This window comes from Barbus barbus (assembly GCF_936440315.1).
Source record: "Barbus barbus genome assembly, chromosome: 46".
NCBI lineage: Eukaryota > Metazoa > Chordata > Actinopteri > Cypriniformes > Cyprinidae > Barbus > Barbus barbus.
The window spans coordinates 14,554,769-14,675,917 of NC_136724.1; the positions used below are offsets into that span (position 1 = coordinate 14,554,769).

At 37.9% G+C, this 121,149-nt stretch overlaps 5 protein-coding genes across 13 annotated transcripts; 2 read left to right on the plus strand and 3 right to left on the minus strand.

Annotated features, from left to right (window-relative positions):
* Positions 1–4,123: 4,123 nt before the first annotated feature.
* LOC306864887 (phospholipid-transporting ATPase IB-like) lies at positions 4,124–65,704 on the minus strand. 4 transcript variants are annotated; one of them, XM_079409166.1, is made up of 38 exons: positions 65,449–65,704; positions 62,300–62,401; positions 52,375–52,519; positions 48,987–49,086; positions 48,112–48,210; positions 47,915–47,960; positions 46,976–47,016; positions 46,627–46,700; positions 46,385–46,454; positions 46,173–46,300; positions 45,975–46,086; positions 45,186–45,354; positions 44,877–45,004; positions 44,654–44,731; positions 44,480–44,568; positions 44,285–44,329; positions 44,084–44,159; positions 43,869–43,974; positions 42,935–43,017; positions 42,799–42,848; positions 42,651–42,720; positions 42,315–42,399; positions 42,087–42,226; positions 39,539–39,677; positions 37,413–37,477; positions 27,372–27,544; positions 22,845–23,028; positions 22,519–22,629; positions 19,590–19,664; positions 18,383–18,505; positions 17,814–17,892; positions 17,647–17,708; positions 14,954–15,010; positions 13,742–13,849; positions 11,453–11,541; positions 11,208–11,312; positions 6,564–6,655; positions 4,124–5,550 (listed from the first exon to the last, which is right to left on the minus strand). In XM_079409166.1, the coding sequence occupies exons 1-38, from the start codon at positions 65,489–65,491 to the stop codon at positions 5,456–5,458; spliced, it is 3,636 nt and encodes a 1,211-aa protein (XP_079265292.1). In that variant the 5' UTR covers positions 65,492–65,704; the 3' UTR covers positions 4,124–5,455. The 4 variants fall into 4 exon arrangements, with proteins under 4 accessions (XP_079265292.1, XP_079265293.1, XP_079265294.1 ...); XM_079409167.1 differs by lacking the exon at positions 62,300–62,401 and having other exon boundaries at positions 52,375–52,552; XM_079409168.1 differs by lacking the exon at positions 62,300–62,401 and having other exon boundaries at positions 65,449–65,695.
* A 6,187-nt stretch (positions 65,705–71,891) lies between these two features.
* On the minus strand, positions 71,892–78,163 carry rnf6 (ring finger protein (C3H2C3 type) 6). Of its 2 annotated transcripts, none has more exons than XM_079408823.1 (4): positions 78,085–78,163; positions 76,593–76,748; positions 76,299–76,412; positions 71,892–75,797 (listed from the first exon to the last, which is right to left on the minus strand). In XM_079408823.1, exons 2-4 carry the CDS (start codon positions 76,732–76,734, stop codon positions 73,948–73,950), a joined length of 2,106 nt encoding a protein of 701 aa, XP_079264949.1. In that variant the 5' UTR covers positions 76,735–76,748; positions 78,085–78,163; the 3' UTR covers positions 71,892–73,947. The 2 variants fall into 2 exon arrangements, with proteins under 2 accessions (XP_079264949.1, XP_079264950.1); XM_079408824.1 differs by having other exon boundaries at positions 71,904–75,797; positions 76,593–76,751; positions 78,085–78,147.
* An 873-nt stretch (positions 78,164–79,036) lies between these two features.
* On the plus strand, positions 79,037–89,921 carry LOC306864787 (cyclin-dependent kinase 8). Of its 4 annotated transcripts, none has more exons than XM_079409013.1 (13): positions 79,037–79,467; positions 82,408–82,483; positions 84,534–84,644; positions 84,733–84,873; positions 85,582–85,639; positions 85,756–85,887; positions 85,974–86,117; positions 86,851–86,920; positions 87,022–87,094; positions 87,172–87,269; positions 87,440–87,518; positions 87,760–87,921; positions 88,586–89,921. In XM_079409013.1, the coding sequence occupies exons 1-13, from the start codon at positions 79,340–79,342 to the stop codon at positions 88,709–88,711; spliced, it is 1,398 nt and encodes a 465-aa protein (XP_079265139.1). In that variant the 5' UTR covers positions 79,037–79,339; the 3' UTR covers positions 88,712–89,921. The 4 variants fall into 4 exon arrangements, with proteins under 4 accessions (XP_079265139.1, XP_079265138.1, XP_079265141.1 ...); XM_079409012.1 differs by having other exon boundaries at positions 79,040–79,467; positions 87,440–87,527; positions 88,586–89,700; XM_079409015.1 differs by lacking the exon at positions 79,037–79,467 and adding an exon at positions 79,709–79,854 and having other exon boundaries at positions 88,586–89,920.
* Positions 89,922–90,868: 947 nt separating this feature from the next.
* On the plus strand, positions 90,869–109,713 carry LOC306865223 (actin-binding protein WASF3-like). Of its 2 annotated transcripts, XM_079409700.1 has the most exons (10): positions 90,887–90,986; positions 91,632–91,766; positions 95,338–95,506; positions 102,044–102,178; positions 102,513–102,666; positions 103,933–104,050; positions 105,643–105,824; positions 105,894–106,148; positions 107,786–108,096; positions 109,088–109,654. In XM_079409700.1, exons 3-10 carry the CDS (start codon positions 95,374–95,376, stop codon positions 109,243–109,245), a joined length of 1,446 nt encoding a protein of 481 aa, XP_079265826.1. In that variant the 5' UTR covers positions 90,887–90,986; positions 91,632–91,766; positions 95,338–95,373; the 3' UTR covers positions 109,246–109,654. The 2 variants fall into 2 exon arrangements, with proteins under 2 accessions (XP_079265825.1, XP_079265826.1); XM_079409699.1 differs by lacking the exon at positions 91,632–91,766 and having other exon boundaries at positions 90,869–90,986; positions 109,088–109,713.
* Positions 109,714–115,227: 5,514 nt separating this feature from the next.
* LOC306865303 (G-protein coupled receptor 12-like) lies at positions 115,228–116,253 on the minus strand (the record flags this gene model as incomplete). Its single annotated transcript, XM_079409850.1, has 1 exon — positions 115,228–116,253. One exon carries the CDS (start codon positions 116,251–116,253, stop codon positions 115,228–115,230), a length of 1,026 nt encoding a protein of 341 aa, XP_079265976.1.
* Positions 116,254–121,149: the final 4,896 nt, after the last annotated feature.

Sequence of the window (121,149 nt, forward strand, 5' to 3'; positions counted from 1 at the left end):
GCCTGAGTTGACGTCACGATTGAACAGCTATAAATTATATTTATATACACTACTGTTCGAATGTTTGGGGTTAGTAAAATTTTGAAAGTCATGCAGTGACTGCATTTATTTGATCAAAAATACAATAAAAACAGAATTGTGAAGTATAATCACTTTTTTTATATAATTTATAAGGTAATTTATTCCTGTGATTGCTCCAGTGTCACGATAATTCAGAAATCATTCTAATGTGATGATTTGCTGATCAAGAAGCATATTTATCAATATCTAAACTGAGCTGCTTAACTTTTTTTTTTTGTAAACACATTTTTTCAGGATTTTTAAATGAAAGATCAAAATAACAGTCAAAATAAGTCTTTTGTAACATTAGAAATGTCTTTACTGTCACTTTTGATCAATGCAATGAATCCTTGTTGAATAAAAGTATTCATTTCCTTCCAAAAGCTAAATAATTAAAGAATAGCCAGTCAAAGCAGTCTAAAAGATAAAAGTCATTTTGCTGGTCTCTCTGAGGGAGATTCTGATAAATGATGAATGACAGTAAATTACAGCACCTGTCAACATTGAGATTAATACAAATGGTCATATTCTTCATGTTGTTGAAAGATGAAGTGCTGCCGGTTCAAAAGACATTTACAAGCTGTTAACATGGGTAATAGAGAAATGTTAACAATGAAGGAAATCATCAGTTTAGTGGAAATTGTTATTTTTAAGTATACGTTGCATTTTATAAATATACGTCCACTTATTTACAATTATTAAAACACTTAATCACCTAGAACAAAACTAAAAAATATATTTTTTTCCCACAATATATGAGATATAGCTTACATATTAGCTACAAAAATTTGCTAGAATAAAAGCTTGCTAGAATAAAAGCTCTTTAAACAAGAGTCTTTAAACGCACATAACAGCACACGTCACACTTTCCACCCAGACAATGGCTGCAACTATAATATACAAACAAAACCCACAATAATTGCAGTTAGTTAGGTCTGCCTGTATATATGGAAACTTTAGGGTCAGATTTAACGTTTGGGGAGTCATTGGACAGAGTTGAAATGGATCCATGTGGTTCCTGCTGAGGTGGATTCCCCATATTGGAGGCAGTGGAGCTGGACAGAGCTGGCTCCTCTTCAGAGACGTGGGTGTGGACTTCTTAGCAATGAGACTGATGGGGTTTACAGGGTCACACACACCCAGTTACATTAAGACTTAAATGAACTCGTATGGGATTATTCTAAATATCCATTCGACGCACCCATCGTTAATTCAGAGCATATCTGTGTAGTTCGTCCTTCACCTAGACCTACACACAAGATGTACAATGTGTTCTTTTGGAAATTGAATGATTCGGGGTTTAAATAAGGTAAGATCTACATATGCTGTAAATGTGCTAGTACTCTCCTTTCTTTCCTGTTTTTAATCTTAAAATAACACTCCACCTCAGCTCATTTCCTAACCTGTAACTCTGACTCAGCTCTGAAGTGCACTTCAAACAAACCCGGCTGGAGAAAGCACAAATCAAACTCCATTTATAAGCCCGCTAGTCAATGTTGGCTTTCACTTTAAGACAGCATGTAAGTGAACCAAATCACGCTAAACTCATTTTTTAGCTCAGCAATTTTACAACAATCTCCTTTTCACATAGTCTGCTATTCAAAATTTGGTAATCCCTTAAAACTTGATGAATATATGATGAAATTCTAATAGAATTAATTCAATTATATAATTTACTCAACACTGAATCTGAAGCAATGCGTTTAACGAGTCAATGGTCAGTGAATCGTGCAGTTACAAATGATTCCTCTCTGAACTGCGAGTCGTTTTGTCTATTTGAAGAGGCACATAGTTAGATATAGTTTTATTAAGTGAACTAAAGCTGAAACGAAATATAAATATTACATGATAAAACTTTAAAATTAAAAATTAAATGAATTAGAAATGTTTAAGTTTAACTAAAATAACTAAAACTGGAATAAAAATAATTTAAAGATAAATAGAATATATATAAAAAGCACAGAACAAAATTACTAAAACTAAAATTAAAAGCTAACTTAAAATATGAATAAAAATGAATAGGCATTTTGGTTGAGTACCTACTGTTTATGAGTAAATCTACTCCAGGGAACCTTTTTTTTGTCAGATATAAGTGAGGTTGTGGAATCGCAAACAATTGACTCATATGAAATGGTTCTTTTAAATAGGTCAAAATCTTCCAATGATTCACAAACCAGTTTGTTCACAAACTCTGTGTTAACACTCCTGTTTTTCCTGGGAGTCTCCCACTTCCCACCTCCTGTATTGTTATTTCTCCCAGTAAACTCCCGTATTTTGTGTGGCTCAAACCTCCTTGGGTCTATATGAATAATCACATCAGTATTTTATTTCAAGGTTGTCCAGTAATAAAATCTTGTATGAAGCGCATCCTACTCACATAATCGACACATCATACAAATTTCGACCCATCTGTGACCTCAATCGTTATCAACAGTTGCACTGTGGGAAGTTAAATCATCATTGGTAGAAATGGGAGGAAGAGACTCATGCGAAACTCTGGAGGAAGAATTTAATTTCATATTGGAAGCCGAACTTATTTTAATATCGGACACAGTGGGAAAAATGACATTAAGTCCTTCTGCTCTTTTTGTTCAGACTAAAGCAAAAATCTACCCATATTTTTATGCAGAAAACATGCAGTTATAAATTAAGACACTAAGATATACACTCACCTAAAGGATTATTAGGAACACCATACTAATACTGTGTTTGACCCCCTTTCGCCTTCAGAACTGCCTTAATTCTTCGTGGCATTGATTCAACAAGGTGCTGAAAGCATTCTTTAGAAATGTTGGCCCATATTGATAGGATAGCATCTTGCAGTTGATGGAGATTTGTGGGATGCACATCCAGGACACGAAGCTCCCGTTCCACCACATCCCAAAGATGCTCTATTGGGTTGAGATCTGGTGACTGTGGGGGCCATTTTAGTACAGTGAACTCATTGCCATGTTCAAGAAACCAATTTGAAATGATTCGAGCTTTGTGACATGGTGCATTATCCTGCTGGAAGTAGCCATCAGAGGATGGGTACATGGTGGTCATAAAGGGATGGACATGGTCAGAAACAATGCTCAGGTAGGCCGTGGCATTTAAACGATGCCCAATTGGCACTAAGGGGCCTAAAGTGTGCCAAGAAAACATCCCCCACACCATTACACCACCACCACCAGCCAGCACAGTGGTAACAAGTCATGATGGATCCATGTTCTCATTCTGTTTACGCCAAATTCTGACTCTACCATCTGAATGTCTCAACAGAAATCGAGACTCATCAGACCAGGCAACATTTTTCTAGCCTTCAATCGTCCAATTTTGGTGAGCTCGTGCAAATTGTAGCCTCTTTTTCCTATTTGTAGTGGAGATGAGTGGTACCCGGTGGGGTCTTCTGCTGTTGTAGCCCATCCGCCTCAAGGTTGTGCGTGTTGTGGCTTCACAAATGCTTTGCTGCATACCTCGGTTGTAACGAGTGGTTATTTCAGTCAAAGTTGCTCTTCTATCAGCTTGAATCAGTCGGCCCATTCTCCTCTGACCTCTAGCATCAACAAGGCATTTTCGTTGTTCCTTTAGGTGAGTGTATTTATGTTACTAAATTAATGTAATTGTTTGATAATTTTTCAAATATAATAATTTATATTTTTGACCCACCCCTTTTCTTAAAAATGGCTGAAATGTTAACTTTTCATCTCATCAAGAGTGAGTGCTGCACCTTTTTCAATTGAGATGGTTTTTGATTTTTGGTTGCACCTCCTCTTTTGTTGGTAGAGCACCTCTTTTTAGTAACTTTTGTATGAAATGTTAAGTGTATCATTTTATAAAACTTTGTGAAAACCTGTATCTGAACATGTAAATTGTTTTTTTTTTTTTTTTACAGTCATTTAAATGTTTAATATGTTACCATTGCCCTACCCTGCCCATGTGGTATTAATGTTATTTGTGCAGGTTTTAAAAAGGTCTTTTTTTCTACTATGGAAGTCAATGGTACCCCAAAACAGCCTGGTTACAAACGTTCTTCAAAATATTTTCCTTTGTGTTCGTAAATGATGACAGAATTTTCATTTTTGGGTGAACTATCCCTTTAAATATGACAGTTCCTGCTCCACAAAAAAAAAAAAAAAAAGAGTGGCATGAACATTCTTAATAGGTCTTTTTTTTGTTTTTTGTTCCACAGAAGAAAGTTTGGAACGACATGAGTGTGAACCCACAAATTTAAACTGAACAATAAGAATGAAATGACTGAAATGACTCACTCATATTAGAGGACAACAATAACAGGACAAAAGCAAGGCTTAAAAAGAGAATGACAGAGAGTCACAAGTCCAGTTTATTTGACAAAACAGTCCAGAAACCCGACAGGTCGAGTGAAAGCAGACGAAAGCAAAAGCTACAGCTGTGATCCACAGCAGCCACCGACTGGAACAGAGAGGGAATGAAAGGATAACTAGACCAAGAGAACAAGGAGACATGGAGATTGCCGATCTGGAAAAAGAGAGAGAATCAAAGACAGAGGCAGACGGAGAGAACATGAGCTCTAAGATACAGAGGCCGCCATTAAATAGAAGATTAGGTGAGACAGAGAGCGAGAGAAGGTGTATTTGTGTGTGTGTGGTAAGCTGGGAAGCTCCATGCTGCAGGGTGGGGGTTCCGCCTCAGAGGAATCGTTGTGTGTTTTGGCAGCCTCGCTGGATGGGAACGGTGCATGCGTGTGGGTGCATGCGTGTGTCTGCAGCATCTGTAAGCCACACCTCCCCCATCTCAGGTCTGCAATGGGCATTCCTCCAAAAAGAGTGTATGCATGTGGGTGGCTGTTTTGTGTTTGTTTAGAGTGGCCTCCCCTCCTGCTTCGCCGTGGTGATGACGGATACGCCAAACTCCAATCTCTGGAGACGCAGACGCTAGGACTCAACAAAAACACATGCATGCAGACACACCAAGAAGCGCAACAGCCACCCCACGACCGACACACACACGACAGATAAGAGCACATATGCACATCCTTCTCGATATATACGCTCACATATACGAAAGTGAAGATGCAAACACGCACCCGCACCAGGTAGAACCAAATGAAGCAGTCTTGTGACTCGTGATAGTGATACAGACACCATTATCTCTGGCTTCCGCTTCTGTATGCTACTTGGCTCCTTTTGCCTGTCCATTCGTGTGTAGTGCATTTCGAATGGCCGTTTCGGTGTGAGAATATGCCCGCCCACCCCAACCAACCCTCCGTTTCCTGTAAATCCACTCCCTCGTCGGGAGGCGGTGTGTTATGTAGCTCGGCCGAGTGTTGCACTAGCTGTGCCCAGTTCAGTTCAGTTCAGCTTAAAGGCCACAGCAGGATCACTCAGCACAGGTGTGTCGTTAAAGTCTCTACCAGCTGTCGCTGTGGCTACAGCTACAGACTGGGCCGCTGAAGGGTGGTGTCGTAGGAGCGAACAACCTGGGACTGCGACACCACGCCATGCTCCTCCTGTGAGAACGCATATCCATCTATTGGGAGAGAGAGAGAAAACAATCGTTAGCCTTTATTATAGGGATATTTGCATTGCACCTTTAAAACTGGGGATAAACAATTTATAATGTAACATTTATATTTTAAAACTTTGTGTTTTCATACATATAGCATAGTAAACATTTGTACATTTTTATTATTTTTTGGCATATACTTACAACACCGTTCAAAGGTTTGTGGTCAATAACTTTGTTTTTTAAAGTAAATGAATTTTATTCAGCAAAGACACATTAAATTGATCAACAAGTAAAGGCATTTATAATGTTACAAAAATGTATATTTCAAATAAATGCTTTTGAACTTGAATAAAGAATCCTGAGGGAAAATGTGTCATGGTTTCCACAAAAATATTAAGCAGCAGAACTGTTTTCAACACTGATAATAAAAATAAATGTTTATTGAGCATCAAATCAGTATATTAGAATGATTTCTGAAGCATCATGCAACACTGAATACTTCATATTAGGTCAGCAGAAGTGAATAGATCAAATTTGAAAATTCAACTTTGACATTACAAGAATAAATTATAATTTTAAATTATATAGAAATTTTTTTTACTAATATTTGATAATACTGCTGTTTTTACAGTATTTTTGATGAAATAAATGCATCCTTGGTGAGAATAAGAGACTTCTTTAAAAAAAAATATATATATATATATATATATTTTTTTTTTATTTTTTTATTTTATTTATTATTATATTTTTTTTTACCAACCCCAAACTTCAAAAATGGATTATGGGAAAAGGTTTTGTTTTGTTTTTCCCCAATAAACATTTCTGTATATAAACCTTTATTTATCTGATTAATCAAAGTGACAGATTAATTTAAGATTTCTTTCATTAATTCGGACAAGAATCTCATGAAGCACTGACAACTGACAGATTAGTAATAATATAATAATGATGATAATTAGTTGCAGTTGTACAGGTTCAGCAGATCTCAGTGGGTGTGAAGCGTAAAAAAGGGTGTGTGAGGAACATGCTCTTACGTGACACGGTCTGTTGCACAGAGTTTGAGCGTCCCACGCTGGAAGGTGTTTTCCTGAAGACCCGTGTCAGCAGGTGGGCACGCTCGTTCAGACTGGACAGACAGAGACAGACGGGTTAATCCACCAATCACAGCACAATTACTGGCTGATATGCTACACACGACAGCTAGAGGTCAAATCACATGCATTTCTATAACACACAGTCCTCTACTCTGCCGCTTGGCTATCCTGGCGAATGGCAGATACTCTTAATGAGGTTCACTTGAGCAGAACACGCATTTACACACATACTCGCACAATTCTAAGGAATGGCTTACCAAAGCACTCCTAAACAACATTAAACTTAGGCCTGCGATCCAAAAACATTTCCTTGAATATTTCCACAGCACTAAATCCTCAGGCTTTCCAATCCTTCAAACAAAATCGATCAATATGAGAAGTATTCAACAGCTCTTTATTCTTAAATTAATGCAGCCAATAAAGAAGGCTCTGGTTGCTGAATTAAATGGCAAAATTTCAATTCTGGAAACTGAATCCGATGCCATTTTGCGGCCAGTTTTGAAAAGATGAGAAATCAAAGGAGCCCGACCCTGTCTTTGATAAACACGTTCCATGTAGAACAATCAGTCTACGATGTTTCCCTGTAAATCAGATGAAAGCGATCTTTCCCCTCATCCATAAAAGAAAGAGTGATCTGAAAACCAGTTGTTATGGAGGAATGCCAAACTTCTCAAGGTTACAGCTCAAACTCATATTGTGCTACGAAGGGGACCGTTTGCACGGTTATCGTTGGGAAGGACGTGTCATTCATTTGGCTGCGCGGTAAAAAAATTTGGCAACAGTATATGAGATATGGCAGAACATCGGCCAATGAAAACTATGTCTGTAAAACAGATGACCGGTTGAAAGACGGGGATGATGAATGGATAAATAAAGAAATAAAAGGATGGAATGACGCATAGGCTCGCTGGTAACCGGAGCTCTTTCTTCCTCTGTCGTTTCTCTGGAACGTAGACAATCCTTGGAATATCAGACAGTTGTTTTGATTAATCAAATTTTCAATAACTTATTTTCCTCCAACCGTCCCTCACGTATGAGTCCAGGCTTGGCTTATACTTTGGAAAATACTTTGCTTTTTGTCTGGCAGGGCTAGATGGGGTCTTCTTGGGTAAATAATTTCAAATGTAAACGCCTAGGATATGCTCTTCAATTGTGTCAGCCTCCGCCCAGTGATGTCGAATTCAAGCTGATGTTTAATCATTCAGCAGATTTCTACACTCGTTCAGGATGACTTACAACCATTATGTTTTTTACAGCTGGATATTTACTGAAACAAATGAGGTTAAGTGTTCTGCTCTGGGGGAATGAGGGGGTAAACGCAAACAGGGCTTACAGCCAACATCCCTCTGATTAGAAGTCCATTCTGTCAACTCCCTGGCCATAAATTAGTGGCCTAAAGACCAAGAAACACTCCAAGGTATTGCAAAAAAAAAACTGCATGAGACTACATGTCTGTCTGCCAAGTTCCTGTCTCATATAGGGCTGTACACCAAACGCAATATGTAGAGTAATATCTCTGGGCTAAATGGTTAAATCCATGCAATCGCTCCACGCAGTCAGCCTCAAACCACAAACACACAGTTTGAAAACAAACACATGCACAGGGCTACGATCTTTAGGAAGCTACACACACCCAGTGCTTATAGCTAGGCAAACCTGACCAGCTCATGGCCACCTGACATCGCAGAACGTGAAAGAGAGAAGTGAAAGAAAAGTCATGAGATGATGATGATGGTGATGAAAGGAAGGTTAAGGGAAGGAGGAAACAGGTCACTGCACATCCTACGAAAACTCAGGCAGCTGGTTCTACCTGCACATGCCTGCCTTTGACTCTGAGTCTATGAATCCTCAGCATTGGGTCTGTGGGTGTTCAGGTGGGGGTTAGAGGATCACAATGAACAAACACAGTTTCTTTCCCAAACACACATCCACAAACTAATTCACAAACAATACGCAAATAGACAAGAGACAAACTAATCATAAACACAATCAATCAGCTCCAAAACCTAGTGAGCTTCCTTCTGCAACAAGCAAAGAATTTGTAATTTTTTTTCCAAAATGTGGGTATTTTATTTTCAACAATTCTAAAATGTATATTAAATCTTAATAAAATAAAATCACATATATTAAATTAATAAAACAAAATACAAAATATATTAGTAAAATGTCAATGATTGTCAGTTAATTAAATTTATTATATTTAAATAATTATTAAATTAATCTAAATTAATATGAAATCATATATTAAAAGTAATTAAAAATATATAATATATGCAAGTAAAAATGTTACTATCTGTCAAAAAATGTTATTTAATTGTAACTGTCAATTAATTGTAGTTTGTTTTACATACATACATATATTTTAATACAATATTAATAATAACAATAATCATCCATTATTACAATAATTAATATTCAAGTGAAAAAAGATGGCAGACAAAGCAAGAGAAATGGTAAATAAATAAATATTATATATATAAAATATATATTATATATATATATATATATATATATATATATATATATATATATATATATATATATATATATATATACATATATATATATACATACATACATATATATATATATATACATACATACATATATATATATATATATATATATATATATATATATATATATGTATGTATGTATATATATATATATATATATATGTATGTATGTATATATATATATGTATATATATATATATATATATATATATATATATATATATATATATATATATATATATATATATATATATATATATACACACACATATATACATATATATATATATATATATATATATATACACACACACACACACGCACAGTGGTGTGAAAAAGTGTTGGCCCCCTTCCTGATTTTTTTTTTTTTTTTGCATGTTTGTCACACTTTAATGTTTCAGATCAAACAAATTTAATGAGTTCAGTTTCTCTAGCCACACCCAGGCCTGATTACTGCCACACCTGTTCGCATTCAAGAAATCACTTAAATAGGACCTACCTGACAAAGTGAATTAGACAAAAAGATCCTCAAAAGCTACACATCATGTTGAGATCCAAAGAAAGTAATTGAGATCTATCAGTCTGGAAAAGGTTATAAAGCCATTTCTAAAGCTTTGGGACTCCAGCGAACCACAGTGAGAGCCATTATCCACAAATGGCGAAAAAATGGAACAGTGGTGAACCTTCCCAGGAGTGGCCGGCCGACCAAAATTACCCCAAGAGCGCAGCGACGACTCATCCAAGAGGTCACAAAAGACCCCACAAAAACATCTAAAGAACTGCAGGCCTCACTTGCCTCAGTTAAGGTCAGTGTTCATGACTCCACCATAAGAAAGAGACCGGGCAAAAATGGCCTGCAGTTCCAAGACGAAAACCACTGCTGAGCAAAAAGAACATAAAGGCTCGTCTAACATCTTGATGATCCCCAAGACTTTTGGGAAAATACTCTGTGGACTGACGAGACAAAAGTTTAACTTTTTGGAAGGTGTGTGTCCCATTACATCTGGCGTAAAAGTAACACAGCATTTCAGAAAAAGAACATCAGACGAACAGTAAAATATGGGGGTGGTAGTGTGATGGTCTGGGGCTGTTTTGCTGCTTCAGGACCTGGAAGGCTTGCTGTGATAAATGGAACCATGAATTCAGCTGTCTACCAAAAAACCCTGAAGAACAATGTCCGGCCATCTGTTCATGACCTCAAGCTGAAGCGAACTTGGGTTCTGCTGCAGGACAATGATCCAAAACACACCTGCAAATCCACCTCTGAATGGCTGAAGAAAAACAAAATGAAGACTTTGGAGTGGCCTAGTCAAAGTCCTGACCAGAATCCTATTGAGATGCTGTGGCATGACCTTAAAAAGGCGGTTCATGCTCAAACCTTCCAATGTGGCTGAATTACAACAATTCTGCCAAGATGAGTGGGCCAAAATTCCTCCACAGCGCTGTAACAGACTCATTGCAAGTTATCGCAAACGCTTGATTGCAGTTGTTGCTGCTAAGGGTGGCCCAACCAGTTATTAGGTTTAGGGGGCAAGCACTTTTTCACACCAGGCCATGTGGGTTTGGATTTTGTTTTCCCTTCATAATAAAAAACTTCATTCAAAAACTGCATGTTGTGTTTACTTGTGTTATCTTTGATTAATATTTAAATTTGTTTGATGATCTGAAACATTAAAGTGTGACAAACATGCAAAAAACTAAAAAATCAGGAAGGGGGCCAATACTTTTTCACACCACTGTATATGGTCTATTTTTTTGTGTGCTATGTTATTATTTATATTTATGCTTCAAGTATTGTGTCATTTTCTCTGGCATCGCTCATGCACTTGCTGACTATGTTCAGTCACTTTCATTACAGTTAGTTTTCTGCTATAGTAGGCAACTGCCTATGTAGGCAGCTAGTCAGCTCACTATGTTTTGAAACAGAGTTAATGATAAAAATAACACAACAAAAATAAATTATGCATTTGCCTCAATCTATATTACAACAACTTGTAAATCAACCGGCGGTATTACAGGGGAGTTTATAGATAGGCTGGTTTACATCAAGGCATATTCAGGGACATACCTGCGGCCACTGGCATCTCTGAGGACAGCTGCCCCAGGGTCCACAGCACGAGCTTCCAGTTCCTGCACCTCCTCCAGCAGAGTCTTCCTCACTGTGCGCCGTCCTCTGCACGCAGACATACACAAGCAAGACAAAGTGAGAAACTGTCGGTCTGTTTATGTGAGTGACTAATAGATATTGGTAAATCACACTGTATTTTCTCCATAAATACACTGATACGTGTATGTGTATGGTACATTACTCACGCATTCCACACCACATCTTTGAGTAAACATGCTGTTGGCACCAGTATTAGGCCCAGCCAGAAGCTCCAGCACTGCATCACCCTGCCAGCCTATAACAAAGATAAACAGATCATCAATTTGAAATCAATGCTCTGCAAACATCGCAACACCCAATCAATGCTGGATTTCTCTCTCATTGCAACAGCTGTTGACTGACTGCGTCACCTTTGACCTGTGGGAGAGTTCAATTACCCTGTTTACCTACCTCTACTGTCTACTGTTTGCTCTAGTTATTCTTCCCTGTCTCTGTTTAATGGCCCAATTAGAAGTGTCTTTTTCCAACCTAATAAATCACTTCTTCAAGTAGACATTATATAATAACTAGTGCTGGGCAACGATTAATCGTGATTAATGTATTATTTAACATAAAATAATGTATATAACATAATAACATATAACATATATAATATTTTAGGTCACTAAAGCCTTACTTATGTAATGTAAATATCCATACAGCCAATGTCAGCTAGTTGATAGCTGATATATCAATCTATCCATATTTGATTATATTTTAGTATGAGAGCATTACATTTGTTCCACTTTATTACTATTAATCGATCTGATTTACAAATCCTTTACAGAAACATTTTTCTGAAGTGATTTTTAAATGTTAATACAACAGACTGAAGAAAACTTCACGGTGTGCAATCAAGTGATCCCACTTTTAAGGATCCTACACAGCTGATATCCCCGCCGGAATCTACTAGACTCCGAAAACCATTAGACGGCGTCCCCTCACGACAGCTGCGCATACACCCCCAGACCAACCCTCCCGAATTCTCAGACGAGCAGACGCACAAAAATACACACACTGATATACAGCTCTGGAAAAACATGCATAGTGTGTTCTCCCAGCTTGGCCTGCATAGAGAGATGGAGAGATTAAAAACTGAACGGCTGGACAGAGAGGGGAAAGAAAAGCCAACACTGCAGGGTAAAGAGCGAGGGATGTCCCATCTCTCTCTCTCTGAGAGCAGCTGTGGCGATACTTGAGCACATTCCTGATTTCTGACACAAATCGAATTAATGGGCAGGAGAGCTTCAGAGAGCTCTATCCCACCCCCGACCGCTCCACACTCCCACAGCACGCACACACTAGCTTTGTTCAAAAATCTAGTGAGTCGGTGCATTTTGGGGCACTGTAGGCACACTTGCAATTATGCTGCCTCCTGAGACGTATGCATTACAATCCCTGAAAGAACTGAAATATTACTTGGTAAAATATCCAAGATGGTGGACGAAGCAAGAAAAAAAACATAATTAGACATAATAGAAATAACACTAAAATGTTACAATATATAATATATGAACAGTCTTATTAATATATAACAAATATTCATAATGTAATTTATTAAATACAATTTGTTTTTATTATCTTTTCTTATTTTTTTTCATATTTGTATATATATAATTTCTGGAAGGGTGGCATTTTTAACACAATAGTGAAATACAAATTTTTAAACATTTTTAGAAAGTATATTGTATATACTTTCTAAAAATGTAAAAAAAAATTGTATTTTACTATTGTGTTAAAAATGCCACCCTTCCAGAAATAGAGATATGATATATATATATATATATATATATATATATATATATATATATATATATATATATATATATATATATATATATATATATATATATATATATATAAATAAATACAAAACTTTTTTTTTTCTACACAAAAGTTTGTATAAAAAAAAATCTCTTATAAACAATTTAATAGGAATTGTTTTAAAAAAAATTATATATCGTTTTATGTTTTTTAAGGGGTTGAAGAGGAGAAATGTTGGTTATAAATATGTAGTAATGCAATAATAAAGTGTGTTAATACAAATTGAAAAATAATTTAAACAAAGATATATAAATAAAAATAAACTTCATGTAGGCAACAGAGCGAGGTGACTCACTAGGTTATGGAACAGAGCCACTGTGGGGAGAAGGCAAAACATATTGTGGAGTATTCCTCATTCAAACACACACACACACACACACACACACAGATGTCTGTAGTGATGCACAAACCAGCTCACCCGCTTGAGTCAACACTTCCAGGCTACGCCGTAAAAGCCTGGGACTCGGGTGACTATGTGGCAGGTGCAGGGAGACTGCGAAATGGGACGGCGGGCCATAAATCTGACACGGAACACCCAGAGAGCAAGTCATCCAGGCAATGGGCGGCAGTCAGATACAGGAGGTGAATGAGAAAGCACAAACATGGGCAGGTGTGTGTGTTTTTGCACTCACCTGGCCCAACATATCCGGTGCTATAGGAATGCTTGGCCAGATTGCAGAATACACGGCAAAAAACAACATCCAGAGCACCATGCTGCCCCATACAGCCAGATGAGAAAACTAGAACAAGAGAAAAACAGGTCATGGTCAGTTTCACACTGAATATAGACTTTTTCAACTGTAATGGAAACCATGTGAATTCCAAGGCTGCTCTACTTCATCACAAGATCTAGTATGAGGACAGCTGAACGGAAGAGGAGTGTCGACGTCTCCTCCTCACACACGGCAGCGGGACAGAGAAATGTCCTGACAGGGCAGCAAGTTCCTCATCTATCTAAAGCTCTTCCCAGAATATATATATATGACCTTCCTATAGAATAAGACACAATGTCAAGTGCAAAGTGTTGTGTAGTGGGATCTCCTTTTAATTCAGATATAAAAAATGCTTTGGAATAAATTCAATGTGTTAAATGCCGCTTTCAAACGTTGCAAAAAAAATTCTCACTCTATTATATGTCTTGTCTTCCAAAGGTTCAAATCTAAAAAGCAAACTGACTTTGTATTATTTTTTTAGAACAAATAATAATAATTAAGTGATTTCATTCTTATTTTAAGCATAAACATACTTAATTTTGATACATTTTTCAGAAAACACTTAAATCTTTAGTCATTTTGCTTCAAGCAAATGTACCTTTTATATTTTAAGAAGGTTTGGTTATTTGTACCAGAAAACGAGACAAAAATACTAAGTAAGAAAATCATGTTTGCAATCTTTTAATTCAGACATGCTTTGTAATATTCAATACATTAGACAGCACTACCACAGACTGCAAAAAATGATTTTCTTACTCTGTATTTTAGTCTTATTTTCCAGTACAAATATGTAAAAATTATCACATCATGCCAAATAAATTAAGATATTGAATCCGTTTTCTGAAAAACTTATTAAAATTAGTTTAAGAGCTTAAGGAAAACAAGATCATTTTCCTTAGCCTATCATGAACTCACTTAATTTTGACTTTTATATATTATATTTATATATTTTCTATTTTAATATACATTTTTGTAATAGTAATTTTGCTTCTATCATTCTATAATGTGACATATAATTTTTTCCCCAGATATTTGCTCATTGCTTTGAGCTCAGATGGCAGGCAGTGAGGAGAGTGTGTATGCATGTATATGTGTGTATGTGTTTGTGTTGGAGGAAGGGGACTGACGTACCCTTGTCCATGCTGTGGTCTCCATACCGGCTTTCAGACATACAGTTACCACTACATACTGCACCAGGAAGAGAGACGGCGAGAGAGAGAGAGAGAGAGAGAGTCATAAATAACAGTAATGATATGCACTCATCATCCTGGTAAAACGTTCTGTACAGCTTCAACACAAAAAAAAAAACAGATGAGGGCTTTCACACAGGCATCAACTTACTATTGCCTCTAGCGACGCGCACTGCTTTAAAACACAATTACACATTTAGCACTTAAAGTAATCGTACGCACATACACACACAAGCCTGTGAGGAACAGAAAAGAAATACCAGCACACAAAGACTTCACTCCCCATGGGACTCATTCATTACTGTTTTAATGGCTAGAGTCTAGTATCGCCTCCAAAAACCCCAACGTACTGTATTTAATAGTCTGGGTTGCACACATACACACGGCCTCATTTTTATAATGGACGGCCAAAAGCTCAACACAACAACACAGAGAGCTATATGCAAAATACAGTTCACGGATTGGCTAGTGGGGAGGGAATTGTTGTGATTTAAGCCCCGTTTACACTAGTGCGTTTTCATTTTCAAACGGCGTTTTAGAATGAAAACGATCCTTGTTTACACTGGCGTTTCAGAAACGATCTCCGTTTACACTACACAACCGAAATTGCATGTCACATGACCATTGATGCCGGTATAGCCATAGATATGTAGAGGTAGATTCCCTATTATTTAGATGGCGGACGCGTCTGCGTGCTTGGAGCGGTCGAATGAGAAATCTACCTATACATATCTATAGGTACAACGAGCATGATGTTATTGTTTACACGGTCATCAAGGATACGCAGAGCGAATGTGGGCAGCCACGCCATCGTATTTAAAAGTCTCCATTTTGGTCCGTTTACACTGAAACGCAACCCCGGAGTTTTCAAACTAAAACGGGGTCTGCAGCTTTTCAAAAGTCTCCTTTTTCAACCTCGAAAACGCCGGAGTAAACGATAGAAACCATGAAGGATTTTTTTCTGGGGTTGCAGTCTGTATTGAATATGAATAGGAAAAAATGCTGTGAAATGATGACACATCTTAGCAATTTCTTTGCAGGCTGCATGCAAATCAAACATGCAGCCCGATTAGCATAGCCTGATTCATGAAATGAATGAAGACTTTTGAGCCAGCTCTTTGATGAACTGATTGCAATTCATTCAAAAGACTCAAGACTCAAAGACAGGATCTGTGTAATTAATTATTTGCCCAAACAAATATAAAATCTGACTCACTTCTGACTTTTGGATCTTTGACAACATGTAATTAAAGCAAACAAATTGACAGAAGCGTTTTGTTGTCATTTGGGATGGGTCAGACTGGTCAACTAGTCTAACTAGACTTTTTACCAAATTGCTGTTTAACTGCTGATTTGTTTTTCTTTAAATAATACATTTCACTCAACTGTACATAAATATCGATAAAATGATCTATCACTCAACTTCTCTGAGAGGGTTTTAGCACATTGAACCTTCTCTCTGAAAATCTGCATTTACTGCACAGCTGTATCTCTAAAACCGAGCTTGTGTAACAAAACCATTGACTTTAAGGCAATTTTTGGACTTCAAATTGCTTGGTATGAGCAATGTGAGGATAATGAGATTTTTGTGCAGTAAAAAGTTGTTTTTAAAATGCTGGTTTATGTACATATGCAGACAGATATCTTTGGCAGTTGCTTCGATTTGGGGAAATTTTTAAAGGTTTTTGTGCAATAAGAATTGTGTGTTTAAGACAGTGTGTCAAAAATGTGTCTCAAGACCCCTGCTTACTGTTCCATGCACTCCATCCAGGTTTTAACCACAAGAACATGGCCTATGTGAACAACCCATAAAAAAAAATCTGTGTGATTGGTATGAGGTCTTATTTTATAAACCAGCCCTACTATACAGCACTTCCTTAAGGCTGATTATTAATTTAGATCAGGAATTTTTTTTTGTTAGCCGAAACCCTGAGATTTTAATTTAACATCAAATTAGCATGTTCTCAGTTCTGTGATGTTGGTTAATGAACATATGCAGGTAAACAAATATGTGTTACTTGAATTATTATTTTAAAACAAAAAATCCGATTTTACATTTTAATCAACTCACAAACCCCCTGGGGTTTTTAAACCCTGATTAAGACCTTCAAATCAGTAAATTATGAAAATATGTATTTTTTCCACATCCATAGAAGTACAGTTAATATTTTTAGCTTTAGTTAATACATTAAAATATGTTACAGCAATGTATTGTTTTTAGTATGTAGTTAGGACCACAAAACCCGATACAGAATATGAACTTTTAAAAGGCCAAAACAAATCTAAAATGAACCATTCCAAGCATTTAAAGCAATAAATAAGTTAAAGGACTATTAGAATGGTAGACTTGAAATGCAGAATTTCAGTCGTAAACTGCCCACAATTGCCAATGGTGAGCGGTCTTGTCGGTTCTCATCAGTTTCCTCAAAGAGTTCCTGTCGTTTCTGCTCTGAGTTGTGGGATTATTTCACAAGAACTTTTTTCAAGAATAGCCAGCGAAAAGAGACATTAACAAGTTTACAGTGTAAACACTGGCGGCCAACGAACAGAATAACAGCACTAGCAAGGAAATGATGTGTGACCTCTCACTGGCAGGGAACTACGGCGCAATAAATGCCACCGCTGACAACTCACCGTGTAGACAATGTTCCCCACGAACAGGTAGTCCACACTGTTGCCGTTGTCAAAGGGAGTGTCTGAAGAAACAAAATGGGTGATGAAAGATACTCAATGGTTTACACACTCGAGCTGGAGTGGTCTACATGTGTTTGTGTGTGTGTATGTGTGCTTGCGATAGTTACCGTGCTCCAGAACTTTGAGTGGAAACCAGAAGAGAATAATGGAGTGAATGAGAGCATTTATACAGTGACCCCAAAAGACCTGGAAAAAGAGAAAGAGGCAATGAAAGAGAGAGGAAGGGAGGGACAGAAAGCAGGAACGGGAGAAGGGGAGAGTCAGTCAAGACATACTAATGCCAAGATACACACAGCCCACACAAACAGTTTCTCTGCAATTGCACAGCCAGTGCAATGTCCCCCAGATCACCCCAAACACACACACAAACACTGATCCTAGGCTATAAATGAATGACTGTCTTATTTCAGCTTATGAATCTCATTATTATCTGGGTGGAAGCAGAGCTGTTTCTTGCACTCCTGTTTATCTACGGTGAAGTCACAAGTCAAACAATACGCTGATGTTGCTAACCACATCAGACGGGGATAATCAATTATAGCACAGGATGATGATCATAATAACAGTCTGACACTCACTGCAGACAGATTTATAAGTCTCAAGGTATATGTTGTGTCAGTATGAGTAATTTGTGATTGAAATGGCGCATTTGTATCGGCTACCGAAATCTTGGTACCTTGGTGTTAAACCCTTCTGCGTTCTGTGTGATGCGGTACAGCTGAGGGAAGCGTAGCATGTTCTGCTGACTGCACGGCCGGTCAACTATCCCCAGTGTGAAAGGAGGAAGAGCAGTAAAGATCTGAAAAACAGATGAACATTATCAAGTGTTATATTATATAGTATGGATTTAAACCAAAGCATAACCAAAATGAAACCTGATTTGAAACGCTCTGATTGGAACAGAATAGCATGTCACTAAGCTAACTATGCCATACTCTATTAAGGATAAAAATACATAGCAAACAAAACATTCTGTAAACTGAATTTTTTTATTAAAATAACTATTTTTGTGTTTATTTTGGTGCATTTCTTAAAGATTTGATTGAGTAAAGATTGAGTAAAATGTTTATTTTAGTGATTTCAGTGGTCGACCAATATGTGTTTTTCAATTGCTGATGTCAATACAAAAGAGGTCAGGTAAACTTTTTGTACACTACAGTTGAAAAGTTAGATTTTTTTTTTAAATAAATTAATACTGCTCAGCAAGGACACATTAAATTGATCAAAAGTGAGAGTGAAGACTATAAAGATGTATAAAAGATCTTAAATATATGCTTTTTTAAAACTTTGTATTCATATTCTATTAATTTGTATTTATATTCTATGTAAGAATCCTTTACAAAAAATTAAAATAAAGCAGCACATAATAAATGTTTCTTGAGCAGCAAATCAGAATGTTTTCTGAAGGATCATGTGACACTGAAGACTGGAGTAATGATGCTGAAAATTCAGCTTTGCGTCAGGAATAAATTATAATTCAAAATATAATAAAACAGAAAACAGCCATTTTAAACTGTAACAATATTTGACAATATTACTGTATTTTTAATAAAGTAAATTAAGTCCTGCTGAGCAAAAGAGACTTCTTTTTGGTGCATTCAATTTATTCACACAATATTTATAAAAATTGCCAAGTGGCCACATTTATCTGCTGATAAATAAGGCCAAAAATTGGCTGATATCTTTTTTGGTCTATCATTGTAACTGTCAATTATCTAACATTTTAGATGAATGTTTTCATAGAATTTGCCACAATGCATTCGGTGATGGTCTTCTCTATGAATTAGACATTTGATGCCACCAAAGCCTTGTCAGGAGTGCACCAAATGTTTGACCATAATATGTTAAAAACTATAAAGAGAGAGAGACATACACACACATACCACATTGTACAGGCCAATGCACCAACGTTCAAACAGGATCTGTCCAGAGAAACCGTTTACAAACGCAAACCAAAGCTGAGGGAAAAAGAGATGGAAGTGTGTTAAAATACAGAAGTGAAGATAAACACTACAAAGAGAAAAAAGATGAGTAACATGGAAACCCTCTAGCAAAATACTTTCGGACAACATCAATCTCAAGGCAGAGGTCAATTCATACAAACAAAAGCCTACACACACACACACACACACACACACACACACACACACGCTCATACACATGTACACTAGCTGTCCATCCCCCACAATGTCTCCACTATGAAGACAAAAACAGTCTGTGAACTTTGACCTTTAAAGCTCTTCTTTGCTGGAAGCTAATCCCCGGTAAGACCCCAAAAATGCCCCTCTCCCGCAAAAAAGGACAGATGTGCATGGACAATTGCATTCCACAAATATAGAGACATCTAAACATTTAACCTTTACCCAACTCTTCCTTTAACACACACAAATAGCAGCATACACTCCAGAACACACAGGCAGAGTCCTCGGGCGAATGAGGGGGGCATGTTTCTGCACCTGCTGACATTTTAAGGGGTGGCACAGCTGACAAATGCTCCAGCAGACAGAACGGTGACCATGTCAGTAAAGCTCACACTCTACCTAGCGCGCACACACACACTGCTCTCGAATGACAGTGTGTATCTGGTATGCCTTTTTGAACTGGAAGGACCCAGGCACTATAGATAGGGGTCAGCGGCTCTTTGTCTGTGCCTGTGAGTGTGTGTGTGTGATGGAAAGCAGAGACTAGAGGGGGCATCTCATTTATCACTGTCAAACACTTCCATAAACAGCTGCAAGCAGTCTACTTAATGTACGCAAGGGTGTCTGTATGAAAAAAGGCAAGTAAAAGGAGAGAAAAAAAAACTATGTGAGCATGTTTGTGTGTGTGTGTGGATCAGGGCTAATTTCGATGACTCTCTTTAAAAAGTGATCTGCAAGTACAACACATTCCAAAGGCAAAACTTTGTTGTTTAAAGAAAAAGTTTGGCCAAAAATAAATGAAAAATATACTTGCCCTCATGTCACCCCAAACACTTAAAACTTTCTTGAAATGTATTGTTTGTATTTATAACATTGTATTCTTTCATTCTATATATAAACATTGTACATTTATAACAATATTAGAAATGTAATATGTTGTATATACACATGTATACATACATATTGTGTATGTATTTAAATTAGGGCTGTCAACGTTAACGCATGCGATTAATCTAAAAATCTTAACACGTTAATATTTTTTAACCGCAAATTAATCGTTTGATAAGCTTTGACCCCAACTTCTTGCAGTCATCGCAGCGCGGAAGGCACTGTCCATCCTAAATTCTATGTGATATTAGTAATTTATAACCAGTGTTGCCAGGCCAGGGTCACGATTTTCCCGCACGATTGGGCTATTTTGAAAATACAGCCGTGGGAAAAATTACAGAGCCATGGGTTGCATTACTTGCGAAGTAACATTACTTTTATAATGTAACTTCGGCCGCCCAAAGTGTAGGCGATATATACACACACGTGATCGCAAAAGGAAGTTATTGCAAACACTCGATGGTGGTTTAAAGTGAGTTCTGAGTAAAAGTGTTCTATTAATCTCATAAATTGTCTTATGTAGCATGATGTTAATGTTAGCTCTAATGCACCTGCAGAACAGGTCCAGTTCTTCATCATAATGCATTGTCATAATACATCACGTAAGGTCGCAAGAAAATGTTTTGTTGTATTTATTTAGAAATACTTTTGATAATAGTTGGGTAAATGTATACTGGGATTGAAGCGATGTGGCTTGGTAAAAGTTTCATTGCCAGTATAAAGGCTGATAATGGCTAAAAAAAAAAAATAATAATAATAATAATAATAATATTGTCTCATACTTAGTGGAGGTGTGAAAGGTTAGGTTTCCTTAAACTAGTTTGTCATGCATTTTTTTATTTCAACAGATTTACAGGTAAATCCTAGTATTTTAAATTTGCGATTAATTATGATTAATCACAGTCCATGACTGTGATTAACGCGATTAAAATTTTTAACAGTTTTTCATCTTTTTTAAAGAACACTCTTCTCCTCACCAAGCCTGCATTTATTTGATTCAAAATTCAGCAAAAGCAGTAATGCTGTGAAATATTTTTACTATTTAAAAATAACTGATTTCTATTTGAATATATTTTAAAATGTAATTTATTCCTTTGATCAAAGGTACACTTTCAGCATATGAAGGCTTGGCGAGGAGAAGAGAATTCTTTAAAAAAACATAAAAAACCCTACTGTTCAAAAACTTTTGGCTGGCTCTGTGTGTGTGTGTGTGTCTGTGTATATATAAATAATGGTTTATTCAACTGATGGTGGTTGAGGAGAGACCCCCCCACATGATTGTAAAGCGCTTTGGGTGTACAGCAATACACAATAAAGCGCTATATAAATGCATCATTCATTCATTCATTCAATAAATATAATTTCTTTTTTTTCTAAAATATATTTGAAAATAAATATTGGTAAAATACATTCTAAAATAAAATAACATTTTATATAGTCACTTTATAGCTTTGTGTGAGAAATTGACATTTTCTGAAAATATTGCCATCCACTGTTTCTATCAACTCTCACAACAAAACACATACCAGGGGATTTCGAAATCATTACAGTCAGACTTGGCACTATTTAGTCAGTTTTTTCTGCTACTCAAACAAAGCATTAAATCCACTGTATGGAAATGGAAGCGTGAACTTTCTGCCTAACATCTCCTTTTGTGTTTTAAAGAAGAAAGAAAACCATACAAGTTGGGAACATGAAGACAGATGATGACAGAATTGTCATTTTTAAGTGATCTACCCCTTTAAAAGTCTCACACACACTTAATTGCGATTAATGTACACACCTCAATGATGTACAGAACCACATTCTTGTAGAAGCAGTACAGGATACATTTGGTGACCCGGTTGTAACTCCAAGCCCCGTGAACCAATAGCAACTTCTCCAGGTATGAGAACTAAAGAGAGAGCGGTTGAGAGAAGAATTAGTTTGCCCGCAGGAACACATGTGAACCATTACTGCAGGAGCAGCTACCCGGATACAACAGCGCTGTGGGCAGAAGACTGCTGTGTGTTTTGTGTTGTGGTAGTGTAATTATGTTTTTAAAGAGGAGATGTGTGTGTGTGACCGAGCCACAGAATAATGAATTACATGAGTGTACTTGTGTCAGACCTGGGCTATAGAGTAGTCAGATGAATTGGTGGCTTGCATGCCCTCGTTCCCGCTGATGCCCACTCCCACATGTGCCGTCTGTATCATGCCCACATCGTTGGCTCCGTCTCCGATAGCCAGTGTGATGGCCTTCACATGCTTCTTCACCATATCCACGATCTCTGACTTCTGCAACGGAGACACCCTGAAAGAAAAACATGACAAAATTTACATCTCAGAAAATGGTCATGTTCTCAAATATGCTTTATAATACGTCTATAACGTCTGAATCGGTTCATTAAAGTGACAACATCATCAGACAGCAAGAGAAGTGTGAAATGACCAAGAAGTTTGGTGTCATGAACAATTTAGACCGCAAAGTGATTCCATTGGCTGAAAGAACTTTTATTGGGTACTCTATACAGTGCCTGATTAGAAATGATTCAAAATTGTTTTATATTGCATGTTGTCTGAATCACCTTGTGCTTGATGCATGAGAACCAGTAAGGTTTGTTCTCTTGCGATCATGTGAGTGTTAATCAATGTTTATAAGTGAATTAAACTTAAACTAAATCTGTTCATCACATTTCTTCGGAAGACTTGGATTAAACTGCTCGTTTCATATGGATTAACTTTACAATGTCTTTTCATACTATTTGATCCATGTACATTTTGATCGCATGGATTTGGATCAATCGATGGACAAAAATCATGAGAGAATATTACAAATATCTTCACTGAATGAGTTTGGAACAACATCAGGTGAGTAACTGATGGCAGAATTCATATTTTAGGTTAACTATTCCTTTAAATTCTGTCACATATACCAATTATTTAAGCAACTGTCACATATAATAAATTATATAAATTGTGAAATTAAATGCATCTTCATGTTTTTTTTGTCTTCATGTCTTCTTCATGTTTCTAGCTTAGCATACTGTACCACTTTACCATGACAATTAGCCTGCTAGCTCAATCTATTTATACTTATGGAACAATTTACCTAATATCTAAAAAAATTATGTATTTTTGAACATATCTACACACTCTCATTTTTTTTTTTTTTAAGTAAATGTGTTTTGGACACTGAAACAACAGTATTTATTTATTTTATTTTATTTTTTACTTATACCATGGTAAGTTTTGAAGTAAATGTGTTTTGGACCATTAATACATTACTCAGTCAGTACCAAAATATCAGGAAAAATAAATCATTATATCAACACAGCAAGCCCAAACGATATCATGAAACTTCGTAGAAACAGAGAACCACAATATAATCTCCCTATAGAAGGTTTTGGATGCGATTTCCAAGAAAAATTAATGATCACTGGCATACATTAACATTAATTCATTTAGCAGCTGTTACCCAACAAATGAGAAATGCTACAACATAAATACTTAACCAAAAGGAGACCGTAACATTAGAAGTGCTGCAAATACAAAGTTTCGACAAAACTGGCCAGAAAAGTGCGAGCTAGTAGAGACGTATGATCAACCTAATAGCGTGGGCATGGTATACTCATAAAAATCGAAAATCGAAAAGACAAATCCTCCCCAAAGCACTTTCTCTTGTCATTTTGTTGATCGATTCCACCCTTTTCCACTATAACTCTATACCTCAAAAAAATCTCAGTGAGCCGGAGGGGAGATCTGAGGCAGTAGGCAGATGAAAGGCTGGCTAATGTTCTTCATGGTGGAATTGAGCAGAAAATAAGAAGGTTAAAGCAGCTCTTTAAACAAACAGAGTGTGAACTCAGGAAACCATGCATGGAGCGCACACACACACACACACACACAGATGCAAACTCTCTCTTAGACACACACACATTTGTGCTCCTCTCTGCTGGTTGTCTGTGGATTTGTGCGGTTCGGGACAGTGTGGGGGGTGCTGGAAGGGTTGGTTCAGTCGGTTTGTAGGGCCTTGGAGACCACAGTCCGGATATGGGCTTAATGCAACAGCAAGTCAATTACTCCCTCACACAGATGGAAACACACTTTATTATTGAATCAGAACTGTCCGAAACTTACAGCACGCTTATTTATATTCAGATTATGTTCAGATAAACATTTACGGTTTTCAACAATGTGATGTGAATGACTGCATTGTCTACCTGTGTGTGAGAGTGTGTGTGTGTGTGTGTGTGTATAATGACAGTAAGTGAGTCATCATTAGTTTGACATTTGCACAGAGCTCAGTATATTACATTACCTCTGCACAGCCTCTCTGTTCTGGGAGCCAAGCACTTATTTTCACCAGTTATTTAGTCACCCAGGGCAAGACACAACCTTTCATAAGGATGCACACACATGCACATCCATGCAGAGCAAAATCTCTCATTTGGAGAAATAAAAGGTAGGGTTTCTTTTTTTTTGGTTTACACACACACACACGGCTGTTCAGTGCTAATGCCTGAATGAATACCCAAAATAAATAAAAACCCCAGAGAAGATCTTTTTAATATCTTAAATGTTTCTCCGAGACAACATAGCAATTATATGATGAGCAAACTGAGACTTATGCTTATGAAGTTATTACTTTTTTTTTTTTTTACATCAAATCTAAACTAAAATATTTCTAATCAAATTAGATTAATCTAGATTAATGTTATACCTCTACATTCACATTAACTATAACTATATTAACTTTCATTATAACTGTATTTTTCCTGTATGCAGCTAAGGATACAGGAGGAAAAAATGTGTATCAAATATAATTATAAAATACACAGCATATTGTATATTGTAAATATAAAGAATATTTTTATATTACCAACTATTGCAAAAAAAAAAAAAAAAAAACAGTATGTTGTGTAATAATTATAAGAATAATTACTGTATATATAGATATTTCTATCTACATACACAGCATAAAAAGTTGATATTTATTTAAATATTTCTGTGTAAATAAATAAATAAATAAATAAAGTAAATTATGGAAGCCCGTTTCCGCCACGGAATAAAAAAAAAAAAAAAAAAAAAGGTAATTGCTACTTTTTATCTCACAATTGTGAGTTTACATCTCGCAATTCTGACTTTTCTCCCTCAGAATTATGAGATTATAAATACACTACAAATTTCAATTATGAGATTATTGCAAGTTATAAAGTCAGACTTGCGAAACAAACTTGCAATTCTGAGAATGGTAAAGTCAGAATTTTTTACTTTTTTTCTCAGAATTGCAAGTTTATATCTCACAATTCTGACTTTATAACACACAATTGTGAATTATTTAGTCAGAATTGTGAAATATAAACTCGCAATTCTGATAACATATCAGTCTCTCCCCCCCCTCAGAATTGGACTTTATAACTTGCAATTGCGTGTTCATATCATGCAGTTCTGAGAAAAAAAGTCAGAATTGTGAGATAAAAAGTCGCATTAACCTTTTTTTATTTTTTATTCAGTGGCGGACATGGGCTTCCATAGTAAATAAATAACAATATTAATCAACTAATTTTATTCCATCAAAATCCAAAATCAGTAGATCGATAGACAGATTCATAGATAGATATAAATAAAACAATAACTAAATCTAAAAAGTATATGTACAGACACATCAAAAAATAAATTAATAAATAAATACTTATATTTTAAACATACAAACTTCCACACACACACTCTCACACACTCTATGGCCACATTCACACAGCAGCAGAATGCTATTGTCAGTCCTGTATTTGAGTCCTTAATACGGTTACGTTCACACACAGTGCGGTTATTTACGGATGTGACAACCGCATTCTGTAACAGAACTCACACCTGTAAATTTTCAGGATTCACAACCGCATTCTCGGAACACGCGCACTGTGAGAACGGAACAGGACTGGACAACTAGTTGTCTGTCACGTCATACAGCGCGAGAAAAAGCCGCTGTGCTGCACAAACGCGTGTCTAATGTGTGTTACGAGTTTTCATGTTTGATTTCAGTAACTTACAGTGATGGCGAAATGAGCTGTGTGTCATCTGAAAGTTTTAGTCAGTTTTTCTCCACCAGAGCCGCTCTTCCGTCAGTATAGTTTTCTGCGCGCAACTGAAATACTCCGCACTCCACACAAATTTAAAAGCTGCTGTTGGTTAATGAAGATTTGATGGATGAACTTGCAGTTCGATTGGACTCTAGTCATGTCAGAAAGTGAAAAATATTTTAGTTTTATGGACATTGCCATCTTTGATATTACTTCGGTCACTGTCGCTATGGTTACTGATAGGAATACGGGCTTAACTCCCGTTGCATATTCATACAGACAGTTTTCGAGACACTACTGCAAGTTGCTGTGTGAACGGGACATTTCGAGACTCACACATGTAAGTAAATGTGGTTGTCAATCCCAAAAACTGACAGTGTGAACGTAGCCTATCATATCGTGAGTGAGATGCCGATATAAATTTGTACTGCCATGTCTCTGCTGATTGTATTTGTATTTCTCCAAAAGAACTGACATAAATAACATTTTCCCCCGAGTTTATCATTAGCGTGTATATAAATGCAGTGATGTTAATACATTTGTGAGGATTTTTGTGTGCATTTCTGTCTATATACAGTACCTGCAGCAGATGACGGCCTTGCAGGACAGCGCAAGGTCGAGGAAGGCCTGACGCACTTCGAAAGAGAGGGCGTATTTGAGCGTCTGTCCATCTATGATGAGCGCTAACTCATTCTCCTTCCTCAGACTGTCACCCAGCGAGGAGCAATGAGCGGTTAGTGTGGCCCTGGTGGCCTGGGGGGCAAGAAAGGGAGAAAATGTATGACCACACACACTAAAAACCCATAAATACATATATAACAACACATTCATATTTGTCAGTTTAATTTCTATACCATGTCCATTGCTATATAAAACCACTTCAATCCTTTCCTGAGAAACATGCCAGCACACATTTATTTCCCTAACAGTACACTTCACACACAACTCACGCACACACATGAATCACACACACACATATATCAGAGCAAGAGCATAATGCCAAAGGAAGTTGAAAGGGATGTTTTAAGTGGTGTCATTGGAGCTGTTAGCGCCACAATCTCACACACACACACACCTGTTACACATCATCCTGTCACCCGAGACACTCAAAGCCCTTAAAGGACTCGAAAGCATCAACTGTTGGCCAACAAGAACTTTATATGGGAAGAGAGAAAGAGAAATATGATAAAGCAAGGAGGAAGGAAAGGAAAGTTTGTGTCAAGAGCTAAATGCCAGCTAGTTAGCATTTTATAAAAATACAACTATATCCATATTAAGATAAGTAGTCAAACATGTGTGTGCAAGAATGCACATATGAGACAAAAAGACATGGAGAGATAAAAAGAGTAGGTGAAATATGTGCGTGCGTGTTTATTGAATTGTGGTTGCAGGCGGTTTCTGATTGAGATCTTGATAATGGGACAGAGTCACTAATAGAGAAAACAAACATACTTCAATCTGTAACGAGAAACATGTGGACGACGCAGCACACAACGAGGCACGGCACTGATGGCCACACATGCACACACACACAAACATACATGAACGCAGCTGTTGAAGTCTCTGTCAGCGCTACGACAGCCTTCGTGTAACACAGAGGATGAATTCACTCCATACTGCCGACTCTAATCAATATCTTGAAGAAATTATCGCTCTGCTCCAAAACTCCACGAACTGCCAATACAAGTAGTATTTTAGGGCATAATGTGCGCGCTTTATCCCAGAATGCACTGTGCTGTCCTTGTAAATGGTGCTTACTTGTACCGAATGTGCACTTTTAGTGCATTTCAAATCTTAAAAAATATGTTTTTTAAAGAGATAGTTCACCTTCAGTTACTGGTCCCCACTGACTTCCATGTATGGAAAAAAACCCCACTATGCAAGTCAGTGGGGATCAACTAAAAGCGAACTATCCCTTGAAGAACCACTTGCAGATAAAAGAAAATATATAGGAAATAAAAGGCCACTTAAGTGTACTTTCATGACTTAACACACTTAAGAACGCTTTTTAAAAATGTACTTTGTAATAATGCAAAATATAAAGTTTCACTTTAAAATAAACTTTCAATTATTGTTTTAATAGTGTTTTATCATGCTTTGAAGTACACTTAATTTGATTATTAGTGTTGACTAACAAACTAAAGCATATGCAAAGAATTTGATTATAATTCAATAATCATTTAAAGTAAATTTATTTTAAATGTATTAAATTGCAGCTTCATCATCACAAATGTGTAATTACAAATATATTTAAATACACAACATATAAGTTTTAATAGAATTACATTAAGGTTTATTTTAGCTTACCATAAATGCTTTCAAACAATAGATTTGATGATGGAAATTTAATATAAATAAACAATAGAAACAGAAATTTTATATAAATTTGCCATACAATTATACATTTGTATGTTATTTGTAAATAACATTCATGTCTCAAAACATTATATTTAGCTTGCACTTAAGTATATTCTTTTAAAGTAAACTAAGTATATTAATAACCAAGTGCGCTCCTTTTAAAAGTATGTACTTTATGTATATGTACTTTTTCTTTCAACACTGAAAAGTATTGCTAAAAATAGCTCATGCAAATTGGTTATTTTATTTATTATTTGCCTGTTTTTTATGCTTACAATGATTATTGAATTGTTAGCTTAGGAACATGCTAATATCAGACTTTAATGAAACTAATCACAAGTTGTGCCTCCTGTGCTTAGGCGTTCCAAGGTGGTTAGGATGTTCCCTCAGAAGGCAGCTGCCTATGTAGGCAGGGGAGTGAGGTTTTGGGAAATGGTTTATAGCAGAACTGAGATCAGCCATCAAGATTCCGGAGTAACTAGAGCTCATCTCCTCTCCTCAGCTCAACCCGAACATGTTTAGCCTGTTAATGTGTGTGTGTGTTTATCTTTTCATTCAGGAATTCCTGTTTGCTTTCACCTTTCCCAGGAAAACATGAGGGAAAGAAAAACAGAAACGTAATGGAAGAATTAAGACTGATTATGGATCAAGGGAGTGCTGAAAGTCAAAGTATTTGTGTGTGTGTGTGTGTGTGTGTCTTAATGTATAAACAGTGGCCTAAGAAAACTGCTACTGGTAATTCATTACCAACTAAATTTCCTAGTTTATTATTAAAGTCAGCTCTCTCTTTTCCGCTCTCTCTCCATTAGACACTCACGGCTGGTTCGATTTGGTATTAACTCCTGAACTTCAGACAGGATGCGTCAATGTGTCTCTCTCCAGGGTGTGAGTTCATAAATCTTTACCTGGGACTAACAGGACTGTTTGCATATCTTATTTATTTAACAATTAAATGACCACATTAATGACCTTCTAAATGTTTGTGTATGAGTGGGTGCGTGGGTTTGTGTGCGTGTGAGCAATTAGCTTCGCGTTGCAGTAAACATCGTAATACTCCAACACAGAGGTGCTAATAAGCCGGAAGAACGTTCCAGTCAAATCTCTCGCTATCACAGCTGCCAGCCCCATGTCCATGGGAACCTCTAACAGTCACCAAATCTTAATCCCAGGACAAACAACACGCTGAACACAGAATTCATCCTGCATTACTCAAGACATACAGTTTCACTGACTATAACCATGCAATTACTTAAGAACAGCAAAAACAAACAAATAAATTCATTCATTAGTAGGATTAGAAAATACTAGGAAAACTTACATTAACATTAAAACGTTGATATTTGAAATCACCAAAACAAACACGCCCCTACCCCAAAAGGGTCTCGCCCCTATTTTGATAGATCCGCCCCACATATACGTAGCCTACGCAACCCAGGCAACGATTAGTTCTGTGAAACACAAGCCGCTTTTCCACCGAAATTACCGGGAACAATATGTCCCAGGAACTTTTCTTCCCCCAGACCTGTTGCTGTCTGCGTTTCCATCACGGTCTAAACCACCGAGAAGATTAGGCAATATATATATATATATATATATATTTTAAAAGCAACATATTAATTGCAAATATCTAATTGTATTATAGATGTTTATCAGTGGGTATTTTTTTGATGCGTTTAAAGTTATGAAATGGCAATCAAAAATGCTTAATTTTTTTAAAGTGTAAAATTAAAACCATAAAAATATAAAACATTAGTTTTACAAACGAAAATTTGTCTAATTGTTATTTATTAAAATTAACAAAAGATTAAACCATTCCTTAAAATATCGAGGGTATTAATTATAAATAAATAAATGTATAAAACAAACACTCCCAGGGGTTTAACTGACAAAAACAAAAGGTTGGGAACCCTTACATATAGTATACAAGACTAGTACTAGTTTCTCCCAAATGATGAGGGATGTGAGTGTGTTGGATGAGTTCAGGTGGTGATGAGTTTTAAAGAGATATTTGATTGACAGGACGGGATGTCCGGACAGAGACTATTGGACAGCTGATGCTGATGTACAGACGACGCCCCCAAGTTTCATTGTTACTCTGTAATTTCTACTGAGACCTTGTGCTTGGAAATCCTGATGAGGCACTCTAGAGAAAACTAGTGTTTTACCCATTAAGGACTCATTTAGACTCCAGACTTCCCCTATTTGGGATGTGCTGTACATTTTTCTCTGTCATTCCTTGACAGAAATCAGAAGTGAATGTATTTCATGATCCAAGCTAAATGTTATTTTCTGTACGTCTTTGTGCTGGGAACTGAATAGAGTACATGTTCTCACAAACACACATACATTTATAGAAAACACTACTGTACAAGCGCACACACACAGACAAACAGACACACACACACACACACACACTGCAGCTTTGTTGTGTTCTCAGGTTCCTGCGAAAGGGATCTTATCACATTTATATTTAGAATAGAGAGAAAGGCCCCTTTGGTGTTACATATCACAGATCACATTCTCCATTCATAGAGAAATCACACACACACACACACACACACACACACAGACACAAGTGAGTGAGTGAGACATTAAGGCCAACTGCTGTGACATGACAGGTCACCTTATCTGTTCAATGGCAGTGAAGCAGCAAGGCAGTTCTGTCATAAACAGCATAAGGCAGTGAGGTCTCTCTCTCTCTCTCTCTCTCTCTCTCTCTCACACACACGGAAAAGGTCATGACTTATATATAAAAAAAAAAAACTTACATTTTATATTATGAAAATCCTATAGAATTATATATTATACACACACACGCACACAAACACACAACCTATACTTTATGTTCAAATGTTCTATACTTTTAAGTAAATACGATGAATAATAAATAACCTGGATTATATTCGCTATATAAGAATTTCATGAAGTTTCGGTTCACCTAAAAGTTCCACTATTGCCATAAAAGTTAACAGAAACACATAAAGCCTAAACAGGGGGACTCATATCGACCACATTTACGTTTTTTAGAAGTCACTATGAACTGTTATAGTATTGGAATAGTTGCATGAACCGTCAAAATGATCACCATTTGCATTTCACTGACAAAATAACCACATACAAGTAGTGATCGACCGATATTGATTTTTTTTATTACCGATACGGATACCAATTATTTGCATGTTTATGTGCCCGATAACCGATATGCAGAACCGATATTTATTTACTGTTATAAAGTAAATAAATGACTGCGTGAAGCAAGTCCATACTTCCCTTTGGTTTTTCCTCCTTTCAGTCATCTTAACAAAAAATGTTTTGAGAATTAGCAGTCTTTCATGCAGGGCTCTAGACTCATTCTTCCCACTGATCTCACTTTTGCGACTAACTTTCTCAGTTGGTCGCACGAACACATAATTTGATTGCAATTTGTTTTTTTGTTTTTGCACATTTGATTAATCAATGCATGCTGATGAACTTTTATCACAGTTTATAGTTATATGGTAATGAAAGTGTTCAACATTCAACTCGTTCTTTTTCATCTGTATTATTTGTGATTAAAATTTTGTGAACAGGAATTCCTTTCACTTTCAAATTTGCGATCTTGGTCTCACATTTTACAAGAAAGGATAATTGTCTGTTTTGCTTATATCTATACACCTTTCATTTTTTAAGACTAAAACAAAAAATGGATTCATCGTTATTCTTAATTAAAAAGCACAACAACAATAAAACAGTATGTTGACAATGACAAACTAGCTTACATAACATTTATTAACAAAAACGAATAAGACCAGGCATGGCACAGGACACATCACATGCTGTATTATATACAGAGTATATTACAGAATGTTTAGCAAACTCTGAGGAAGCAAATAAATATTAATATTTTTTTAATTAAGGAAAGCCTCCATAGCATAACGTGAGGTAAACAGCAAAGATAACAAGCTTCTCAAAACGAAAACAAAAAGAAAAGTAAAACTAAACTGGCTGTCGCTGACAGGACTTGCATGTTTTTTCTACAAGAACATCAGCATGTTCACCTTCTCTGGTTTAAGAAGTGGTCTTTTACTTTAGTTTGAAAACAAAATCCTTCGTTGCGCTCCGTCCGCGACGCGCACCTTCGCGCTGACGCGGCGAGTATAAACCAGGCTCTACCCACGAAGCGCTCGCGCTGAAAGCACCTCTCTTCACGTGATCAGTGAAATCTGACCCTGCTATAATGTGCTGCGGCTGGCAGCGCGCGCTGTATGAAGTAGACGCTTTGGAGCAGCGCAGACCATGCACTCGTACAAATGCGACCACGTCAAATTTTAACTCGCAAAAAATTACCATTTTGGTCGCATTCTATAGAGCCCTGTCATGTTAAATTTAATCTTTGTATTACAACAATAAAAAACATTTTATTTATAAAAAGCTTTAGCAGCAACACTAATATTAGCAGTAAGCAAAATAAACGTAGAATGTCTAATGTTTTCAAATGGAGAAAATAAATAAAGGACAGGAGTCATATCAACTTCATTTTTAACTACAGTTTTAGTAGGTTTATAAGCTGTTTAATAGGCTAAAGAGTGAAGAATAATTCACTGGATAATGTTAATTCACGGAATAATATTCTCTGGAATATTGGAATATAACAAGCACTGTATTTTATTGCATTTCTCAACTGGCATGCTCTAAATTATGCTGCTGACAGAGCGGTTTATCTATGCCTTTACACAGAACTATAGGCTACTCAAACTGCGATCGATTGCAGAGAATTTCCATAGAGTTGTATTAATTTAGATGTTTGTAAATGAATTAATGGTTATATTGTAAATGTTTATACAATTTAGGGTGCTTCAAAAAAGTGAATCTTGTTAAAAGTTACATGCAGTGGCCGTGCTGAGCATTTCTTGAGCATCAACCGCTGAGTGAACTGCAATATGAAAGCGGCTTCACGAGACTAATGATGAGCATATAGACAACAGAGAGATAATTAAATTCAATGCTTTTATTTCCAACATGCAATCATTCATGGCTGTATTATTTAATTCATGCAAAGTTACGTCTTTATTGGGAGAGGACTTGACGGATTATCTACGTGACTCCGACTTCACGAGACTAATAGACCACAGAGAGAATTAAATTCAGCGCTTTTATTTCCAACATGCGCTAATTCATGGCTGTGTTATTTCAGGCAAAGTTATATCTTTATAGGGACAGGGCTTGACAGAGTCTTATTTATCATATTTCTTAGAGCCAAGTTGCATAAACTACATATCAGGCATTTATGTAATACATCTAATTTGTGCATTAATGACTGTAATATTAAATAGTTTACCAACTACAGCAAATCAAGTAGGCTACCTGCACGCCGTTGTTGTTGTTGTCTCGTCTCCCCTCAGATGCGCTGCAATTGCGATCCTGTTTATCGGTGAATGCGATATTACAAAACCGATATCCGATTATGGAAAAATGCTTAAATATCCGGAAAATATATCGGTCGATCTCTACATACAAGTACTAACAGAATTTTCATTTTAGTGTGAACTACCCCTTTAAATGCCAGAAACAGCCCCATACTTATAAAACAAATAAACATGTGGATACCTGTGTGATACCTGGCCCCCAAATAGTGTGCGTGACAGAGAGATTTCGATCACATGTCAGTCGTCTTGTGCATGTGCTGACTTCTTAGTACTGTGTATAGTATTTGTATTACACAAAGAGAATGAAAAAGAGGAGCACAATCTGCGTGTATATGATTAATGACGACTACAATGAGTTTGTTTGTGTAAGTCATGTAATACAGGCAGTGTGACAGCAAACGTGGAACGCAGCCTATCAGAAAGATCAGACAGACAGCTGTGTGTGTGTGTGTCTGGGAAATTAAGAGCGAATATGTGTGGGTCATGAAAGAATATGTGCGACAAAGGAAGGAGGCAGAGAAAATGTTTGGGTAAGAATGCCTCTGTGTGTGTTACAAGGACACCAGTTGTCTGAATGGGACCGTGTGTGTGTGTGTGTGTGTGTGTGTGTGTCACAGCAGACTGACAGATGGAACTTGTCACAGAGTCGGAGTCAAAAGCCATCATGTTTACCCAGGAGGCTTTGCTGGCAGAATTTGTTTTGACGAGATTGAGCGCCAAAAGGAGATCACGTTACTCCTCACCCCACACACACACTTACGCTCGAACACACTCTAATGCACACACTGTTCCTGTAAATTTGGGAGCCGCTGACAGACGGAGGAGGAGTTGTGTGACAGGAGACAGAGAAAAATCAACCAATCACACCATCAACAATGATCGACTTATTTGTGCATTATATAGATGACAGACAGAACGAAAGGAAGAAGACATGAAGGAGTATGATGTGTTGGCCCAACTGTGCTTTACACGAAACGGCAGCTGTCTCACACACACACACACTCCATATCTTCCACACAAACACACAACTGTGACATTAGGCTCACCCCAGCAGTGTCTGAGGTATTGGGAGTTATTTTAAGAGCTTGATTAGATTTCTTGGTAATAATTATTTTGGAGATTTTAACCGAGACTAAAGCTGCCCATCTCCACAAAACATCAATCTTTTACTATGCATTTTTACTAGCTGCATAAAATGTACAAATAAAAAGCCATTAAACACTCATTCAATAAATTCCATAATGTGGTTGGACAATTTTCAATAGCACAATATTGTTTACTGCAAATGGCGGCCCATTAGAGGCAGAACAAAAACAACACTATCATTTATTAATCGCCATCCATTGCAACCGCAAAAACCTGTCGCCAGGCCGTAGGCTTCAGATTGAGCCAATTAGGGCTGTTCACACCAACTATGAATTTTCGCCACATTTGGCAATAATTATTGATAAAATAAGAATAGTTAATATATAATTATAAAATAGATCCATTTCTGGATGCTGCTTGGTCAATTCATCATAGCTAAAATATGTAGCAAAATTTTTAAATTGTTTACAGTATTTGTGACCCTGGACCACAAAACCAGTCTTAAGTGTAAATTTTTCAAAATTGAGATTTATACATCATCTGAACAAATAAGCTTTCCATTGATGTATGGTTTGTTGGGATAGGACAATATTTGTCCGAGATACAACTATTTGAAAATCTGGAATCTGAGGGTGCAAAAAAATCTAAATATTGAGAAAATCACCTGTAAAGTTGTCCAAATTAAGTTCTTAGCAATGCATATTACTAATCAAAAATGAAGTTTTGATATATTTATGGTAAGAAATTTACATGATATCTTCAACATAATCTTTACTTTATATCCTATTTTTGGTATGAAAGAAAATTTGATCATTTTGACCCATACAATGTATTTTTGGCTATTGCTACAAATATACCCCAGCGACTTAAGACTGGTTTTGATTGTTTTATGTACACAAGCAAGTTGGACATTATATAGCTATAATGTAACTTCATAAATTCATGAGCATACTGTTGCCGAAAAATAATCCCATACAATGCAAAACATTACTGACAGAAGCGTGTTTTTCAATATGTGACTAATCTGACTAATGCTAAGAGTAAGTAAAACTACAATGTAGCATGGCTATTTACAATGTAGCATGGCCCCTTAAAATCTCTATCCAATAACAAAAACTAAATGTCTGAAAAAAAGAACAGTCATGAATCCTGCTGCTTTCCAGGAGCCTTTGTTTCCAGCACTCAATTCAGTCTGTGTGTGTGTGTGTTTATGCATGCTTATGTGTGTGATGCTCTGCTGTCTGGCTGACTGTTCTCAGAGATCTGAGACTTTACAAGCTCCCTAGTATGACTATCTTTGCCTGGAAGTAATTAACCTTGTGTGTGTGAGAAAAATAGAGAAGTCGACGAAGTAGAGAGTAGTTGAAAAAAATAAGGAAAACATTATTAAAGGGACACAATAAAATTGATAGCTATTATAATTCACCTTTTAAAACTGGAATGATGAAGCATTTTTACTTCAAAATCATTCTAGAGAACAGAAACATTCCTCTAATTGAAAAATCACCTGTGTGTGCTTTTCAGCTTTTTCTCATGTGCTTTTATGTCATAACATATATGAGTGTGTGTTCTGCTCATACAGTATGTGTCCATACGATCCATCATGCTTTCATCATGTTCTCAGTGATGACACCAGACACCTTAATTACCTTCACCTGTACGCGAACAAAGACACTTCCCTCACCTATCCACACCCAGCATCCTCCAGAGACAGCCTGAGAACACTTACCAACACACACACACACACACATAAAAACACAATATGTACTCACATCCAGGGAATCTTCATTGACGATGATGAGGGACATGCCATGTGACACCAGCTTACAGGAGTAACCTGAGACACAGTGAAGAGTTACAGTAGACACGTTACACAAAGCCACACATACACACCCCAACAACAACTTAACCTCTTTGTATATCTGTCATTACCCACTAATGCCTGTCTGCTGTTTACTGGTTTATCTCCAGTCTCACCCAATTTATTTTGAGCTGTCTGTCTGCAGCACCCGTCTGACTGCCTATGTCTGTGTGTTTTCAATCAGTGTCCGTTTGATATTGTATTGTGTTGTGTCATTGTACTTCCTTGTCAGTCTACTTTAAAGCTGCTGTCTGCAATTTATTATGAAATTAAAATACAAACAAGTATTTTAGCTTAAAAATGTAATGTATTGTAGAATAAAAAATACATTAAAAAAATCGTAATTGTTTAAAAGATTAAGTTTTTGAAATAAGTCATTTATGCTTACATACGCTGCATTTATTTGATCGAAACTACAGTGAAAACAGTTATTTTGTTAAAAATATTACAATTTAAAATCACTATTTTCTGTTACAATAAAATTTCTAAAATGCAATTTATTCCTCTGAGAGCAAAGGTGAAATTTCAACAGCTATTACTCCAATCCGAAAAATGTATCACACTTTCCATGATAAATAAAAAAAATAATAAGAACCATTATTAAAAGAATTCAGCAGCAATTATAATTGATAACTGAGCACCAAATAAGCATACTAGAATGATATCCGAAGGATCATGTGACGTGAGAAATAGTAATGGCAATGCAAAATAGGCAATGCAATGCTGTTTGATAACTGCCAGCAGAAGAACAGGAGAATGCCATGAGTTGCGCACTTGAAAACAAAGCCCACTAGACAGTGACCATGTGCTGATACTGAACGCATCTCTCTCACTGACAAAGGAGTATACTTTAAAGGCTTCTCAACTGTTCGTGAAATGGAGCTTTGTGCTCGTGTTATGTTTTGTGTGTGTGTGCGCACAATCACTTCAACGGTTTCCTTATACCAGCAGAATCAACTTAAAACACTCCCGTAATTTATTGTCTTTTTAATAAATGCATCACTGTAAAAGGTCTGTTTTTATTTGTGTACACTCAAAATGAAAACAAAACATTGTGCTTTTGTAAAATAAAGAAAACAAATAGGATGTCGCTTTCTGCCATTTGAGTTTCCTTTCTGTGAATAAATTAAGCGCGTCACAAAAATGAACTGAAACTCAGCACAGCATAGCCTATAGGGTTTTATCCCCTTGTTTATCTGTTTACTAAATTAAATATATTTCAAGTATTTATTCCTTGTATGTATATATGTATTGCGGATTTTATATATAACATTATAATTTAATATAATATTTAGTATTTTCACATCTAGGTGGGAAAAAATTGTAATTGTACTACTGTCTGTTCAAAATAAATGAAAAGAAACCTAGCATAGTAGATTTATTGTTTTTTCTTGTTGTACTGAAATCGTATCGAACCGTAACATCTTTTTCACAATAATCACTGTTTTACTGTAAAAAGTAAAAAACATAAAAAAATCCTAATCATTCCAATCTTTTGACTGGTAATATAACCCAAAAATTTTTTTTACATAAAATACAGTCTCTTAGCAAACAAATAACAAATTGCAGAAGATACATATTATAGTGCTAGCCTGTTTTTACATGTGTAAAATTAAAAACAAAAGCTCATTTACCAGTTTTACACATCTGTTTCTGAACAGGTTGGTCTATATGTAATGTTTAAAAAATGTCTGGTTTAATTGGATTAGCGGTCTCCCTGTCCAGCTGACAAACACACAAAAGACCTCTTAAACCAGCAAAACAGACCAACAGGTTTTTCAGAATTTTGACCCAATGATGCATTATATGTGCACAGGAATAAATATTGAATATTAACCATGTTCATCACCCTGGGTGCTGACATGATCATCTGATGTCAAACATCCACAACAGCAAAATCATGTTATAATCAGTTATGGCTATCTACATTAGTTAGAAGTCTGACTACAAGTGGTGTTCTATTGAAGATATGCTAATACAGACTCAAACAATGGTATGACTTTGTGGAATAAATATATAACAATGTATGACACACACCAATATTGATGGCCGTCTCCTGCTTGTCTCCGGTCAGAACCCAGATCTTGATGTCGGCTCTCATGAGTGTTGCTATGGTTTCTGGGACTCCCGCTTGCAGTCGGTCTTCTATCGCAGTGGCACCCAGCAACAGCAAGTTCTGTGTGTGGCAAAGAGATGAAAAACATAAATAAAGAGAGGAAGCCGGGAGAAGAAAAAGAGGATACTGAATTAAATAAATAAATAAATAATTTATTTTATTTATATTATACATACATATATACACACACACACATATATATATATATATATATATATATATATATATATATATATATATATATATATATTAATATTAAATTATTTAAATCATTTAATTATATTAAATTATTTAAACTTTACAAATCAAAATGGTAACCTAACCACAAAGTTGAATTGAACAGTATTAATTTAACCAAATTTAGTTATAAAAAAATATGATCAATATTATCTTGCTTCTGGGTAATATAACATATTTTGCGTATGACATGTTGATGGCTAATTTATAGTGCAAAATGATATGCATTTTAAAAAAGAAAAGAAAATACAATTACAGCATTTTAATTAATTCTTCAAAAAAAAAAAAAAAAAAATCACTTTAAATTTATAATTCTGAATCCTGTTCTCTAACTGAAGAAAATAAACTGGATTATGATGCTAGGGTGTTATGTGTGGTTTACTAGAAAGTTACTTTATTGACTCTTATGTCTTGATTATTTTGTGGTCTCTAGATATGACTTCAGCCCCTTCTTTAATGCCATTCTATGTGTTTTTTAAACTTATTTTATTCTCCACTGGCAAAAATTCTAAATCAGATTTTTTTGACAAAGTAATAGCACACCCTTCTTCAAAAATGGCACAGTTTGAAGTATCATTCATGTTTTGAAAACCTCAAATCATAGCAGAAAGCACTAAACACTAAACACAGCCACACACAGAAGCTCACAGAAACTCAGTAAATACAGGCAACCTAAAACCTCTCCATCTTTTACACCTTCTCCTCTCCATCTTTCACCATGTCTTATCCACTTCTTTTAAATAATTCCTCTCTCCCTCTGTGAGAGTATGTGTATTTGGGGGGATATTTGAGGAGTTTTTGGTGTATTTATGTGTGTGTGTGCAGAGGTAACACAGTAGTGTTGTTGACTCTGGTTTTATGGGGCTCTTGGCAGACTGGTGCAGGTAATTATCCTCGCTGTGGTATACCAACCCCTCCTCAGACTACTAATCTGGGCCAGAGCCCTGAAAAGCACACAAAACCCAACAAAATGGATTTTCACTGCTCCATATAACAGCGTCTGTGTCCTGGGGCCCAGATCTCTGATCAGAAGTTTCGAAGTTTTGCAGTACTGTGTAATCCGGCCTGACAGGGAGGCAGTGAGTTTATAGCTTGTATCGGTTAATGAGAAAACAACACAGCACAATCTAAATTCAGAACTGTGAAAATGTAATGTTACAGTGCCACCTGTTGACAAGTCAAAGCACTGCATCTGGAGGACAGCCATGTACAAAAGATGCTAGTCTCTGCATCAGACTCTCTCATGTATAATGAACATAACACAGATTTGCTCCCTCCTACACAAAAAGGCACTAAAGTTTTTGTTGTTGTTTTTTTTTTAAGATACCAAGTCAAAGACACTAAGTTGCTACAAATAGGTACTTCAGAGATACACTGTACCTGGATACACTGTACCTGGATATACTGTACCTGCGCTTTTTTTCAGGTACAGTATAACCATTCATATATATGCACATACACACATGTATGTGTGTATATATATATAATATATAAAATGTACTATTAATATACATTTATGAAATTATTAAAATTACATTATATATTATTATTAAAATATGTATTAATTATTTCCAATATTTAATATCTCAAATATATAAAATCAGATTTTGTTTGTAAGAAACATGTAGAGTCAAGAAACCTTTTTTTCAGTTTGAATTGTCAAGGTGTTTCATCATTCTGGATATGACAAATATGTAACATCATACAAAATTCATAATTCTGATTGAAGTGGTCTGAATATACATATTTTCTTTCTCTCTTTGCTCATATAGCAAATGTTGTGACATTAATATTGTGAATAGTGAATGAGTTGAACAGCCAGTTTTTCCAAACACTGTATAATGTAAGAATCATAAAATGCCTGTCACTTATGTTCACTCATGCACCTTGTGATTTACGCAAGACATCAATACTGTATGTGAAGATACTGGCATAATTTCCACCAGTTTTCCCATCTACACTGACACTCTCATTGCAGTGTCATTAGTATAGCAACAAATGTAGATATTAAATTTAATGTATATGTGTGCAAATGAACAATACATCCTTCAGCACAACGGTGTATTTTGCTCGGTTATTTCTAAGAGGTCCATTTTCAAATCTACACTTTGTGTAAAAAAGTGGTTCATCTTTGTGAACCAGATCTGTAGTAAAAGTCTGGTTTGGTCAAAGTAAAGACACACTGACCCTTGATTACATGTAATAGTGACAAGCATGGCATAAATGACATACCTTCTCTATGAGTTCGTAGCATTCCTCCAGTTTCTGTGCTCTGTCCTTTAGCACAGTGCTGACACGATTGTACTCCTTCAGCCATTCCTGATACGCCCCCTCCTCGAGGTCCACATACGCAAAACAAAGTGTTCGCAGCCCTGCACATGCAAATACAAACCAAAGTTAACCCAAAGAGAAGATAAAATGTTAAACCTTGAAACAATGACATACTGAGAAACTCTTCACCTTCTGTGGCAAACTGCTCCAGATGGGTCACGGTCAGATCCTTATACTGTGACGCCTCATTCAGACGCTCAAAAATCATATTGTCCTGTAATACATGCATGACATCACTACATTACAATGGCTTGTGTCATATAATCATAGGGAGAATAAAAATTTAATCAGCTGTCATCACAAATAGGTTACATTTTAAAAAATATGTTAAAACAGAAGTTATTTTAAATTGTAATAATATTTCACAATATTGCTGTTTTACTATATTTTTGATCTGACAGACACTTTTAAACAGTAGATTACGTTCTGTTTTTATGCTAATTATGTGGTTTATGTAACACGTACCGCTCCCTTGCAATAAAGTCGAAGCTTTCCAGTAGTTGTTCTGACAATCACTGACATCCGTTTGCGATTGCTGCAAAAAAGGTACAGACATTGAAACACAAGGTACTAGGTATTTGTGATGTTGTGAGAGCTCACAGCTGGTTCCTACCTGGAAAATTCCAGTACATTAAGAAGCTCATATGTCTGCTCTTTTCCTCTCTTGAGAAACAAACATAGAAAACGTACATATTTACCATACAAAGAGTTTTGGTTCATTATTAAATGGCAAGAACACACATACTAACTGCTTCTATGATGACTGAACGTGGGGTTCGTGCCGTAAAAACAAAGCCCAGACTTTTGGCTCCTTTAACCAGAGCTCCTTCATCTGAAAACACAAAATTATGGAAACACAGTTAAAAGCCCCCCAAGGCTAAAAAAATCTGATAAAAAGCTGTTATATCACAAAATATTATTACAGTTTAAAATAACTGTTTTCTTTGTTAATATATTTTAAAATGTAATTTATTCCTGTTATGACAAAACTGAATTTTCAGCATCATTACTCCAGTCTTCAGTGTCACATGATCCTTCAGAAATTTCATTTTAATAATTTTAATACATGGAATTGCTTACATTTCTTATTATTACCAGTATTGAAAGAGTTGTGTGGAAACTGCGATACATTTTTTTTCTAGGATACTTATACTATACTGAATACAAAGTTCAAAAGAACAGCATTTATTCAAAACAAATATTTTTTTACATTATAAATATTTTAGAAATAAATATTTTATTGTCAATTTAATCCATCCTTACTGACTCCAAACTTTTGAAAGGTAGTATGTGTATATATACAAATAAATTTATATTCATTATTTATATTAAATATCGCATTAATTTATATTAGTACATGTCTTACTTAAAACTTAAATAATACTTTTTTCTTTTTTTTTGTTACACAAATGCAAAACTTTACACTGCTAAACATGAAAAGGATTGGAAGACTTTTTTTTTTTTAGGTTTATCCCCTGCCTAGGAATAACAGCACTATGGCATGTAACTTATGTTAAAAGAAGAGTAAAATTGATGTTTATTGTGTCAAAGTGTTTTTCCATATATCATTTTTTAATTATATGAAAACCGTTTTAAGTGTGATAATTAACTGGTTAACTCAAATCAAATCAAACTGAGGGAGCAGCTTCAAATATTCAGAAACCAACAAGAATGTTGTGGTACCTGGTGAGGAAGCCTGGAAGATAATTTGGTTTCCTTCTCGCTCAGGAACAACAGTATGACAAACAGCCATCATGGTCAAAAACTCACAAATCTGCGGGGATGTAGGCTATAGAGAAAGGGAAGAAGCAGCTTTTAACTATTAACATACATAATTCACAAGAACCTGTTTTAATATCCAAGCTATGACAGAATAATAACAGCTATAAAGCTCTTACATGATTCTTCTCAATGTTCTGGATAAGAGCAGGATCATCAAACTCGGTGGAATTATGACTTGTAGAGGGAAGGTGACTGCAAAAAAACAAAACAGAAATGAGATATAATGGACAACATAACGTAATAATGCACATTATCCTTTTAGACCAGTGTAATATTCGCTAGGGTACAGGACAGAGATAGAATCGGCGGCATCTGACCTGAAGTCCTCCATGGATCGATCGCAGTCCAGGTCTGGGAAATGCCTGGAGACAGCATTATAGATCAGTGGCCATTCACATAAATATAAACAAAAAGTAACAGATCAATGCACACTAATAGAGCCAGAACGATGCAAAGCACAAAAGATAATGTGAGTGTATTGATGGACAAAAGCAAAGAAACACTACAATTACCCGTATGTAATTCCAGCTATCGTGCACTTCTTAAAGTGCATGATGTTGCAGGTGAGAGTGCCGGTCTTATCTGAAAATAGATATTTTACCTGAAAAAGAAAGAGATGGTGAAGGAGATGTACTGGAGTTGAGGTAAATAAACGTTTGCAAAAGTTAATGGGAGGAGCTTCTCACTTGGCCGAGTTCTTCATTCAGATTGGACGTTCGGGCCATAGCGGGAGTGTCTGTCTCGGCGTAATACATCTCAACATCCTGTAAACATGCATGAAGAACAAAGCACTTATTCACAGAGAATCAGAGTTCTGTGCTCATGGTTTTGTCAAAAAAATACTGCATTTTAACACTGTGATCAATTGATACCAATGAAATTGGTGATTATTATTTAATATTATTTTACCCAGTTGATGAAGAGAGCCTGTGTGAATTTGACCACTTCTAGCGTGACCAGGAGGCTGATGGGAATCAGGTTGTTATAGAGGATGATGAAGGTTAGCAGATTGTACCAGAAGTTCAGAGAGATGTCACCTGGATACACAACCACACATGCTTATTTTATAACATATAAAATACTAACAAATGCTAACATATGCAAAATTAACAAAAGTATTTATTTTTTGTCTTAGTAAGTGCTATTAAGTGAAAAGGTACACTAAATATTCTAAATCCATATCTGAAAAGGCAATGTAGGTTTCCCTGTGGGTTTCACCTGCACGGGAAAGGTACCAGCAAGCCTCATCTGTGTGCTGTTTGTTCCATATGGCGGCACCGATGGAGCTGACCAGCGCCATGACCAGGAGAATCCCGAACAGAACCAGGATCTGCATGTTTGTCACACGCTCCACATTAGAACGCTTCAGTGGAGCTTTAGTGGAATTCTGCAGGATGGAAATATTATATTAATGCTCAAAACACAACATGCACACACACTACTGTTCAAATTTGGGGTCAGTAGGATTTATAAAGGATAAATAGGATAAAATAAAATAAAGCCTTGGTCAGTGTTTTCATTTATAAAAGGTATTAGGAAAGTGTAGCCTCAGATGTAATTTCAGATGACATAATTAAAACCACCTGAATGGTTACCATATTTATCTCTATGATATTTTCATAGCATTTCCTTCAAATAATACTAATAACTGTCCACAGTAGTGTTATTTTACTGTTATATATATAATATATTTTTAACCAATTATTACAGTATTTATTCATTTTGAGTTAGCATTTAATTGTATATTTTCAATTTTTGTTTTAATTTAAGATTGTTTTATTAATTTTATTGTTACTGTCATTTTTAGTAGTTTTTATATTTGTTTAGCTTTAATTATTATTATTTTAAATACTAATAATACATATGATACAGTAAGTATCCATGGTAATATTCCTATAAATTTAGTATATTATTCTATATATATAATTATTTATATTATATAAATAAAATGAGTTTTAAACTGTAACAACACTGGTCCACATCCAGCTTATAAGAGATCACACTTACCTGCATTAGCTTTGAATCATGTCCAGTGTAAACTACAATTCCCACAACCCACTGCGTGTTCCTGAGCTGGGCTCCTCGTAACAACACCTGGTCGGGCCCAAGTGGAGCTGGGCTGTAATACAAGCACATGATGACTGAATGTAGTGTATGTGTATGCGAGTTATATTTTAATTTCTCATTAATAGCAAGTTGACGTACTTGTGGTTGTCTAAGCGCAGTGTTCCAGTGAAGTCATACAAGTGTCTGTTTGGCCCCTCACATTCAAGACGACCAGACAAAGCCATCAGTTCCTCCAGAGACTGAAAACTAGCTGTGAGAGAGAGACCCTGAAACACACATTTAACAAACAACAAGGATGTTATACTCTTAAAACACATTATATACATATTCGATTTATATGTAATACGTACCTGTCGGATCTTTAGGTTGGTCTCACCATCTAAGTTGGATGTTTCAGTATAGCACATCGCCTGAGGCTCACTGTGAGAAAAAACAGATTTTGAACAAAACAGCTGCACACAAACATAAATAACACACATATATATTTTCCAAAATTACATTTTATTTTTCACTGCTATAAAAATCACACTACAGTACAAACACAGGATGACAAACCCCATGGATACACACACAAACACACTGTGGTGCTGACCTGGAGGACACTATGACCATGTCAGCCGGAAGATGCTGCCCATTGGTCACCTTGACTATGTCTCCCACTGCCACCTAGTGGGCAGGTGCAGCATTGCAACAGCATGAGGAGGGAGAAAATTAGATTAAGAAAGAGACCACAGTGCTTGAAACAAAGAAAGGAGCAACATACAGCAGGATGTACAAAATCAAAAAGAGAAAGTTAAAAAAAATGCAGTGAGAGGTGAACTGAAAAAAAGCAGGTGTTACCATAAAAACTACAGGACAGAAATTAAAGCATCATTGACAAAGGAGGGAAAAAAGAGGAGTAAGAAAAAAAGATGCAGAAAGAAAGAGAAAGATGGGGTTACCTGCTTCCATATGATGGTTTGCCATGCTCCGTTACGTAGAACTGCAAAACAATGACATTATCAGAAAAACTCCCATCATGAATATATAACAATATAGAACATGAATAGATAACTAAATTTACGTTTTTATTAAAAGGCAATATTTGCCCCTAAAAAAAAGATTTTCAGGGACATTTTTAACTTCATGAGGGGATATTATTTCTAACCATCAAAAAACTAGGGCAGCCCACGGTGTGTTAAGTCAAATATTTGTAATAATTATGATTAATAATTTTATGATTCATGAATCATAGAAATTCATGAATCATAGGGATGCACTGATATTACAATTCTGACCGATAACAAAACGTTTTTGTTGTTGTGGCAGATAACAAACAGAATGTATGAAAATTCTATACTATTTTGCATTGTAAAAAAATAAAAAAATAAAATAAAATAAAAAATCAATAAAACAAATCTAAAATCAATCATTGAAATGCTGAGGTCGATTTTGCATCACAATATTATAATGCACATTATTTTTAAAAAGTAAACATTAAAAATAAATATAGATTTTGACATTTCTAAATATTAAATTTAAAAATTGTTAAATAATTAGGGTTTTAAAAAACAAGGCTAAGCTAAAAGTAAAAAATATTTAAAATATTTATCAAAAGGTTTTTTTTTTTATTTACCATAAAAAAATAAATAATACTAATAATAAAACCATAATCACTACATATTTAATACATATGAATACAGATATTTGACAGATATAGGTCACTACCAGGACTGCAAAAGACCTAAACCCATAACTTGATAGGTCTAATAGAGCATTTTGAAATGTATCAAATCTTAGATAACAGATAAAAGCCTCAAATTTTTAGGTCATTTTTGTTACTTCTGGTTGTCCTAGATCATTTCTGACCCTGTTTCACAGATAAGACAGTTATACTCAACCTGTTGTCTTTTTCTTGTTCACTGTATTGTCTGCTTTATGTCTTTTCTGCAAGAACACAACACGTGACATCTCATCAGCATTATTCATCGGAAAATTATCAACTGCATTTCAAAGACAATGCACTTATCCAGTGTTGTCAAAACATAGTCTGGACAGTTAAATGGTAATTCAGTGCTCCATTCAGCAAAATACTCACATAATCCTCAATGATCTCCTTGATCCCAGCCACTGTCAGAATAAAGATAAGGGGCACCAGTGTAGTGTAGCGACCCGTCGGTGAGACATCAGGGATTTGCTGCATTTGAAAATGCACATAGATAAACATAATATGAAGTACTTTACATTGGTGGTAAAACAACATGCTTCGGAAAAGTCCTATGTCTATTTTAAAACAAACAAAATTAGGTAGGTAAAACAGAATCTCAATCTGATTTCACAAGATTCGGAATATAGTGTTGCAGTCGTATGGACTACTTTTATGATAATTTTATCACTGTTTTTGAAGCTTATAAACTCCAGTCATCTTCATTTCTTAACATATGGGAAAAACTAACAGAATTTTAAATTTTAGGTGAATTATCCTTGTAAAAATCATAAGGAATGATGTTATTATATATAAATCTATAATACAAGCACACTTAAACTTCAAAACAAAGGCTGAATGCATCATAGAAGTTCACCACTTCAGAACAAACTGCTTAGCCAGAGTTTTTGAGGAATATCAATACAGTGCTGCCTTGCAAAGCACTGTAATGAGTAAACAACATGACACAGTGAAGAAACCTTTTAGATATTTAACTTTTTTTGGCTCACTTGTTTTCATGAAATACATGGTGCCGTTATTGAGATTGCATAGTGACTCATAGTGGATGAGAGTAGACCACTTCCAGAAATGGATATAATACACAAATGGACATGTTGGCAAATAACCGAAAAGTCACATGGTCAGCATAAGCAGTATAGCACCTCGGAGATCCCCTTTGAAAGAAATCACCACAACCAATACATTTTGTACTCTGAGGTCCTCAAGACAAAGCAGAAGCAATTCTGACAGCGTGCCAAGTATCATACCTGCATAAGAGCGATGAAGAGAAAGAATGCATTAGCCGCTCGCCTGATCTGTTCATACAGGAACCGCGGCAGGAAGGTAAGGATCCCGTATTTAGCCGTGCTAGAGGGGAAAAAGGGAAAATCGACAGTGTTTAAACTATCAACTATTTATAAACATCTATATATACAGCCAGGGCCATAACAGCACTAATTTAGAATTAGCTCCACTCAAGCTTCTGAAAAAAAAAAAAAGCATTTGTAAGTGTTTTGATACAAGCCAACATCTACGTGCTTTCACAAATGCCTGACACTTCACTGCCCACTGCATTAAATTTAGATAAACAATCCCAAAATAAGTGTCTGGGCGTTTAGGATGGATGTTTCTCACCGTGTCTGTCAATTATCGGTATTGATTGAACTCCTAAGTAGCTCTTGAATAGCTGATTGCGGCAGTAAATGTATTACAATCATTAAAATAGCAGTTAAGAATGCCTAAAAATAACCTTTAGGACTACAAATTTGCCTCCGTCCCAAGGTTGTCCATCTAAAACATGAGTCAGTATCTGTTTGTGTGGGTGTGTGTTTATATCTGCATCAGGAGGCACATTTTGTATACTGAATATCTAATCGTACACTTTTAAAAAATAAAAGGGGATTTTCACAGAGATTCCATAGAAGAACCATTTTGGGATCCACAAAGAACCTTTCAGTGAACAATTGAAGAACATTTTAATAATCGAAACAATATAAAAGAGCCATTTGTGCAATGGAAAGTTTCTATTGATGTTAAATGTTCTTCATGGAACCATATATGCCAATAAAGAAGCTTTATTTTTAAGAGTGTAAACATGTGTCTATACTACAGCATGTGTACTTATGTGAATGCAGTCTTCTGTAAACACGACACCCTTCTTGGGCTCATCGGCAATGAGTTCACAGCCTAACAAACCCTGTGTAACCCACACTGTGACCTGGAAGTACAGCAGGCTATCGTTGACATCAAAGAGTGGCTGAGAGTATTCATACGATCCCCTTCATTAACATTCAGCGGTCCAATCACACACACAGTAACCCACACTGCAGTCACCATGATGTGTAGTACCTGGGGTTACCCTAAAAGACTGATATGGATGATTGCACTGCTGGATTTGTTGGTCTGGTTACTTTGTGACTGACAGCTGACTAATGGAGGCCAATGGAATGGGAAGCAGAGACCGGTTGGTAAATAAAACATGAAGATCGAGGAATAAGAGAGTGATCTGAACAATTGTTATGAAAATTTCCACTGCCACAGCCACGCAGGCATTATATTCTGAGAAGCTGATGAGCTGAAAAGGTCAGAGCTCCGTCTGATCTGAAATTAGCCAATGACAAAATGGCTACAGATTTCTAGGCCCGCCTTAATGTCGTTACAGGAACCAAAATAGAGCCTTTTAGAGCAGAACTGAATCTTTAGAATATACTGGCGGATCGATGAAGTGTGTGTGGGTGAGTGTTTCGGTACTGAGAGGCTGATTTTGTATGAGCTTCCATATTGTGGCACTAATATGAAAGCGATCTGGGATCCAAATCTATCAAGCTTTTGTAACAACTATTGATCATATACATAACGCAATCATCTTCATAAAGTTTCAAAAAGTGCAATTTTGTCATCAAGCAGAACTTCACTGCATACGAAATGAATCAAACTGATATAACAGGATTTTAAAAAACCATTTGGAGTACTTAGGCACTTTGGAGATCAAAAGACTTTTTGTTCTGGAACTGCAGATGAACTCTAGCCAAGCACAGCCCGGAACATGACCTTGGTGTACTCACAGGAAATCTCTGATGGAGTACTTCACTTAATGGGAGCTATTCGGATTCGCGTTGAATGTAAATTTAGCATGTAAATTCCCTGAGGGAAAATCTTAAATTGATTAAAGCATTTTTACAATCAATCACATAGCATTAGGAGTTAATAAGTTGATTTTTATGCTGGATCATGAAATGTTGGAACAGCTGTGTTGTTGGTGACGCATCAAATACAATGGGTTTAATTTAATAATTAATTCAAGAATAACATGTGAACACAAAAAAATGAGAGTGAAGGAAATAAAGGAAAAACGGGAGGAGGCGTATATATATATATATATATATATATATATATATATACACACACATATACATATATACACACACATACACATATATACACACACATACATACACACACACACACCCCGGATTCCGGAAATGTTGGGACGTTTTTTAAATTTGAATAAATTCAAATCTCTGTGACTGGCTGATCACACTAAAAATTAGATATTGCCCCTCTTTGAAGTGTGCAAAAATACTAATAATAATAATAATAAATAATAATAGTAATAATTGAAGGTGCATCTCCAGCCACCGTCAATACACTTGCATTGTTTACTGATGTTTTCAATTTTATAAAGACTTAACTGTTAATAAATAAAGATACACTAAATATTCTTGTTAGTGTGTTTCAGTTGATATTTTTGATGCAATGCAAAAATGGGCGAAAAAAACAATCTTGATGAGATTTTTAAGCAACTTAAATGGACAAATAAATACAATTAAATAATTCACATAAATGGAAATAGACACTTGAAACTAATGTTTAAAAATTTGGGGTCAATAACTTTTTTTATAGAAAATAATAATTTTATTCAGCAAGGATACATTAAATTGTCTTTTTAAAATTTCTATAAATCAAAGAATATTGAACAAAATATATGAAGGTTTCCACAAAAATATTAAGCAGCATAATAATTTTTACACTGATAATAATAATAATAATAATATGAAATTCATAATATAAAATGTATCTTGTGAAATCAGCATATTAGAATAATTTTTGAAGGATCGTGTGACACTGAAGACTTGAGTAATAGCTGCTGAAAATTCAGCTTCACCATCACAGGAACTAACATTTTAAAATATATTAAAACAGAAAAGAGTTAGATTTTAGATTGCAATATTATTTTACAATCTTACTGTTCTTACTATTTGCAGCCATGGTACACATATAAAACTTCTTTCAAACACATTAAAACCTCTTACTGACCCCAAACTTTTGAACTGTAGTGTTAATAAATTAAAAAATGTAAACTAAATATTACAGTATGTTGACAGTGCAAGTTAAATGCTTATCCATATGCATATTAATTTTTGCATTTGTTTCAATCTCATTTCAGCAGACCACCATACACCAAAGCAACAAAGATACAACTGTGTGCAGCATCTTTAACATGCTTTTAAAATAGCTACATTAACGAGACCACAATTATATTACAAACTATGAGACCTGACCATGTTCACACTTTAAACAAAGAATACAATAAAACAAGCGTGAATAAATCAAACGGCACTCTAACATTTTCAATAAAGACCTGAATGAACTCACCTGACATGGTTGTCACAAAATTTGGTGGTCTGGGCTCGGTTGAGCTGCACGGTCCTCGCGGTGGCATCTATCGGGTCCGCCTGTGATGTGGTTCCGGACATCTCATCCTCTGCCTTGCGGTAGCCGGCAGCCGAGCACGAGGGTCCTGCACCGTTTGAGTGATGGGAGAGAGGCGAGGCTAGCGTAAGTGCGCGTGGAAGAAGACAGGAGGAAGAAGAGACATAGAAATGTGGTTTACAGTTCAGTGCGCTGGCCACTAACACTACTACTGAGCTGATGCAAGCCGCCCCTGATGCCAATGACGTTTCCCCTCGGTGCACCCACTGCACCGCCCTCCCCGTCCCTTTCATCCTCATCCTTCTCATCCTCTACGAGCAAAAGCTCCGTCACCAATACAGCATAAGCGCGACGCCCACGGGACCCCCAGTATAGAATGTGCTGATGGGAGCACAATGGCGCAGCAAACACCTTTGTAGGAAACCTTGTGCATTTGTTTATCTTTATAAAAGCTGCTTTATTCAGTGGAAACACCTGTGTATTCACGATGCGCTGAAACGAAAAGCAATGAGACAATGGCTGCGTCTCAAAACGCAGCGAGCTTCCTACCTAGACAGTATTTTAGGCATCACCCGCGCCTGATCCCAACATCCATACATGTCGGGAGAGTCACGACGCGTTAAAAATAAATCTCTGCGATCATCATCAATACACTGAAAGCGTCCGTTGCGTCGCGTCGACGGTTTTTGTCTTTGACGCGCTGCAGAGCTAATTTACTAAATTCGCCGTCTGAATGAACTATAATGATTTTATAAACAAAAATATAATTCGTTTAAATTGACGTTGCATCACTGTCTTTTCGTTATGAACTCCTGATATATTACAATAACAATACAATAATTGATATACAATTCTTATATGTATATGCGGTTATAATTAAAACGTACATACATTGATTTAAATAATATATAAATGTGAATTAAATGAACTAAAACTATTTTAATAAATCAATATAAAGAATGTTATTTGTTCATGAGTAGTCTCGAGCTTACTGCTGATTGGTCCGTGAGGTCAACGTTTTGCGATGACGTATAGCTTCAATGCGTCGCGTCGCGTGTTTTGAGACACAGCCGCTTACTACGACTCCCTCTCAAATGTTGCCGCATCGCAGACGATCGTAAGATTATTATTTTCCGCACGTAATAATGTCGCTCGGTAAATAATAGCTCTGTCTGTATGTGACAGGAGAGTTTACCCAGCTGCTGCATGATCGAAAGCTGGTGTGGAGAGATGGACTACGAGCGTCACTTCTCCCATTCCAGTCAGCCTCTCTAATAGACAAGCTCCAAACCCTCTCCCACCATGTCATTTGGGCCGCCTCGGGCAATCTGTGGATGTTTTAATAAGACTCCACTCCGCTGTGCGTGTTCTGCAACAGACGATGGTTTCCCCTGCAGACAACGCGTGCTCTATGTCCGCGTCTAACGACACCGCTCCCCGCAGTCAGACGACACAAAAGCCTTACATTTAAAGACGCAGGCACTGCTCGAGGGCCACAGATGTCCGTCTCCACAATCATAGATCGAAACGTGCTGCTCAGGAGTCGCTTCCTGTTCATTTGCTCCTCCTTGTTTCTACGATGGAAACTCTACCTGAGGCCACATGTATGTTTCTCAAAGAGTTGGTGTTTGAAGGTCAGATGGTCAATTTTATGCCATTAGGAAGATTTAAATGGTTAAGGCAGATGTGAATGCGGGAACAAATAATACGCCATTGAAAATTATTGACCACTGATGTGAATAGGCCTACTGTGTTGAATTTTTATGCACTGGGCCACATTATTATTATTAGCCAGATTTTGCACTAAAATATCATAAAGTTTCAAAAGGTCTGACTCACAGCTTTTGAGGTCAACAAAATAATTAGGAAGGTTAAAAAAAAGAATAACTTTTCATTTTGTTATACTGTATTTACTGTAAGTAAATGTGGATCGGGCAACAAATGTAAAGGTTAAATATCCCATTGAAAAACACACATTATTGACCATGATCTGAATATTGAGGGGTTTATGGGTGGGAAAATATGCAAGCCATTAGCCAAACGATATTAAACCTGGTCTATTATAGAAAAAGTTGTTTAAGAAAAGTCAAAAATATCAGATTTTCTTTTAAAAATATAAAAAAATTGTTAAACTCACAGTAAAGGTAAGAAGGAAGTACTATAAAAATGTATGTCTTTTATTTATAAAGTACTTCCTTTAACTGTAGGTTAAACACATATTTGACATTTTTAAAGGATAGATAGACAGATAGATACATGCATACATACACCTACTGGGTCAAAGACAATACGTTTCTTCCCACAAACTCTCAAAAAATGTGAATTTCTTGACTTTTTATCTAGACACAACCATGTCATCTCTTGCACCATAACTAACACATTATCTGCTAGTCAGTACTGCAAAACCACAAACCAGATGAATCAGCTAAAACTTGCAGACATGATCATACTAAGGGCTATATTTCCATTAGATCTATGTGCTTTCTGACATCGCATTCTGAAAAGTTCTCTTCCTTCTAACAACATGATCTTAACTTATGAGGAGCAGGGTGTAAATGTAGCAAGCACTCGTCTCTTTGGTGTCAAAGGCCAGCTTGACCACTGATAACTTGCCACTAACTGAGAACTGTGTTAACTTGTAATTATGTATGGTGTCATATATTTTAGCGCTGAAGACACTGGCTCTTAAATGTGTTTTTATGTAGTCATAAATTATGGCTAATGTATCCTTCAAGGTGACTCTGGGCACCTTCAGACCTAACTGTATCATGAACCACAGCAATGAGCTAGTGGGTGAAGTTCAAACTAGAGGCACTCAAATCGTTCTGCATCAGGACCCAGATTTTACAAGTAGTGTTTATTATACAAAATTAAAAAACTTCAAATTAAACATTGAGATATACATACAATTAATTGCATAGATCCAGCAGTATGCAGACTTTAATACAATATTGTGTTATTATTTATAAGTTTTTGCTCTAAACTAGTTTGAACGTTTGACGTACAGCCTGTGAAATAATAGGAAACATTTTACTACAAAATTTCAATAATGTTATCCTAACAATGCATGCTTATCTTATTTTAATTTACCATTATATTTTCCCTTCTGGCGACCTACTGAGAACCACTGCTGTAAACACCTGTCATGTTTCCAGATCTGCCTCACTAAATAAATATACAAAGCAACGTGAACCAGAAGTTCATAAAAGTTCCTCAGTAGGACGTACTCTGCTAGGGCCAAAGAATCACATGACACACTTTTCACCACACATCTCATATCCCGCTCTGAACGATCACTTTCTTCCTCTAACTTTTTCATTTTCTCTTTACACTACTTATTCTTCCAATCCCAACCTCAGCCATTCAATCTTAATGGCCAGACCAGCAGACACTTTGTACCCGATTAACATCACAGAACTGTAAAATCAGCAACATATTGGTAAATTATGTGCATTGACTGGACAGATACATGACAAACCTTTCATAATGGACACACAGGCTCTGGTTAAGATTATTAACAAGCACTCAGTTCAAGTTGCCCAACATGTGCTGATAAAACTGGGAAGTTGAGTGCTACACTGACTTTTGCCCTCAGATAAAGAACAAGAAAGAATCACTAATTGGAGCGTTTTTGTGTGAGCAGCATATAAATCAGACCCAAACACTTAATAACTGCACAACATTTCAGCTCAAAACATGATTGAAAACTTGATTTCCAAAGTGAAAAATAGAACCTAACACCCCGAAGCCTACTGTTTTATTTAGTTTTTATTATTTATCTTTATAGCAATCAGTTAACAATATAAGTACAAATATTGCTAAATTTATTTATCTATTTATTGATAAATGGTGTAATGTGCACAACATTTCAGCTCAAAACATGGTTAAAAACTTGATTTCCAAAATAAAAAATGTATATTAATACCCTAAAACCTTTTTTAAAATCTTTATAGCAATAAATTAACGATATAAAACTAAATATATAAAGGTTATATACAGTATAAAGGTTAATGTAAAAATTGCCTTACGTGCAGTTAGAGTTGTAAAGAGGCCTTTCTGAAACTTTCCCAAAAAATCCTGGTAAGTTTCCAGTAATATACCAGAAATGTTCCATCTGTTTGCAAACCTATGTGCAATTTACATATTTGCATACAATTTTTTATTCGAGTGTTGATTATCTAAAAATAAATGGCCATTGAATTTAATAATTTGAGCTATACCAGGGCTCACCAAACTTGTTCCTGGAGTGTCGGTGTCCTGCAGAGTTTAGCTCCAACCCTAAACACACCTGAACCAGCTAATCAAGGTCTTGCTTGCTATACTTGAAACTTCAAGGCAGGTGTGTTGAGGCAAGTTGGAGCTAAACTCTTCAAGACACTGGCCCTCCAGGAACGAGTGTGGTGACCCCTGGGCTAGACTGTTAATTGTAACCTTAATATTATAGTAATGTGCAAGTTAAAGGGGTCCCTTTACTGCATTATAGCTGAGAGATACTGTAGATATTTTATTCTTAATAACATTAAGCATGTAAAAAAATAACGTGTCAATTACATATGTGCTTCTGATTAGTGATGTCTGAACCTATCACGGAGTTTGACCCTGGGCACAGTCTGGGGTGAGTGTGGTCATTTGGCCATCTGCCAGCTTTTCACCACTAAAAAGCAGTATGCTTTTAAATTATGAATAGCCCTGGTTGCATTATTCATCCCTACGCCTTTGTAACCGTGCTCACTTTACCCACCGCATTCTCTTATACCGCATGCATTCATTCAGCGGGCCTCTCATATTCCATGCAATATCACTGCACATCTCTCCGTCTTTATTATACTACTCTGATTAGTCAGACTATGGTCATGCTGTTCAAATGGGTGTCAAATTCCTCTGTTGTCTAGAATTTTCTGCAAACCCCAACACAATGGCACTGGAACCGGTTCAAGGGGACAGTGAACAGGCTAATATAGATGACCCAGCAAAAGCCAAAGTCAAAAAAATATTACATGCTCAAGGAGGCTCTTAATTTGCAAATTTCATACAGCTACAGTCTCCCACTAGGGATGGGCGATACTAGTAATTTGTTCAATTCAAATGCAAATATCAGTGGTACTGATACCTCTAATAAATATAAAGTTTTTGTGATTTCTGAGGGGAAAATGTCATTCCTATACCAAGTCCTATATCATAGAAAATTAACATGGCAAACATTGCTCTGTTTGTCCAGGATCATTATCAAAATTATGACAAATCTGTCCCTTGATTTTTCAGTCATGAAAAACTATTTAAATAATCAAGAAACTCTATGTAAATAATTGTATGTCTATTAAAAATGTATAAATTGATGCTATGTTTCTAACACATTAAAAAAGTGCCTAAAACACATTGACATTTTTTTATTTGTTTTTCTTTTGGGGGGGGGGGGGGGGGGGGGGGTCAACTGAAATTAATTAATTAATTAATAATATAAAGTTGTATTTTGAAAATACAAAAAGTTGTGTAAAAGTATTTCAAAGGTCAAAGTTCACAATAAAAAGCTGTTCACACACTTGGACATACATTATTAATTTAATATTTTTAATTAGTTCTTTTAAACATGTCATTGGTTTTACATTGTTTAATGTTTGTATGAAATATTTTTACTAAAAAAGTAATAATTTATTCATCATAGTATGATTAGAGATATTTTGAGATGACACTGACACCAATTTAGAAGAAACTTAGCTTCATAATTTAAGTTACAAAGTTACAGACCTTTCTTGTGTAAAATAATGAAATAATAAACTAAAGAATAAAAGTCAGGTTTTCCTTATTATTAGTAATAATGTCAAAATTAAATTTCAATAAATACTATCACTATACTAAATACTATTATATGGGAGAAAAATGAACAGAACAAAAAACTCAAAACTTAAAAAATATGAAAAACAGCTAAAGTTGAAAAAAAAAATCTACATTTTTTGAAAATGCTGTGACTTTTCAGCATTCTGGTGATGAGCAACACTACCTGCTAAAAATATTTTTTTTTCCTGATGCACATTAACTTTCATGCCAATTAAATAATAAAAGCATTGCTATTAAATGAACCACTGAGGATCAATTCTATGTGGATCAATCCTCTCAATGTGGCATCAATATCAGAAGCATCAATAATTGATCCGCCCATCCCAAGTTCCCACATGCTCACGTGTGGCCACTCCACCAGACGTTTGGAAACCCATTACCTACAGAGCCCCGTCTAGACTTCCTGCGGCCTCGACGTGACATGTTGTTCCCGTTGCCAAGGTGACCCACAGGTCCTGGTGGCCCCCAAGGGGAACGGGGGTGCAGCTTGGGGGCCGCTATGGCGATGGAAAAGGGTGAATGAGGAATGAAAGCCTCTTACAGGCACAGTGACCAGGGAGGGTAATCCTCTTTCTGTCGGCTCTGCAACTTCACCTGTATCTAATCCTGACCAGGCTTTATCCCAGAGCACAGGTGAGATCATTCACTTACACCACCAGGCACGTCAGCCACCCGCTACTTCATGCACAGCACAAGCCATGCAAGCGTCACAGTCTGCTTATCGACTAACACCCACATCAGAAGTACTGTTATTTCCGTTATGCATGCATGCATTTTGGTGCATCACTTGATGCATGCTAGGAGTGGGCGATACGACCAAAATCTCTTTATTACTGCACGTAAATTATTTCATTTTATGAGAAACTTTAATTCATGATAATGACATACAGGTGCTGGTCATAAAATTCAAATATCATGAAAAAGTTGATTTATTTCAGTAATACCATTCAAAAAGTGAAACTTGTATATTATATTCATTCATTACACACAGACTGATATATTTCAAATGTTTATTTCCTTTCATTTTGATGATTATAACTGACAACTAATGAAAGTCCCAAATTCAGTATCTCAGAAAATTAGAATATTGTGAAAATGTTCAATATTGAAGACATCTGGTGCCACACTCTAATCAGCTAAATAACTCAAAACACCTGCAAAAGCCTTTAAATGGTCTCTCAGTGTAGTTCTGTAGGCTACACAATCATGGGGAAGACTGCTGACTTGACAGTTGTCCAAAAGACGACCGTTGACACCTTGCACAAGGAGGGCAAGACACAAATGGTCATTGCTAAAGAGGCTGGCTGTTCACAGAGCTCTGTGTCCAAGCACATTAATAGAGAGGCGAAGGGAAGGACAAGATGTGGTAGAAAAAAAGTGTACAAGCAATAGGGATAAGCGCACCCTGGAGAGGATTGTGAAACAAAACCCATTCAAAAATGTGGGGGAGATTCACAAAGAGTGGACTGCAGCTGGAGTCAGTGCTTCAAGAACCACCACGCACAGACGTATGCAAGACATGGGTTTCAGCTGTCGCATTCCTTGTGTCAAGCCACTCTTGAACAAGAGACCGCGTCAGAAGCGTCTTGCCTGGGCTAAAGACAAAAAGGACTGGACTGCTGCTGAGTGGTCCAAAGTTATGTTCTCTGATGAAAGTAAATTTTGCATTTCCTTTGGAAATCAAGGTCCCAGAGTCTGGAGGAAGAGAGGAGAGGCACATAATCCACGTTGCTTGAGGTCCAGTGTAAAGTTTCCACAGTCATTGATGGTTTGGGGTGCCATGTCATCTGCTGGTGTTGGTCCATTGTGTTTTCTGAGGTCCAAGGTCAACGCAGCCGTCTACCAGGAAGTTTTAGAGCAGTTCATGCTTCCTGCTGGTGACCAACTTTATGGAGATGCAGATTTCATTTTCCAACAGGACTTGGCACCTGCACACACTGCCAAAGCTACCAGTACCTGGTTGAAGGACCATGGTATCCCTGTTCTTGATTGGCCAGCAAACTCGCCTGACCTTAACCCCATAGAAAACCTATGGGGTATTGTGAAGAGGAAGACGCAATACGCCAGACCCAACAATTCAGAAGAGCTGAAGGCCACTATCAGAGCAACATGGGCTCTCATAACACCTGAGCAGTGCCACAGACTGATCGACTCCATGCCACGCCGCATTGCTGCAGTAATCCAGGCCAAAGGAGCCCCAACTAAATATTGAGTGCTGTACATGCTCATACTTTTCATGTTCATACTTTTCAGTTGACCAACATTTCTAAAAATCATTTTTTTTGCATTGGTCTTAATTGATATTCTAATTTTCTGAGATACTGAATTTGGGACTTTCATTAGTTGTCAGTTATAATCATCAAAATTAAAGCAAATAAACATTTGAAATATATCAGTCTGTGTGTAATGAATTAATCTAATATACAAGTTTCACTTTTTGAATGGTATTACTGAAATAAACTTTTTCATGATATTCTAATTTTATGAGCAGCACCTGTATACCAGTATATTTTTGCTATTAAAAATAAGGACAAAGCAGCAAATTACAAACATAGGACATATATACAAATTAAATAAGATTTTCAGGTGCAGTAGGTTTATTTAACATGCAGTATAAAAATGAATAATCAAATGTAAATATAAATATTCTTATTCAAAATACAAGTTATTCAGTCAAGAGCATAACTTTTGTAGAGTTATTTTCTCTTTTTCCTTTGTTGTTAGATTAACTTTATTGACACAGACGGCAGCAGGTTTATTAGGCTGCTGACACTTTAAAGTAACAGCTCACCCAAAGATTAAAATTAGCTGAAAATGATCTCACCCTCAGGTCATCCAAGATGAAAATGAGTTTGTTTCTTCATCGGAACAGATTTGGAGAAATTTTGCATTACATCACTTTCTCACCAATGGATCCTCTACAGTGAATGGGTGCCGTCAGAATGAGAGTCAAAACAGCTGATAAAAATGTCACAATGAATAAACATGAATCTAGTCCATCAATGAACATCTTGTGAAGAGAAAAGCTGTGTGTCTGTAAGAAACCGATTAATCTTTAATATGTTTTTAACTAATAACGCTGCCAGTGAAAAAGTTGTCTTTTCTGAATCAGGAGTGAAATATGCTAAGATCAAGCACCATTTAAAGAGAAAAACCAAGTCCAAAATCGTTCAAAACAAATATGTCAATGGATTTTGATGTGAAAGGACAACAGGGGATGGACTTTTTAAAAGGAGGAAGTGTTATCATGGATTATGGGCTCGCTAAAAGGAACAGTTTAAGTTAAAGCATCTTGATGGATTTGTTTCTTACAAACACACAGCTTTTCACTTTACAAGACATTAACTGATGGACTGGAGTCGTGTGGATTACTTGTAGATTATTGTGATGTTTTTATCTTCTGTTTATACTCTCATTCTGACGGCACCCATTCACTGCAGAGGATCCACTGGTGAGCAAGTGATGTAATGCTAAATTTCTCCAAATCTGTTCTGATGAAGAAACAAACTCATCTACATATTGAATGGCCTGAGGGTAAGTAAATTTTAAAGAATTTTTCATTTTAGGGTGAACTATTCCTTTAAAACCTCACGCACGGATCTAATATATTGATACACATAAACGATTTTCTCCCAACTTATTACATTCACTTAAACATAACCGACTGTGTTTACAAACCTACTCAATGGACATTTTAACATAAACGTGAGCTTTTGACCATTCAAGCATTCAATAACTAACATCAAGCAGTTCTCGCTCTATATTTTCTCTTTCACATGTTTCTTTACCACTCTAACATCTAACGCTGTATCTCTAACAATACACACTTGAAATATTCGCAACAATATATACCGTCATACCGCCCAGCCCTAATGCATGCCATGTCTGTGTGCATGTGATGAAAGAGTGCAGCGAACGTTAGCTTTATTAGTCTATCCATGCAGTGTGGGCTGACGGAAGCGGTGGCTTCATGCACCTGTGAGGCTCCAAGCAGTAGCAGGAGGCAGCGGCCCGCTTGAGGGGGAGCACTCACTTTTCTCAAACCTGTCTGCCAGGTGGGAACACATGTTGGAGCCAATGGGCTGGTCCTGCCGGAGGGGGGAGTCCTGGCTAAGAGGGGTCAACACTAACTGTTCTGGAGGAGCCCCAACAAGGGTTGCCATAAGAAAAAAACAACACAAGATATCAAGTCAGTAAGACCACAGAGCAAAACACTCTTAGAAATGTGCTTTTAGGGATGAGAAATGGTGCTCAAGCGTTAATATTTAAAATAACTCTCTCAATAGAAAGCCTTTTTTATATAGTGTAAAGGGGCCCCTGACATGTCAAAAAGATTATTGTCGATTACTTTTTGATTTATCTTCACCTTACTGACTATCATTCATCACCTTTATGTTCAATAATGCCTCACATTACAACACAAAGCAAGTCATTTTTTCTCTGTCTAACATGAAATGAAAAAGCAATGCTTTAAATGTGTCATCTTTCTCCTTAAAATGTTTCTCAACTCAAAATAATTGTTTAATATTCAAAAAATAATAATAAAAGGCTATTGTGGTGCTTAATAAGAGAATAATTCAGAAGGATTTATTATTATCTAAGTGAGCAGACTTGCTAATGTAAACAGAAAATAATAAATCAAATAAAAGTCATTATTAATTTATAAGATTAAATGATGAGTTAATATCTATTTTCTCCTATCATCTTCCCACAATGATGAATCTGTATAATGCAAATGACTGTAATTTACAAAACATTCTTTTAATCAGGTGAAGAATAGTTACAAACACCAACTTTTCAGATGCTTTAAGTAACCTAATGGCTAATTTTAATAGTATTTCAAGCAATGGATGACATAATGACATTGCATTAATTACCTTAATTAGTTATATTCCATTGACAAATAATTCTATTCCACCAAAAAATTATTGACAAAGCATTTATAGAAGTAGAACCTATAAACAGTGTTTTTAGGTAATCCCTACTGGCATTCTGACAAGAGAAAAATATGCTAAAATAAAGTATAATGTGTGTTTAATTCATATACAGCTTTATATTTTGATGTAAATACAGAAACTTTGTCTTATCTGCATCCCATCAGTTTAATGTGATATATATTAATATTTATTGACACTTTGTAATTTAAGAAGTCAATAAAATAGATCAGTTCCCTACCATGAGTGATGAGTTTACAGTTGCTGCCCCCATGTGGCCTTTAAAAGTGATGCACAGAAACGCTGAACAGTACGGCTGATCACTAAAACAGGGCCCTTTAATGAATTACATCATTGCTTCTGTGATTATGTAAGCCAAACGTGACATCAGAAGCTTATCTTTTGTCAAATGACTACAACACACTCTAAAACAACAACAACACAATCTAATCACTCTATGTATGTAGAAGCACTTGATTTGACATGCATGTTATTTTGCTTCTGCTCTAACTTATACACGAACATACAGAGAACAAAGTCGAAGGAAAACATCTGTCAGTCATCTCTTAACATGAGCAGAACCGATAAGTCTCACGTTTCACGGAATTACAAAAGAGGTTACCAACAATATGGCTCCTGCATGTTAATTCTGGAACATGCTGGGTCAGAGCAGGCCAAACAAATGCTGTGAACAAACCTTCATTGTAATCCACAATGCATATGTTTCAGTCTGTCAAAAAGACTCCATCCTCGGTGTCATCACCCCACAAAGCCCTGCCGGTTAAACACATGCTGGAACTGACCTGCTGCCAAAACACGCTGCAATCTCTCAAACCTGGCACCAACGTTCAAATCTCAAGAGCAGTGTATTTGTGATGTATTCTTGGCCCCTGTTTGGTGCATTACTCCGAAACCCAACAGGCAGTCCACTGACGTCTAGAGAATGATATGTAAACTTTTACTAAGATTTGTAATAATAATAAATGTCTTAATGGCTCATTTGCATTCAGAACAGAGCATATAAAAGACTGCAGTGATGCAGTAAGTGGTTTTCTTTCAGTGGTTTGCAGTCTTTTGATTTTAAACCGACATTGCTAGGATTTGAAAAAGCAATGCTTTATTGCATAAAACAGATCTCAATGCTAAATTGAGATTTTAGCCATATATTGCATGCATTTGTAAGCTTACACTCTACACTTTAAGTCTTTGTCACTTTCAATTGCTTTCAGTTTTTGTTTCACGGTTAATTCAATTTGTTAGTTTCTAGCTGTCTAGCTATTTGTGATATTTACTTCCAATTTCTAAGTGAAAACTGTTTCAAAGTGAACCCAAATTTTTTTCAGTGTGTATACAAATGACACACAATTAAGTAAGATCCTTTTAAGGTGTTGCTTGAAGGTAACACTAAAAATGTTTTATGTTATAACATCTTGAATTTCTGCTATTTCCTATCTGTTGAAGGGTTTTTACATTTTTTAAATCATTAATAATTTATATAAAATCAAAGTCATTAAATGATTTAATTGGGTTGATTTTAATTTATTCTTTTGGTACATTTTGTTTACATTCTATATTATAAAATAATTTATTTATTTATTAATATTTTAATAAAAGGGAGACAGTAAAACTGCCGGACATTAACAACATTAGAAAAGAGCAAAGATAAACCCTACATAAATGTAACTAATAAGCCTGTACCTGCTACATGACAGCATCTAATTTAAATGACATGTTCTTATATTTTACTTAAATGTAAAGCAATGAATAAAAAGCTAGATAACGTGCACATGATGACCTCAACAGGTGAATATATGAGCTTAGAAAGTTAGAGCGCTTTAAACAGTCACGTGATGAGCTAAATAACCACCAACAGGGAGTTTCTCTGTTAAAGGTCTATGCAGATCTGGATGAGATTAATCGTAACCGCATCGGAGTTTATCTCAAAAGAACAGCTGCCGCTAATTTCCCCCCAATCACCTGAAAAGCGAACATCACCCTAGTAACCCATTTGTATATAGTGAAAATGACAGGTCACCTACAAGAGAGCCTCACTAGACTGGACAGGTGGAATATATCTGATGCTTTTCTAATGTGTGTATATGTATAGCTAGCATTAGGTATGTATATGATATAGCAATTAATAATGTACACATAGAGGAACATGCGAATATCCAGAGCACCGAAGAAAATGCATGCATAAACAGTGCCAGTGTGCGTCGCCCGTGTCAGCAGATTATGTCACACTCACCTCCCTCGCTGTGGATCTTCTTCGAGCGTCTGTTGAAGTACATTCTGCACGTATGTGTGGAGCTTCCAGCAGCGGCAGCGAGATGATGGCATACTCGGGCTTCAGCGGGGATATGCGGGCCACAGGCGCAGGGATGCGGTGTTTGATGGAGGCAGCATAGTTCTTGATGATGGGTCACCCTCAGCCGCGCGCACTGGCTCGGGAACGCGCTCCTGCCATCCTACTGATCCGTCGCGTGCACGCGCGCTCCGTCATCAGACCCCGCCTGTCCCAAATGGACACTTAAGCTGTAGCCTACAATACGCCCTTGTGTGCTCTGGACTGGTCTCATTTAATTACTAATATATGTACATTTTCATTTATTTAAATATTGTACATATTCAGCTTTAGAGTATTTGGTTGGTTTAAGACTTTACCCTGATTTAATAATTAACAATGTTGTATCTTTGAACTGCATTGATTCAGGGTTAAAGGTGGCCTTTATGAATGAATCAATATTTAACTAGCCTATATATTTAACAATAGAAACAATATTTTGCTAAAAAAAAGTCTTAAGTTTTTTACTAAATTATATATACAGTCAGGTCCATATATATTTGGACACTGACACAATTTTCATAATTTTGGCTCTGTATGCCACCAGAATAGAATTAAAATGAAACATGAAACTGAAGTGTAGACTTAAGGTTTAATTCAAGGGGTTGAACAAAAATAACACAAAACGCTTTTAGGAATTACAACAATTTTTATACACAGTCCCCCCATTGTTAGGGGTAGGCATGGGCGATACCTCTTATTTTATTTTCGATCCGATACCGATATTTTCAAGCCCAATATCGATACCGATTCCTCTAAATTAATCTGATATTTTAAATGATTAAAAGAATATAATCAGTAATTACACTCACTTAATATTGGATTTTAAAGCCATGATTTTTTTTTTAAACATTTCATAGGCCTTTTTTTGTTTAGACTATCAGAAATAAAATATACTAAAATTGTATTTTAGCCGTTTAATGGGGCAGTAATCTCAAAGGTGCACCTATACCCTTAAAAGGGACCATATTAGTACCATACAAGTATGCATAAGGTGTGTTAGATAAGGTGTACCTTTGAGGGTACCTCAAGAAAAATAAACATGTGTTGCATAAGTACTAAAATTTATTATTATTATTATTATTACCATGGTAAATTTGTGGTTACTGCAGTTTTACTGTGGTTACTGTAATAAAACCATGGTTAATATTTTGTAAAAGGTTGCCAGGCTGTTGTACCCCTAAAGGTGAAACTTTAGCATATTTCTTTTTCTGTCAGATTTATTAACAGCAATTACAGAACATAACACAATCTATTTGAACTTTCAACAACCAGTTTAAATATATTTACTTACACAAACCAACCTATTTAAAATAAATATTACATTTACACAAAAGTTTGGGGTTATTAAGATTTTGTAATATTTTTTAAATAAGTCTCATGCTCACCAAGGCTGCACTTATTTGAACAAAATACAGCAACATTGTGAAATATAATTAAAAAAGAATTACTTTCTATTTTAATATATTTTAAAATATAGTTTAAAATGCATCTGTGATCAAAGCTGTATTTTCAGCATCATTACTCCAGTCTTCAGTGTCACGTGATCCTTCAGAGATTATTCTAATATTATTTGCTGAAACATTTCTGATTATTGCCGCTTCATATTTGTGTGGAAACGGTGATGCTGTCACGAATCTGGTCCATGCTCTTCCGGACAATCACCACCAGATGTCACTCACTCACCACATTGACTCTCACACCACACTTCTCTGGACTGCAATACCCACAATCCATTGCACTGACGACACGCAGCTGATTACACTGATCACACAGCTGAATTCACTGATCACCCCATCACACACACTATTTAACCTGGGACTTGCTCTAGCTCAGGGCCGAGTATTGTTAGCGTATATCACTCCCCAAGCGATAGCAACTCTACAGAGCCATCGTCCTAGTCTTGCCTTGTTTTCCTGCCGTGTCTGACCCTGCCCGTGTTTCCTGGATTAACCCTTCGCCTTGCCGTTTGGACTGTGTTCGCTCCCCGTTTGGATTATTGCTCTTGACTCTGGATTCTCTCTCTGCCTTGCCCCTTTGGATACTGTTCGCTCATCGTTGACCCACGCTTGCTCCACGGATTGCTCTGTCTTGCCCTTGCCATACCTGTTTGCCGATCTCTGACCCTGCCTGTTTTCTGACCATGTTTCAAAATAAAGCTTTGCATATGGATCCGCATGTCTCACGTCTCGTCAGCCCCGTAACAGAATACTCGGCCACACAAGGATCCAGCGGCTTTTCCAGAGGACATTGGCCAGGTATGGACACTGCACGACTGTTGTTAACCCTCGAGCAGGGTTTGAGACCGCTCGAGGAATACATACAGGAGTACTTAGATCTCGCCTATTTTTCTGATCTGCCGGACTATGCACTAATAGACTTTTTTTGTGAGGGCATCAATCAGCCGCTCAAACGACAGTTAATCCGTGAGGGTCCCCGTGCGTCACTCAGTCAATTTATGGACTATGCTTTACTGTGTGTGGGCTCCTCTTTTACTGTGGGTGTCGCGGAGGAACACGACACCTCACTCACTCACAAAATGGCGGCAGCAACAGCACCCCTTCACGTCGTCGCCGTCAAGCCAGAGTCTGCTCACGTCATGCCTGCCAAGCCAGAGTCTGCTCACGTCATGCCTGCCAAGCCAGAGTCTGCTCACGTCATGCCTGCCAAGCCAGAGTCTGCTCACGTCATGCCTGCCAAGCCAGAGTCTGCTCACGTCATGCCTGCCAAGCCAGAGTCTGCTCACGTCATGCCTGCCAAGCCAGAGTCTGCTCACGTCATGCCTGCCAAGCCAGAGTCTGTCACACCCAAGGATTTAAGGTCAGTCCTTCAAGTTCCCTGTCTGATATCCAGTGTGATGGACCCACCACTGATGTCAGTGCGAGTAGCTGGCATTCCCAGGGCCTCAACCCTGTCTGTTACAGAGACTGTTCCCCTGACCTCAGTACTTCCCGTTATGGCGGTTGCCATTTTGAGTGTGTGGGCTGCACACTGTGCTCCTGAGGCCTCTCCTGTCCACGAGTCTGCTCCAGTGCCTCCAGAGGTGGCGGCTTCCGCTGCAGAACCTCCCGAAGTGGTGGCACCCGTCCCTGAACTCGCTGTCTGCCCTGTCACGGCCACGGAGGCCGTTCCTGACCTCATGGTCTGCCCTGTCACGGCCATGGAGGCCGTTCCTGACGTCACTGTCTACCCTGTCACGGCCACGGAGGCTGTTCCTGAACTCACGGTCTGTCCTGTCACGGCTAAAGAGGCCGTCTGTGAGCTCTCGCCCTGTCCTGTCACGGCTAAAGAGGCCGTCTGTGAGCTCTCGCCCTGTCCCGTCACGGCTAAAGAGGCCGTCTGTGAGCTCTCGCCCTGTCCCGTCACGGCTAAAGAGGCCGTCTGTGAGCTCTCGCCCTGTCCTGTCACGGCTAAAGATGCCGTCTGTGAGCTCACGCCTTGTCCTGTCACGGCTATAAACGCAGTCTATGAATCCTCGTCCTACCCTGCCACGCCCCCTGAGATCATGAATGCTCTCCCTGTATTGTCTGTCTCTGCTCTCCCTGTGTTGTCTGTCTCTGTTTCCCCCAGATCTCAGACTCTGCCATGGTTTCCTGCCCAGTCTGCTTCCTGGCGAGGGTCTTCTGCTCAAGTCTGGTGGTCCTCTGCCCCACCATGGTGGTCTTCTGCTCGGGTCTGGTGGTCGTCTGCTCCGCCGTGGTGGTCTTCTACTCCGGTCTGGTGGGCTCCTGGTCCGTCTACTCCGCCCTGGTGGGCTCTAGCTCGGGTCTGGTGGTCGTCTGCTCCGCCGTGGTGGTCTTCTACTCCGGTCTGGTGGGCTCCTGGTCCATCTACTCCGCCCTGGTGGGCTCTTGCTCGGGTCTGGTGGTCGTCTGCTCCGCCGTGGTGGTCTTCTACTCCGGTCTGGTGGTCATCTACTCCGCCCTGGTGGGCTCCTGGTCCGTCTGCTCCGCCCTGGTGGGCTCTTGCTCTGTCCTGGTCTCCGGTTCCGCCTGGGTGTCCTGCTCTGCCGGTTCTGCCTCAGTCCCCGGTCTTCCCACTTCCTCACAGACCTGGCCCTCCGTCCCTCCCCCTGTTCCGCCTCCGCTCCACCGCCCTCCTGGATTATTTGGAAGCGTCTGGAAGCCGCTCCTTGGGGGGGGGGGCTATGTCACGAATCTGGTCCATGCTCTTCCGGACAATCACCACCAGATGTCACTCACTCACCACATTGACTCTCACACCACACTTCTCTGGACTGCAATACCCACAATCCATTGCACTGACGACACGCAGCTGATTACACTGATCACACAGCTGAATTCACTGATCACCCCATCACACACACTATTTAACCTGGGACTTGCTCTAGCTCAGGGCCGAGTATTGTTAGCGTATATCACTCCCCAAGCGATAGCAACTCTACAGAGCCATCATCCTAGTCCTAGTCTTGCCTTGTTTTCCTGCCGTGTCTGACCCTGCCCGTGTTTCCTGGATTAACCCTTCGCCTTGCCGTTTGGACTGTGTTCGCTCCCCGTTTGGATTATTGCTCTTGACTCTGGATTCTCTCTCTGCCTTGCCCCTTTGGATACTGTTCGCTCATCGTTGACCCACGCTTGCTCCACGGATTGCTCTGTCTTGCCCTTGCCATACCTGTTTGCCGATCTCTGACCCTGCCTGTTTTCTGACCATGTTTCAAAATAAAGCTTTGCATATGGATCCGCATGTCTCACGTCTCGTCAGCCCCGTAACAGATGCATTTTTCAGAATTAATTTTAAAGATGATATGTAGTAATGCGGCAATGGTTTCTTAAGATCTACTTATGCTTCTGATGCTTTTGGGAAATGCAGCCCTATTTGAACAAGCACTGTGAGCAGCAGCGAACGCTGATTGATTGGTTCTGTCTCTCAGCATTTGCGTGTGTTTCAATGAGCAGAAGAAATAGTTCTATCCAACACAATTATTTGCTAATATATTCTATTTTTCCACTTGGAAGCTTATTTTATGCACCAAGTTTCTTGATAAATAAAATTAGTGGTTAAAAAAATGCACTTTAGAATCGATATTTTTATATGAGGATCGATCCTTTCGAAGATCGATCCGCCCACCCCTAGTCAGGGGCTTAAATGTAACTGGACAAATAAATATAATCATAAATAAAATGTAAATTTTTAATATTTTGTTGAGAATCCTTTGTAGGCAATGACTGCCTTAAGTCTGGAGCTCATGGATATCACCAACGACTGGGTTTCCTCCTTTATGATGCTTTGCTGCTGCTGACTTGAGTTGTTGTTTGTGTGTCTTTCTTCCTTTAGTTTTGTCTTCAGCAAGTGAAATACATGCTCAATCGGGTTGAGATCAGGAGATTGACTTGGCCATTGCAGAATAATCCACTTTTTTACCTCCAACTCCTGGGTTGCTTTTGCTGTATGTTTTGGGTCATCATCCATTTTTACTATGAAGCGCCGCTCAATCAACTTTGCTCCATTTGTCTGAATCTGGGCAGAGAGTATATCCCTATACACTTCAGAATTCATCCAGCTGCTTCTGTTTTCTGTCACATCATCATTAAATGAATGCTCATGCCATCACACTGCTCCACCATGTTTCACAGATGATGTTGTATGCTTCGGATCATGAGCTGTTTCAAGCCTTCTCCATACTTTTTTCTTCATGTCATTATGGTACAGGCTGATCTTAATTCCATGCATTCCAAAGAATGCTTTTCCAGAAACGGTCTGGCTTTTTTTCTGGCCTTGTTTGCACCTTGCTGTGAACCCTCTGTATTTGTTCCCATAAAGATTTCTCGATTGTAGACTTTGACAGTAACACAACTACCTCCTGTAGAGTGTTCTCCCCTTGGCTGGATGCTGTGAAAGGGTTTTTCTTTACCATGGAGAGGATTCTCTTATCATCCACCAGTGTTGTCTTGTGTGGACATCCAGGCCTTTTTAGAGGTACATATTAAAGAGCTGTAATTCCTTAATCTTTCCTCCAATTGTGATGAGAATACTCTCAAATTAAAGTTTAGAGTATGAACTTTAAGCCCATATTCATTATACAACTGTAACTTGAATACATTGTGGTCAACAGCTAAAATAATAAAAAAATTGTGCCTGTGTCCAAATATAGTTCCCTGTGTGACCTCTATATACCGTATATATAAAGTTCAGATGAACCGCTTTAATTTTAAATAGAAGTCTTTTGTAACAACAATGTCTTTACTGTCACTTTTGATCAATTTAATGCATCCTTGCTAAATAAAAATATTAACTTAAAGAAAATCTTACTGCACAAAGCACATTATAGCAGTGTTTGAAAACCTTATTTGTTCCTGAAGAATATCATTACATTGTTAGGGAGCAGAGAAGAAAAAAATCAATGTGTTTTAATTTATTACATAGTAACAGAATACATATTCTTCTGTTTTAGCATCTTATTATAACATAATACATAGTCATAGCTCAATGATGTCAATTTTTCGTCATTAAATATCTAAACTTCATGGCCAAAGATCCCCCACTCGCAGATACACAACAGCTCAGAAACCATTCTGATCCATTCAGCAATATACACACATACTTACAATTCACACTTCTTACAGAACATACACACATCCTCACAACATACAGACAAAATAAAGCGATATTTTACTATACAAGAAAACAATAACATTGAGGACAGGTGTTGAATAACAGACTCTGTCTTTGTTTTAATCAAGATTCTGAAACATAAGCAGACATCTATTGTACATTGAGGAAAAGTGTACCTTGGAAAGATGCAAGGTACCACTACATTCATGATCATTCATTCAGAAGTCCTACTTCACGCTCTGCCTCACATGGCGAAGGAGCAACACTGCATGAAAATGGTCATTTAGAACAAACAGGGCTTTCAGACAAGGCCATAAGTGAAACCATTGTACGTTAAAATACTGAGGGACGGTAAGCAGGGCAGGACATATGTGTGCGGTACAAGAGCATGTGATGATAAAAACGATAAATATAGGTACGTGGAGGGTAAAAGTAGAAAAACATAATATTTAACCACAATTCAATCTCTTTCATTGCCGCCTTATCATTGCATCACCCTGGAAGAAATCTGGCCTATGACAGGCTTGAATGTACTGCCCTATAGTGCAGTGGCTGACAAGTGCTTTCAAGTGATAATCAATTTCAGCTTTTCATTAAAACATTGTGAACTATGTGCAGGGGTTTATACGCAGGTACAAATCAAGCATGCACTTACTAGCTCATTCAATATCATATAATCTGATCGGCACTCCAAAACTGTCGTTCAAATGCAAATGGCTTGCTCTCAGAAATGTAGAAATTTAATGACACTCAAAGAGGAAAGCATATTTAGTCCACAGGGAAAATAATGACCACACTTAAAAATTGAGTTCTGTAGTGTTTTGTGGAGTTGGTCATTGCCGTTTCCTGTAATATAAAGATGCAGATGCATTTCAGCATTCAATTTCAAATTCATCTACGACCAGATGCATCATTCATATCCCATGACTGTTCTTAACGACCCCATAAAAATCATACTAAAAACCTGCTTTGATTGAAAACGCATTTAAAAGAACACTGCCCAACATTACAGAGCATTTACGTGGAGGACTCATAGAGCTTCAAAACTGGTGGATTTCTCTGCAAGCGCTTAAAAGTAAAGGTTCCTTTTGAAAATGCAACTGAACCAGTGTACGGTTCTTTCTAGAATAGGTTTTACCGTTAAAACTGAAAACACAGACATTCATTTATTTACATGTCCTTAAAGAGTTTTAAGAGGTCTATCCATTTTTTTGAAGCCACTAAACTTAAAATTCGTAAGTGAGATAGAATTAAGGTACGGTTGCATTAGTGAAATTTTGGTGAAACTTCACAGGCAAAAAATATTCAACGTTTATTTTCAATAGTGTAGCAATGTACAAAGCACAGCTTACAGAGAAGTGACTTCCAAACCAAGCAGCTTTCTGTTGGTCAATGCGGTGAAAGACTTACCAACGTGAATCCGTTGCAAAAAGAAACTGTTCGCACTCACAGGAAATTCCTGATCGCATGGATACCTATTGAAATGACTAGATTTTGCCCATGAAAATTCACCAAACAGCAGTAAATGTAACCGCACCTTTGAAGCTAACATTCCTAACTCCGTCCGAGTTAGTCACGCAGTCTGTTAATATGTCCACAAAGCATAATGGTGATTGGAAGAAGAAGAAGAGATGAAAACGAAAAGGGTCTAAAAAAATAAAGCTTTTTTAAATCTCTGCATTATAGTCTTTTTCTGCTTTTGGTTCTACCTTTAGCTTGAATACAATGGATCTCAGAGAATGAAAACATTGAAGCACTATGTACAGGTGCCACTGACAGTGGAACAAAAGTCAGTCGTTCAGTCCGTTGATTGATAGCTACAGCCTGACATCATTCCTGATGGCTGGACAGAATAGGCTGCCTGCAGATGGGGCAGGTGTTGTTTTCAGATAGCCAGCGGTCGATGCAGTGGATGTGGAACTCGTGGGCGCAGGGCAAGCGGCGCAGCTTGTTGCCTTGAGCATACTCGTTGATGCAAACGCTGCAAGCGCGGCCCAGCTCGCCCTCCAAGTTGACCTGACCGTAAGTGCGTGTGACCAGGTTGTCAATCTGTTCTTTGGTGAGGCCCCTTGGGTGTTCCTCGTCTTCATCTTCATTGAGAAGGAAAAAGTGTGCCAGCCTTAAGATGGGCAATGTCCCATTTTCCACCAAGCTGTTAGTGTCCCTGCTGCTAGGTCGTCCCTCTGTCCCAGTCCTGCTCACCCGTACTTGTCCTTCCTCCTCACCCGCCACTAAACCTTCTCGTGCCGTTTCCACTCCGCCATGGGCCACACCGCCCTCGCCACTAACAACGCGGTATGCCTGGGCTCCACCAGCAGAAGCGGAGTCCTGGTTGGGAGTGACGGTCTCTGAGTCTGCTTCTGTCTCCATGAGGGAGCTGAGCTCACCAAAGCCGGTCATGATCTGGCGCAGGATAGATCTTAGCGCCATGGAGCTAGGCTCGCCAAGACCCGTCTCGGAAATGCGTCGCAGAGGGATTCGTATAGTGCTGACGTAAGTGCGGATTCCCGCACGCTCCGAGCGCGAGATGGTTCGACGAAAGCCGCCACTGTCGCTCTCGAAGGTGACTGTGTTCTCGGCAGCCCGAGCACGAGAGCGAGTGCGACTGGCAATGCTGTCCCTGTCCCGGTTCTCGCCCGGCCTGATGCGCCGCACCTGGAGGTCCAGCATGATAGTGGGGTGGCGCCGCACACCTCCGGCACCTGATACAGGCGCCTCCCCCTCTTCCTCACCTGCCTCCGGAGGATCCGTAGGAGCAGCTGGCTCTACAGTTGCCTCGCCCATTTCCATTGCTACAGCGGTACTTCCGGTGGACTCTACTGGGACGGCACTGCTGCTATGGGTGGGGCTAACATTGGAGGTGGGGTTTCTGTCCAGGGGGGAGCGGCTACGTCTTGAAGAGCGAGACAAAACCCCACCAGCTCCTGCTGCCCGACGAACACGGCCACGTGAACGAGTCCTGCTGTTTCGTGGCTCACGGGCAGCCGGCACCACCTGGGGGCCAGACTGAGGCAGAGCGGTGGGGCAGTCTGGGCCTTCATTTCCATTCTGCCCCTCCCCTGCGTTAACTGAGGAAGTTGTGACCTGTATTTGACCCCTTACAGCACCACCGTCCTGCTCTTGTGACTGAAAAGCAAGTGGAGCCTGGGGAGGAGGAGAGCTTGGCAAAGAAGGCAAGTTCCTCCTAAGAGCTGTGGGAGGAGCCTGTGAGGTCAGAGGTGGTGTTACAGGCGGAGTCGTGCTACTGCGAGTGCGGCGCACTGCAGCCCTCCTTCCCAGGGTGGGCCTGGCCGTAGAGTATGACGTGGGGTGTTGAAGTGAGTAAGGTGCAGACCTTGAAGGGTTGTAAGGGGTTGTGGGTGCAGAGGCAGAGGCAGACGACACTGGGGGAGGAGGAGGAGGAGGTGGAGGAGGAGGAGGAGGAGGAGGAGGAGGAGGCATTGGAAGTTCAGTCGGGTCAGAGGTGTCACTGTGTTCTCCAGGCTCGGGTTGCTCGTGGTTGATGTTGATCTCAAGACTGAAGCGGAACTCGCCGCTGTTAGGGTTAGTGCGGCTGACGGCACGCCATGTTTGGTTTCCGCTCTGCCCACTACGTGTAGCATTTCCTGTGCGCCGGAAAGTGTTCAGCCATTCCAACAGGGAGTCTCCATTAGAGGTCTCTGCACCTGGCTCAACTGCACCTGGAAAAGAAAGACTTATCTATCAATATTGTATATTACCAATTTCTTATCAATATTGATGAATAAAAGGGTAAGTAATGAAACAATTTACTTTCATTCAGGTTGTTTCTACTTGCACAACCTAAGCTGATTCGACAAGGATGCATTACATTTTCAAAAACATTTTTAAAAAATCTTAGCAGATTACGGTAGTTTACATTCAGAAGAATCACAAATGTGGACTGACAACAAAGTTTAACATTACATTTATGCCCCCCGTGGGTCAGATCATACATGTTTTACTATGACTGCATAAAGCTATATATCATCACAACTTTAACCCCGAGATTTATGCCCCTACACTGTTGCTAAAAAACGCAGATGCATCCTGACTTGTTTTGTAATTGCATTGTGACTCTGCCTGCAAGGTGTTTATTGCATAAAAATCCAGCTGATCATTCAAAGTAAAATTTTTAGTATAGCAGAGCAACTGAATTCAAAACCATCCTTTTCTGTCCTTACCACTACTGCCCTCTGCCTCACTGCTCTGTGGGTGTATTTCAGGGCGTGGCTGAGATGACACTCGTTCCTTTGCCCCATCCAGACGCTGTCTCAACTCCTCTGCTGTGACTTCACCTGTAATCAAACAAAGACACACCCTATTTAATATCCATATATTGTTCATTTAAGTAAAAGGCTAGGTTTGGAAATTTGTATTTCCTCACACCTTACATTTTGTAAAATGCTTTAAATATTTCTCTTTGTAAATGAAACTACATGCATCTTTGCATACGACCGGGTTCGGTGTGTTCTCACCAGGTGTTCCCAGTAGATTGCCGTCTCTCATTAGTCTGTATTCCTCCTCGCTCAGTTCATTAATGAAGTGATAGTATGCCTCCTCCCGCCGAAGCCGCTCCGCTTGACGATGACGCTCGTCTCGGCTGCCGGGAGGGTCCATCACCACAGAAACCGCTGCTTAGAGATATTACAAGATAAAAACAAAAAAACACAAAAAATGTTTAACAGATACTTAACCTGCCCAGTTATGGCTTTCTCTCTGTTCTGTTTCATTCTGTGTAACTTTTCTTTTCTCTGAATTTTTTTTTTTTTTTAATCAACATTAATATTTCAGTTTATAAGGGAACGTGTAAAATTTGTGGTCTTGTAACTGCTCATCATATATTTTAATCAACTTTGATATTATGGTTGTGTGGTGGCAAACACAATTTTAAGAATACAATGCCATTTAGGTCATTAAAATTGCATGCACAATAATTATAAAATAATAAGTAAAAAGGGATTTTAATGAAAAATAACATATCACATCATAGGACATAATAATTTCCCTAACATATCTCATGTCAACTATTCATTTTCGATTAAAAAACACGAAGACAGCAATATATATATATATACATATACACACACACACACACACACACACACACATATATATATATATAAATATAAATCACTCCAGAATCTGCCAATGATCAGTTTACAAACATGAAATCATGGTCTACGTTAATATAGAAGCCAGCTCCACATATAAATCACTGAAAATGAGACAGCAAGAAAATGCAGTCAGAATATCTTGGATATACATAAGGATAGTTTTAGCATAAACTTCTCTTGTCTAAAACACAGCCACCATTAGGAGACAGCACGACAAAATGAACGCCTCTGAGAGGCAATCCGTAAATCCTAACATGGAAGCAAAACCGCTTTGACACAGGTCAAAACACACCGAGAGCCACGTGACGTTGACAATAGCGTCAAATTAATTCATATGAATAACACCTCAATCATTTCAAACAGTATTGCTGCTCTGTAATAATACAGTAGGCCACAGAACAAGTCAGGCACCAAAACTGGGCTGTCAGCCTCACAACCAATCAGCGTCCGAGAAGCCGTGACTGACAGCCAGACTATCCACTCAGCATCGGTCAAAGGAGGGACATGACAAAGAAAAAGTCGGGCTCCATGTCAGCTAGCAACCTATTCCAGAGACAATAAAAAGCCTAGGCTAGCACTCTACACAGGGTGAAATTCACAACTGAAATTTGTCATTAAACTGTCACCATCGTCTGTCACCGAGCTGTCATTTTAAATGCGCAACACCTTTGATGGTGTCGACAGATTGCTGACAAGCTAACAGTGGGCCAATGAAAGGTTTAGAGCATTATTTTGACAAGATGGGGAAAAATGTCACTGCCACAAGAATGTAACAGAAAATATGAAATGCAACAACACTGTCCAGATTGAGAACAAAATAAGGACTCGAAGCTAGTAATAGACATGTAAGTACCTGAAACAGCAGCTGTAATATGGACGAGTTCTCTTTCCTCTCCGCTCTGATTACAGCCAAGATGGGACCAACGGAGTCACACAAACAACTGTCCGGTCAACTACCATGTGCCCAAACCAGTTCCACAGTAATACGTCAGTAACAACACTATAATGCACTTATTGATAACGTTTCTTTCCAGTTTCTTTTCTTTCTTTTCTGCAATGCTGTGTTGCTAATTGATCGTTTATCCACAATTTTATCTCATTGTTAAGTTTGCGTTTTTATACATAAATTAGCTATGTTGAATTAAAATATTATAAAATAAATTGTATTATAATAGAATCAATATTAAATGCAGTATAAGCCGCTGTTAAGTTTCATTTAATTACATAATATTATAATTTAATAATAATGTTATAGTTTGCTTTTATATATTTTAGTATTTATTATTTTAGAGTATTATGTGCGTGTGTGTTTGTGTTTACAAGCAATAATGCCTGTTTGTTATGTGAAGAGATGTAGTAAAGGTTAAAAATAGTCTGAATAACAGTAGGAAGACGAAATGCAACGAAATGCTTCATTTTTTTATTTAACATCAAATGCTACATGATATAATATCTATAATACGGTAGTGTTTTGTATAAATGTAAAAGCAAAAATGCCATTCAATATTATTGTTAATAAATGTAATATTTATAGTTAAGATAACATTTTGTGTTATTTTGTTTTATTATACTACTATTTTGTATTGTTTGCACTGTGTAAACCGTTAAATATATATTGTTAATAAACATTTCTCTGTATTGCAAAATATATATATATAAATGCAAAAAAACAAAAATGTACGTATGCGTTAAAATGTTTTACAAAAACAAAAGCGCTCTTTAGTAAAGTGTTAAAATCCACGTGGTGCGCCACAAAGCCCATTCCTCGCCGTCTGTGGTTGGTAGTGGTGTTCACGACGTTTTGCGACATACCGTACGTGGACGCTCAACTCTCCCGGGTGAGATACCGGCTGAGCGGCGCAGTTGCACAGAAATATCAAAGAAAGCGTCTGATAGTCCAATAACACTCTGCACTTTTTGTCAGATCAAAAGCACACGTGGTTCATACGCCGTCTCAGCTGCTCGTGGTAAATGTGGACTCTTTAGTTGAGCGGAAAAGCGACGCGAGGGAAGGCAACTAATTGTCTAAACGGGGCTTGAAGTAAGTTGCCTCCCCAGCGGCGCTTTAAAGGGAAGCCACAGCTCGGATCCCCAGAATAACGGTGAAAATGGACTATGATTTCAAAGTGAAGCTCACCGGGGAGAGAGAACGAGTCGAGGATCTCTTTGAGTACGAGGGATGTAAAGTTGGACGGGGGACATATGGTCATGTTTACAAAGCAAAGAGGAAAGATGGGTGAGTTTGCAGGATGGACTTGTGCAGCGATATGAGGCCTGCGCTGTTCTGCTCTCAGAAACCAAAACAGACCGTGTTTTTTCCTGCTTTCTGCCCTCGGCCCGGTGTTTTAGAGAGCCGCGTCTCTTGTCTTCAAAGAGAGTCTGATATGTACAGCTCACAGTCTCAGTAGAGGCTTATTTTGAGGGGATTGTGAATGTACGTCAGCAGGCACGAGCGCTGGTGTGATTGACGGGCTTATGCAGTATTAGTAACGATGGGCACAGGTGCATTTGATGCAGATTTAGGTTAGCAACATGTTGTTTTTCTTCGTCTTGACGCAAACTACACTTTCTTAATGGCATCTTTAAAGAGCTGCTCCAAAATACAATGCCTTTGTAATGGCAGGTAATTCTACTTAATAGTTTCATATTTTATTTTAACTGTTATGTTTCTAAATGTATAATTTGGTAACACTTTACAATAAGGTCCCATTAAATAACAATGAGCGATATATTTGTCACAGAATTTATTAATCTTTATTAGCCTACTTACATTAAATGTTAGCAAGATTAATAAATGCTTTAGAGTTGTCAGTTCATGTTAATCTTACATATAATATCATATTTAAACCAGTTACATTTATTTCTTTACGTTTTTATAGCCTCTATTTTCTGTTGTTGTTCCCTTGCAAATGCATGTCACCTCAGCTGTGTAAAGATATCATTAGTCTCCCAATTTCATGTCAAGACCTGAATCCATTGCTGGTGTGATTGACTTCACTTTTGAGATATTTACGTTGAGATTGTGGTTGCCTACACCGGTTTAGAGGAGGATCTGTTTAGCCTTTTCAGGTTTCTTTTCCTTTTTCTGGTTTCTCTTTCTCTTCTGCTGCCCTGTTGAAGTATCTCTGTGGTTGCACTGGTTGGATCAGTAAATTTGCTTTCACTTATCCTTATATGTTGTGGATTATATGTTATTAGTTTGGCAAGTGTATATAACTCTAATTCTGTAAAATATGACTTTGTTGTCGTAAAAAAGGCAAATGTTGGGATGTAGAAATTATTTGCATATATTGATGTTTACAGACGTGAACGGGTGTAGAATATACCATTGAAATACAGATGCAAAGGGGAATTAGAAGGTCTGTTTTATTAGAAGTCCGTCTGGGGAAAAAGGGAATTGAAATTCTTTGCTCTGTGTTTTTGGTAACTTGCCGATAAGAATATATTCTCCAAAACTTTCTCACACTAGGAAGAAAACACAGGGATTTGTCTGAGCTCTTTATTCAAAGAAGGACAAATGATTCTCTTTAAACACAACGATCAAAGGGCTGAGAATAACAGTATGACAAGCCTTCTCGGATTAGATCATTTGTAACAGTTTTGTTTTATACATTTCTGAAATTTAAACTCACATTTATCAGGCTATGATATAATAGACTGTGCCAAACACATGATGGCCCTTTGTAGGGTCCTATGATTTGTTAAAATGTTTTGTAAAGCACTGATGGAATCAAAGAATTCAGTCATAAAAACATGTTTCTGTATAACGTAGAATGTCACAGAATTTGGCAAAACTTGGATGAATAAATCTAAAGAATACTTTACTAGAAGTAAACTATATATAATGAAATTACAACGTGAACTAGTATCTGTGAATATTAAACCACATTAGAATTAGATGTACTTAAAGTAACAACAACAATTCTATTTTAAAACAATATTTTTGAAGGAATATCACTCAGTATCACCTTTTTTAAACATGCCGCACTTTGCTTGCCAAAACAAGTTAAAGGAATTGTTTAAACTGAAGTTGACTACATTTTAAAAGATTAATTAAAAGTTGAAGTTTTATGCTTTTTTTCCATTTTTGATAATTTATATTAAATCATAATTCCACAAAAATGAAAACAGACAACACAGAATTTCTCATTTCACAGGGCCCTATTATTGTAAAAATTAATACATTCTTAAAGTTTTATGAATTCAATTCATTCGACATCCTTTTTGATTATTACAATTTAACTAAACCATTAAAAGAATAAAACTAATTTAATTTCATAGGGCTCTAACTTTCTAATTCCAGCTGCTGTGTCAGTTAAAACTATTTAATTTAGATTTTAATTGCCTACTCTTGGAAAGAAATGAAACGACCATGACTTAAAAGTTTTGCATTTATTGATTAGAAATTAGAGCTGCGACTTGGGGGAATAAATAAGACCTAAAATGTCCATTCTACATTTTACTTGTATTGGTAGTTTTTGCTTGGAAAGCTTGACAGAAAATAACCCTCATGTCTGCAGGGCATTTGTGGTCATATTGCGATGGCATTCAGCTCCCAATTTGCATTTGCAATTTTATGTATTTAGTCCTATCACAAGATATTTGTTTCGGTTATGTTTTGTTAATGATTATTTGGTTCTGGTGCAGCAATCTTTATTTCACACCAATTGCAAATTATATTGGCGGAGTAAGAATGGATCTGCTGATGAGTTACTGTAAGTTGGTTCTGATGTGCGGGGCTTTATCCCATCAGAGACCCATCAGACAGACCCAACGCTGAGCTATTAAAGTCCAGACTGCCTGGCGGCCAAAGGCTCACTTGAAGGTCCTAAGTGTTTAAAGATGTTTTGTTCACCATAGAAGCTGATTGTTTATGAGCGGTTTACAGCTAATTTGTTCTCCAGAAACTGGACAGGGCGTTGTGGGATTTTATAGGCTGATGTTTTTTGCGGGACTTCATTTCAACATTACCCTCTTGCCTCGCATTAGTCGTCAGGAGACTTATGAGTTTTCAAAGATGTGCTGGTAATAAAAGAGGCAAAATCTGCTTGGCCTTTCCTAGTGGATTTTTTTTCTCTATAAGGGGTTTAATATGATATGTAGGTATATATATATATATATAGGGAAATGTAATATACTGAAGAGTAACTGCGGTTGCTGATATGTCTATTTGCAGGAAGGATGATAAAGATTATGCTCTGAAGCAGATTGAAGGCACAGGGATCTCTATGTCCGCCTGCAGAGAGATAGCAGTAAGTACATCAAGCTTTAAATGTGTTTCTGTCAAGAGGATCTTCTTCAAGTAGCTCTGGCACATGCCATCTTGGTTAAACAAGTTCCTGGAAATATATTTCTAGCATGTGGTTACTTTACAGTGTTAAATCTGTGATTAGCTCTATGAATTTGTAAGAAAATTTGTATACTTCTTAAGCAATGTGCAGTAAAGGGATAGTTCACTTAAAGACTGAAAATTGTCTTGTATTTTTTTTTATCAGCCCCATCTTATTTCAAACCTGTATGACTTCCATATAATTCCATACAATGACTTTCGTTCTACTTGTAATACACACAAATAATTGTGAGAAACAGGCTAAAATGTAAGCTTTTCTTAACTTGTTAAAAGTAGTTTTGTAAGTTTCAAAAACAACTCATTCTTTTGTGTCAATGAATCAGGCGATCCTGTTCACAAAACAGCTGAATGGTTGCACCCAAAATTGCATTCTTCTCTACTATATAGTAGGTAAAAAATAGTGCGCAAACAGAGTAGTATGTCCAAATTTACAGTATTCATAAAACAGTTTGCAAAAAGTTCCCAGATTACCTACTATTTCCAGTGGGGTTCTGAAGTGCATTCAATTCAGTGAGGGCACGGGAGAGAATTTGTGATTGGCAGTGAAATGACACAGGTAAATCACATGACCATCCAAAGTTGTGAATTCAACTTGTGCGCAAAATTATGGTGGCCGAGAGAGCTCAACGCGCTGCAAATAGAAGAAACACCTGCAAATTAAAAAAACAACTTCATTAATTTAACAACACACACACTGCAAATACTCAGCATAACCAAACAAAGAAACGCGCTGCAAATAAAATTCTTTGTTTGGTTGTGTTGTGAGCATTTGCAGTGCCTTTCTTTATTTGTTTGTGTTGTGAGCATTTGCACCACCTGCTGTCAAACTGATGAAGATGTTTTCTTGATTTGCTGGTGCTTTTTCTATTTGCATGTGTTTTCTGAAGTTGCAGCATGTTGAGCTCTCTCGGCCATCGTACAAAATTTTAATATCACATAAAACATTTACAAATAAGCATTCAACGACTCAAAGAGAACAAAATCATCACTTCCTGATAAACTGGCTTAAATATCACTAAGAAAAGTAGGCTTCTCCTACTTTTCTTGCCTGTGGATGCCTATCTGCTGTTTGGGAACACAGTCATGTAACAGTTCTGGGCGGCAATTATACAGAAATACTTTGACAACATACTTTGCTCGGACATTTAAGAATGATCATAACATTTCAGATGCTGTACAACAAGATCGGTCCACTGGTTATCCCATAGTGCAAAGTCATATGACTTTTTTGATGCGCATTTGCATCAAAATGCATTTCCATCTCCCATTATTTGCATTAACCCTTTTTCGCAAAGTTAAAAACCACCTAAAGCAGGCCTAATTATTATTATTATTTTAAATTTGGTGTTTCCATCACTCGTTTCTGATGCGATAATTCAAAATGCGCATAAAAACAGGGTGATAGAAACAGCTAATGACAGCATGACGAATGTAGTACGCCCGGACTGCAATCATACTACATACTTTTTGAACGTTTACTAGTAGTGATTTAGGGCGCAGACATTGATTTGTTCAACTAATTCGGTAGTCCAGTGAAGGTGAACATTATTAGAAAATAATTTAAATTTTGGCTTATTCATCACACAAAGACCTCATCACACATTCATTGACTTAAATATAGTGCATGAATCATATGGACAGCTTTTATGATGCTTTTGTATCCTTTTGGAAGCTTTAAAACGCCAATTTTCATTTATTGTAATATGGAATATTGCATGGAAAAGAGCAACGAGCACATTTTTCAAAATGTCTGCTTTTGTCTTCCATAGTCATAAAGGTTTGGAACAGCATGAGGGTGAATAAACAATGACAGAATTTTTATTTTTGGCCGAACTATCTTTATAATAAGCATTCTACAGGCTGAAGTGATTTTGTGTACTTTGGGTGCTCTGTAGATGTCTGTCTCAGCATGTGCATCTGTGTGTGTGTTTGTTCTTGTTTGCTCCCTGCAGCTGCTGCGGGAACTGAAGCACCCCAATGTGATCTCACTGCAGAAGGTTTTCCTGTCACATGCAGACCGCAAAGTGTGGCTTCTCTTTGACTACGCTGAACATGACCTCTGGGTAACATACAATCAAACGCTCATGCACACACACAGAGAAATGTTTGTATACAGTACATATCTTGCTATAGGTCTATGTTTTTTTGTAGCACATCATTAAGTTCCACAGAGCCTCCAAGGCCAATAAGAAGCCTCTTCAGCTGCCACGTGGGATGGTAAAGTCTTTGCTCTACCAGATCCTGGACGGCATCCACTATTTGCACGCCAACTGGGTCCTGCACAGAGACCTGGTGAGGTTCAATATGTGTTATATTGAATAGTCAAACCTCTATCAAGATGTAGCTAATTTGGCTAGTTTGTCTTGATCAAAAAATTTACTGAGTAGAATGTTCTCAGTGATTATTAGAAATCTCATGACAATTTCCAGTAGGTGGCAGCATTTATAAAAGAATTTGTAAATATATTCTTGTCACAACAGCTGTAAGGATAGAATTTAACAATTCTGGTCTTATTTATTTTATTTATTTGTATTTTATTTATTTATTTTGAGGATTAAATATTTTTGGGGAAATTAATTTAATTTGCCAAACTGTGTCGTTATAGTTTACTAAAAGCAGAACTATTAATAAAAAAAAAAAAAAAAAATTGAATTTATAAGTTGATTTATTAAAATTATTAAATAAAATTTCACTGAAATGAATGTTTTAAAAATTAAATAAAAATGAAAATTATATGCACAACAAAATGACTAACTTTAAAATGACTAAACCTTAAGGTAAAAATAAAGGCTAATTCATAATATTTAAAAATATATATATATTTATACATAATACTCTTGCCAAATAATGCACGAATGATTGGCGTCATTTAGTATAGGTATTTTTTTTTTTTTAAATACATCCTGTTCACAAAATTTGCAAATAAGTTATAGCATCAGTTATCGCAATAAAATGAGTGAGGAAGTGTTACAACTCTGAACTTTGAATCTTTCACCACAGAAACCTGCCAACATATTGGTAATGGGAGAAGGTCCTGAAAGAGGACGTGTGAAGATAGGTATGGCATCAGCTCTGTTGCCTTTTTCTTGAGACAAACAGAATAGATAATGTGTGCATCTGAGTGTTTTGATGCACAATCATAACCGTGTTTAAAATTCTGTCCCTTATGTGCAGCTGACATGGGTTTTGCACGGCTCTTCAACTCACCACTGAAGCCTTTAGCAGACCTGGACCCTGTAGTTGTTACGTTCTGGTACAGAGCACCAGAGCTGCTGCTGGGAGCCAGGCATTACACCAAAGCCATCGGTGAGATGTTTGTTTATGAGTGTGTGCGCAAATGCACATTGCAAAATGTGTGTTTTAGATTTAATGACTTTCTCTTTTCTTCACAGATATCTGGGCGATTGGCTGTATCTTTGCTGAGCTTTTGACCTCAGAGCCTATCTTCCACTGTCGACAGGAGGACATTAAGACCAGTAATCCGTACCATCACGATCAGCTGGACCGGATCTTTAATGTCATGGGCTTTCCTGCAGGTATTCATCTTCCACTTGACATTTTAATCTCAACGATTCAGTGAAAACTTTGAGACTATGAGACTTTTGTTAGAAGTTGTAGAAGTGAAAAATCTTTAATATTTTAAATATTTGAAAGGTTCTATGTGTGTAAGGATGGAATTTAATCATTCTTAATGAGGTCTTAATTAACCTCTTAATGAGTTTATTTTGTACTTTTAAGGAAAAATATTTTTGGGAAAAAATAAATGTAATTAATTTTTCAATGCCATTCAATGTTGTTACTGTTAACTAAAAGTAAAACTGATAAAAATAATGTTTGGTAATTGAAATAAAGCTGAAATAAAATAAAATGGAGAGAAAACTTAAGTAACAATTAGAAATGTTGCTTAGTAATGAAGTTTAAATGACTAAAGCTAAAACAAAACAAAACTAAATTTAAGCCAAATAGAACATTTTTTAAATAAAATACAAAATAAAATGATTTGTAATAAAGATGACAAAAGCTCTTACCAAAAATATTAAAACTTAAGCTAAATTTAAAATGAAAACTGAATATAAAATTAAAAGCTAACTAAAAATATCTAAAAAATAAAATAATATATAAACAATGCTAGAGTAACACTGTTGTCAAATGAATAATTGTTGTTTAAATATTTATATTTGCAGATACAGTTGAGCTGAAGTTAATGGTTCACAATGCTTCAGTCAATTGTCCTCCTCATAATCTTTGTAAATCTAATTTTCTTCTCAGATAAAGACTGGGAGGACATTAAGAAGATGCCGGAACACTCTACGTTGATGAAAGACTTTAGGAGGAATACGTTAGTTTGATTTCATCTTTGACTGTAAAAATATCATACTAATAAGGCTTTTCATTGACTAGGGTTTTTGATATGATGGTGTTTTGTTCCTCTTGCTGTAGGTACACTAACTGCAGCCTTATAAAGTATATGGAGAAACATAAAGTCAAACCTGACAGCAAAGCATTCCACTTGGTAAGTGGGTGAACAGAATTACAAATCTCATATTCGTTCTCATAAATTCATCTGTTAACTTGTTAACTCCCTCTCAGCTGCAAAAGCTGCTTACTATGGACCCAATCCGCCGAATCACATCTGAGCAGGCCATGCAAGATCCGTACTTCCTGGAGGAGCCTTTACCCACATCTGAGTGAGTGATTTTAAGCACAAAATCAGCTTTCTGCATGAACTATTATAATTGGGATTTCTGTATTTTTTTATATACAGCATGTACACTGAAATTAGGTGTACAACTGCAGAGCTATACTTGCATAAGATGTTGATTTAAGAAATATTTTTAAAAAGCTGTGCTTTGTTTAGTGTCTTCGCTGGCTGCCAGATTCCTTATCCTAAACGAGAATTCCTGACGGAAGAGGAGCCGGAAGATAAGGCAGATAAAGTAAGAAATGTGTGTTTTCTGCTTTGGTATTTCTGTGTATGTGAATATATTTCTGACCATTTCATATTTAATTGTTTACAATTAATAAAAAAACTAAATCATGCCCCTGACCCATTTAGAGGCTTTTCTCAGCTTAATTGGCATAATCAGCATATTATGTATTAGATTACATTTTTAATTGGGAGCTGTGATATTTATCATTTTTATGAACTGCAATTTTCTTTTGTTTCTTCAACTGCAGAAAAACCAGCAACAGCAGCAGCAGGGGAACAACCACACCAATGGGGCGGGGCACACAGGTAACCCTGACAACAGCCATGCACAAGGCCCGCCTCTGAAGAAGGTGAGAGTGGTTCCGCCCACTACTACCTCAAGTGGCCTGATCATGACCTCAGATTACCAGGTAACACATGTAAACATAAACCTTTATCTTTGTTTTTTTTTTTACAAACAGGCTTGAAAATTAACCTTCTATTGCCCATCAGCCACGATAGCTGATGATTGTTACATTTTTCCAATCAGCGTAGCAGGCGCAGTGATATTACTCAGCGCCTGAAAGTAGTCCCTAGCTAGGTAAGTAGTTATGATATAGCTGGGGACTGCTTTCAGGCACTGCGTCATATCACTGCGCCTGCTGCACCCATGGTACGGCAGCAAATTTCCTTGATTATTACGCCGGAACGAGAGTATAGTTCCTAGCCATATCAGCCTAGAAAATCAACTTTTCATTTTCCGTCGGTCTTGGTAGACGATGTAACTACAGAAAACTCAAGCTTTAAATAGGAAAATAATCAAAACTCTTTAGTCATTTTTGAGCGAGATGCTAATGGTGTAATCCGATTCAATGATCTATGCTAAGCTAAGCTAAAAGTGCTACAGCCAGACCCGGAGATCGGCTGAATGGATTCAAAAACGGTAAAACTCAACTGTTTAACTCTTGGGGAGTTGTACAATGAGCCCATTTCCAAAAAAAGTGGACTGTTCCTTTAAAAGCCCAATTGAATTGTGTCTGTGTGTTGCTTCTAAAGCTTGCAGAAAACCTTAATGAAAGTTCATCTGTGTTCCAGCGCACCAATCCACATGCTGCCTACCAGAACCCAGGACCAAGCACATCATTGCCCCAAAGCAGCATGGGATACTCCTCTACCTCCCAGCAGCCTCCACAGTACTCACATCAGACCCACCGCTACTGAGTCAGGCCATGCCCCCCTCTCACAGTGCCCAATAGGGAGAATGTACTTAGGGAGGTGGGTGCGGACCTGAGCCGAGCCAAGCCGAGCTGCCCCACCCACTGGGCGCTTTGCTGTGCAGCATTTCCACCGCAGGAACTGTAACCTAACAACACATCACCGTATCATACAGCCGACATTATCCTCCGCTGACAAAAGGAGAAATAAAAAAAATTAAATAAATAAATAATAGACTCTAAGTGAAAACAAATGAAAAAAGCTGATGAAAAGCGGATATTTGTTCCATTGGTGATAGTTCAAGTCTTCGCTGCAAGTCTGTGATACTTCACGAAAAAGAAAAACACAAAAAAAGCAACAAACATTCTCAATATGTGGTACTGAACAGCTGCACATGTAGTGAGACTGGATTGGAGTGAGGTGGAGATCCACCGTACCATCCAATCTCTTTAGCCCCAGTCTTTCTTGCCCTCACTTTTGAAATCCGTTGGCCTCTCCAAGATTTAAAGCTGCTATGTGACTGCCAGCAAAGACAGAATGACATTTGTCAGTCTGTCTGTCTCTCCGTCTGCCCTTACACACACACACACACTCTCTCACACACACACACACACACTCTCGCACACATGCATACAAATACTGAAGCACTCACTCTTTTAGCCCATTGCTGGGGACCGAATTCTCTGTGCTGGAGCTGCTGACTGAAGCATAATGAGAACCTCTAGTGCCCCCCTGCTGGATCATACTGGTAGAAGGCGGTATAAAAGAAACAACAAACTTGGTTTTAGTAGTTAATAATTTAATGTTTTGGTTTTACGTTAGGAGAGGTTGGCAACTTCCATTTTGCTGTCAGACAGGCTGTTATGCGTGAAAGATCGGCCTTAGAACTTCATGACAAACGTTATGTGGACAGCAGATTGAACATGCATTGTACTGTATTGTAATGAAATATTTTACATGAAACAAATAACCTGACAATAAAAGTGGAAGCGTTTAAAAAAAAAAAAAAAAATAGAAAAGCTTTTATTCATGTGTTTGTGTGAGTGTTGGCATGGATTTCCAGGGTGATAACACATTGTGTTTTTATTTATTTTAAATTAATTTTTAACACTTTAGTTGAGTCCATTTTCATTTGGAATTATGTCTGCGTTATCTTTCGTTTTGTGCATTTTTTTCTTTTCTTTTTTTTTCTTATTAAAAACATTTATACTTGATGAAGAAAAATCTTTGAGGTTATTTCATTTATTTTTGTTAAAGCTTTATAGTTTTCTTTATTGTTTTCTGTCTTTTGCTATTTTAGTATATTATATTTAGTCTGTTACAAAAGAATATTATATTGTGGTGCTACTGTTTATAACAATGATTACATAAAAATCCAGACTTACTGTTAAATGAGCTAATTAATGGCTCAGACTGCTCTAAATGTAATCGCCACATTGCACGTTCCCATGATTTTTAGTAGGGCTTATAAGTCCCATATTTCATTTATTTCTTGATTGTATATATTAAAACTAGCCTCCCTTAAAATTATTTTGGCCTGTCTTAACCTTCTTGACTAGATCCAATTTTAGTTTAAATTTATTGAATTGATATTTAATCACAGTAGTCATTGTTAAGCTATTTTATTAACTAATTTTACATTTTAAATGTGAGGTTTATTTCTAACTCCTGCTGAATGACATCTTAAATTGGACTAAATCTTCAGTTTCTAAAATTTTATTTGAATGTTTATTGCTCCAAGCCACATGAATCAGGGTTTTAAAATACAGTTCAGATATATTGTCCTAGTTTTGGGAACAATCAATCAACACTTCCCCCACCACCCGTGGTTAGTGGACCATTTGCTGTCCCTCACCCTATTTTATACCCTATTCACAGAAAGTGCCACTTACTTGGTTTGATAAAATGCTGTTTAGGGTGTTTTCAATTATATCTTTGCTTATATAACAAGTAGCCTTAGTTTTATTAAGTATTTTAGCTGTGGTGTGTTTAAAGCCCACCAGATAGAGCCCGCCCTCACACAGCCGCCCTATCATTTAGTGACCGGGGAAATCTCTGTCAATCATCCTCAGCCTCTCATCTGATTGGCTGAGTGTGACAAATGGTGGCGCGTTAAATTCCTCTTCTAAAATGCTGATTGGTGCAAACAACCCAATATGCCCCGCCCCAAGCGGATTGTTTGGAATGGTCAGATGGACCGATGGAGACACAGGATGGCAATCCGGACCCCTGAAAGCCTGGACATGTGAGCGAATATAATTTTCAACAAAATTCACTTTTGGTAAGCATCAAACAGTTACTTATTTTCGCTAATGTAGTTGTTTTGTCATATTGCATTTGTTATATTTACTGTTTATCGCGCTTTACATAATAAACGGAACATGAGGTTTGGGGTTCTTTAGTGGGGAGTTTATTTTGATTCTTATTTTTTATTTTTAATTAATGGCAAGATTATGTTGATGATATAATTGTTGATGTTTTATTTTTGTTGTTTATTCTATTAGCTATATTAATCACAACGTTGCTATTGTATACAATAACAATACAAACGTCGCGTGCCTTATAGTAGAATATGTCCTCCTAAGAATAATAAATCAAAAAGTTTCTATATCAGATTATCATAATCACTTAAGTGCTCTTTCAGTAAACTGTTATCAAAGAATATAATGCATAACAGAATTCCGCAACTTTACATTTTTAAGTGTTTAGTAATTAACAAACCCTAGACTTAATGAATTCAACCCGAAAGTGTTCAGATAATATACACATATAGTCCTCGCTCGCGCACGGAAATCTCAGAGCAACTGGCTCGTGACGTGATCCGTGCTGAAATATTAATGTAGTCTTACGCGCAGCAGAGATGCGCTTTACTTCAGTTATGAATGGCTAATGCATTGCCATCCTGTCTTTTCCGCGTTTCAAACAGCGTTCAAGGAGTGTCTCCCTCTTTAGTTTGGACAGGATGTGGCCTCCTGTGGTCACGGGATGGGTCTGATGGACTTCAAAGCCTGTCAGCAGCACTGATGGGGCTGTAAACAGCTGTGATGCACACTAATTATTTGTATGTTTACATGTTATTCCAGCATCTCAAAGTGTCTGCTTTTGGTTATACACTCTCTTTCTTATTATTTGAAGATTGTAGGTTGCATTTTGTCTGTCTGAAGTGCTATTAATGTGTGTGGTTTTTCAGTAGGCACAGACTTATGGAAAAAGAGGGCCGCTGAAAAGGAGAGAGAGGCAGGAGTGCTTCTTTTATTTGAAGAAGAGAGAGGGGTGGGGTTGGTGGGGATAAGGGGTTGGGGGAGGGAACAGAACATGCATGGGAGAGCTCCTCTGTTGCCCTGTGAACGGAGGACTATTCTCCCGGGAACCTTTCAGAGTGGCTTCCCTTAGGTTCCCTGCCACTCGCCCTCCCCCATCCTCTCTCTCTCTCTCTCTCTCTCGCTCTCATACTTTTTCCCTTCATTCACTCTTCTTTCTGGATCGCTTCAGCATGATTTCTGTTCTTCCCAACCGAAACTGTTCACTTTCTTGTCTAACTATCTCACAAACTGCTTTTCATGCCACTCAGACTCACATTCCCGTCTCTTTGTCTGCTCTGTGTCTCTGGCCCTCCTCCCGGCACGGTCTTAATTCAATGCACTATGTAATTAGTGTGGGTTGTGTCCATACTGCCTTGCGCTGCAGAATTACAATGCCGTGGAGAGTTGGTACGCTTAATGAACACATTACAACGCTTGCAGACATGTACCTCATTAGACTACAACAACAGCAGCGTCTGAGTGCATGTGTGAGGCAGTGAAGTTCAGGTCTCATTGCAGGAAGCAGTTTGTTTGTCGTTTTCGCTTTTAAATGGGAAGTGAACCGGTTTGGCAGGCAAGAACAATAAGAACAATGGACTTTGTGGCCACTTGCATGATGTTACTATGGTAAATGGTAACAAACTACAGTTCACATATAAAAAACACACACACACATAAAATATAATATATATCTTTTTTTTTTTTACTTAATTTAGCAGAATTTACCAAACATAAACCAATTTTATTCATTCTCAATGTTGCATTTATGTTTATTAAATGTTTTGGTCATGTAAAATTGTTGCCTTTCAGCTGCAACTTATACATATAAATGTATATATATATATATATACATATGTAAAATAGTTTTATGTAATTCTGTCTTTCATAATGTTTCATGTGCTTTTATTGAATGCTTTGGCTAATTTAATAATGCTTTTAGCTGCCTTTCAGCTCCATTTAACACATTTTACCACACATAAACCACATCTGATGAGATTCTGCAGATTTCCCTACAAAATCATCGTAGAAAAGGTGAAAAAGTCAGCCGATTCCATCTGAGCCTGATTTCAGGGAGTAGTCACAAGTTGCATTCATAGTTATGTTTAGATCGTACAAGCAGGATATGAGAGGAAATAAGCGGATACATAGCAGTTATTTAAATGTTGTGACTGTGCAAATGAAATTGCTTTACACCCCTACTGCATCATTGTTCTGGCTGTTTGGGACGACAGGAAGTTAGAGATGTGACACAGTGAGGAACAGGAAGCGGAGAGCTGGAAAACAGGAAGCAGGGAGACGGGCAGATAAGATGACCTCTGAGATGCTGTCCCACCATCCCTTTGTTCTTGTCCCTAATCTTTGACTTTCAACCCCCCCTTAGCCAATCACACAGCAGATGGCCTCTCAGCTGGCCAATCACTGTGGGGGTTATTCTTTCACAGATGGGAGCATTCTGTCATGGCATCCAGTTGAACTAGATGACATAGCTTAGTTAGGCTACTTATGTGAGGGATGAGAAACTTTGCACATGGAAATGCACAACATTTATTTTGTGTGTCATACATACACATAAAGTAGCAAGCTGTCTTAAATACCATTTGACTGTTTTGCATGGCAAGCAATATTTAATTGATTTGCTAACTTCTTATTCAGCAAGTCATATTATTCTGTTCTGTTATGATTCTGTTTTTGCAATTTTGATCAATTATATATATATATTATTTAAGAATATATATATTTTTTGATCAAATAAATGCAGCCTTAGTGATTATAAGAGTTTAAAAACACACAAAAATATATTTATATATTCATATATTTAATTTTTTATTCATTATTTATTCGTATTATTTATTAATATTTTCCTCATCGTCTAGGACATCTTTGCATCATAAAAAATATGTAATTGATCATATATATATATATATATATATATATATATATATATATATAATATATTTTTTACTTAATTTATTCTTGTGATGGCAAAGCTGAATTAAGCAGAATTACTCCAGTCTTTAGTGTCACATGATCCTGCAGAAATCATTTTAATATGCTGATTTGTTGCTCAAGAAACAATACTTATCAATGTTAAAAACAGTTTTTGCTGCTTAATATTTTTATGAAAACCTACATTTTATTTCAGGATTCTGAATCAGGATTCTGTGATGAATAGAAAGTTCAAATGAAATAAATTTATTTGAAATAGAAATCTCTTGTAGCATTATAAATGTCATTATTTTTATAAATTTAATGCATCCTTGCTGAAAAAAAACAATCTTACAGACTTAAATTTTTATAAAATCTTAGAGACCCCAAACTTTTGAACTACAGTGTATGTAATTCTGAAATTTAAACAGGAGATTATGTAACTCTATAATAAATCAAAATAATGTTTTTATTGTATATTTTGTTAATAAAAAATAAAATGTAAGAAGAAAGGAATAATATTATGTTTATTGATTGCCGCACATCAACATGCATACCAAGTAATATACCTTGAATTCAGTAGACTAAGAAGTTAAGTTGAGGGTAGTGGATAGAGAGTTGGTAGAGAGTTGGACTTGTAACCCGAAGATCGTGGGTTCGAGTCTCAGGTCCGGCAGGGATTGTAGGTGGGGGAGTGAATAACCAACACTCTCTCCACCCTCAATACCATGACTGAGGTGAGACCCTTGAGCAAGGCACCGAACCCCCAACTGCTCCCCGGGCGCCGCAGCAATGGCTGCCCACTGCTCCGGGTGTATGTTCACTATTGTGTGTACACTTGGATGGGTTAAATGCAGAGCACAAATTCCGAGTATGGGTCACCATACTTGGCCACACACCACTTCCCTTTCCCTTAAGCAAATGATCAGGTTGCATCTCTTGTTGTCCTTTGATCTACAGCTGGGAAGCTCGGATGATCAGCAGGATTACTTTGACGGTCTTCTCTTCTTAATGCTTTGTAATCCTTCCATCCAAGGCTGCTTGTGAAGGGAGTTATAGTCTGTGTTTCTGTTTGTGTTGGAATGGATTGAGCTTCATTTGTGCTGAACGTTAGCTGTGTGATTTCAGAGTCAGAGGTCAGTGTGGGTTTTGACCAGTGTAAGAGGGTTAACCAAAATCTGAGTTACTCAGTTCCCTTTTCTTGATCTCCAACTGTCCCAGTTTCATTCGAATGTTCACTCTCTCTCAACGTGTGGGTGTCTGTTATATAATATGAGCTTCATCCAAATACAGCTGAAAACTGAGTAAACTTGATAGATGGACCTTGCCCTCACGCCTCAGCAGTAGTCTGTGCACGTGTGTGTGTGTGTGTTTAAATACAGTGTTTGTGTTTTGTCTGGGCAGGTAGCGTGCACTGCGGCTGTATAAGTGGTAGCAGTCATGCCGCTGGTGAAGAGAAACATTGAGCCCAGGCACCTGTGCCGCGGGGTGCTACCAGAGGGCATCGGCAGCGAGCTGGAGTGTGTGATGAACAACACACTCTCTGCCATCATACGCCAACTCAGCAGTCTCAGTAAGTTACACAGTCACTTTCTTTCTTTAACACACACGGGTTAACTGGCTAATTTAGAACTTGGTTTTAGCATCTATTGTTGTTGATTGAAGGTAATTAGCATTAGTAAGGCCTAATATTAACAATGAGGCACTATAGTTTTCCGTCACAGTGATTTAAAAAAAATAAAAAATAAATTAGTAATAATAGTACAGAAATAAGCAATTCTTCTGCAAAGTAGTTGTTCGTGAACCTAACTTTGGGCTGTTTCCAGTCATGTCAATTTGCTGTACTAATATAATGCTGTAGTTCCAGCATGGCTTGTTCTGTCAAAACTTTTATAATACATCTAGTATGTGTCACAACTCTCGGGAAGCACGGAACACGGAAGCCAGGAGACGAGGAATTCACTAAGCGAGAGTCTTTAATATCCAGAAGATCACAGGCAGGGAAGATAATTCAAGGACCGACAAACACTAACTGAACGGACTGGGGCTTTTAAAGACAGGATAACGAGGGAACTAAGGAGACACACCTGGGATCAAATTAGCAATTAACATGAGGGAAAAACTGGGTCACAGAACACATGGGGAGCAAAACACAAAAACAGGTCCATGATCCTGACAAGTCGCTCCCCTCCCGGAAGGTGCGTCCTCGCACCGTTGAAACATCCAAAGGGGAGGGTGGGAACTAGGGAGGCGGCTCAGGAGGAGGACGGACATCCAGGAATGGCCCGGCAGACAGAGACCAAGGCGGTGACGAGGGAGGGAAGAGCCAGGGAAGAGACAGGAGGGACCAGGAGAAGGAGGCGCACAGCTGGACCCAGGCCACAGCCATGAAGATGGCCCACGGTGGAGCTGCCGGAGGGAGGAGACATGGAGGAGCGATGGCCGCCGACTCCAGGGGGCCGACCAACGGCGGCGGAGCAGGTGGTGGAGGAGCCTGAGGCAGAGATGGAGAGCCAACAAGCCAGGGGGATGCCGAGGATCCGGGGGGACAGGGTGGAGCCGAGGGCTCTGGCGACCGAGGCGGAGACCCGGAGATCCGCGGCGGAGCGACTGAGGACCCAGATGGAGCTGAAGGGAAGAAGGAGCCCAACGGAGCCGGTGGGATGGAGCGACGAGGCGCAGCCAGAGGAGAGGAGTCCTGAGGCGATGGCGGGTCGACGCCCGGCCAAGGCGGAGGGACGAGGGAGTCCGGCAGACGGTGGAGGCGAGGGAGCTAGGAGCCGAGGGGGAGCCACTGGGTCTATGGGCCGAGGCGGAGTCCAGGCCTCGGAGACTGGAGGCGGAGGTGAGGGATACTCCAGCCCCGGCGACGCTGGAGGATGGCAGACCCATGGGGCTCGCACCGTACCGATAAGGGGCTGAGGGCGAGCGGGGGGGCTGCCAGACGACACCGGTGGAGGAGGCAGGAGTGGGTGGGCATTTTCGAGGAGCGGGCACTGGAGGATCGGACACCCCCTCTCTGTCCAGCAGTTCCAGATCTATCCTCAGCTCACCCTCAGCCGTGGTGCAGGGGGCGGAGCTCCACTCCGCGCTCACACCATCCACGGCTTGCTCCCCCGTGATGGGCACTGACGCCAGCTCTTGCACCTGGTCTGACGGGTTGGGCTCAACTTCTGGGGCGATCATCTGCTCAGTCGCTCGGCTTAGTTCTGGCTCGCACATCGTGGCGGGAAATGGCTCTCCGTCATCGGTGGGCTCGGGCTGATGCTCCGCACCGCGGGGAGATGGTGGGCTGGGCTCTGGAGTGGATCTGGCGAGTTCATCCTCAGGGGAGACTGTGAGGGGCGATCCATTTCTCACCAGAATCCACTCCACAAAGGCGGGGAAATCCTCTCGAGGACCATCGTCGGACGACAGCGCTCTGCACGCGGTGTTCAGGCTTCCATGAAAGAATGAGCAGAGCGCATCGTCCGGGTAGCTGGTGGTGTTAGCTAACATCAAGAACAGTCTTGTATGGTCCTTGAGAGATCAGTCCCCCTGCTCCAGCAGGAGGAGGAGGAATTCGGGCCGGACAAAGGGATCCATGGGGCACAACGAAAAAAAAACACTGAGAAAAAAACAGAAAACAAAACGGAGGGTACAAACGGAGGTAATGGTTTAGGTCGGTCCTTCTGTCACAACTCTCAGGAAGCACGGAACACGGAAGCCAGGAGATGAGGAATTCACTAAGCGAGAGTCTTTAATATCCAGAAGATCACAGGCAGTGAAGACAATTCAAGGACCGACAAACACTAACTGAACGGACTGGGGCTTTTAAAGACAGGATAACGAGGGAACTAAGGAGACACACCTGGGATCAAATTAACAATTAACATGAGTGAAAAACTGGGTCACAGAACAGATGGGGAGCAAAACACAAAAACAGGTCCATGATCCTGACAGTATACTGGTGTCGGTAAGGTTTTTTAAAATTTTTTGAAGGAAGTGCTCAACAAGGCTGCATTTATTTGATAAAAAATACAGCGCAAACAATAATAATGTGAAATATTATTGCAATTTAAAATAACTGTTTCATATTTTAAAATGTAATTTCTTACCATCTTGTGATCTTGCAAAACTGAATTTTCAGCAGTCGTTACTCCAGTCTTAAGCGTCAAGTGATCTTTCAGAAATCATTTTAATATGCTGATTTGTTGCTCAAGAAACATTTGTTTATATTATCACTGTTGAAAATATTTTTTCTTCTTAATATTTTGTGTGTAAATGTGTGTTATTTCAAGAATTTTCATCATTGGAAAGTTCAAAAGAACAGCACGACAAAGTCTGTAATGTAAAAGTCTTTAATGTCACATTTGATCAATTTTAGTGCAGTCTTGCTGAATAAAAATGTATAAAAATAAATGAATAAAAAAAAAAATCTTACTGATCCCAAACATTTGAAGGGTAATATACATTAGAAGAGCATAAATATGTAACTTCATGTCTTTGCAAATACTTTTTCTCCCAAAAGGGAGTTTTTTTTTTTTTAAGATAACATTTAGGAACATTTCTCAGTTATTTTATCCCAAACATTAGATAGATCACTTGGTGATCGGCTCTTTTGACTGCATTAAGCCAACAAGAAATGTAATTTTACTACAAGTCATTACATTACTCTAAAACTTCAATTTCTTATTCATTTTAGTAATTTAGTAATGGTCCAGTGGTATCTTCAGCTCACGATGCTAGAGAGAATCTCCTTAATAATAATTCCTCTCGACTCACGGGACCCTACGTCTGCATTACATAAGACCATTATCTTGAAAACATATCCTCTGAATGGGCAAGTCTCTCGTTGTGTATCCAGCTACTGCTTTGCCCATCCATCTGTCCTCTGTTGTTTTTGCCATCCACCTGTTCTATAACTCCCCAGCTGACCCCTGAAATCCCCTCAAGTGTCTTTACTGTGCCTCTGCTAGTGGTGTTTAGTGGATGCCTGTAGAAGGAGAGGGCCTTCAGTAGCAGCTGTGTGGATTAAATGTAAATGACAGCCCATTGGACTTGAAGGCAGAGCTGTAGACGATGTGTGCGTGTGACAAAAATAGCGTGTGCATGTCTGGAAATATGCTTTTCATGTGTTGGTGGGTGCAGTACTGGAAACGAGTGTAAGTGCGTGACGTGTGGTATATGTGTGTGTGTGTGTGTGTGTGTGTGCGCACTGGGTCATAGGCCAGGAATTTGTAAGGAACAGACACTCTTCCTTCCCGTACATATTTTCCTGTGTGCTTTTGTTTAACACAGTTATTAATAGCCCCAGTTGAGATGGTAAAAGTGTTCTTTGTGTTTTTCTTTTTAAACCTCTACCACACACTGAGAAATGTCTGTAAAAATATGGCCTAATGTATCATATTAATATGAAGGAGTTTTTTGTCTTGATTTTTCACAGGTGTTTTACCCCGTATTTTGAATTAGACATTGCATTGTGTTGTGTTTTAGGGTTGTTTACTTTTCTTTTTACATGTTTTCTCTAACAGGCCCAGAATGTCCTTAATGTCCTGTCTATCTATCTATCTATCTATCTATCTATCTATCTATCTATCTATCTATCTATCTATCTATCTATCTATCTATCTATCTATCTATCTATCTATCTATCTATCTATCTATCTATCTATCTATCTATCTATCTATCTATCTATCTATCTATATATATATATGCTCACCTAAAGGATTATTAGGAACACCTGTTCAATTTCTCATTAATGCAATTATCTAATCAACCAATCACATGGCAGTTGCTTCAATGCATTTAGGGGTGTGGTCCTGGTCAAGACAATCTCCTGAACTCCAAACTGAATGTCAGAATGGGAAAGAAAGGTGATTTAAGCAATTTTGAGCATGGCATGGTTGTTGGTGCCAGACGGGCCGGTCTGAGTATTTCACAATCTGCTCAGTTACTGGGATTTTCACGCACAACCATTTCTAGGGTTTACAAAGAATGGTGTGAAAAGGGAAAACACATTCAGATGGTAGAGTCAGAATTTGGCGTAAACAGAATGAGAACATGGATCCATCATGCCTTGTTACCACTGTGCAGGCTGGTGGTGGTGGTGTAATGGTGTGGGGGATGTTTTCTTGGCACACTTTAGGCCCCTTAGTGCCAATTGGACATCGTTTAAATGCCACGGCCTACCTGAGCATTGTTTCTGACCATGTCCATCCCTTTATGACCACCATGTACCCATCCTCTGATGGCTACTTCCAGCAGGATAATGCACCATGTCACAAAGCTCGAATCATTTCAAATTGGTTTCTTGAACATGACAATGAGTTCACTGTACTAAAATGGCCCCCACAGTCACCAGATCTCAACCCAATAGAGCATCTTTGGGATGTGGTGGAACGGGAGCTTCGTGCCCTGGATGTGCATCCCACAAATCTCCATCAACTGCAAGATGCTATCCTATCAATATGGGCCAACATTTCTAAAGAATGCTTTCAGCACCTTGTTGAATCAATGCCACGTGGAATTAAGGCAGTTCTGAAGGCGAAAGGGGGTCAAACACAGTATTAGTATGGTGTTCCTAATAATCCTTTAGGTGAGTGTGTATATATATATATATATATATATATATATATATCTCAGAGGTCGCGTTAACCGAAAATTCTCCGTCACTGACGGAAAAATCGAGATGGTCGTCACTGCAGAAGTCGTGGCCTAATGGTTAGAGAGTCGGAACTCGTAATCCAAAGGTTGCGAGTTTGAGTCTCGGGCCGGCAGGGATTGTAGGTGGGGGGAGTGAATGTCCACCCTCAATACCACGACTGAGGTGCCCTTGAGCAAGGCACCGAACCCCCAACTGCTCCCCGGGTGCTGCAGCATAAATCACTGCTCCGGGTGTATGTTCACGGTGTGTGTGTTCACGGTGTGTGTGTGTGCACGTTGGATGGGTTAAATGCAGAGCACGAATTCCGAGTATGGGTCACCATACTTGGCAGTATGTCACTTCACTTTCACTTTCAGAACACAAGATCCAGGGGGTGTGGTTGGATCTAGATCCAACTCCTCCCACCTTACATATACCTAAACCAACCATCTCCACCCCCTGGATGTGGATCCAACCCCGCCCCGAGAATCTTTGTTCTGCAGTGAGGGGCTACTGGAAAAATCTGAACGCCGTTCGTCACTTTCAGTCCCCTCACTGCAGAACAAAGATACAGGGGGCGTGTTGGATCTACATTTAGGGGGTGGAGACGGGTAGGTTTAGGTAAATGTAAGGTGCAAGGAGTTGGATCTAGATCCAACCACACCCCCTGGATCTTGTGTTCTGCAGTGAGGACCATCTCGTCACTTTGGCAGATTACACTGAGGGTGATCTAATGTAATTTATAACTGTAATTTCTAGGCCTGTCCAGTTGGTGGTGAGTGTGCTCCAGTGAGGCAGCAGAGCGCGCGATCGTCTCCAGAACAAAAATAAAAGCAATTAAATGGGGTTATTATAATTAAAATATGAAAATTAAAATGACTGGTAATAATAGATTATGATGGAATTTTTATGACCCTGTCCGTCAAAATGACGGACAAAATTAAAGTCTAACACAACCTCTGATATGTATATATGTATGTGTGTATAATATTGTAATTACATTATAATTAGCTATAATTAGTTATCGGTTACTAAAATGAGTTAAATTTAGGGTCATATTAAAAAAGTCTTTGAAACTTTTTACCATGAATCGTTCATTTTTGCTTTCATATAATGTTATGTTAATATTATTTTGTTTGACACCTAAACTTTCGGTCTTAAAATAAGTGAAAAACATTATAAACATATGAATTGTTAATTTTTTTTAAAACCAAAATAATGTAAAGAGAGTGAAATGTAAATATTTTGTGTGGAAATAATTCAAATATGTTTACACAAATTACAACTGTGCCACTGCTGTCATGTCCAACACAACAAACTATTGTCCTCCTAATAAAGTTTTATTTAAAGTTTGTGTACTTGTTTACCAAGGTGAAAATAGTCAATTGAGCTGAAATATATATTAATTATATTATATAATATATATTACCTCCTTTATGTCTTCATCTCTTTTCCTCACTTCACTGTATTGTCTTATTTGAAAGGTAAACATGCTGAAGACATATTCGGAGAACTCTTCAATGAGGCAAACCTGTTCTATTTGCGGGCGAACTCTCTGCAGGATCGGATTGACCGACTTGCCGTCAAGGTCACGCAGCTGGACTCAACGGTTGAGGAGGGTGAGTCTGTTTCTGGGAAACAAGGGCTCAGGGTCATTCTTCAGTACACGGTGACCATCAGCATCTCAATTCATCCCAGAAACACATCTCTGAAGTTACATAGGTCCAGTGCGAGATCAATACCACTGTATCCCTCCAAACCCAAAATCAACCAAAAAATAAATAATGCACAAATTTCATGCACACCACATCTTTTTTTACGTTGCTCTATTACCCACGCTAAAGCATGCACTCGCATCTCTTTTTTTCAATTAAAAGATCAATACTGGAGTTTACTTTACACACTCTGGAGGGCAGGTGTAATCAATCTCTCTTTCTCCTTCACCCTGTGCAGTCTCTCTTCAGGACATAAACATGAGGAAGGCTTTTAAAAGCTCTACCATACAGGACCAGAAGGTGGTGTCCAAGAACAGCGTACCTAACCCGGTGATGGAGATGTATAATTTGAGTGATAAACCACCTCCTCTTAATATTCTCTCACCCTACAGGTATGTGTACACACGTTTGGGTCAGATTTTGGGGACCAAATGTGAAAATCACTTATATTGTGGAAATATGTTTATTAAGTTGTTCTAATAAATATTCCTAAATAATCGGGTTTTGTTACCCTTAATCTGCCATTGGTCAACGATAGTTTTCACCAAAGTAAACATGTTTAATCACCATTTGTCGTGTCAAGAAATGTCTGAGAAGTGAAGTAGGGTAATCTATCGGCTGTCAGATTAAATTGGTCTATAATTATTATTTATGATTTTATAAACTTGTAATTTAGAATTTATGTAATTGCATTGATGATTATAAACAAATAAATAATAATAACAATGACAACATTATAATACTGTTTATTATTCATTCAATCTTTATGAATAATTATTATTATCTAAAAGTTTTGCATTCAGTATTTGCATATTAAATTGTTATTGGCCTTTTCTCCATCTGTGTAATCATACTGTATATAGCCAGCTGTGTTTATTCCTATACACAGTCATCAGAAAACAAGAGCGAGTGAAGCAGCGAGTAATACAGCCTTTCATTTAATCCCTAAAACCTAAGCTTTTCCAAAGCTAAAACCCATACATTATTCTTTTGCTGCCTTGACAGATTATACTGGTCAAAAAATACCATTGACTATACCAGAAATAAATTGGGTATTAATACTTTCCCAAAATATTAATAGGTATTAGAAGTACGTATAAAAATTTGACCAATTTACATGAACCTAGATGAATGTATTTTTTTCTTCTGAAGTCTCTTTAAGGAATATAGAGCAGTGATGAATACTTAAAGCTGGCAGATGTAGTTCATGTGAGCGCTAGTTCTCAAGGTAGAGAATGTGGGTCACTCATGAATACTTTAACAGATCTAATGTAGAATGTGTGGAGTGAATATTTCAAGGGACAGTGGCTGCGCTCTTGACTCATCTTTTTTCTGTCTGTTCGGCTAAATGCGGTTTACAAAGTTGTTCGTGATTTTGCATAAATGATTAATGGCCGATTAATAGCACTTTTGGAAAATCAGCGAGTCAGAAAAGATGCATCAAGATGCTTTTAAAATGCTTTTCTCATCTGTAGAGGTCCATAAAAGCAATTCAGCAACCAGCTCTCTGAATAGGAACGGTTACATAAATGCATCTGGAACCAAATTTACCACACTCTTTGTTTTAAGAGATTAATTGAGAAAAATTATTTACAATAGCTTTGAACAACAAAAATTAATCGCGAAATTTATTTATTTTTTTGTTGTTGTTGTCATAGAGATGATGATAAAGAAGGGCTGAAGTTCTACACTGACCCCTCCTACTTCTTTGACTTGTGGAAGGAGAAGATGCTACAGGACACAGAAGACAAGAGGAAAGAGAAGAGACGACAGAAGGTTGAACACCCTTTCTTTGTTTCTCTCTTTCTCTTTTTCCCTCTCTCTCTTGAGTTTTCCCCACCTACAATAACACTCAAAAGTTTGGGGTCAGTATTTTTTTTAAGAGGTCATCGGATCCCCCTTTTCCACAGGTTGATATGATTCTTTAGGGTCTCAATGAAAAGTCTATAACATTCTTTGGTTAACATTTCTAAATGGTAGTGTAAAACAACACCCTTTTTATCCTGTCAAAATCAGCTCTGTTTTCAGCAAGCCGTTTAGGTGCATGTCCCTTTAAATGCTATTGAGCTCTGCTCACTCTGCCCTTCTCTTCCATGGGGTGAAGACCCGTCCTCTGAGAGACTGTAAACTTTAGCCGCATTCGTTGTGGAACTTGCTAACTAGCACATTATTAGGAAAAATGATTTGCAAAAAAAGGGGGGGGGGGGGTGCATTCCCTTTGAAATCAAAATTAAGCCACTGCATCTTCAGCGGCTCAGATGTCAGGAGTAAATGAAGTTTGCTGTGTTCATTATTACATCCAACAACTGTACACCAAACGCCAGTGTCAATCAATAATGGTGGGAGGGGCCTGTGCAGAACTACGTCACTCTGCCAAGAATCTGAGAACAGCTTGATCTGAGACACTGCTTATGATTTATTGGCGTTTAAAAAAACACTGGGTGGATTTTTATCATTATAGGGTGGTTGTGTACATACACTGCCAACGCACATTTCAGTTCAAACAACATGTAAAAGTGAATTTTGCATCCGATGTTGACTTTAAAGAAATTACATTTACGCATTTAGCAGACGCTTTTATCCAAAGCGACTTACATTGCATTTAAGTTACAGTTTTACATTTTATCAGCTCTTGCTTTCCCTGGGAATCGAACCCATGATCTTGGCGTTGCTAGCGCCATGCTCTACCATTTGAGCTATAGGAAAGCTATAGTATTAGTACTATGTAAAATTAGTACTTTTATTTAGCAAGTATGCATTTAAATGATTAACAGTGACACTAAAGACATTTATTATGTTACAAAAAATATATATAAAGCAAATGGTGTTCTTTTGAACTTCTATTTATCAAAGGAAACATTAAGCAGCGCAACTGTTTTCAGCATTAACATTAATAAGAAATATTTCCTGAGCACCAAATAAGCATATTAGAATGATTTCTGTAGAATCATATCACAGTAATGGCTGCTGAAAATTCAGCTTTGCCTTCACAGGAATAAAATAAATTTTTAAATGTATTTATATAGGAAACAGCTCATTTAAATTGCAATAATAATTCACAATATTACTGTTTTTACAGTATTTCTTTTTTTATCAAGCAATGCAGCCTTGATGACATAAGAGACTTTCTTTAAAAACAAAAAAATCTTACCAACCCCAAACTTACTGGTACTGTATGGTGAAATATCTTTTGTCAAACCTCGCACTCCACATAAATGTTTATTAAATATCAAATAAGTTCTGACTAGCTGTGATTGTGGCCCATTATGCAGCATTTTGCTGAACCTAGTTATACATAGTATAATAGTCACTGATGAGTTGATATGTGATAGTTAAACATCTCTCTGTCACTTGGTACTTTGCGACAGGAGCAGAGGCGATGTGTGGATGGCACACTGCAGAGAGAGGTGAAGAAGGTGCGTAAAGCGAGAAACCGCAGGCAGGAATGGAACATGATGGCCTTCGATAAGGAACTGAGGCCTGACCATCGACATTCCCACACTGTGCACAGAGGAGGCTCCACGGAGGGCCCCATGTCCCCAGAGCACAGGTAACACAGCCTACATAAATACACACATATAAACTCAGTTTCATCTAATCAACTTCATAATTCATGCAGGTCTCATGGAGATCATGCAGATCATGGTTATCTCTCCATGGCCAATCACGCTGGCCATGCGCACACTTACTCAGGGCCTCCGCTCAGTATGGCGGCCCTGTCAGCTCATAACCACATGAACATGGACCAGGATTACCGGGGAGGGTCTATGGCTTACCGTTCTGGCACACTGGGTCGTCCGCACCAGGCTCCGCCCCCTCCACCAGCATCAAACACTGTTAATGGTTCTGTGACCCTCCCACCTGTCGACTACAGGTTTGTTAATTCTATTTAGATTAATCGATTATTTGTAAACAAACTTGATTGCTTCGAAAACATGCTCAAGAAAGTTCTGTAATGTCTATCAGATTTTTTAGAGATTTACAAACATGATTGTTGGATCGCACTTGTTGGACTTGTCATGAGATATGTCATAAAAATCAGTTTCTCTATACCAGGGGGTTTTAAACCAGAGTGGTTGTAGGGGGTCCATGGAAATGTTTTTATAAGGTGTATTTTTAGGGTTAGGCTTAGAGTGTGTGAAGGTATTTTATTTATTTATCAAATTTGATAATATTACTGTTACACTATATTAATTTCTAATGACTGTTCGGAAATTAGATATAATTTTTCAAAATTAATCAGAATTATTTTAAATATAATAATACAATATTTTATAAAATATTGCATGTAGTTTAGAACGTTTTTTTTTAATATATTAATATAATAATTATATAAATTTAATATATAATCTAATAAAGATATGTTAAGATATGGGGGAAGTCGTGGCCTAATGGTTAGAGAGTCGGACTTGTAATCCGAAGGTTGCGGGTTCGAGTCTCCGGCCGGCAGGAATTGTAGGTGGGGGGAGTGAATGTCCAGCGCTCTCTCCACCCTCAATACCACGACTGAGCAAGGCACCGAACCCCCAACTGCTCCCCGGGCACCGCATCATAAATGGCTGCCCACTGCTCCGGGTGTGTGTTCACGGTGTGTGTGTGTGTGTTCACTGCTGTGTGTGTGCACTTTGGATGGGTTAAATGCAGAGCACAAATTCCGAGTTTGGATGAATGTCACTTCACTTCTCACTTCACTTCTAAAAAAAAAATCAGTAGTATGTTATAAAATAAAATATTCAATATAAATATTTCAATATAAAAGCCAATTATTTTATTTTGTTACTTAAAATAAAGTTTAGAAATTGTCTCAATAATAAAACAATATTATAAAAAATTTAAATAATTGTAGAAATTGTATTATCTAATTATATGATAAAATATGCAATTATAGTTTTTATTAATATTTTGATTTTTTTATTTATTTGAGTTTTAGTTAAAGTTGTACTCGTTTTGTTTTTGTTCACTTTGAGTAGCTTTTGTTTTTTTATATACATGTCTATGAAGTTGTTATTAATTTTGATTTCATTTTTAGTTATTTTAGTACATGAAGTTAAACTAAATGAGAAATGTTGCCTTGGCAACTAGCTTAATTTTTTTACATTTATTTTATTTCAGTTAACGTTAACAAAATATGTTAATGAAATGGTTTTCATTTCAGTTTTAGTTAACTATAGTAGTCAACATTTGAAGTGGATCAAAAAAAGTTAATCAAAGTTGTCCTAAGACCAGAAAGCATTTTGGTTTTAGGTTTTAACACTACTTTGATGAAAGGTTTTGATCCACTTCAAATGTTGACTAGTGAAGAATAACCCTGCCTTGGCATCAGAAAGTTTTAAACCCCCTGCTCTATATTTTACACATGCAGATTCTGCCACCTAATGGTCAACATGTTTGTGACATGCGTTCATGTAGTATGCAGTTTTACCTTTTACTTTTGAATTTACGTATATATAGCATCAGTTTATGTTGAATGACATGAAAAAGCATGATTTCATTTCTTTCCTCTCTTGACAGTTTTGATTACATGAATTCTGGGCCACTGCCTCCACCACCAGCTGTTATCCCATCAGCACAAACTGCTTTTGCTATGCCGCCCATGGGACCGGTCCCGCCTCCAGGCCATCTAGGTCCAATGGGAGCAATCGCTGGTTATGCCCCATCCGTTCCACCTACCTCTGGACCAATGGCTGCCCCTCCTCCACCAGTAGCCCCACCCCCTCCACCCAGTGCAGGCCAATCCATCACTCCCAAACGGCCCTCTGTGCCTAATGAGGCCCAGCCCACGAACGATGCCCGTAGCGACCTGCTGGCAGCTATAAGAATGGGTACGTAATGTGTTTAGGTTATGAACATAAGCATTACCCTTATTAAACATAAATATCTTGTTCTTGATCATGGGCAGATTATCTTTATTATATATATATGAACACAAAACACAAATTAAACACAAACACTTATTTTGGATGCAATTAATCGATTTGATAGCAGTAAACTTAATATATACTTTTTTATTTTGAAATTAAAGAAGTCTTTTATTTTCACCAAAGCTGTATCTATTTGATCTAAAATACAGTAAAAATATTGATATTGTGAAACATTAGTATTATTTAAAATAGTTCATCAGCAGCCATTACTTCGGGCTTCAGTGTCACATGATTCTTCAGAAATCATTCTAATATGCTGATTTGATGCTCAAGAAACATTTCTTATTATTATTATCAATGTTGAAAACAGTTTCGCTGCTTAATATTTTTATAGAAACCGTAACACATTTTTGGGGGATTTTTTTAGATGAATAGAAAGGTCAAAAGAAAATAATTTATTTGAAATGGTAATCTTTTGTGACATTATAAATATATTTACTGTCTCTTTTAGTGAATTAAATGCTTCCTTGCTGACAGAATTTCTTTAAAAAAAATGAAACTGACCCTGAACTTTTAAAATATATGTATAAATTGCAGCAGTGCATAATGTGAAAAAGATGAACAATCAATGCATGAATCAAATTTCTGACAATTTCTGTTTTCCACGCATCCTTTTCGTATTATATCCCAGCATGTGGGCAGAAACAAATCATATAGAACGGTGAAATCGCTTCCTGTAACACTAACTTCTCCTCCTACACTCAGCTAGTTTCTCACAGGAGACAGATCATGTGAGCTCCACTGACTTCACTCATTTGCATTAAGTTAAACTTCCATAAACTTTGTTGAATTGCCGGAGAAGCCCACATTGCATCGTATACCCCCACTATTGTTCATCTCTCATTGAAAATGGATGAGTTGTTAAATGTGTTTATGTTTGTTTGTTCTGCAGGCATCCAGCTGAAAAAAGTTCAAGAGCAGCAGGAGCAGCAGGCGAAACGTGAGCCGGTGGGCAATGACGTCGCAACTATCTTGTCTCGCCGCATCGCTGTGGAATACAGTGACTCTGAAGATGAATCTGAGCTTGAGGACAATGACTGGTCTGACTAAAACAATACTAATGCACAAAATTCACAGACACTTACTCTCTAATTCACCTGCGAACGTTAACATTGCATTTCCCATACACACAATGATCTTGTACAGTATGCATTATAATAAAGGCACAATAGGCCATCTGTATTATGAAATACTAAAATAGTCAGTCTTTTCCCTGAACTACCACATATGATGCTTTTTCCATTTTTCTAATGCTTTTTAATGCAAAACTAGTTAATAAATGATATGGACAAACTGTATTTAGTGAATAGCAACTCGAACTACAAATAAATAAGCATGTTGAGGTCAGAAGTTTCTGCATGAAAGTTTCTATGTATGTTGAGAAACACTGCGGTCAGTAATTATATTTGTGTGAACTGACTCGAGGAATTTGATTAAACTACCTGAAATGTGTTCGCTCAGTGATGTCTGGTTTCTGCGTGAGTGTGGCAGCTGCGACAATAAAAATCCGATTACATTAAACTGCTCTCCGAGCATCTTCGTCATGGAATCAGACCAGTTTTGATTCCGAGACTCGTGTCTCTATGGAAACAGTACAGCTGAGACTGGGAATTGCCATGGCAACAGTGGATTTGAGGCAGTCGGCCAATTGATGTGCGAGTGTGAATAAACCCAGCCGAGGATATTTTTAATGCACAGCACATTCTTTTTAATACAAAATTAACAAGATCTCTCAGTTCATTAAACTAACCAAAGCAATAAAAGTATACAACCAACACCTTGGAAAAATATACAACACGTTAACACAATGTCTTACAATGTTAATTAGTGCATGTTGATTATAATTCTTATAATATTGTTTTGCAGATAAGTAAACTGTTGTGCCTTTTCTCATCAAAAAAATAAAGTGCATTTCACAGTTAAAACTACGCATACATGTACACAAGATGCTGAAACCGATGCACCCGACGGCCCCTCGGATTGTTCAAGATTTCGATTCTAGTTACTAAATAAAGTACAGAACGAGTCTGAATCTTAGTGTAAATGTATAAAGTTTCCTCACAAAACATCAATGCAGACATGATTTTCTTTTCTGCTCTTCAAATAAGCCAGAATCGGAGGCAGACTCCCATCCGAGCCCTTTTTCACCCTTCGATTTGACATTTTCAAGCTCTTACATTGGATTACAGAGCACAATCATCTACAGTTGGATACAAGTCTATTTAAATCAAAGATTCAATCGCCAAATGTCCATCTGCGTGTGGAAAACCCATCAGAGACCAGGCACAAAGCATGATAACATCATTTTACAAAGCTCTTTTCAAAAAAAGGAGATATGATGTTTTAGGCAGAGGCCTAACCCTCAAAAGCCACCGCGATAATCCCTCGGCCATTTCTGACCAAACGGCTGTGCATCGAGCATTAACCCTCTCAATCAGCTGTAGACAAGCATGCCCAGTCAATAGGAGACGCTGGAATGTGGCTCAAGGTAAACTGTTTCAAAATAGAGCATTGCAGGAATGACGTATTTTTGTAGGCCTTAACTGGAAAGAAGCATTTAGCATAGCCAGTTTGATCATCCTGAAGTCAATGGTTTTTTGTTTTTTTGGGGTTTTTGGTTAAATGCCTAAAATAAGGTCTGTGGTTAACACAAGCTCAAGATATTTTCACGTTTTAAAATACACCAATATAACCCCTTAAGATGTTTTAAAGCTTTAAAATAGCTAAATGGGACTTTCGGTGCACATTTGAAAGAAACCGTATGCATGTATGTTTGTTGTTGTTGTTTTTGACTTCAGTTTCAAAATCACTCTAAAACGCCAAACATCTGTTCTAGGAGTATATTTAGAGGAGAGGGTACGAAATTCAGTGAAAAGGGTGAATTGCTTTATGACAGCAACAAATGCACGTGTACCGCCAGCTACTGTTTTTACCACAGTGATATATTTACGACAGTGAATTCCATTCACTTAACTGTAGAGAGCTCCAAAGTTGCAAAAATACTCAAAAGTACATACAGTTGCTTTAAACGACATACAACGCCAAACAGGTAAACTCATCTAACTTACTCGTAGTTCGCCTAAAATGGTCTATAATCGCGCTCTTGCAAACTATTCTAGTCTAGTCAATGGTAGCCCCACATTTAATATTTTTACAGAAATGAAAACAAGGCTGTGAGGGGCTAAAGCAGGGCGTTCAGTGGGTTGTACTGTTGTAGACATACCAACTGTTCAGCTGAAACATCTTTCTTGGGGAAAAAAAAGTAGACAAATACTTTCTAGTAGACAAACACTTAATAAAATGTTTTTATTTATTTATTTTTAAAACGTTGTGAGCTGTGAAAATTAAGTGGTCCAGGGCCTTTATACAGTGCGTGCCATTGTAAAGACCTGTAAGTCTATCTCTGACAGCCTTGTTTTCTGCGTTGAATTCAACATGGAGTCTACCCAGCAAAGACAGAACGTTCCCGTAATGTTCCAATATGGTTCCCTTTTAGTTATTTTTGGGGTAACCAAATAAGAATGTTCTGGGAAAGTTTTATTTACATAAAGAAAACTTTCCTGGCTAACCAACAGAGAACATTAATGCATGTTTTAGCTGTGAACTAAAAATATCTTGCTCTGACATATCTTAAAACATGCCAGTCACATTGTTCTGTCTCAAGATGCATACCTGTAACATTTTCTTCTAAGTCATTTTTATAAAATCTGCTTAAATGTCTTAATTTAACTAAGGCCTAGTCCTGGATTAAGCTAAACCCCGTCTGTGAAACCGGGCCTAGAATATCTGTTCTGGGAACCAGAAACTAACGTTACCAGAACGTTCTGGGAACCAAAAGATGTTAACAGGGTAACCTGATTATGTTTAGCTTTTTACTTCTGGTGATTGTATTTAGGCTTAAATTAATTTGTGAAGATTATTATGATGATTATCAGGATTTTTGTCAAGTCGCAGACCTTATTTTCTGCAGTAATCCAAAAGCCACTGGAAAAACCCTATTGGTATTTGTCAATGGAAGCCAGGGTGACGCTAACTTTCGGTTTACAAAAATACGTCATCACAGGTGATACAAAAATACTATGACATCAGGTGAGAGTTGCCATCATGCCTCCTTAAAGTCGCATGCCTTATTTACAAGATCAAGACGATCGGCCATAGTAACGATAAGAATGTCTTTGTTGATACATTCAGAAAGAGACCGTACAGCGCATCAGAATACAAAATAAAATCTCAGGAATTCCGAAAGAATCCAGACTGAGGGGGAAAAATAGAGACTTTCGAAGAATATAGCAAAATAAGTTATTCCTCAAAGATCAGACGAGGCCCGCAACAGAACAATCATCGCCTCCATGCTAAGCCCTATTAAAACTCGCAAACCTGCTCCCTACCGCTCATGTGCTGTTTCAGTGGAATCGTATAGAGGTCACTCAGGCAAAAAAGGTCACGAGGGTGTGTCCGACCCGCAGGCACGATGTAAAGAGGGCGCAATGGGAAGACTGGTAGCCACTCTAGCCCATGCAGGTCTATGGGGAATATACATTATTACCCCCAACTACATCATTATCCCTGGAGAGACGAACATATATGCATGCGTTCACACGTACACGCACACACACGGCCATGCACCGACAGTCACGCCTTACACATCACGTTCCTCACACATTATAAACATCTCTAAAGTTCGCAAAAGCAAATGCATACGGCAGAGTAGGTCACATTGAGTGTACAGAGAGATTTCATTCATAGTTAGATATTGTAAATGACCACAGGCAGGGCACAGTCACTTTCTGGACAAGTGAACACAAGGCTGTGAGATTATGGACATGTTTACAGGGATTGGGACATCTGTCCAGTTTCTGATTTTTTTTTTCTAATCCGAAAAATTCACTAATATCATTTGGATGATGTTGAAATAAGTACAGTTGTCAGTCATTCTTGGAATCCACTCGTATTTTCGTGGTGGGTTTTTCATGGATGTTTTTTTTTTCGGCTAGCTGAGGTGTTGGTTTTGCTTGGGCACGGCTGTTATTGCTGCCAGAGTATTGCTATAATTTGATGAAACGCTTGGTCCGTAGTTATTGCTCGCTGATGGATTCTGCCACAGCACTGAAATGGATAGTGGCTGGTTGGCATTTGGAGGGCGTAAGGTAAAAAGCACGGGTGAACTTCAGCTCATAATAGTAGCATGAAAATACGAGAAGATAGATTTCATAATAACATTCTCCCTCATCTGACATTTGCCAGGTCTGAGAGGCCAGGTGTTCTCCTCATTATAATCGTGTTGTGTGGACCGTTTGAGGAGATTCACCAGATTACTAACAATCAAGTTGAATGTAAATCTACGGAAGGCTCATCTGAGAGTGGAAGTGTAGCTTGGCTGGCACATCTTTGAACAGTTTTATCATTTTAGAATATCATTTAACAAGGGTGAATCTCACGAAATCTTGTCCAGGTCATATTTCACCCCAAAATCAATAGAAAAAATGTACTTTGCATAAAGACAATGAAGCATATTTTGGGACTATTGTTTAATTTTGGCCTTGCATGATAGATGAGTCCGTTTTTACACCCTAACCTAATGAATCTATTAATTATAAGAAAACTATATAGTTACATAATTATAAAACCAATTATATAATCTCATTATATAACATTATGTATAATATATATACTATATAATTCATAAAATATATTTTAGATATCTGTCCCATGTATGTGTCATATGGCATCTCTTATTATTAATCATTTTTTAAATGGCTGAAAAAGTGTTCTGCTGCTTAATATTTTTGTGGGAGTTGTTATAAATTTTTCAGGGCTGTTTTTTTTTTGGGGGGGGGGGGGGGGGTATATAAATCCTTTGAATCGTATTTGTGAAGTGCAATTCATTTTTTCTTTTGATTTTGGGATGAAAAGCTTCACTCGTGTTGTTTCAAACAAAATACCTCTAATTAATATCTCAATGTCATGCCCAAATCATCATTCTTTGCAAATGCAATATATGTAAATTTCAAGCAAAATGCTATGAACTATGATTGTGACAGCTATCCCATATCCAGTAGTAATTACCAGTTGGAACATAATAACCGGAGCAGTGCTCTATTCAGAGCGACAATGACAATGCAAATTAAAAGCAAATCAATAGAAAATACATTCGGTTCCATCCTCCATGTCGCTGCATATAAACAAACCTCTTTCTCTCTGCCACTTAATGCACGTTTTGTACTCAACAGTTCTTTGAAGTGAGCCTCTATTCAGAGGGGGCCGTTTAAATGAACATACACTTTCTCCCAGTCGCTTTCATTCCGCATTTATGGAAGAGAATGCAGAGAAAGTTCGACTTCTGCTCTAAACCAAAATAAAGGCATCGATGGGTTCGGATATTTATTCAGTGGTTCTCATTCTGAGATTGTAGTTAGCTCTTCATGGTTTTCTGCTTTGGAGGACATTTTACATTCGGCCACGCTTGGGTTGAGATTTAAATCAAACAGAAGAGAGAGCTTGCCTGTCTCTATCTCTCGCGTGCGTGCGTGCGTGCGTTCTCCAGGTCGGTATCTTCGGAGGACGCAAGGCGCGGATCACCGAGCGCCTAGTCTATTTTTAGCACACCGCGGTTACTTTACGTTCAGTGCACGTTCTTGAATGCAGCAGGACGAGATGAATGAGCTTCAGGATCCAATCAACAGGACTGCCTCGTGCTGCCCCTCATCCTCCGTCTCCCTCACAGCCCGTGCAACAGGGGGCTGTCGCCAAGCCAGAACAAGCACAAAAATGCAAAGGCATATATATATATATTTATATATATATATATATACACAAGATATTTACAGCTGCCTGCCACACAGCATCCGTTTCCGCCCCTTTTTTTTTTTTGGAAAGGGTGTGACAGCTGGTCGGATTGGGATCAGGCAAAGATTGTGTGGCAGTGGTTGTCACATAACAATTATTAGGGGAAGACATAAACGGGTGACGTGCACTCCCCTTCTCCTCCCAGGGATTGGGGGAATCTCTGGCCTGTGCAATTCCCTAGGCACATCACACGTCGCTGGGGGTCCGTGCCCGCTGGGCCACGTTGGCAGGGATACATCCGCAGCACACCAGCCACAATGCTTTCTGGATCTCTTGATTGCGGAAGGCATAAATTACGGGGTTGATCACCGAGTTGTAGGTGGCGGGAACCAGGGTGGCATACGTGTAAAGGGGAGGGTACGTATAATCGGCTATGAGCGAGTAGACCGTAAACGGCATCCAGCAAGCGGCAAATGTGCCCAGAATGATTGCCAGGGTGGATACACCTTTCCGTGTAGTGACATAGTGTGGACTTGCGGCTAAAAAGTGGTGTTGTAGGGCGATTTGGTGTGCATGTCGCATGACGATTTTACAAATCTGCACGTAGAGCTGAAGCATGAGGCCGAACAGTAGAAGGAAGGAGATGGACAGAACGGCTACATTGTTTTTTGTTAGGGGCCAAACCACGCTGCAGTACGCCTCCTGGCCCAAGCAGTTCACACCGGTAACCGGCAACAAACCCAAACACAACGATACTCCCCACAAAAGCACCAGCATGGTGTATGTGAACACGGCTGTTCGCTCTGAGTTGTAGGTGAGGGCGTAGTATAGCGACAGGTAGCGGTCGATGGTAATAGCTAGCAGGCTGAAAACAGATGCTGAGAAGGATGCCACCACCAGACCTACAGTCAGCAACTGTGCCGAGTCAGATCTTAGCAGGTAAGCGAAGGTAAAGTGCAGGACTAACCCTAAACCAGCCAATAAGTCGGCTAGAGCTAGGCTGCCGATCAGCAAAAACATTGGGGCACGCAGAGCCGGGTTCTGCCAGATGACCAAAACCACCAGGGCATTCTCGCAGGCTATAAGGGTGCCGGATGAACACAGCACGATGTCCCATGGGTTTACCAACAGCTCAGCAGGCGGCCTCGCCAGCAAGACAACCGCAGGTGGGTATGTTCCGACGGTGATGTTTTCTATGCTCCCCGCGCCGCTGCTTCCCCAGGTGGGTTCTTGAGCTAGCCAGCTGGGAGAAACTGGCACCTCTTCACTCATTCTGCCTCCCGTCTAAAATTGCACACACAGAAAAACATAATGAGGTGTACAGTTGGTGTAAAGAAAAAAAGACAAAACAAAATAATCCACTACTATTGTTTATGAGGACACAAATTTGTTTAATGAAATGGGTATGACATACATTACAACTTGAAGGTGATTTATGAGGATACTTTCAGTGTCCCTGTAATTCAAAAGGCTTATAAATCATTCAGAATGAGTTTTTTTTTTTTTTTTTTTTGAAAATCTAAAAATGCACAAAGTTTCCTGTGAGATGTAGGTTTGGTGTAGGGCGATAGAAAATACAGTTTGTACTATATAAAAATCATTACGCCTATGGAGAGTCCCCATAAACCATAAAAACCAACTTGTGTGTGTGTGTGTGTGTGTGTTTATGGGATAGTTCACCCAAAACTGAAAATTCTATGATCATTTACTCACCCTAGTGTCATTCCAAACCTGTATGACTGACTTTCTTCCGTAGAACACAAAAGAAGAAATTTGGAAGAATGTTGGTAACCAATTTTGGTTCCCATTGCCTCCCATTGTAAGTTTTGTCCATATAGAAATCAATGGGAACTGAAACTTTTTGGTTAACATTCTTTCTATGTTTCTATCTTTTTTTTATGTATTACAAAAGAAAGAGTCATACCGGTTATTAAAATAAAATAAATGTCTTTGTTTTAAAATTTTTGGGGGTGGACTATCCCTATAAATATTAAATTGATAAAACGAGTAACTAAGGTTGCAATAACTTTACTGTAAAAAAAAAGACACTGTTACAAGCAAGATGGAATGGCATTTTGGTGACTATATTTACATATATAATATTAAATTATATTTATGCATAATTGCAACAAAACAATTTTGTACATAACTGATAACAACAACAACAACAAAAACAGCTTTTTGAATAAAATATAAACAGGTCATGGTTTGTGCATTGAATTCTGGGAATGCCTTTGTTCCTGTGAATTACAACTATTACTTTTTTATTTTTTAAATATACAACTATTATTTTTTTCAACAAAAATACTATAAATATAATGCATTAAACATATGCACTATTTCTCAGTAGACAACGTGATTCAAACTATTTATTTTTTCAATGTTTTAGTGCAGAATTATATGTATTTTATCTATAAATATAATATTTTTACTGTAAATATTAGGATAACTAATGGAGTTAAACAATAATGGGTCTTTATTATAGATTTTTTGCATTTCCTTTCCATAACATTTTTACAGTGCATGCAATGGTAATTAAACACACACACACACACACACACACACACACACACACAAAACATCAGATCATCCATTGTAGAAGAAATTAGTAGAAAATTAGCCATTAATCACAAAAGCCATTGTTCTCTACAATTATGCATTCCTTCTATGTTAGTCTCTTAAAACTCATTGTTCTTTTGTGCAGAACAAAGAATCAAATTAAGATAAATTAAAGACACATTTACTTGTATTTAGTGGATAGGAACCTGCTATTATTGAGATCATTTTGAATCATAGCCTACAGTACAATGGTGGAGAATCAGAAAGGAAGGGAGGGTCCTGATGAGTGCTGATATTAAATAAAGGCGGGTTCCACTGCTTATAAAAGCGCCCCTGCATCAGCATCCTTTCATCTATCAGATATGTAGGCTACTCTTAAAGCACATCTTCACTGCAAGCAGCTGGATGCAAGCACTAATGCCTCTCAGTCATTTTAGCTTTATAATAATGCTTAAGCTCTTGCTCTGTAAAAATCATTTATATGTTGTAAAATGCAAAGCAGACTGATTTCAAATCCCATTCGCTCCCCATCTGGAGGTTTCCCTACCTTGTCTTTTGGAGGAGAGGCACCTGTTTAAATGTCTTTACGTCCTTCTTGCCTTGCCATGGTATTCAATGGCAGCGCTGTTCGCAGGTGCAGCGCCGCGCGGACGGATGGAGGAGTCTGATGCTGTGATGCCGGATCGGAGGATCGTCACAGCCAGCAGCGGCAGCGGCTCTTCGCCGTCTGCTCGAGCATCGCCACCGACTGCGGCTGTGCGAGGAGCGGGGAGGGGTGAGCAGAAGGTCCCATCACCTATTTATCTGCTGCTAGAAAACTGAACGACGCGACTGTTTGTTGCAATGAGCATTTTCGAGAATACATAGATACAGCAAACAAAACAAAATCACAGGAACGTAATTAAAAAAAAAAAAAAAAATAGCCTAATTCATTTTAAAACATTTTTTTCTAAATTCGTTATCATCAAGGAAGCCTGTTTGGCCAGTCCTCAACACCGAGGCTGCAACACAATCTTGTGGTGTTTTGTTACTATTTTAATTCCACGAATTGGTGGCTATTGTTGTGAATTCGTAAAATATCATTCTCATTCATCTGCTTTCGCCATAATGACTGTTTTAGGGGTGGAACTGTATGCTTTTATTCCAACAACAACAAATAAAATAATAATGAATAATAAAATAAATTCATAATAATAGTATATAATAACAGTATTTTGTATTTATTCTCATATTCTCTTGTATGATATATGAGAATTAATGACTTGGAGAGGATCTGCAAAGAGGAGTGACAAAATCCCTCCTGAGATGTGTGCAAACCTGGTGGCCAACTACAAGAAACGTCTGACCCCTGTGATTGCCAACAAGTACTAAGTTAAGTTATGTTCTGCAAAGGGGTCAAACACTTATTGAATGACTCATTAAAATGCAAATCCATTTATAACTTTTTTGAAATGCATTTTTCTGGATTTTTTTGTTGTTATTCTGTCTCTCACTGTTCAAATAAACCTACCATTAAAATTATAGACTGATCATTTCTTTGTCAGTGGGGAAACATACAAAATCAGCAGGGGATCAGATACTTTTTTTCCGCCTGTGTGTGTGTGTGTGCATGTTTATGTGGTTTATGAGGACGCAAATTTGTATAATGACATGGGTATGACAGAGGTATTACAATATGAAGGTGGTTTATGAGGACACTGCCTATGTCCCCGTAATTCAAAAGACTTAAAAAACATACTAAATGGTTTTTTTTTTTTGAAAATCTAAAAATGCACAAAGTCTCCTGTGAGGGCTAAGTTTAGGTGTAGGGCAATATCACACAGTTTGTTCAGTATAAAAACCATTACGCCTATGGAGAGTCCCCATAAACCAACGCGTGTGTGTATATATGTACAGGTCCTTCTCAAAAAATTAGCATATTGTGATAAAGTTCATTATTTTCTGTAATGTACTGATAAACATTAGACTTTCATATATTTTAGATTCATTACACACAACTGAAGTAGTTTTAAGCCTTTTGTTTTAATATTGATGATTTTGGCATACAGCTCATGAAAACCCAAAATTCCTATCTCAAAAAATTAGCATATTTCATCCGACCAATAAAAGAAAAGTGTTTTTAATACAGAAAAAAAAAGTCAACCTTCAAATAATTATGTTCAGTTATGCACTCAATACTTGGTCGGGAATCCTTTTGCAGAAATGACTGCTTCAATGCAGCGTGGCATGGAGGCAATCAGCCTGTGGCACTGCTGAGGTGTTATGGAGGCCCAGGATGCTTCGATAGCGGCCTTAAGCTCATCCAGAGTGTTGGGTCTTGCATCTCTCAACTTTCTCTTCACAATATCCCACAGATTCTCTATGGGGTTCAGGTCAGGAGAGTTGGCAGGCCAATTGAGCACAGTAATACCATGGTCAGTAAACCATTTACCAGTGGTTTTGGCACTGTGAGCAGGTGCCAGGTCGTGCTGAAAAATGAAATCTTCATCTCCATAAAGCTTTTCAGCAGATGGAAGCATGAAGTGCTCCAAAATCTCCTGATAGCTAGCTGCATTGACCCTGCCCTTGATAAAACACAGTGGACCAACACCAGCAGCTGACATGGCACCCCAGACCATCACTGACTGTGGGTACTTGACACTGGACTTCAGGCATTTTGGCATTTCCCTCTCCCCAGTCTTCCTCCAGACTCTGGCACCTTGATTTCCGAATGACATGCAAAATTTGCTTTCATCCGAAAAAAGTACTTTGGACCACTGAGCAACAGTCCAGTGCTGCTTCTCTGTAGCCCAGGTCAGGCGCTTCTGCCGCTGTTTGGTTCAAAAGTGGCTTGACCTGGGGAATGCGGCACCTGTAGCCCATTTCCTGCACACGCCTGTACACGGTGGCTCTGGATGTTTCTACTCCAGACTCAGTCCACTGCTTCCGCAGGTCCCCCAAGGTCTGGAATCGGTCCTTCTCCACAATCTTCCTCAGGGTCCGGTCACCTCTTCTCGTTGTGCTGCGTTTTCTGCCACACTTTTTCCTTCCCACAGACTTCCCACTGAGGTGCCTTGATACAGCACTCTGGGAACAGCCTATTCGTTCAGAAATTTCTTTCTGTGTCTTACCCTCTTGCTTGAGGTTGTCAATGATGGCCTTCTGGACAGCAGTCAGGTCGGCAGTCTTACCCATGATTGCGGTTTTGAGTAATGAACCAGGCTGGGAGTTTTTAAAAGCCTCAGGAATCTTTTGCAGGTGTTTAGAGTTAATTAGTTGATTCAGATGATTAGGTTAATAGCTCGTTTAGAGAACCTTTTCATGATATGCAAATTTTTTGAGATAGGAATTTTGGGTTTTCATGAGCTGTATGCCAAAATCATCAATATTAAAACAATAAAAGGCTTGAACTACTTCAGTTGTGTTGTAATGAATCTAAAATATATGAAAGTCTAATGTTTATCAGTACATTACAGAAAATAATGAACTTGATCACAATATGCTAATTTTTTGAGAAGGACCTGTATGTATGTATGTATGTATGTATATATATATATACAGTCATGGCCAAAAATATCGGCACCCTTGGTAAATATGATCAAAGAAGGCTGTGAAAATTTATCTGCTTTG

Excerpts from the sequence above, each read along its gene's own strand:
- LOC306864887 (XM_079409166.1), bottom strand. The coding sequence starts at position 65,491 with ATGTACTTCAACAGACGCTCGAAGAAGATCCACAGCGAGGGAG. Across the intron at positions 47,017-47,914 it reads GAACAAGAAAAAGACAACAG|TTCTACGTAACGGAGCATGG; the intron begins GTTGAGTATAAC and ends ATTGTTTTGCAG. Across the intron at positions 46,701-46,975 it reads AAACCATCATATGGAAGCAG|GTGGCAGTGGGAGACATAGT; the intron begins GTAACCCCATCT and ends CCTGCCCACTAG.
- rnf6 (XM_079408823.1), bottom strand. The coding sequence starts at position 76,734 with ATGGACCCTCCCGGCAGCCGAGACGAGCGTCATCGTCAAGCGGAGCGG. Across the intron at positions 76,413-76,592 it reads CAATCTACTGGGAACACCTG|GTGAAGTCACAGCAGAGGAG; the intron begins GTGAGAACACAC and ends GTTTGATTACAG. Across the intron at positions 75,798-76,298 it reads TGAGGCAGAGGGCAGTAGTG|GTGCAGTTGAGCCAGGTGCA; the intron begins GTAAGGACAGAA and ends TTTCTTTTCCAG.
- LOC306864787 (XM_079409012.1), top strand. The coding sequence starts at position 79,340 with ATGGACTATGATTTCAAAGTGAAGCTCACCGGGGAGAGAGAACGAGTC. Across the intron at positions 82,484-84,533 it reads CCGCCTGCAGAGAGATAGCA|CTGCTGCGGGAACTGAAGCA; the intron begins GTAAGTACATCA and ends TGCTCCCTGCAG. Across the intron at positions 86,921-87,021 it reads AAAGACTTTAGGAGGAATAC|GTACACTAACTGCAGCCTTA; the intron begins GTTAGTTTGATT and ends CTCTTGCTGTAG.
- LOC306865223 (XM_079409699.1), top strand. The coding sequence starts at position 95,374 with ATGCCGCTGGTGAAGAGAAACATTGAGCCCAGGCACCTGTGCCGCGGG. Across the intron at positions 105,825-105,893 it reads CCCATGTCCCCAGAGCACAG|GTCTCATGGAGATCATGCAG; the intron begins GTAACACAGCCT and ends TAATTCATGCAG. Across the intron at positions 108,097-109,087 it reads GCTGGCAGCTATAAGAATGG|GCATCCAGCTGAAAAAAGTT; the intron begins GTACGTAATGTG and ends TTTGTTCTGCAG.